Source organism: Furipterus horrens, unplaced genomic scaffold (genome assembly GCF_987537825.1).
Source record: "Furipterus horrens unplaced genomic scaffold, mFurHor1.1.pri manual_scaffold_3, whole genome shotgun sequence".
Classification (NCBI taxonomy): Eukaryota; Metazoa; Chordata; class Mammalia; order Chiroptera; family Furipteridae; genus Furipterus; species Furipterus horrens.
In genome coordinates, this window is record NW_028327173.1 from 139,546,466 (window position 1) to 139,688,901 (window position 142,436).

The window sequence follows — 142,436 nt, forward strand, 5'->3', positions numbered from 1 at the left end:
AGACAAAATGCAGGGCTATGTTGAGTCAGAGGAATCAGAAGGGAGGTCTTGCAGTTCATGTAATGTGCTAACTGGCTTCTGGGGCTTTCAAATGACGCAGAAGGGCTCCTTTGGGATGTCAAGTACTACTGACTAAGTGCTTATTCATGTATCACAGCTTGTGCAATGCTTTGAAGTTGACAGTGGTTAGACTGAACAGAAACAAACTGTGAATCTAAAGGTAATTATTCACAAAGGGGAAAAAAAAACTCTGGTAGAACCAGTAGCCTTTATATTCCTCAGGGTGTCACTCTCCTCTCCACTTCTTATCAGCTTGCCCTTCCCAGCAAAGCTTATCTCTCCAGGAAGTTGCTCAAGTTTCTTTCCTCACATAACCCTGTATTTTGTTCCTTAGTGGACTACAGCACTTCTCATAAACCACTGTGTATTTTTGTGAATTCTGCATGTCTGTCTCCTTTGTGAAACCGTGAATACGTCAGAAGGAGGCATGTTTTATACATTTTACACACTATCCTTTACACTTGATAGGTGCTTAACAGATGTTTGTTGAATCAAAGTGGGGGAGGATAAGAAGTGTGCAATTAAATTGACTAAAAGAGGCGAGCTATTTTGTCAGGTAAGTAGGACCCTCACTAAAGGGGGCTTCCTATGGGCTGAGGGGATGGCATCCTTAGCCCCAGAAAGGAACTAGTCTGGACACTACATTCACCAATTGGACATTGCAGCTCAATGTCACAGATCAACAATTAGGGGTGTAGGCTGTGTATGGAGGAGAAAGTGAGTTTAAGAACTTGGAAGTGTGAGAAACGCTCACAATAAAAACTGGGACACAGGACTTGAGCAGTAAAGCGAGGCCTTTATTCACGAGTCTGCAGAGCCGGGCGCACCCTCACAGCCAGGAGAATGTGCGCGCCAAGTAGACAAAGGAAACTGGTTTTATAGTCTTAGCTTCCCCACCCTGAAATTGCCACCCTAAAGTGATTATCTTTTCCATCCTAAAATTGCCACCCTAAAGTGATTATCTTCCTTGCCCTAAAGTGAGAGCGATTAGCTTCCCCACCCTAATGCAATTAGCTCGCCCTCCCCTCTCCTTCTTCCCCGTTTCTCCATTACTGGTTACTCCGGAGTTACAATCTAACATGGTTATCTAAATGCCCCTTCTATGGTTTGTAGATGTGCCAGTGCTGTCAGCTCCCTTCTCAGAGATCCTCTAATTACATTTGCCCTTTGTTACTAATGACTTTTTACTGGTTTGGGAGTCACTATGTCCTTATTTCTAACAGAAGGAAGTTCCAGTGGGAAATGGAATATCTCCTCAACCCTGGTTTAGTTATTTGGCAAAACTCCCTGATTGAATCAATGATAGTAATATGAAGAAAGGCTGCCTCAACTCAAGAGAGTGGCTTTACAGATTTAGGACTTTGGAAGTAAAGCCTAAGTAGACTCCCCTCTCTTCTTACCTCCTTCTCATCGATATGTCCCTACTCTAGTCATCTTGCACAACCTCTTCTTTCAGGTGTCCTAGATCTTGTGTCCTCAGCCGAACTAGTCCTCTTCCTCTACAGACCACCAAGGGCTACTGCTCCCTAGGGGGTGGTTCAAAAATTTGTGGAGGCTTTTGTTGTTGTTGTTTCTACAATGATAAGGGTAGGTAATATAATGGGCATGGTTCAACACTGCTATGCATTCAGCAACAGTCCCACGCAGTGAGGGACATTCTTGCATCTCTGACAACTTTGAATGACTTGCCAGTCACACATGTAGTTCAAAATCTACTGTAATTAGGCTCTAACAATTTTAAATATAAACACAAGGCATTTTAGGCATAGTTTAATATATACCACTTTCCAGAGATGCAACTATCATGAATATCATGGGATGATGATACTTTGTTTTGTTAGAAAATCTGCCAAAAATTATGTATCGTTTTGGAAAATTGTGCCACATAAGCAACTCTATTCATGGTGTTTCAAGTACCATCATAATATCCCTGTATCATGCTGCACTTATAGCTGTAACTTTTAACATACTTCTCTATAGAGATGCAGTCTCTTTAATGAGGGTAATCTTAAGGAGAAAAATCATGATTCGAGGAAAATCACAATGCTCAGTGGTAGACTATAAACTAGTGTAGCTAACAGTTTTTCATTTAAAAGTTAAAACATCACCAAAAATGTTCAATCTACAGGCAAGGAAGACCTGTCAAATTTCCATTGTTAAATATCATTCCAGCAAAGGCCCTGTAACTGGATGTCTTCACAGTCTTACAGATTCAGAGACTGGTTTGTGGGTTATATTATGTGAATTAACATGTATATTCTTCCTTCTGTTTGCATAAGGCATAAGCCTATGATCTCATTACCTGAGTAATTGTCTGTATGTATAGGCCTCACTTAAGAAGCCTATCTGCATCACCATCTCCTGAGACTCAATGGTTTGGGTGACTAAGTGATTGGGTTGGTAAAGTGTGGGGCAATTTGTGGGCTTCACTTTAAAACTGGTTTCTCTTTCTCTGTCCCATAGCTTGGACAGAAAGGGCCCAGAGGTCTAAGAAGGGGGAAATCCTAAAATATTCCCTTCGGGCCAAACTTAGTGGGCAAAAGGGCTTGAACATTAATCCCTGCATGTTTTCATCTAGTGGTTATAGTTTTAATGATGCCTTTTAACCCTCTTGCCAAATCTGTTGCACCCAGAATATGACAAGGATGCCTGTTTGTTCAGCAGTGCCAGCCCTAGGAAAATGAGCATGCTGCTGCCCAGGGACAGCCAACTGACCTGGACTTCACAAAATCCTTCCCCACGTGTGAAGGCCTTCCTCCCCTCCTCATTCCCACTCTATTCGGGATTTCTAGACCCAAAGGTAAATAGAACGATGGTCATGTCCAGCTTAAAGCAGCTAGAGAAGCACGAGACCTTCGCCCATTGTCCTTTATAAGATTATAAAGGGTCTTAAGTCTGAGAGGGGAAACTGTTACAGAGGAAGGTCCACAGGAGTTCCCCAGAGCCTGTGGTTGGGGAATAGGGAAAGAGGACAGCTTTCAGGGTGCCTTTGCATGGTTATGGCTGGTAGCTAGTGTCTTGGTTATAGAGGTGGCTTTGGTTCTTTCAAGGCCCCAAGGAAATGGGAGGGATTTTGACTATAAAATGGTGATGAAAAAGAGGTCAACAGCCCCTGGTGGATGATTCAATTCTCACATCTACATCGATGTCATTAGGGTCCCTAAGAACTCCAGATGAATTTAAGGCTAAAAATCAGATAGTAGGGGTTTGAGTCAGTCCTCTTCTGGTGGTAGACCATTAATAAAAATGTTGATTGGATAAACTCTATTTATTATAACCAGAAGAGGTTTATCAATTATATTAGGAATGCTATAGAAGGAATAGCTCAACATTTAGATGCCACCAGTTGACTGGCCTGGGAGAATACGCTGGCACTGGATATGATGTTGGCAGAAAAAGAAGGTGTATGTGTAATGCTCAGGGGGACAATGTTGCACCTTTATCCCTAATAATACAGCTCCTGATGGAACTATCACTAAGGCTCTGCATGGACTGACCACCCTAGCAAATAAACTACTGAAAAACTCAGGCATCGACAATCCCGTAACAGGATGGTTAGAAAACTGGTTTGGCAATTGGAAAGGAATGTTCTCATCAGCTCTCATATCACCCACAGTGGTAGCAGGCTTTAGGTTGCTGTATTATTCCCTGTATCAGAGGTTTAGTTCAGAGACTGACTGAGACTGCACTACCTAAACAGATGCCGCCAACTTTTCATAATCTCCTCCTCCTAGAGGTCAAAGGGAATCCTTGCCATGAGGAAGAAAGTCGAGAAATTCTCCTTAGGTTTGAAAGAACAAATAAAAAGGTTTTAGTAGTCAATTTCCCAAAAGAGACAGGGGTAACTATAAGGGGCAGAGAAACTGGTGACTCTCAAACCAGTAGAAAATAATTAGCAGCAAAGGACAAATGTAATCTTGCATCAGGGGGTCTCCGAGCCAGAGTTAACAGTATTAGCACACTCACATCAGGAAGGGGCATTCCACAGCTCAGCACAAATGCCTGCCTCTGAGATCAAAGGGGGAAGATATCTGAGATCAAAGGGGTAAGATATTCATCACCAAACACAGGGACATGGGAATAAGTAGCTAGATAGCCCAGCAAACAAGTTAGGGAAATTTCAAAGGAGATATAAAGACAGACCTATAACCAGATTACCCTTAGTTAATTACTACCCTCAGTTAATTTAATTGATTATGTTAAGATTTTAACTCCAGAGTTCCAGAATGGAAAAATGGAGGAGAAGGGAGAGGAAAGAAAGGGAGGGTTTTACTTGTGTTAGGATAAAACCAACCTGCTCCGTTTGTCGGCAGGCACCTTTGATTTGGCTGCACCCGGAGCTGCAAATATGTGAATAAACAACTGCCTTGGTTATTGCTTAAATCCTGTGTCCCGGTGTTTTTATTGTGAGTGTTTCTCACAAAAGCAATCTGGCTGAATGAACTTGATGGTCCCAATTCTGAGCTGAAGCTCAGATGTAACCAGGGAATGAAGGGTACCTCCCTAAGTAAAGGGATATTTCCCAGAAGACAGATCTGTTTCACACGAGGTAAGCATATTTCTTTTGCTATGATCTGTTTGCCCGTGCTCTTTATAAAAGAGCACTAGCATTCCTGTCCTACAGGTAGGTCGCTTGTCTCTTTCCTAAGCCTTGTCCCACCTTCTGGGCAACAGTTCATATTAGCCGTTCAGAACAGCTCCATATAGATTCTTCACAATCCACGCATCTCCTCCATATGAACACGGCTGCTGAGTTCATCCTGCCAAAATAACACCATATACCATCTCCTTTTATGTCTATTTTCACAGAGTAACTTTTGGACGAATTAAGAGTCCAACTTTCTTTGACACCAGGAAAAAAGGTGTCCAGACAGGCAGGAAACATGCCAAAATCTTTTTCAAGAAAGTGTTCGAAGATACAACAGGAGAGAGAAAACATTTAGCAAAAGAGAGGGGACCTTGCTAGAGAGGGAAGCTTGACGGACAGAAAGGAGGGCCCGGAAGGGGAAAATGTTGGGGGTGGGCTACCAAACCCAAACCCCAGAACAGGCTGGGACGCCCTCCGAGCAGGCGCACCCTCTGCCTGGCATCTGCCCTCCAGGTGGGCGGCGCCCAGCTCTCCGCTAGCAACCCCGAGCACCTGCCCATCCCAGCCGCGTCTCCGCCTACGCGCAGTGCCCTCCCCGCGCCCCGCCCGGATCCTCCGCCCGCTCCCGTTCTTCGGAGCAGAGGGACAGACAGCCCAGCCCGCCCGCTGCTTCCTGTAGTCGAGAACTGACCAGCTCCGCATTGCGCAGCCAGACTCTCCAGCTCCGGGTAGGCTGAGAGCGCAGTTAAAGGTCGCCCTGGCCCGGGGTGTGGGTCGCTGGGCTCGGTATTGAGAGTCGTTGGGAAAGGCCGAGCGCCATCCAGGGTTTCGAAGGGTGCGCCTCTCCAGCTCTCTGGGAGGCTCCGGGGTGTGCGTGCGCGTGCGCCGGGGAGGGGCAGGGCGTAGGACACAAGAGGGAGAAAGAAACGAAGTGAGCATCGGTCTCCTTTACCCACTTGCTGTGTGCTGCTAGGGAGAGAGGAGCTGCCACAAACAAGGTGGTATGAGCACTGTTTGTAATAACAGAAACCTGGGCTGTGCTTAAACAGGAGAGAATATCTTACGGCCACCTTCTGTAAAAGTGAGGTGGGTGTTAATGTGTTAACATAACAGGGTCTCCAAGACATACTGAGTCACATTTGAAGTATGTTCCTCTTTGTGTAAAGCAAAGAAAAAAAAAGGGGGGGGGCATATACATACATTTGTAAGTGTCTGAAACTATTAATATAAAACTTAGCAGTGGTTACCAATGGAGAACGAAACTAGAGATGGGGGGCGGGGACTTTTCATTTGTACTTAACAGCTGAATCTCCATTCACAAACTCCACGGGGCAAAAAATATTTAGCTGTATTTTTCTGTTAACTTAATTTTTGTTTTGAGTCTTTAAAAAAAAATCGAGTTCAGAGATTTCCCCACTCCTTTCCCTGGCAACTTATATAGTACAAAGATATGAAGGAAGTAGATAGGGCACAGAAGCTGTCATTCTTGGTGTAATTTGCCCACACTGATGTCCAGCGAGATATCTATTGTCCTTCCTGGTTCTGGATTGTCAGTCCATTCAAATTTTCTTGGATGTATCCTACATTTCTGTCCATAAGCTCAAGGAGTACATTTGTGAGTTGCCAGCATAGAAATATTATTTTGAGCCACAGACTAGGTGAGACCGTGTTGGGCAAGTATACAGAATGATTAGAACTCTAAGGAGCATTAACATTCAAGGAATGGCAGAGAAGGAACGCCCAAGAAGGTGTGGTCAGAGTTGTAAGAGGAAAACGAGGGCATGGATGAACCTAGAGGGTGTTATGCTAGGTGAGATAAGCCAACCAGAGAAAGACAAATACCATATTATTTCACTTATATGTGGGATCTAATGAACAAAATAAGCTAACAAAAAAAAAAGAAAAAAAAAAAAGGAAAACCAGGACGATAGCACAATAGAAACCAAAGGAAAAGAGAGTTTCAATGAGAGAGTAAGAGTATCATATTGTACTTGAGAGATGAAGTAAAATAAGTCCCCAGATGTATCTGTTCTTGTGTAACAAGAACTCCATTAGTTACCTGAGAAGACAGCCTTGCAGGAGTAGTGGAGACAGAATCCCATTTAGTTGATTGAATAGTGAGTAGAAGGCAAGGACGTTGAGGTGGTGAATGTAGATAGCCTGATGAAAATGCTCCTCTGGAGCTAAGAATCCAGAGTCCAGGTTACAAATGTGACCCCTGTACTAAGTTGGGATCACACCTATAGCCCTGGGGTGCTCCTTTACCCCTTCATGAAAAGACATGCCGTTTACAAAAACAAAAACAAAAGCAAAAAACTTCCTTGCTCTTAAGCTTCTTTCTTACCTTTCCTTACTACTCCTTGTATTCTTTCTGTAGAATACTTCCTGAATACATCCTTCTAATGAACCCAGTCCTGGAAAAAGAAATTTTGGTTGTTTTCTGCCTGCAGGTCACTCATATTACCAGGAGGGCTATAGGAAAGTTATACTCCCAGTGCAGCCAGGTGTTCATCACCTGTCTTTCTCTCCTTCTAGGATATACTGGTTGGGCTCCAGCTACGGAGAAACTTTATGGGCATGTGTCTGCTCACCTGGACATCCTCTCCTTGGAGAACTGGTACCTGGCCACACTTCCTGACTTGAAGACCATGGAGAAACCACATGGGCATGTGTCTGCCCACCTGGACATTCTTTCCTTGGAGAACCGGTGCCTGGCCACACTTCCTGACCTGAAGACCATGGAGAAGCCCCACGGGCATGTATCTGCCCACCTGGACATCCTTTCCTTGGAGAACCGGTGCCTGGCCACACTTCCTGACCTGAAGAACATGGAGAAACCCCATGGGCATGTGTCTGCCCACCTGGACATCCTTTCCTTGGAGAACCGGTGCCTGGCCACACTTCCTGACCTGAAGAACATGGAGAAACCACATGGGCACGTGTCTGCCCACCCAAACATTCTCTCTTTGGAGAACCAGTGCCTGGCTACACTTCCTGATGTGAAGACCATGGAGAAACCACGTGGGCATCTGTCTGCCCACCCAGATACTCTGTCCTTGGAGAACCGGTGCATGGCTACACTCCCCGTTCTAAGGAGCACTGTGTCTGCCAGCCCCTTGCTCAAGCATCTCCAGATACCTCAGCTGGCTCAAGCTGATTGGTGCAGCCTGAACACTAGCAACCACCTGCTCTCTGAGACTCCAATCTCAAGGGCTCAGTGTCTCTCTGAGGGACAAGGCCTTTTGACCTGCCCCAGGACCCTGAAATCTGTCTCTGCCGCAGAGAAAGCTCAGGAAACAGCTTTGGTAATAGCTCCAGGCACTCATCTTGACTGTAGCCATGCCTATTGCGTGCTGTAGTCCCTAGCTTTCAGTGCCACAGTGTCTCTCTATGCTGCTCTGTGTCTTCTCAAAGCCTGTTCCTGATATACCCTTTACCCCTGGGCTGTCTTCATCAGCATCATTACTCATCTAGTTCAAACATCCTGGACAATAGAACAAAAACAGACCCTGTCCTTAGAAAGCCTCTGCTTAGGAGGGGAGCCATCAAGATATTGCAGTAGCACAATCAAGTGCTATTGGGATCTTATATCAGGCATGAGACACATCTGCCTGGGCCGGTCACCTCTCTCTGCATGTACAAACATGTTTACCTGTATGCATATATATGAGAACATTTAGTGTACAGGTCAGAATCAGTATACAATCACACATTCCTCTGTATAGCCTCGGTATCCAGACTGAGGGAAAGACTAATCTGAGCCCTGTATTGTCATTTACAAGCCCAACCTTGGGCAAGACTATTAACCTTTTGAAGCTTTAATTTCCTCACCTTTAAAATGAGGTCATTGAAAATCTACCTCACAGGGTCATTGTCAGGATTACAATTATTGCCGTCTTACATTTATTTAGGGCTTTGCAATGTGCTAAGAGTCATACATGCTTTAACCCACTTAATCTTCTAATGGCCCCATCAGGCAGGTAGGTGGGAGGAAATGAGATGAGGAAGCTGAGGATCAGAGGTTAAGCAGCCCAAGGTTGCTGAGAGATTGATCTAGGATGTGGCCCTTTTTCTTCTGGCTCCAAAATACTTTAAAAGCATCATAAGAAGTGTGTTGTAGGGGAGTCCCAGGCTCCTAAGCTGTGACATCAATAAGGAGATGAAAGTGGGGGGATCATAGCACCTGAGCAATCTCTGAAGGTTAGGTCAGGAAAGGTTATGTGTGTGACAGTGCCAGACAAGGCAGATTGGTGCTAGAAGCAAAGGAGAGGAGTTCATGTGCTAGAAGTTAGATGTGGATGCTTGACCCTGGGAGCTGCCTTCAGATCTATGTTTGAGGGGCTGTGATTAATGACTGCCACTATCCCCAGGGTCGTTGGTCCTCTTCCGAAGAGAAGAAATGGGCAGAGGCTCAAATGCCTATTTATAGTCTAAGCTTGGGAGAGGAGGAGGATATGGAGGAGCTGGCCTTGAAGCTCACCTCTGAGGACTCTGAGTCTTGGTCTGAGCCCACTGGCCGGGTTCTTCAGGAAAAGAAGGTAAAAGTTCCAGAGTGGGGAAGAGGTTGATGGTGGTGGAGGGAAGGCTGTGGGGTGGGTGGAGGAGTGGTGCCTAAAGGCCGAATCAGAGGGAGGGGGCTTTACCCAGCACTTTTTAATCTCCTTTTCTAACCTCTTGGTTGAACAAATATCTTCCTGAATCTGGGGTCCGTTCTCTGTCCTGGATTTTGTAAGCTGGCTTGAGGGATGCTTAAGGTGGTCCTTATTACCTCTTTCGTCCTTCATTCCCTCTTTCTCAATCCCCAGATGGCTCTAATGAGCTTGTTGTGCTCCACTGTGGCATCAAATGTAAACATGAAAAGTGTAACCGACCCTACCAGGAATTCCCTCCTGGAAATTTGTACTGAACTTGCCCCCTTGGATCCTGAGTTTATCCTCAAGGTATTGTTGCTTGAGAGAGTGGATGGAAGTGGGAAGCTGGGAGCTAGAGAATGGGCTTACGGTGTGTGAAGGGGATGGTGATTAGCTTTGTGTTGTGGGTGGAAGGAGCTTCACTTAGGAATGGAATAGGATCTGTGGGTGAGTCTGTGGCCTGGTCCCTGGGGGTCTCTGAGGAGCGGGGAAGGTGGGATTGGGAAGGAGATACTAGGGTTCATTTGTTTAGCACATACAGAGTCTAAGGACACAGTATCTTATGGGTCATACCAACAGAATGAAACATGATCTGGCTCTTAAGGAGCTTATGGTATTTTTGGGTCAACAAAACACGAATATGTAAATTTAAGTGGTGTAGTAGGTAAGTAACTGTTTTGGAAGTAGAGAAAAGGGGAAAAATGTTTTCTATGAGACTTTGGACGATGTCAGGTTTGATCAGCACTTTGAACCTAGGGTAAGTCTTTGATAGACCTTGGTGGTGAGAGGCCTTCCAGAAAGGAAAAGGGCCTGGTTGTCTTGGTAGGTGATTAGTAGACCCAGAAGACATGCCGCAAACAAAGGTGGATACAACTAGATTATGGAGAGCGTAAAATACAAAGGTAAGAGGCTTGAACCTTATAGACATATGGAGGAAAGGCTTTATGCAGGCAGATTAGATATGCATGTTTGTTTAGGGCATGAAGCTCTGGGAGAAGTGGCTGAGGTGCCAACCCTGCCCTCCCTGTGCCCTAGGCATCTCTGTACACCAGGCAGCAGCTGAACGTCAGGGATGTGGCCAACCAGGTGTTGGCCATTGCTGCCTTCTTGCCAGTCTGCCGCCTCCACCTGCGACGATATTTCTGTGCCATTGTCCAGCTGCCTTCTGATTGGATGCAGGTAGCCGAGTTCTATCAGGTATGATACTCACTCCCCTGAACTTTGGCCTTCACATGGCTTGCTCATTGCATCCTTGGAGAAAGTTCTCAGATATTTGGGGCTCCCCTCTGCTGTCCTCCACCTTGGTGCCCAGACAGGACAGCATCTCTGTACCAGGCTGGGTCACCCAACAGGGAGAATATGATTGAGAAAGGCTGGGCCACAGTTTGAGAAAAATTGGTCTTATTCTGGACCTTTTATTTACAGCAAAGGAAATGAAACTCATAGAAGTCTGCTGACTGGCCCAGTACCACAGAAACTGTAATTTTAGAACCAGGACTGAGAACTCACTCCCTGTTCTCATTTAACTCTGTGAAGGGTCTTGTTTTATTTTGGAGAGTTTGTTTGGGTCTCACTCCTTATGGTCTCCTCGCTCTCTGACAGAGCCTAGCTAGAGGTCAGGAGACAAAGCCGGTGCCACTGCCTGCCTGCCTGCGTGCTGCTATGACTGACAAATTCACCCAGTTTGATGAGTACCAGTTGGCCAAGTACAACCCTCGGAAGCACCGGGCTAAGAGAAGCCCCCGCCGACGCCCCCGTCCTCTGGTCAGTCCCTGTCTCAGCACTGGTCATTCATTGCCCAGGTCCCTTTTCTCTGGAAAGGGAGGGATGAAGGAACATGCTGGTGGGACCTCACACTAAGCATCTGACGTGTTCCTACCACCAGGAATAAACAGAGTCAGAAAAATGCAGAGGAGCCCGGTATAGCTCAGGGAGCAGAGAGGGCAGGGCGTGCCTCTTTCCTAGCTGGCTTCCTTTTTGGTAGAGATGGGCCTTGGGGACTATTGGAATGGATCTCTCCAGGGGCAACCGACATTTCCCTTTTTGCATGCTTCTGTCCCAACAGAAGGTGGAGCATCCATATTCTCAGACACAGCAATATTTTCCAAGGTACCTTAGGCCTTTTAAAGCCGAACAGAGGAAGGTGAGTGCCTTGATCTGGGGTTCTATATGTGCATGTACAATCTTTTCTCAACTGATATTTAGAAATGGAATTCCATTTGGTTTAGAAGTATTAACAGTGGAGCCCTGACTGGTGTTGCTCAGTGGTTTGGGTGGCGTCCTGCACACCGCTTGTTTGGTTCCCATTCAGGGCACATGCCTGGGTTTTAGGCCAGGTTCCTGGTTGGGGACATGTAAGAGGCAACCAATCCATGTCTCTCTTATACATCAGTGTTTCTCTCTGTCTCTTTCTCCCTCTTCTCCTCTCTCTCTGAAAATAAATAAAATATTTTTTTAAAGAAATACTAATAGTGGATATGGTAGGCACATGTCAATTATCTAGTTGGGGAATTCTCAGTTGTGATTATGAGATCCAGTTTTGAAAGCTCTGGGAAAGGCTCCTCCCCGCAACCCTCCATTTCACTCTCCTTGGTATTCTTTTATTGGCAGGTGGCATGTCCAGCTGGATAAATGAGTTAAAGACGTGAAATATTTAAAACAAACCAAACTTTTTCTTTTGCATTAATAACAAGTCATTGCACTTAGTGGTTAAGAGCATAGAATCTGGATTCTGACCTGGGTTTGAATTCCACCACTACTAGCACTTGTGGGCTACCTGACTTTGGCCAAATGATTTACCCTCTCTTGCCTCAGTTTCCTCAGATGTAAAAGGGAGATAATAGTAGTACCTACCTCGTTGGATTATTGTGAGGATTAAATCAATTACTGTATTTTTGGTATGTCTAACAATATCAACAATACCTGGCACTGAATAATGAATAAATCTGAGCTATCACCATCATCATCATTAAAATAGAGATTAGGAAAATATAAGCATTATAAGAAGACATTCTCAGTTGGTCAGCTGATCTTTTTCTCTTCATCCTATTGATACATCCTGAACTTAGCTCTTCTATCATAGAAGATTCTGAAAAGCAACTTCTTTCAGTTTTTCTTTTAATATTTTATTTGTTTATTTGTAGAGTAAGGGGAAGGGAGGGAGAGAGAGAGGGAGAGAAACATCAATGCAAGAGAAAAACATCTGTTGGTTGCCTTCCATATGCACCCCGTTGGGGAAGCAGCCTGCAACCTGGGCATGTGCCCCAACCGGTAATCAAACCAGAAGCCTTTCACTTGGCTGGTCATTGCCCAATCGAGCCACACCAGTCAGGGCAACTTCTTTCAGTTTTTTAACTCCTCACAGCCTGCATTGTTCTGATGCCTCCATTTATTTACCTGTTCCAAGTCTAAGTGATTTAAATAAGAGCCGCTTTTCTCCTTCCTCCCTCTGAAAACAAGGTGTTTTCCCCCATCTTGCTTTTCACAAGGTATTCACTCCATTTTCTTGCATCTAGTGTAAATAAGACACAGTAACCCTGTGCTGGTGTGGCTCAGTGGATTGAGTGCCTACCTGTGAGCTGAAAGGTTGCTGGTTCGATTCCTGGTCAGGGCAAATGTAAGAGGCAACCGATTGTTTCTCTGAACATCAATGTTTCTCTTCCTCTCTTTCTCCCTCCCTTCCCCTCTTTCTAGAAATAAATAAATAAGATCTTAAACAAGCAAACAAACAAAAAAACCCTTCATACACAGTGACCCAAACTGTTAGCTTATGCTTGCCACAGGAGTTCTTGTTGCTAAAGAGTTTTTTTTTTTAATTCGTTTATTTTATTTTATTTTTTTAGAGAGAGGGGAAAGGAGAAAGAGAGGGAGAGAAACATCACTGTGTGGTTGCCTCTCACTCACACCCCCAACTGGGGACCTGACGTGCAACCTAGTCATGTGCCCTGACTGGGAATCGAACCAACGACACTTGGCTCGCAGGCCAACGCTCAATCCACTGAGCCACAGCAGCCAGGGTGCTAAAGAGTTTTAACACTTATTCCTATTTGCCCAGATCTACTTTAGGGAAACAAATGATCTCAAAGGTATAGGATGGTCTTAGGTTCTGCTTTCTAAAGAAAGTGACCATGATCATAGATTAAATGACCCCTGTGGAATTTGGGAATATTTCCATAGTTTGAGAAGAACTACAATGCAGTGGCAAAGGAAAAAGAACCACCAATGTTCACCCTGAAGAAGTTGGTACAGCGACTGCATATCCGGGAGCCTGCCCAGCATGTGCACTCCCTGCTGGGCTACAGGTGAGAATATACACCCTGACTGTGCATTCCATTTGGGCAACCCAGTAACTTTTCAACATCCATGGCCCCAACCCCTGTAGTTCTCACCCCAGCAACATTAGTTTGGGCAGACATGGCCTGTAAACATGACTGACTAGCTTTGACCGGCTCACCTTTCCTTTCCTAAGTTATTTTCAGCTGGCTTTGAAATGATAAGCTTTTCCTCCTCTGTTCCAGATACCCCTCCAACCTACAGGCCTTTTCTCGAAGTCGCCTCCCTGGCCCTTGGGATTCTAGCAGAGCTGGGAAGAGGATGAAGCTGCCTCAGCCAGAGACATGGGAGCGGGAGCTGAGCTTGCGGGGGAACAAAGCTTCTGTCTGGGAGGAACTTATCGGTACCGTAACCTTGACCATCACACCCTCTTCCCCTCTTCTCCATTTATGCCTCTCCATTTTGGAGTAGAGGATTTCCATAGCATGATGCAGTTATTCTGTTGCTTGGTGATTGGACTTGTAAGGTCTGCCTGCTTTGAATAACATTGGCATTGTAAGTAGATCATTATTCCAGATGTGGTTAGGTCATATACAAGTCTTTATCAACAAATGACAAAAATGGCACCTTCTCTCTGATTTCACTTGTATCAATATTTGTGTAACTCATTCAAATAAGGTAGGAACTTTCTGGCACATGGCATAGTTGAATCTCCACAGATATTTATATTTAGGACATGGATGTTTTAGGTAATTTGCCCATATTGATTTTAAAAACTTCAAATGAGGGAGGAACAAGTTACTTTCAATCTTCTCATTTCTGTTTTCTTTCTTTTTCTTTTTTCTTTTGTATTCTATTTTGTTTTCTTTTACTTCCTCTTTCATCTTGGAAAATTTAAAGTCAGCTTCTTTCTGTTAAAAAATTCAAGCAGACTTCACATTTTAGAGCTTTAGAAGACCTTGTTTCTCTGTGAACTGCTGTTTATAGATTATACTCAGGGCCACCTGAATTGCTCAGCTGCTTAGTACTCCTCTCACTTTGTCATTGTCACTGGTGGTGTCCACATCAGAATCACATGGGAATTAGAACACACACACGCGCCTGACAGGCTCTTCCCCAATACTGACTCAACTTTGGGAAGAGTAGAATAAAGAGGCCTACGTGGTAGCCAGTATGTGCAGATGATTCTAGTATGTATCATCTCCACTTTCTCTCTCTGCCCCTGAAAAATAAAACTGTGATTATTCTTGGTTGAGAAAAATACCCATAGTCTAACCCACTGGTCTCCAGAGGTTTTTATTGTCATATATTGCTTAAAAATTTAGAATACAGCAGAATATATGTATACAGACAGGGTGGGGCAAAAGCAGGTTTACAGTTGTTGAGTATGCAAAACACAGTTTATTCTTGTATTATTTATTAATTATCATATTATTTTCCGTATGAACAATGGTAAACCTACATTTGCCCCATCCCATCTTTAAAAAATGTGCACATGTACTAATAAATCAATGTACTTTAAGAAATACATAAAATATAATTATTTAAAATATTTTAAAATAAATATCAGTAAATATTAAAATATATAAACATCAGTATAAAATATAAGATAAAATGTAATTAGATATACAGACCCCTCTTTGGAGACCACTGGCTCATTAACTTATTAACAATTTATTTGGAATGAAATCAGTGAATTTCTCAGTCTATAGGTTAAACAATTTATTTTCTAGTATCATAAATATGATCTTGGACTTAAATTCTTATCAAAATTTTTTAGAAAACCTTTCATACATAGCAACAGTTGAGAAAAACTTAAGACTTTACAAAGGATACAATAGTTTTATCAGTTGGCACACATCACTTATTCTGTGTACACAACATTATTTTTCTGTTCTCCTAATGAAAGCTGCTGATAAGTGCAGACTAGCACACGGGATGTGGGTTTCAGGGCTGACAGCCTTGGTCTCTAAAGTGGGGCTACCCAGGAAAAATATCACACCTCTTATTTATGTTTAGCGTTATCTAAAAGGTAGAAAGAATTTTTCTATCTGTACTAGTCACTTATTTATTCATTATTAACCAAACTAACCCTTTAAAATTGTTACATGCCTTAAAGAGGTTATTATTAAGAAATTATAAAGAGCCCTGGCTGGTGTGGCTCAGTGGATTGAGCGCTGGCCTACAAACCAAAAAGTCATCAGTTCAATTCCCTGTGAGGAAACATGCCTCGGTTGTGGGCCAGGTCCCCAGTTGGGGGTGTACAGGAGGCAACTGACTTATAGATGTAGCCATTGCACATCAAACTATGCTTCTCTCTCTTTCACACTCCGTTCCCCTCTCTCTAAAAATAAGTAAATAAAATCTTCTAAAAAATTATGAAGATAAAACTAATATCTCAGGGGCAAGAGAATAATAGGTGACAAAGGAGAAATTGTGCTTCATTGCCAGTCTTTTCCACCTGTACATAAATGAAAAATAATGACTATTCAATCAGATCTTACAAAAAGTTTGCCAGAGAACTTAAAAAGTATCAAGAAGACTATTTAAAATAGGAATTTACACTCACTATCATAATGGTGGGCCTTACCTTAAGTATATATGGTGCCTTGAAATATTAACTAATGATTATACTCGTCGTCGGCAGCCGTCCGTCTCGAGAGACGATGGTGTAGCTTCTTAAGAGTCTATCTGCACCGCCGAGAATGGCTGTGCAGTCCGACTCGGGAGTGACATGGTATCTGTCTCCTCCCGTGTTGAATCGACATCTTGTGATGACGCTGAAGCTACAGAGCCTGGACAGGGTGATATGGAGGGTCTGCTGTTGCCCATGAAGCAGACCCCCCCTCTCTTCGCAGCTGAAGGGTCCAAGGGAAAGACGGAGTCAATACAGCTTGGCTTCAGGTGCGCCACAGGAGTTGCCGGTGTTGACTACAATGTCAAACCGCCTTAGGGACTCCGGCTCCGGATTTTCTGTCGGGGTTTGCTCCCTTAGCCTTTCCCCTGAAGAGGTATGCCGCAAGGCAGCGGAGGTTTTTTGGAGTCAGAGTTTTCCTTCTCTGATGTACCCTGACTGGAAGATCGAACCAGCGACACTTAGCTCGCAGGCCGACGCTCAATCCACTGAGCTAAACCAGCCAGGGCAATTTTTAAGCACTAAGTAACAAATAAATATGATAGTGTCAGTGCACCTATGATAAACGACAATAAGTTCTCTAAATCCAGGTCAATGTTTTAAATAGAAAACAAAATGGGGCTAAAAATCTTTGCCAATATGCTCCCAGAGAGCCTAGTCAGTGTTGACAACTGTCATTGAGTTCAATTAGAAAGTTCATTAGCCCTGGCTGGTGTGGCTCAGTGAATTGAGCATAAGCCTGCAAACTGAAAGGCTGCCAGTTCGATTCCCAGTCAGGGCACATGTCTGGGTTATGGGTCAGGTCCCCATTTGAGGGCACGTGAGAGGCAACTGATTGATTTACCTCTTGCACATCGATGTTTATCTCCCTCTTTCTCCCTCCCTTTCCCTTTCTGTAAAAATAAGTAAATAAAGTTGATAAAAAAGAAAAGGAAGAAGGAAAAGAAAAAAGAATTTTTAAAGAAGGCTAAAGAAAACAAAAGACACAAAAGAGGCGGGAAAAGTAGTGTATTGTTGCAGACAGTCACAGTGACACTAATAACTGCCAGAGGTTTCAGTTCATTGGCTCTGGTTGCTGGTGTCAACTGTGGTATATTATGGCTTACATAACATTCTATAATGTAATGTATAACATTATGTAATCTTGCAACAGTGAGTATCCATAAAAATATTCAAATAAATAAATAAGTTTACAGTAGTCCCTCTCTATATCACGGTTCACTTATCGCAGCCTCACTGTATCATGGGATTTTTAAAAATATTATATTTAATTACTTATTGCAAATTTTTCACTATATTGTGGGATTTTGCGGTACTGTATATGTATGTTGTTAAAGTCACGTAGGTTTAAGAGTGTAGAATAAATGTAAAGTTCCTACTTCGCGGGGGGATCTAGAACGTAATACCCGTGATAAGTAAGGGAATACTGTACTGAAAGCAAAGAAAAGATAACTAGAAAACATGTAGAAGTCAAGAATTTAGATGCTACAACAAAAATAAGTTAATCCCTAATTATAAATTTAATGAAAAACAACATAAACAAGGTTAGGAGAAGAAAAAAAGAGACCTAAAAAATTGGTACACTTAAGAACTAGGACAATGCAGTTATGCAAAACAAAAGAAATTTATCTGAAAATGAAAACAAATGGTAATGGTACTAAGAGCAATACAGGAAGAATTTATTAAATGGTTTGTATGGTAACATCTTATTTAAACTGAAGGCCAAGAGAAGAGTGAGAAGCAAATTTAGGTTTAAGATAAATAGCAATACATAGTCAAGGAAAGATACTCAAATTTCCTACTAGATTGATATCCATTTAAATAAGATAATTCTTAAAAGATTAAAGAATAAAACATGCCCTTCTCATGAGTCACATTACTACGTTATTTCACCACTTGATGATACTGCGCTGACAAACATACTACAAATTTTAAACACAAAGCTAAAAAAACTGTCTGTATGGACTAGAAGTCAAGAGTATTTCAGTTTTTTTCTGCTTTGCTACTACCAGTTGGGAGGCCAAGATCTATCCAAATGACATTTAGTAGCACTTAGGATGAGAAAGGCAAAGAATCAGGGACCAAAACACAAAGAGGAGTAACAAAGAAGTTGTCACTGGGTTTCCATGAGTTCTGGGCATCTCAGGGTAAATTTGGATATTAAATTAGTTTGATATGCTCTCCTAGCTCTAGAAGTTAACTTTAAGAAGATTTTTCCAATTGCTGTCTCAAGTATTACAGTTTTGATAAAGCTGTAAATATCAAGAGAAAAAAATTCAAGTAACAAAAAAAAATCACATAAATAGAAAATATTCAACTTCTATGCAAATATTAAAATAAATCAGAATGGAAAATAACTTCAGAGCAAATCATGCTCTATAGTTAGAGATTATAAGAAAGAGCCATTGAAAAATATGTATTTAATCAAATCAGGGAGGATTCCAAATATAGTGCTTTAAGTTTACATAGTTCAATGTGCAAACTTTACACAATGGGGATGTTTCCCCTACTCTTTCTGGAGGTAAACTTTCAGAAGAGAATGGAAGGAATCCTAAACTTGTGGAAGGCATAAATTTGAATAGCAAATTCATTTTTCTAAGTCAAAATCCTGGGTAGGCTGCAAACAAAGAAATACTGTGGTCTTGTATATAATTTAAAAACATCTAAAAGACTGGCATCACCTCAACTGTCCAAATTTAACTTCTTATGACTATAAATAAGGGTCAACAAATATTTCATTTGCACATAGAGAAAAAAAGCTGCACATAGGCGTCTTTTTCAAATTTAACTAATTACAATAGGAATACAGACAGAAAAAAGTACACCAGCCTCAAAGATTAAGAGTTAATGGCTGATGAATTACGGTTTTAATTTTAGTTATGCTTTTAAATTTTTCCTAGCCCTGGCTAGTGTGGCTCGGTGGATTGAGTGCCGGCCTGAAAACCAAATGGTCGCCGGTTCGATTCCCGGTCAGGGCACGTGCCTGGATTGTGGGCCACATCCCCGGGTAGGGGCATTGTAAGAGGCAACTGACCAATCTCTCTCTTGCACATTGATGTTCCTCTCCCTTCCCCTCTCGCTAAAAAAAGTAAACAAAACCTTTAAAATTTTTTGTTTTCTAAATTTCAATGAATACATACTAAAATGAGAAAAATAATTTTTAATAACACATTTCAGTATCTATAGGCCGACCTACATTTTTTCTTAAAGATTTTATTTATTTACTTTTAGAGAGAGAGGAACGGAGGGAGAAAGAGAGGGAGAGAAACATCCATACCAGCCAGGGCTTGACAGAAAATTTTAAGTTTGCTTTCCAAATTGAAAGTAAAATTCTTGCAAAAAAAGCAATAGATAAGAAAGACACTTCCATTCAGCAAACTTTCAGGTACTCACCAAAGCTGTTTTAGGTGATGTGTTTAGACTTTTCAGTTCATTTACCCTATTCCTCTACTGATTTTTTTTTTTTCTGTAATGAATTTTATTGAATACACCAAAGACAATCCTTTATGAAAAAAACAAAATACAAAAAACTAAATTTGTATAAGCATGCATGTGTGACAAACCAGTGATCAGGCCTGCTGAGACCAAACCGGGGCAAACCCAGTTCAGACAACAGCCCACATGAAGGTGCTTTTATTCAATGCAAACAGACAGCAACAGTGGCAACAGAATGAGACCACAAATGCAACGTAACATTTTGTGACCTCTGACTAGGCTCTGACCAGTCTATCATTCTTTTCTTACCAGCCACATAAGACAAAGAACTCATCTGTTAATGTCAGAAACTTTAAAGATCTTAGTCCAGTTGGAAACAACTACAATGAAGAGACCTTTTTTCTAGCCAGCTATTTCCCCAATTCCAAGTTGTCTAGCAGGTTAATTTCAACATAATAGAAGGTGTCATCTGGCTGCACCATGCACTGGTGAAAGGGACAGGATTAATGTGGTTTGTGCTCAAGCTGCTGGGCCTCCTGACTGGTTGTGTCCTTCTCTGCACCTCGATCCTCAGTTTTCTTAGACTCGGTTATCTGAGGATAAAAGGGACCTACTGATTATACTACATGTATACAATTTATAAGTTAAACAAACTTACACTAAGAAATTTCTCTGTTAGCCATCTAAAACGTTTGGAAATTATTACCGTAGATTAGAGAATATATTTTGCTAGTTGAGCTGAGTATCAAGGCTGGAGCCAATAGACAGAATGATAATATAAGTTGTTTATTAAAACATCTATCCCATAAACAGTGTTGTATAAATTTTGCTCCAATTTCAGGCCAACTGTGTTTTTTTTTCTTTGCAGACATTTAAAATCGTTAGAGTAGGATAGGTCATATGTTAATACCTCACTCCCTTTATCCTGAATTTTCCTCATGACCTCTGACCTTCTTGCTCTGGTCTCTGACCTCTCTCACTCATTTTTTGCTTTTCTCACCCTCTGTGCAACCTTCTACAGACAATGGCAAGCTTCCCTTCATGGCGATGCTTCGGAATCTGTGCAACCTGCTGCGGGTTGGGATCAGTGCCCACCACCACGAGCTTGTACTGCAGAGACTCCAGCAACCGGTATTTGTGAGGGGTGGGGAGCTGGGTGGCCTGGCCACTCGAAGTGGGTGTGGAGATGCTGGGGAAGGTCATGGCTGCCAAGCTATTTCCATGTGGGCTGAAAACAGGTATGGAGATACAGATAGGTTGGAGAAGATAGGTTCCGGGGTTCACCAATCCTTTGAGAAATTAGAGTATAAGAACTTCCTTTTTTATTTTCTGAGATCAGTGACTTACTAGAAGGAGGCACTTCTGTAATTTAACTGACTTTAGAGGAAGTCTGATATAAAACAAAGACAGCTCCTTCTGTTACTTCCTCTCCTTTCTTCTTTACCTCTTCTCATACTTTCACATAATGCTTTTCTTTTTAATCTTCTCCTTTCTCTGTATCTCTTCTCTAATATTCATTTTGTCTTCCCTCACCTTCCCACAAATCTAGAGTGACTGTGTCAAGTTCCTGGTCACTAAGGCCCCTAATGACCCTCATGCTCATGGCCCCTCTCTTGCCTTACAGAAGTCTGTAATCCACAGTCGGCAATTTCCATTCAGATTCCTTAATGCCCATGATTCCATCAATAAGCTTGAGGCTCAACTACAGACTAAAGGTATTACCTCTCTTCTTCCAACTGCAGTTTGTCTTCATCTCTGAGAATAGATGAGGCAGCAGCACTGGTATTTTTCAGCCTCTTGCTTTCCAGTCTCAGGGTGTGAGGTGGGCAGAGGTCAGATGCTTACGAGTCCCAAAGGTTGGAACACAAGGCTGGTACTGATGGGAGAACAAGATGAGGGAATAGAAACTGCCTGACTCAAATACTTACCTGTTGCCACACAGCATTGCCATTTCCTTCCAACACACAACTGATGAAGCGTATAATGATTAGAAACTCAAGAAATATCCGGAGGCGTATCTATGACAAGAAGCTCTTCGACCTAAATTGTCGGAAACTTCGGACAGCAATGATGATGCCTGTGTTGTATGAGCAACTTAAGCGGAAGAAACTGGAAATACATAGGACCAGGTGTGTGTGTGTGTGTGTTTGTGTTATCTGAAAGCAAAGGGTGGGCAATAAAGGTACCCTGGCAAGCCATGGAAGTCATCTGGGAACCCCAGCTGTTATTCTGGAAAGACGTGCTTGCCAGTCATCCCAGTGGCTTAGACTTGCCTGGTTTCAGTCGTCTCTTGCACAGCAAAACTTGTCTTTAACATTGTCCTCTAGAGAGATCATGAAACCAACTTTATGTTTGGGCTTCTGCTGTATTCTTTGTGATTGTTTCTTTGGTTTCCATGGTTCTGTGAGTCTGTGTTGCGTCTCCCTTTCTCTTTGTGCATGCTAGTGTCTTCTCTGTTTCTGTTCTGGTTCATGGTTTTCTTTCTTTTCCTTCTCTGTGATATCTGTTGGTTTTTGTTTCTCTTTCTCTCTATATTTTCTGATCTATTCACTTTCCTTTTTCTTTTAACACATATATAGTTATCATCAAGCCGGCTCAAACACAGACATGAGACCTGCCCTAAGTCCCAGCACCTTGTCCTTTCAGATGCTTCAGCAGTATCTTTACTCATTTTCATTCAAGGCAAAGGCAGAGATCATCTAACCTTTTGGTAAAACTCAGTGGTCAGGAATATCCTGAATCAGTGACCAGTGAACACAGTTCATTAAGAATCAAGCTTAGTGTATAGTCCAAACAGTATACCTTTGTTGGCCATTAAGGTAGCCACTAGCCACATGTGGCTTTTGAACACTGGAAATGTGGCTTGTCGGAACTGAGATGTGCTAGCTTTTGAGGACAGTATGAAAAAAGGATGTAAGAGATCTCATTAATAATTTTTGTATTAATTACATGTTGAAATGAAAATATTTTTATGTATTAGGTTAAATGTAGTATTAAATTAATTTCTTGTTTCTTTTACTTGTTTTTAAAGTATATTTTATTGATTATATTGTTACAATAGTTCCAATTATTTCCCCTTTCCTCCCCTCCGCCCAGCACACCCCCTCCTCCAGCAATCCCCCCTCCCAAGTCCATGTCCATGGGTAGTACATACAAGTTCTCCCGCTTCACCCGTTCATATATTCTTCTTCTTTTAAAAAAAATATAATTAATTAATTATTTTAACAATAAAAAATAACAATCCCTTCCTCTCAGACTTAAGACCCTTTATAATCTTATAAAGGACAATGGGCGAAGGTCTTGAGCTCCTCTGGCTGCTTCAGGCTGGACATGGTCATTGTCCTACCTACGCATGGGTCCAGAAATTTCTAATAAGAGTGCGGGTGTGGAGGGGAGGGTGGCCTTCCCACATGGGGAAGGATTGTGCAGCCCCAGGTCAGTTGGCTGTCCCGGGATAACACTGTGCTTGCTGTATTCTGGGGGCAACAGATTTGGCAACAGGGTTAGAAGGCATTATTCAATCCATAACCACTAGATGACAAAAGGCAGGGATTAATTTTTCAATGTCCCACATTAGGGGAAAAAGGGGCTTCTTTGGAGGAAGGTGTGTCAGGCACATCTCACCTGTCCAAAACGCTTTTGCCCATTATACTTAGTTTGGGTTGAGGGAAATATTTTAGGTTTCCCCCTCTCAGACCTCTGGGCCCTTTCTGTCTAAGCCATTAGGACAGAAAAGAGAAACCAGTTTTAAAGTGAAGCCCACAGACCACCCCATTCTTCACCAACCCAGCCATTTAGTTCAGCCAAACCATTGAGTCTCAGAGGCAGCGCTGCAGACAGGATTAAGTGAGGCCTATATGTACAATCACTCAGGTATTGAGATCATAGGCTTATGCCCTTTGAAAACAGAAAACACATGTTAATTTCTGTAACAGAACCCACAAACAAGTCTCTAAATCTGTAAGACTGTCTTATTGGAAAGACATCCAGTTGCAAGGCATTTGACATTCTTCTTGCCTGTAAATTAAACATCTTTGATGATACCACATAGTTTAACTTTCAAATGAAAACATTTTAAATGAAAAGAAACTTTAAAGATGGTTAGCTGCACTACTTTATAGTCTACCACTGAGCATTGTGATTTAACTTGAATCACGATTTGTCGCCCTAAGATTATCCTTCTTGTCATTAAAGGGACCACATTAAGTCCAGTTTTAATTTATCCTGTTCATTTGCATAAACACAACAAGAGCAGCAAATGATCACATATGATCTTTAGTTCTGCTTTGCTGCAACTTAACGCAAGGAATATTTAGGGTGACCTTCAGTCTGCCCTTCAGGGCACAGAGGCAGAGCCACATACCTGGCATTCAGCCTTGCCTGTAAATACCTGTCTTTTCCAAGTCCTTCTGGTTTTCTATTGTGCCTTAAGGTCCCTTCTAGCCATCTTTCAGGAAAGCAACCTTCATTCCTTCCCTGGGAAGATTGCCATGGACCGCACCACCAACCAAGGTACCAGGCCTTTTATCTTGTGGGCTTTTATTACCTTCGAAAGTCAATCCCAGTTCCTCAGGGCTTTTTGGTAACAACCAGAGCCCAAGCATGTCTCCTTTAGGCATGACATTCCAGTCAAAGTCTTGGTTTTTTTTACTTTTTTTAATGTGCCTACTAGAAAATTTTAAACTACATGTGTGTATAATTTTAATCTAATTTCATTAATTGCAATTTAATGTCATTGGACAGTACTGGTACAAACTACCAGATTCCATAGATTAAAAAATTATGAAAAAATTTAAACATGCATACAAGAAATGAGAATAGTTTAATGGACTCCTATAAAACTGTTGGCCATATTCAGTGATTATCTGCCTTTTATCACACTTTATTTCTTGAGTGCTTTCTTCTTTTTCTTTTTCCTTTTTTGGATATGTTTTCAAGAACAAATGTCAAATAATATGACACATTTTATTTCGCCCCTCCATACTTCTCATGTGTCTGTCTGTCTGTCTCTTTTTAAAAATTTTTACCTGAGGATAGTTTTTATTGGTTTTAGAGAGAGTAAGGGGTTAGAGAGAGAGAGAGAAGCATTGATGTGAGAGAGAAACACCGATCAGGGATTGGTTGCCTCCCATATGCAAACCCATAACCTAGGTATGTGCCCTGACTGGGAATTGAACTCATGACCTTTCGATGTATGGGACTGACGCTCCAACCAACTGATCCACCTGGCCAGTGCTCTTGTGTCTCTTAAAGCAGACATTTATATAATCAGAATGTCATTAATATACTTAACAAAACTGAAAAAATTTCTTGGTATTATTTATTATCTAGTCCATATTAAAAACTTTTATTGTCTCAAAAATATTATTTCACAGTTTTATTTAAATCAGGATCCAAACAAGGCATACACATTACATTTGGTTATTTAGTCTCTTAAATTTCTTTTAATCTTTGAATTGTTTTTATTCTATTGACTTGCTGTAGAAACCAGGTTCAGAGGCCCCGCAGAATGTCCCATGTGTTAGATATGTCTACTTCATCATGATTTCATCTAACTTGTTCTCCTATGGCATGCACCCTGGCCATGAACTCCAAATGCTTAAATAATTCAGATTTAACTTTTTTTTTCTTACAAGAATATCTCCTAAGTAATTCTTTGTACACTGTGAGTAAGACCATCAGACTTTTTTGCTTCCTAATAGGATCCATGATCCGGAGTCACAAAATGTCTGGTGTCCCAGTCATAGTGATGCTAAGATTGATTAATGCTCTTAGATGATGATAGCCTGATCTTGCCACTATAGAGTTAATGGTTCATCCCTTGATGATCTTTGCCTGAACCAGTTGGTTCATTAGCAGTTGTAGGTAGGAGGTTTATGTCATTCCTTGTATTTATTAGCTGGAAATCTAAAAAGAACCTCCCTCATTAACTAAATGTATTTAATTCTCTGTAATAGAGATTGTATTGGAAAGATGGAATGAATGCTCAATTTCTTCCTCTGTAACTGCTAGTTTTCAGAGTAAGGAAGTAGTATTTATTCTTTAAAACGCAATTTAAAAATATGTAGCAGTTAAATCTTGCCTCATGAAGCAAGTATGACAAGTGATTTCAGAGAGTGGATCTACAGATGACTTCTCTCCTGCCATGGGAATGGATTTGGAGAGGCCTGTAGAATGCCAGCCAAGGGAAGCTCTGGCCAAGTCTTCTCTACTGGCCATGGAGGCTGGCTGTGGAAGGTGGGGGGTGGGGAAGACATACTGCTTGACTGGCCAGTTCTCATCTTCCCATCTACCTTAAAGTGACAAGCAGAGTCTTTCTGTCTGTGCCCCTCTTGCCCGCAGACAGTGGAAATATGACGGTGAGATGCTGGCTCGGTATCGACAGGCCCTGGAGACAGCCGTGAACCTCTCTGTGAAGCATAGCCTGCCCCCGCTGTCAGGCCGCACCCTCTTGGTCTATCTGATAGATGCTGATGCAGACAAACTCTGTCCCAAGAGCAACCCACAAGGGGTAAAAAAATTTCAAAAATGGGGCATTGATAGGATGCTGGGACCCTCAGAAATATCTTGTTCACTGACTTGGTTCTCACAAGCAAGCATGCATAAGCAAGCAAGTGACTGAAACAAAGGACTTGCATTTGCTTTCCAGTGTCAGACCTTGGTCCCTGGGGGCAATTCCTAGAATGTGGTCTCAAGCCTGTTCATGGATTATAACATTTCCCAATTTGGCTGATACATAATCTTCCCTAAATTTCTATCACTCAAATACTCACTTTTACCTTCCTACATTTGAGTGCTGGGTCTGGGCAGGGATCCTGGCCTCTTTTCCACCTCCCTCCCCACAGCTCATCCTGAGGGCTGCTGAAAGGAGTCCCCTCCCAACTGGGGGTTTTGTCCCTTCCCTCAAGCAATGGAGGTGTTTGGCCTTCAGGGCTGGATAGACAAGAGAGTAGATTTGACAGCAAGGAAGTCTTATTTCACCCTGATGCTTATCCGTCAGCCCCCCCTGAACTATGTGTTGCTGTTGATTGGAATGATGATTGGACGGGCGGAGCACGCAGATCTCTTGCTGTGTGCGGGAAATGCTCTGAAAACTGCTGTGATTAAGGCAGGAGATGGTATCCTGAAGACTGCCGTGGAACTCCAGGCTCAAGTCCAGGTCAGCCTCCCACTCCCACTGTGCAAAAGTATGTGAATGGGCACAGGCCTGGGAACAGTCTGCATAGTCCAGAATGGCTTGGATATGCACAGTTCTGAAGGTCTCCCAGGAAACCGCATAACATGAGGCTTTTTTCTTCAGGAGTTAGATGGAAATGGTGAATGGTTCGCGCATACTTTGGGGAAGCACCTGCTGTCTCTGGCTGCCCGGAGGGTTCCTGTGAGTACTGCCCAGTCCCTGAAAAACCCTCCCTTCCCTCACATTTTTCTCCACAACTGATGTATCTCATTCCTCAAAGCTGACCTTTCAAACCATGTACAGTACCCAGATCGGCTTGCGGCTGGCTGAAACCCCCTTGCAAGTGTTATGCTGGTAAATACTTAACAACCAGTAATCTGGGAAAATAAGTCTTGGTTAGTAGTATTTGCTCATTTATACGGTGTAAATACTCCTTCCATGGTTGATTTCAAGATGTCAGTGAAGTCAGAGTTGGGAAGAGATGCTAAGTATCACACCATTGTGTGATCTTTCCACAATACAGATAAAGCGCATGTAAGTAAGATCGAGACTAGATAATGGTAAGATGCAATAAAACAATTAGGAAGTGATGAGTTTTTATTTATTACCTTTGTTTTTAACATAATCTACTTAATTGTAAGTTCATACTGTTAGGTCCAACAGGGTGAGAGGAGAAACAACAGAACAGGCAATGAGTTTAAAAGGTTTATTTGGCCAGCTGCAAGCAGGCAGGCGGGCTGAGATTAAAGCAGTGTCAGCCCTGAACAATAACAAGGCAGGGGTTTTTAAAGGGGCATGGGGTCCAGTGGGGGAGTTGGTTAGGAGTGGGGGGGTTGGTTCTGAGAACAGAGGAGTTGCTAAATTCCTGTCTGCAGAAAAGGGTACCTTTGAAGGACATGGGCAGTAGCTGGCGCCAGCAGTTACTGCAGGGGCAGCAGATTTATTGGGGGCTAACTAAAATTTGACCTGAATTCCAGGAACCCAGGTCTTATGCCTAAGACACACAATTTAATAGTGGCCGTGTTTAACAACTGGCTCACAAAATTTCTAAATATTTGGCAGTCAGCTCTTGGGAGCCTGAATGAGCCAGCCACTGCACACCAGTGCCCCTTCCGTAACCTCTGCTTTTGTGCCCCCCAGCTCAGGGTGTAATGGCTGCCTGGCCCTAAGTGCTCTCAGGAAGGATAGTTTTCTTCCTGCTCATAATTCTCCTAATTCCCCCAGTTCTCAGAGATCTCCTGATATCCTGAGCTCTTTAGCCTGTCTTCTGTTCCTTTGTCCCCTGGTCTCAGCCCCTCCCCCTTTTATCTTACAGGTGGACAGGGTCATCGTCTTTGGCACGTCTGTGAGGGGGAAACTGATAGAAGAGGCCAAACGGTTTTTCTGGCAGCATGTGAATTCCAAGTGCCTCTTTGTGGGTGTTCACCTACACAAGACATGGTACATGTAAGGATGCTCACACTCATTGATTGCTCAGTGCCAGAAGATAATGACCCATATTTCATCTGTACCTTACTAAAGTTTGGAACTCTTCCACTCGTCAGGCACCTCCAAAGTTCTGCCTCTTAATGTCTGTTGCGCTTTAGGCACGAGAAACTTCTCTGAAGTTTTCAGCCTAGCTCATACTCCCTTGTGAGGGTCCACCCTAGCCCCAGCCTGGCACATAACCCTATTAAAAGTGCAGAGGTGGAGTGTCTATCCTACGGTGTCAGAGGGCAGTGACTGTGTTCCTGGCACTGTTGCTGACAGGTAGTGGATTCTTCTTCCTTTGCCAGATTTCCAGAATTGAATCCCAATGATGTGACACTTGCAGGCTGTACTGACGGGATACTGAAGTGAGTACAGGATGGGCACTGAAGGGGTTGGGGGTTTCTTAGACCATTTTTTGGTGATATCTGTGGTCTATACTCCATTTATTTATTTGTTTTTCAAGGAAGATAGTGGTGTATTTCTCTTTTATAGCTGTCCTGGCATAGAAGCAACACTGTGTTACAGAGACCCAGGCACCTTCTGTCTTATTGCTCCACCATTTTCAAATACTCTGCTTCCACCTCATGGTACAAACTGCTCCAGCTCCAGCCATCATTTTTGAATTATATCTAGTAGGAAAGAAGGAAAGGGGATGTGGGAGATTGCACTGTTCGTTTTTAAGTGCACAACTCAAGAATTGGTCACATCACTTCTATTTGTTCCATTCTTGATCCAGAGGAAATCCCATGCTAAAGTTATGTGTTTATGCCAAATTTACAGAAATATTTTTACTTTTCCTTTTTTTCCTCCATGCTTAGCCTTCTCATTTACATGTTTTCTTCCCTATCTTCTCTTTGCATGCCATCCATTGCACCAGCTTTTGTTAGTAAGCCTCATGCAATTCCTCCTTCTTCAGGGAGTTTTCAAGGCTGGTACAAAGCTGATCAAGCCTAGACTAGGATGGCTTCATTTTTGTATTTTTGCCCAGCCCAGTTTCCCCTCTCTCAACAGAAAGCCTGTGATAACCATGTATAACAGAAGGGACTAGAACTAGGTTTTTCTCTTTTCCTTCATTCTTGTGGTTCTGCATCCTCATTTATTTTAAGTCTATAATCACTGCCTTTGATCCTCTTTTTACGGAGCTCCAGTTAACTGGGGAATCTAACTTATCCATATCTTTGTCCCTTGTCCCCTTAGAAGACCTTACTGATTCTGACTGGTATTCTGTTTTTTTTTTTTTGTCACTAATTATTTCAGGTTCATTGCAGAGCGTGGGGCTTCCCGTCTTCTAGACCATGTGGGCCAAATAGACAAAATATTCAAGATCCCACCTCCCCCAGGGAAGACAGGGGCCCTGTCTCTCCGGCCACTGGAAGTGAATACTCCAAGCCCCTTGTCTTCTACTTCCCAGCCTGGGTCAGTCTATGTTTCTGTGCCTTTGTGAATTCAAAGGGGCTGCCTTTAATACCTGAAGAAACTCAGGAAACCGAAATTCTGGCTGTTGAGATGCTGCTTGCTCTATTCCCTGAAGCGTGCCTCTGCTTTCCCAGGCAGGGTTTCTCTAACACAGGAAATTGTCAGATTGTGAGCATGCCCCTTTCTATGTCAGGGAAAGGGACTCAGAATGTGAGGTGGGCAGCATACAGCCAGGGCTCTGGCAGCGAGCTTAGGAGCATGGGCTCTGATTTTGCCAAATAGTAGCTTGAATCTTGGGCTGCTAGTTGCTTCATTTTTTAAGCTGTGGTTTCTTGATCAGTGCACCAGCGATAATGATTGTTCTTATCTCACAGTGTTGTCATGAGCCTTCCCTGGGCAGATAGTAAGTGCATCATAATTATTACCAGGCAAAGGAGGGGCGCATGAGAAATGTCAAGTGGGGTTTAATGTCCAGGGCTCTGCAGCTGGGGCTACAAACAGCTTATTCTCTGGAGGCCTGATGGATATCCTCCTGCTGTCTACTGTACCTAGCTCGTGCTCGCGCTGAAGGGTGATCACAGCCTTGTCTGTGGGGTTGGGTTGTGGAGCTGATCCCTTGATTAAGGCCAGCTCTCTTTTTACCCCCAGGTGGCGCAGCATCCGGCTTTTCATTTCCTCCACTTTCCGGGACATGCACGGGGAGCGGGACCTGCTGTTGAGGTCCGTGCTACCAGCATTGCAGGCCCGAGCGGCCCCCCACCGCATCAGTCTTCATGCCATCGACTTGCGCTGGGGCATCACTGAGGAGGAGACCCGTAGGAACAGGTGTGGGGACCACAGAGAAGAAGGGCTGGGTGAGGGGCTGGAGTGGTGGAATTGAGGTGAGCAGCCTTGGGGCTGCAAGGATGCCTGAGGGCTGAGAACAGTGGATTGCTCCTTGGGTGCTAACAAGAGCAGCCTACCTTCATGCTGCTCAGTTGTGAGCCAGGGCCCTGGCTCCCCATTTGTGCCTGTGTTCCCTGATATGATGCTCCATAACCATGCCTGCAGACAACTGGAAGTGTGCCTCGGAGAGGTGGAGAATTCACAGCTGTTTGTGGGGATTCTGGGCTCCCGCTATGGCTACGTGCCCCCCACCTACAACCTCCCTGACCATCCTCACTTCCGCTGGGTAAGGCAGACAAGGTTGGAGCAGGGTCTGGGGAGGAAGCAAAGGTTGGGGCAGGAGTGGGGAGAGGCCATGGTTTGCCAAGAACCCTGGGACTATGCACAGGCAGGTCCTTGAGACTTGAAGTGAAACGCAGGCAGAAGGTTCTATGAGTGACCAGGTCTGAGATGAGGGGATTCCTTTGAGCAGTGCCTCTGGGTGGACAAGGGGTGCTAAGTTCAGAGGGCAGGTCTGTTTAGGTTTTGCCATCAGGTGGATTTGGGTTCTGTTCCCTGCATTCATTGTGTGGCTTTGTGGGAAATAGCTCATCCTCATCTCCCCCATATACTAATGAGATACAGTGACATCTACATTGCAGGGTTATTCTGATAATTAGAAATCTATAAAAAATTTTCAAATAATGAGCATTCAATAAATGTTAGCTGTTAGCTATATTTTATTGGCTAGTGTCTGGCGGGAGGGAGGAACATTACTAAGATGAAGGAGCTCTGGGTCTTGGCAGGTCTCAAGGGAGGGGCCAGCGTGAGGTAGAACTGAACCCACCTGTTCTCTGCCCTCTCCCTCAGGCCCAGCAGTACCCTTCAGGTCGCTCTGTGACAGAGATGGAGGTAATGCAGTTCCTGAATCGTGGCCTCCGCCTACAGTCCTCTGCCCAAGCGCTCATCTACTTCCGGGATTCCAGCTTCCTCGGGTACCTTCTTTGGGCTCCAGTCCTTGATCTCCACAGAAGGCCAGACAGGCTCAGTGACCATGTCTTTTATTCCCATAGTCAGAGTAGAGGAAGGGGATCTAGAAGAGAGAAACAGGGCTCAGAGGGCTTGCCTTTGCAGCACCAGATCAGCCTGGAAGCTGGGAGGTCTCCTCTTGAGGAGTTTCAGGGAATCACAATCAGGCCTGATGGCTGGGGATGGAGAGAGGCTGGAGTCTGAGTCTAGTAGCATTCTTGGGGTTTCTTGGGTGGTCAGCTCCGTGCCAGATGCCTGGAAACCTGACTTTATTCCTGAGTCTGAAGAAGCTGTACGTCGGATCTCAGAACTGAAGAGCTGCCTGAACAAACAGAAAAGGGTTACCTGTCGCAGGTGAGCTGGGAAGAAAGAGAGCCCCTGCACAGACAGATGTGGTGCGAGGGTCTCTGTGCTGATTCTGCTTGTGTTTGCTTTGCCCATAGCTACTTCTGTGAATGGGGGGGTGTGGCAGCTGGCCGGCCCTATGTCAGGGGCCTGGAGGAGTTTGGGCAGTTGGTCCTGCAGGATGTGTGGAATATGATCCAGAAGATTTACCTACAGGTCTGTGGGATCACTGGTGGCCTGGGAAGTGGAGTAGGGGTGGAGGGACAGGGTGGTCTGGATACTCTTGGTTGGGAAGGGGAGCTCTGTGAGTTTTAGCCCTGGGGTCCTGAGGAGCATGGAAACATAGTTGCTGTCCCCTGTGCCCTCAGCCTGGAGCCCAGCTGGAGCAGCCAGAGTCCGTCCCAGAGGATGGCTTGGTCCAGGCCGCCTTTCAGCAGCTGCAGAGCCCTCCGAGTCCTGCCCAACCTCGCCTTCTTCAGGACACAGTGCAGCAGCTGCTGCTGCACCAGGGGAGGCTGAGCTTGGTGACTGGGCAGTCAGGACAGGGCAAGACCGCTTTCCTGGTACAGAGTCTCAGAGGCCTGGGCAGGAAGGAGGGAGGGCTGTGTGGGCTAAGGAGGGCTGAGAATGTGGGGCCAGGGAGCTTGTGCATGTAAAATATGGCCCTGTTTTCTGTTCCCTTCCTATACAGGCATCCCTTGTGTCAGCTTTGCAGGTTCCCAATGGAGCCAAGGTGGCCCCTTTAGTCTTCTTCCACTTCTCAGGAGCCCGCCCTGACCAGGGTCTTGCCCTTACCCTACTTAGACGCCTCTGTGCCTATCTACATAGCCAACTGCAAGAGCTGGGTGCCCTCCCCTGTACCTACCGGTGTGTATCTTCCCTATTAGCCTTGCCTTGTTGATGCTGCATGACGCCATCCCTGCGTCTCCCTCTCTGGCTGACACTAGTCCTTCCCCTCCACATAACAGGGGACTGGTGTGGGAGCTAAAGCAGAGGCTGCTGCCCAAGGCTGCTCAGTCCCTGAAATCTGGCCAGAGTCTGGTGCTGATCATTGATGGGGCTGACAGGTTGGTGGACCAGCATGGGCAGCTGATTTCAGACTGGATCCCAAAGACCCTTCCCCGGGTGAGTGTGAGTAGGTTGGGTTGGGATGCAACAAGGAGAAAAGGTGCCTCTCCAACTTTGTTCTCTTTTTCCTCCTACCTCCATAATATTTTGCCCAAATATCATAGCGGGTGCACCTGGTGCTGAGTGTGTCTAGTGATGCAAGCCTGAGGGAGACCCTTGAGCAGAACCAAGGTGCCCACGTGGTGGCCCTGGGGCCCCTGGAGCCATCTGCCCGGGCCCGGCTGGTGAGAGAGGAGCTCGCTCTGTATGGGAAGCGCCTGGAGGAGTCGCCTTTTAACAATCAGGTTGGACTGAGGCCAGGGCTGGTGGGTGTGTGGGGTGAATCTGGGAGCCGTGAGGACTGGGGTGCTGAGGCAGCTACCTACCCCACACAGACTGGCTGCTTCTTCATCTTTTCAGGAACTCTATGCCAGGGGAAGTTATTAATAAGATAGATTCCCCAGCCTTTTCCCCTGGTGAATGGCCTCTGCAGGGCCCATCTGGATCAGGGGAGGAGTGAAGCTGTAGTTATTAGGTGGGGTGGACTGAGCTATGGGCAATTCCCAGGAAAAGGACTGGCTGGGCAGAGCAGATAGGGAAGAGGCAGCTCTTCCCCGAGGCGATGCTGTGGTTGCTGGGGGTCCTCAGAGGATGAGCTGCCTTGCAGTGGGCTTTGTCCTGGGCTGGAGAGCAGGGGGTGGGCAGCTGGCTCCGTGCAGGCTCTCTGGTACCCATGCTGAGTCCTCTGAGTCTCATCAGATGCAACTGCTGCTGGTGAAGCGGGGGTCAGCCCTGCCACTCTACCTGCGCTTGGTCACTGATCACCTGAGGCTCTTCACGCTCTATGAGCAGGTTGGTTGAGGATATAAATCCCAACTCCTCATCTTCTAACTCCTAATCCCACCTCTCATCTCCATTCGGCTTCTTTCATTCCCATTCCTCTCCTTCTCCCGCCCTCACCCGTTGCCACCTGTGATCCCCCTTTCCCCATCCTCACCTCGCTCCCAGCCCTGCTTTTCTCCCACCTGTTTTTCTTTCCTTTTCACCCCTTCCCACAGTTTCTCCTGCTGCCCCACCCCTCCCCGCAACCAAAGCTGCCTCCCCACCCCCCACTGACTGAAGCCTGTCTCCTCTCCCAGGTGTCTGAGAGACTCCGGACCCTGCCCGCCAGTGTCCCCCTGCTGCTGCAGCACATCCTGGGCACCCTGGAGCAAGAGCATGGTCCTGATGTCCTTTCCCAAGCCCTGGCCACCCTTGAGGTCACACGTAGTGGTCAGTGCTTGGGGAGAATTGGGAGGCTGAGGGCTCAGAGGTTGGGTGACCTTGGTTCAGCTGGGGTCTCCGTGAGCAGTGCAAGGAGGGACTAGGTGTCCTGGGGATGGATACCCTGTGTGGTTTGGGGAGAGCCTCAGAGAGCTTGCATATTTAGGTCTTACTGTGGACCAGCTGCATGGAGTGCTGAGTGCATGGCAGTTTCTTCCCAGAGGGACCAAGACCTGGGAAGAAGCCGTGGCTGCTGGTAACAGTGGAGACCCCTACCCCATGGGCCCGTTTGCCTACCTCATCCAGAGTCTGCGCAGGTACAGATGACCCCAGCTGACCTGTGTCTTCTTATATTTGAACCAGGGCCTCATGTGATCTTTTCCTCACTTCATCCTTCCCTCTGCATAGTCACTGACACCCATCTCCCAGACCCTGAATGGCTCCCACTCACCTTACCACTATGTAAGATGGGAATGGGAGCCCACAGCTGTGCCAGGATGCTCACTGATGGGCTGCCTCCCTCTCTTCTCCTTCCTTCTCTCCCTCACATGAGGACAGTTTGCTAGGGGAGGGCCCCCTGGAGCGGCCTGGTTCCCGGCTCTGCCTCCCTGATGGACCCCTAAGGACAGCAGTTAAGTGTCGATATGGGAAGAGGCTGGAGCTGGAGTGCACAGCACACATCCTCCTAGCGGGTAACTACACTCAGCGCCCAAAGGCCAGGACCACCCACCAGGTCTTCCTATTCACTGGCCTCCTCTCCTGCCACCTCAGTGGGTGGGTGGTTTGCTATAGCCTGAGGGATGTGATCTCTGAAAATGCTTCATGGCTGACCTCATCTCAGTGATTGTACCTGTGACCTATACCTCCAGCTCAGCTCTGGAAGACCTGTGACCCTGATGCCTCAGGCACCTTCCGAAGTTGCCCACCTGAGGCTCTGGAAGACCTGCCTTACCACCTGGTTGGTCCCCACATCCCACACGTCCCTTCTCCCAAGCAACTATTTTGACTGTTTTGGGATCCCTCTCTCCCTTGATGAGCCCCGTGAACCCTGCCATTACCCTTCTCAAGCTCCCTCTACCTTTCTCCTTTTGGTTTTCTTGCCCTCTTCTGTCAGGTCCTTTGTCCCAGCTCCTAGGTCTAGGTCCCCACTGCACAGGCGGGTCTGAGACTAGATTGTCCCTCCTCACCAGCCTCTTCACAGCCCTAACGAATCCACTCTGGCCCTCTCAGCTCCAGAGCGGGAACCATGGCTTTCTCGCAAAGTTTCTCACCAGTCTCCACGTGGTGGCTGCACACCTGGAACAGGGTCTGATCTCTCGGCTTCTGGAAGCCCATGCCCTCTATGGTGAGATGAGTCACTGCGTGGCTTCTTCTTTGAGATATGGAGTTTCTGGGTGGATTTGTGGTGGCCTGCTCAGAGGGAGCTGTAATCGAAAGAATAATCCAATTTCCATTCCTAGTGGGAAACTCCAAGAGGATCAGCAAGTCTCAGAAGACTATTTGCCTAGATCTCTTAGATTAGAAGTTCTCAAAATATATCGTGGGCATAAAATTACCTGGGAAACTTGTTCAAATTGAAGAGCTCTGGGTCCAGATTCTGGTTACCTAGGTATGGAGTGGGGCCCAGAGATTCATACTTTTAACAGATGTTCCTGATGCCCCAGAGGGCCACACCTGGAGGCTTACCATTTCAGAGAGACATACAATTGTAGTTGGTGCAGGGGCTCCTGGGGGTCCAGGCTGGCTCCCCAGTGACCCTTGTATCTGTTCTGCAGCTTCTTCAATCCCTGAAGAGGAACCAAAGCTTCCTGAGGCTGACATTGCTGTATTTCACACCTTCCTGAAGCAACAGGCTCCCATCCTGGGTCAGTACCCCCCGCTCCTGCCCCAACAGGCAGCCAACCAACCTCCAGACTCACCTCTTTGCCACCAGGCGCCCCAGCTCTCCCAGCGATGGCACCTCCAGCGCATGCTGCGATGGCTTAATAAACCCCACACCATGGGGGGCCAACAAAGGTGAGATCCTTAATCCTGGACTCTGGGAGGCTCACCAAAGAGCAAGCTGCAGCCCTTTCTGAAAGTGAAGAATAAAGGAGAGATCAGATAATAGAGAAGGGGATTCAGGCATAGAAATGCAGAAATGAATTCCTCTTTGCTTTCTTACCCTCATTCCTCATTTCCTCCCTTCTCTCCTCTCTTTCTCTAGCTCCAGCCTGTCCCTGGCAGTTGCCTCATCCCCCACAGCTGTGGCCTTCTCCCCCAGTGGGCAAAGAGCTGCTGTGGGCACTGCCAATGGGACAGTTTACCTGTTGGATCTGAGAACCTGGCAGGTATGATACTCAAGATGGGGCAGTTAAACTTCAGAAAAGCCTCACAGACTGCCCTGAGGCCCTAGACAGGCCAAGCCCCCCTGCTGTCACCCTGTTTTGATTCGGCCACTTTACTTCCCTCACATCAGATCAAAAGGGCTTGGCCAAAAATCAATCACACAGCAAATACTTGCCACATACCTTCCTTTTAAGGCACTGTTTTTAAGAATTATAAGGAACACAGGGCTTAGGACATTATCTTTGCCTACCAAGTGGTTAGTTTTGTTGAAAGGGAAGACATAGCAGGTGAAAAGGAACCAAAACAGCTGTGTCTCACAGATCAGAGCTGAGTGAGTTATAGTGACCATAGGATATAGAACAAAGAAGGGTCTTCCAGTTTGAGTGAGGAGGAAGGAGCCTGAGCAAAGACATGGGCAGGGGTGGGGGGAGAAGGTTTCCTATAAATTGCTGGGAACAATTGCAGCAGAGGGTACTTAAAGGCTGGAAAGGTGGGTCTCTCATTTTTCTACCCATATCATACCTCCCATATATATATATGTACACATGTAACTTCATTCCCTACTCAGACCCATCAAAGTCTTCTGTGACTTGGGGGTATGTATGGGATTTGGAGTGGAGGACAAGGTATGGCCCCACTTGGACCTGAGCTTGGCCTAGGTCTGGAGTGGGACCCACAGCTTTGTACTTTTAACAGATGTTACTAATGTGGGGCCAGAGAGCCACACTTTAAGACTTATGCAGAGAATGTGGAAAGCCAGGGATTCCAGCCTTTCTTGCCATGACCTTCTTTTTTGGTGGGGCTAGGAGTGGCTGGACATGGGGAGGCCAAGGGAGGTTTCTGAGCATGCCTCCCTGCTCACTGTCACAGGAGGAGAAGTCTGTGGTGAGTGGCTGTGATGGGGTCTCTTCTTGTTCGTTCCTCTCGGACAATACCCTCTTTCTTACTGCCTTTGACGGGCTCCTCGAACTCTGGGACCTGCAGCATGGTTGTCGGTAAGGGGTCTCCCATGTCTTAGAGTGAGCACCCTTCCTGTTTGTGGGAAGCCCGGGGAGAGGGGAATGAGGGGAAGCCTGTGGCCAGAGGGCCCAGGGGCCTGACTCAGTCTCCTTGGAATAGGGTGCTCCAGACGAAGGCTCACAAGTACCAAATTACTGGCTGTTGCCTGAGCCCGGACCACCGGCTGCTGGCCACTGTGTGCCTAGGGGGATGCCTAAAGGTATGCCTGGGGTCTGGTAGTCACAGTTGTCCTAAGCGCAAAGTCAGCCTGGGAGGTTGTTCTGTCAGTGTGGCAGAGGCTGCTGACTGCTTTACCTGCTGAGGGTGGGGAACTGGACAAGGTAGTCCCTGCAGCTGTGGCTCAGGCATCTGTCTTCACCTCATTCCTCCTCTTCTCTCTCCTCTAGCTATGGGACACAGTCCGCGGGCAGCTAGCCTTCCAGCACACCTCTCCTAAGCCCGTGAATTGTGTTGCTTTTCACCCAGAGGGGCAGGTAATAGCCATAGGAAGCTGGGCTGGCAGCTTCAGCTTCTTCCAGGTGGACGGACTCAAAGTCACCAAGGTGAGAAGGTCCTGGGGGAGGAACACAGAAGGGTAGCGTGGAAGGTGGGGAATGGTGGACATCCATGTTGTGTCACTTTGGGTTGTGTTGAGAGCAGGCCCTGACATTTCCATTTCTACCTGCCTGTGTAGGAACTGGGAGCTCCAGGAGCTGCTGTCCGTACCTTGGCCTTCAATGTGCCTGGGCGGGTTGTGGCTGTGGGCCGGCTGGACGGGATGGTGGAGTTGTGGGCTTGGCAGGAGGGGGCACGGCTGGCTGCCTTCCCTGCCCACCATGGTTCTGTGGCAGCTGCCCTTTTCCTGCATGCTGGGTGCCAGTTGCTGACTACTGGAGAGGATGGCAAGGTCAGGTTACAGGGGGCTGGTGGTGGGTTACAGGGAGGGAATATCTGGGTGAGGATGGGCCTTTTTCAGGGGACTGTAGAGATAGCTTGGCTAGTGTGAGCTTCAAGAAGGGCGTGGGTGTATGCGTGGACACCTCTCAGAAGAGTGTCTGGGGGAGGGGCTTGAACAGGGTAGCTGTAACTCGGGTGGAAGTGGAGTGTCTTTAAGCCCTTTTATTGTGTTTTAGGTTCAGGTGTGGTCTGGGTCTCTGGGTCGGCCCAATGGGTGCCTAGGTTCCCCTTCTCTCTCTCCTGCCCTCTCTGTGGCTCTCAGCCCAGATGGTGATCGCGTGGCTGTTGGTTACCGAGCTGATGGCATCAGGATCTACAAAATATCTTCAGGTACAAAGGGAGAAAGGTGGGGTGTTTGAGCCTTTGGAAAGAGGCCCCCCCTTTCCAAGTGTCTGTCTCTCACTTGTTTTCTCTCATTCTCCAGGTTCCCAGGGGGCTCAGTGCCAAGCACTAGATGTTGCAGTGTCTGCACTGGCCTGGCTAAGCCCTGAGGTATTGGTGAGTGGTGCAGAAGATGGGGCCCTGCAGGGCTGGGTACTCAAGGAAGGCTCCCTTCAGTCCCTCTGGCACCTGTCCAGATACCAGAAGCCTGTGCTGGGGCTGGCTACCTCTGAGGAACTCTTGGCTTCTGCCTCAGGTATTGCTGCGCCGTGGACAGGGTTATCAATCATTGGAAATACATTCATAAAAATGTTTTTTCAACTTTTAAAAATTCATTTGTCTTGCACAATCAGTTTATACTGTTTCTTCATGTTCCCTAGTCCTGATTCTGGAACCTTTTTGTAATTCTTATGGTCCTTTGAGTTTCTGCCCAGTGGGAGAATTTTCTGTGTAAAGAGATGGGTTTCCCTCAGGAGGTGAGAGAGATGTGGAGGTGAAAATGCAGAGTGACCTCCGTCCCCTCTAGGTAGAAAGCTTGGGCAGAGGAAGGTCTGGAAGTGCGGAGGGAGTTAGAGAGAGACAGCTGCAGAGCAGTGCTGGGAGTGCCTGGCATCCTGTCCTGTGACTCAAATGATGACTGACCCTTGGCCAGGGCCTCTGTACAGCCTGTGACTCACTGCTACCCTCCCTTGGAGCTGTGCCCTCAGATATATCTTCAACCCCCACGATTGCCTTTGTCTTTGGCCTCTAGGCCTGTCTTGCTTCCTCTTTCAGGGAATTTTGCTCTCTCCCTATTTCCAATGCAGAGGATTTCACAGTGCGGCTGTGGCCAAGGCAGTTGCTGACACTGCCACAAAAGGCCGAAGACTTTCCCTGTGGCACTGAACTCCGGGGACATACAGGCCCCGTAAACTGCTGTAGCTTCAGCACTGATGGAGGCAGCCTGGCCACTGGGGGCAGGGATCAGGTGAGCCACAGAAGGATGCAACCCCTGGGCCCTGCTCTCCCTGGGTCCCCATCCCCTCTGGTTCCTGCATTCTTCAACAGCCCGGTTGCTTCCCCTGGCCTCTTGATTTGCCCACCCTCCCTTCTGTGATGCTCCCTCTTTCCTTGAAACTTCCTGCCTCTAATGGCCCTGGTGTTCCTGTCTCCCTCCCATGGTCCTAACTCCTCCATCTTTTGGGAACTGTCCAGAGTCTCCTGTGCTGGGATGTGAGGACACCCACAGCCCCTGTTCTGATTTGCTCCTTCTCTGCCTGCCACCGTGACTGGGTCACTGGCTGTGCCTGGACCAAAGACAACCTACTGGTGAGTGAAGAGTAGGAGTGGTGCAAAGCTCGCTCAACAGGGTTCTTAGGGGAGGACAACACCCCCCCCCGCCCCCCCCCCCCCGCAACCCGGTCCTTTTCTGGCATCCGTTTATGATGGTAATAGCTAACATTTATCGAGAAGTTAGTGTGTGCCAGGCATTGCCTCTTTACATATATTGTCTCATTTAATCTTTAAAAGGCCCTATAAAGTAGATACTACTCTTATCTGTATTTCACAGAAAAGGACACTGAGCTCAGATAGATTAAAGAACATTTCCAAGGCCATGTAAGTGATAAAGCTGAGGCAGTAAAGTTTCTGATAAGAAAGCTCATGCTCTTGACAAGAACACAACACTGTCTCCCAAGGGCTTAAGATGTCCCATCCCTGTAGTAAAGGGTACTACTGTTATTTCTTTGTTCTAAGGCAAAAATGAGTCTCACATTATGTACTTGAGGTTGATGAAGCCTAGTTGTCCAGTGGAAAGGCCCCACTTGTTCTCAGAAAGAGGTGAGAAAGGAGCAAGAGTAAGTTGAATAGACTTGTCAGAGCTTGTCCTCTCCCTGCCTTCTAGGCAGCCAGGTCTTTCCTTGGCATTACAGACTTTTTGCCTTTGTCTGGTTTTGTTGACTGACATTATATTAATAACAAGGATGGTAGCTACTGTTTATTCAGTGCTCATTGTATTCCAGGCAACTGTGCTCAATCATTTACCTACAAATGCGTCAGCCCCACGGCAGCCATGTCAGATAGGTGCACATCATTATCCTGGTTGAACAGATGAGAAACCTAAAGCTCAGAGAGATGAACTTGCCCCAGGTCACAAAGTAATGAATGGTAGAGCTAGGATTCGAACCAGGGACAGCCCATGCTCTTAGTCACAAGATGTACTGCCCTCCATTATAAGCAGACAAAAATACTGGAGGTGTGCTGATAATCCCACTCCTCTAACCTCTGACTCTGCAGGTGTCCTGCTCCAGTGATGGCTCTGTGGGGCTCTGGGACCCAGAGTTGGGACAGCAGCTTCATCAGTTCCTCGGTCATCAGAGTGCCGTGAGCGCCATAGTGGCCGTGGTGAGAAGGCAATACAGTGTTCACTGGGGTTCTCAGGAAAGGCCACAGGGGCTTTGGGAGACTGGATGCATTGGGTATCTAATCCCAAAGGCAAAGATGCATGAAGATTAAGGTGCTTGGGCCTGGATTAGAGCAGGATTAGAATGTTAAGGCTGAGGGTTGGTGTCAGGGGAGGGCAAGCATGAAAACACAGCATCTTAGATTTATGACCTAGTGGGAGGATTGCAGCCCTGAGCGTCCCCCTCCCCAGCTTTATGTCCCCAGTTCTCCTCACTCCTTAACATCATCTAAGCCCCTAATGCTCAGTCCACACCTCTGTGGTGGGAGTCTTGCTTCCCACATCTTACTTAGTGTGACTCTGCTCTGGGGCAGGAGGAACACGTGGTGTCTGTGGGCCGGGATGGAACATTGAAAGTATGGGACCGTCAGGGTGTGGAGCTGACCAGCATCCCTGCTCACTCAGGACCCATCAGCCATTGTGCAGCTGCCCTGGAGCCCCGTGCAGGTGATGAGACATAAGCTGCCTTCCCTTCCCTGCTGCCTCTTCCCTTTGCCCCTGCTTCTTCCCCTCTTCTCACTTATTCTCTGTGTCTTATCAGCTGACCAGCCTGGGTCCGAGCTTCTGGTGCTGACTGTTGGACTGGATGGGGTCACACGGTTGTGGCTTCCACTCTTGGTGAGTTTCCTGAAAGGACTGGGGTGGCGGAGGTAGAAAAGGTACAGTGGGATAACCTTTTGTGTGTCAGCCCCCTATTGTCCCTTCTCCATTCTTTCTTCTTAGGTGTTTCAAACACACACCCTCCTGGGACACAGTGGCCCAATCAATGCAGCTGCTGTTTCAGAGGCCTCAGGCCTCCTGCTGACCACCTCAGAGGATGGTTCCGTACGGCTCTGGCAGGTACCTCAGGAAGCAGGTGAGTGAGGCGTGGAGAGAGGCAAGGTATGACAGAGGGTTGTGTAAATGGGACCAAGAAGGTCAGGGGTAGCCTGTGTCTCGTCTTGTATCCCAGCGGTGGTCCAGCTCCTCGAGAATGTTACTTCTCTTTTCTCCAGATGAGACAAGTATACCCCGGAGTACTGCAGCCATCACTGCTGTGGCCTGGGCTCCAGATGGTTCTGTGGCTGTGTCTGGGAATGAAGCTGGGGAACTAACCTTGTGGCAGGAGGCTAAGGTGGTGGACACAGTACAGGTGAGTTGGGGCAAACTCAGATCCTTGTCTATGCAGATTTTGCCCCAGTTATGTATTGGATGGTACATGCCTGGGTTGGAGGCTGCATAGATGTCTGGGAGAGGAAAGGGGCCTAATCCTTGTTTCTCAGAAATGCTGAAACGAACTTGTTGTATACACCAGGCTCCAGGCCGCATCAGTGCTCTGATCTGGTCCTCGGTGAACACCTTTGTGGTTGTCAGTGCTAATGAAAAAGTCAGCGAGTGGCAAGTGAAACTGCAGAACGGTTCAATACCCAGAAGTTTCAGGTGAAAGGAAGTGACTGGGTCAATGTGATAGGAACGGTAGTCTCCTTCCATCCAGGGTTTTGCTCAAATCACTGCACCTCTACTTACAAACTAGGTCAAAAGCATGTTGGTTAGTAGTCCCTGGGAAACTGTTTTATGCTTCTTGTCTCAATTTAAATAATAATGATCAAGTACCTGCTTTATGCTAAACTCTGGGCCAGGCAGTGTGAACTTAATTTGTTGATTAAGAAAGCTCACGATAGAGGAGTGTGCATATAAGTAAGCTATCAACAATATTCAAAACGATTAGTGCTACAATAAAGATGTGTGTGTGTGTGTGTATATATTTCTTGGGGCTGCAGAATTTAAGATATTTATAGTTTGCAAAAGAGTTGCTATTTGAGGTTGGACTTAAAGGATAAGTAGGAGTTTTCTGGACCAATAACAGAAGGGAATGCCGGAATGCCTTTGTAGGAAGGTGAAATAGCATTAACGAAAGGTATGAAGGCATGAGAGTGCATAGTGTATTCTGAGTACATATAGCCACATCTTTGGGTTCTTGGTGGGAGGTGGGGGCAGGGAATTAGATTGAAAAGATAAACTGGTGCTGGGTTGTAGAGGGCATAGTGCTAAGAACTTGGAGCAGAATAATTATCTGAATTTTAGAAAGAGAACGTGAGCGGCAGTAAGGAGGATGGATAATAGGAGATAGATACTAAAGGTAAGGAGGCCACCTTTATTGTTGTTGTAATAGTCAGGGAAGACATCATGTGGATCCCGATCTGGATGGGGGGGATGAGAAGGAGACATACAGATTTAGGCACGTGTTGCAAGTAGGATCCACAGCTTATTGACCAGTTGGGAGTCAGGAGGGAAGGCAAAGACAAGAATGTTAGAGATTTGTAGTTTGAGCAGGTAAGGGGATGATGGTGATGAATACTAATATAAGAAAATCAGGAGGAACAGAATTTGTAGGGAATATATTTTGTTTCCTACTTCTCTCCTGAGGAATTTATGGTGGACTGAGGGGCCTGAGAGAGGTGGACTAAAGTAGGATCTTTTCTGCTCATGTGCCTTTTTTGAGCTACAGTCTTCACCTGAACCGAGTTCTTCAAGAGGACTTAGGGTTCCTGACAAGTGTGGGCCTGGCCCCTGATGGTCACTCTATCATCTTGGCCAATGCGGATTTGCAACTTCTGCACTTGAAGCCAGGGGATGCTCCTTCTGAAATCTGGTAAGATCCAAAATGCAGTTCCCTCACAGGCTAGAGAAAGAGGAAAAGTGGGTTAGTGGTTACCCTGAGCTTGGGTCTGACTGAGAACAAACACTAGGGTCTTATAGAGAGGTGTTCTTGGGCTTAGCCTCTTTCCTTCTTATAAATCAGGAATCGCTGTGAATGCCATCCTATGATGTTGTCCACCCACCAGGACTACGGTGTGTTTGCCCTGCTGCTGGAGAACCCTAAAACTCTTTTCGTCTTAGTAAGTCCTGTTTGGATGTGTGTTAAAATAAAGATTTGTCCAAACCAATATTTTAAAACCTTGGGATCGTGACGGAAGATTAAAGAAAGGGCAAGGCAGTTGATTCCAAATCCCCTTCTCTTCAGCCAGAGCAGCGATACGTAAGAGCATTATATATTGGGTTTCCCTCTGAGACTTCATTGATTAAAGAAAAGGATTCTAGTGTTTAAGAAAATGATGGGAAACTATAAATCTAGGTGTTTTCTTAATTGCATTTTTTTGGTCTCCCTTGTCTTACCACTGTATTTGTGTCTGGAGCAATACAGACATATTTCATAGACCTTATGTTAGGCGAAAGAAACCAGCCACAAAAGAGTACATATTACAGAATTTCACTTAAATGAAGTTGAAGGACAAGCAAAAATAATTTATAGTGACAGAAGTCAAAATATTGTTAGCTGTAGGGGTTGAGGTCTCTGGTATTGACTAGGAAGGGGCATGAAGACAACTTTGATGGAAATGTTCTACGTTTTGATCTGGGTCATGATTTTATGGATGTATACATGTGTAAAAATTCATTGAGATGCACATTTTACTTTACATATCTGGATTAGAGTTAAAAAAGAAAAATCCTGGCCATTCCAGAAGAGAAAACAGTTGCCGTTATTGGTGCAGGGTTAAGTGATATGGGTAGGCTAAACCAAATGACATATCCTTTCACAGAGACAAAAGGAATCTGGAGAGTTTGAAGAGTGCCTGTACTATAAGCTGAATTTAGAGAATCCAAGTAGGACCTTAATATCACTAACTCAGGCCAAACCTGAATCTGGTGAGTGGTGATGGGAGGACCCAAGGAATCCAGAGGTGGCCTAGGGAAGGATGTTGGATGCTTCAAAGTTTGAGACCTGGCTCTAACTCTGCCCTTGAAATGGCAGAGTCCTCATTTTTGTGTGCCAGCTCTGATGGGATGCTCTGGAACCTAGCCAAACCCACCCTTGAAGGAGAATGGACCACAGGTAACATCTGGCAAACAGTAACTTCAGAAACGGACACATCTGAGGATAGCTGGGGGACCCCGCAGCTAGACACACGGCAGCGTAGAAAGGTGAGTTTGAGGGAAGGGTCACAAAGATAGGAGAAGAGGCTTTAGGTCTGACCCTGATGCTTTCTCAGCTAAAGAGGGCCCACTGAGAGCTCACCATACTCTTCCCTTTTCTCTCTGAGGTTCATTCGGGCCCTGTCACAGCCCTCCATGTGCTGCCGGAGTTGCTGGTGACAGCTTCAAAGGACAGAGATGTGAAGCTGTGGGAGAGACCCAGTATGCAACTGGTAAGTGTGTGTGTGTGTGCGCACACGCTGTGTCTAAGGAGAGCTGAAGGGGCATCCTAAGAGAGCAAACTTGGGATAAGAAAGTTGAAAAGATCAAAATTCTGTTTTCTTCTGTCCTTCTTACAATAATGTGTGACTAACCTGTTCCAAATAAAAGGCATTAATGTGAGAGAAAAACAAGTTAGTAAGGAGACCCCTGTTTTTGTTCCCATTATAGCTGGGCCTGTTCCGGTGCGAAGGGGCAGTGAGCTGCCTGGAACCTTGGCTGGGGCCCAACTCTACGCTGCAGCTTGCAGTAGGCGACACACAGGGCAACGTGTACTTTCTGTCCTGGGAATGAAGATGCACTCCTCAGGCCAGAGATACCATTTGTGCTAGTGTTGCAAGCCTGAAGATACCAGTGGGAGCTTTCATAATAAAATTATAAAAATAAAGTGTAAAGAAATCTCAAGCACAGTTCTGCCTGTGTTCTCATGCGGATTTGGACCCAGAGAGAAGGAAAATGGATGTTATAATGTCTTTATTTCTGATTTAACAATAATTTTTACTGGAACTGTGAGAAAGTGAATCAGATCTTGAGTAGATAATCTTTGATGCTAGGCTTTAAAATTCTTATGTCATTTGTTGGGCCCAGGAGTCAAAGATACCACTCCTGCCAGGAGGAGGAAAGTGATGTTGGCCAGCACTGAATTTGAATGGAGAACTAGAGACTTCTCACTTGGTCAAGAAAGGATAAGGGAAGGGAGAGTGAGTCAGTAGTGCCCCTAGTTGAGGCGGGTCGCCCCCAACGCCCTCGCCTCAGTGGAAACTCACTGTCTTAACAGTGCTCTCAGGATCGCGGATGAGAGACAATAAGTAACCCAAACACTGTATTTTGTCTGGGAGGAAGAAAGGCAGCTGATTCTCTAGGGGAAAAGAGGCCCAATCATGTCTTCCAAGCTCCTTTTATTGTGGAAGGTATCCACGAGCTACAAAGTCAGTATACACAAGTCATCAATTTCAAATGCTTGGATTACTGTTAACAATCACTGATTACTGATAACAATATAAGGAACACAATGAGCATTCTGGGTCACGGTCTATTAGGTATCCTGGCACTCTGTGGACATCAGGTACAAAGCTTTATACACCTTCCGGGTATTTGATGTTATACAGGGTTTGTAGCTAACTTAAAAGATGAGAAAAACAGAGCAAGCTTCAAAGCAGAATATGTATTCTTTAAATCCAATTCCCACAGGAGCCCCCTGAATGGGCTTTCGGGTCATGGTTGTCTCCAGCCTTCCCGGTCTTCTAGTCAAGGGTTATAGGCCTTCTGGTGGGCCCTAGCTTGCAGCTGGGCTATAACTCCTGAAACCATGCAGGGTAGTTTCCTACACCTAGTCAGGGCCTTTAGAAAGACCTGGGATAGAAGTAGGAAAACACTAGGTTCCTCTTAGAGACACAGTTGCATGTACTCAGAACTAACTGCCCAGATGAGCACTGAAAGACTGAGTCTTTAGGCTTTCAGCTCTGACAGGGAAGCAGCAGCCACTTGGCCTGCAAACATAAGTCATGAGAGTAATTTGCATTCTTGGAAGAGATCACAAGAGTGTATCAATAAAAAATAAAAATAAGTGTATCTCTTTCAAATGAAAGTTCACAAAGGTTAAAACCTGTTGAAAGGTGGAAAGCTTTTACTTAAGACTTTCCATGGATCTTGATCTGCTTAAGTAAAAGTTCTAGACTCTTCATATTTTCCTATAATTCTGTTTTACAGGAGAGGAAGTTACCTGAGGTCCTTTCTAAGGTTTAAAAAAGGGTTAAGGGTCTTCTCTGTCCAAGAATTCAAGTATTTGTATGTGATAAGCCAGGGCTATTACAGGATGTTGTCCTGGGTTGGTGGTTTTCTCAGAGAAATAAGCACTGCACTCTGGTCTAGAAATGAGTTTGGAGGATTTGGGGTGTTGAGGGGAGAGTTTTGTTCTTACTTTACCCTGAATCCAGATTTTACATGGAGAAATCACCTGAGGGACTTTAACTTGTTTGTACCAGTGCCTCATGGTCCTCCTCACCCAAAGGATAAAGACATAAGGAATCTCGTCAGTTGATAAGTCTTAGTCATAGGTCATGCTCCCATCTTTTCTCATGTGCCACATGCAAGGGCTCTAAATATACCTTCTAGACCCTCTCCTCCACGTGTACCTAGCGACTAAAAGTCTAAGGTAAGGTAATTTGAAATTTGTGATTTATAATCCTACCCAGAAATACTACAGAGAACCATGACATGGCATCACCCTAAAAGTCGCTGGTTTGGGTCTTTTGCCTTTTGTTCCCCTGAAAGCATGGGCCAAAGACAGGAGGAAGGCCTACATGTCTGCCTTCCTTGCTCTAAAAATTCTATAAAAACACCCCAGATGAGGCTGGAGAAATGGAGATGGAGAAAATTAGGCAAAGGCTAACTTGCTCAGTAGTCTCAGCCTTGTTGGCCAGGTCCACTTGAAGGTTCTATTCTGTCTTTCTTACCTTGGAGATGTAGAGTGAGTTCATAGTATAGTTGCTGTGAGTGAAGATAGGAAAAGACTCCAGGTAAAAGTAAATATGTACACAAGGGAGATGAAAGGTAAATCAATTTAGATTTTACATTAAATAGCTTCTGAGTTCTTATCATCAAACAGAATTTCAGTGTCTCCCAGTGCCTGGATGAGTTCCACAATTGTAGCCACCAGATTGCAGGATCATAGGTCATTGGAACAGTCTTGTTTTCTACCCATCCACAAGCAGTCTTTTTCATGTGCCTAATTTTTATACATATGTTTGTATACATCTATGCACAGTCTGTCTTTGAAATCTAGAGCAGAGCCACTCAATGTTTGGGTTTTGGTCTAGGGCCAGTACACAAATTATTAATCATTCACAATAAGAAAGTGTAGAAGTTGTGAATAGTATTTAGGAACTTACAGGAATTTGAAAAGTAATCTTATATCTGAAAAATGTACTAAAAATTGAAGCTTGTATTTTGTATGATTTTTATTTCATTTTCCTAGAAATTCATTTAAATTTTATTTTACAAAAGTATTGGTTCCTGACAGATCAGAAATTAAACCAAAGAAAACAACTGGTCCTTCAACACAGATTTGAGAAGCAGTACTCTAGAGAGACTGGGTAACAAAGTGGCAAAAGCATGGACTTGGAACAAAACAATGTGAATTCATGCTTCCCTTTTCCATCTGTAAAACAAGTATAATGATGGTGCCTATTTCGTGGGGATATTGTGAGAATTGAGTTAAGATGTGTAAAACACTTAGAACAGTAGCCGACACTTACATGGTATGTGTTAAGTAAGTGCTAGTTGGACTGTTCTTTTATTTATTCAATAGTGCAAGTATCACCTTGTTATTGTGCCTCAAAAATGTCTTGGTTATTAGTATATATTTTTTCACTGAGATGAAATCTGTACTCAATTATTCACACTGGTATATATATACATATATATATATACACACACATATATATCCCCTGGCTGGTTTGGCTCAGTGGATTGAGCGTCGGCCTGCGAGCTAAGTGTCGCTGGTTCGATCTTCCAGTCAGGGCACATCAGAGAAGGAAAACTCTGACTCCAAAAAACCTCCGCTGCCTTGTGGCATACCTCTTCAGGGGAAAGGCTAAGGGAGTAAACCCCGACAGAAAATCCGGAGCCAGAGTCCCTAAGGCGGTTTGACGTTGTAGTCAACACCGGCAACTCCTGCGGCGCACCTGAAGCCAAGCTGTATTGACTCCGTCTTTCCCTTGGACCCTTCAGCTGCGAAGAGAGGGGGGGTCTGCTGCATGGGCAACAGCAGACCCTCCATATCACCCTGCCCAGGCTCTGGTAGCTTCAGCTTCACTGGAGAGGACACTCCAGCGTCATCGCAAGATGTCGATTTAACACGGGAGGAGACAGATACCGTGTCACTCCCGAGTCGGACTGCATAGCCATTCTCGGCGGTGCAGATAGACTCTTAAGAAGCTACACCATCGTCTCTCGAGACGGACGGCTGCCGACGACGACGATATACACACACACACACACATATCTGATACTATTTCAGATACCTAATCAATCACTCTCTCCAGGCAATAACCTCACTAGGACATTGAGGTTATGCTATGGTAACAACCCCAGAATCTTAAAATAGCAAACTTATTTCTTATTCATGCCATTTCCCAGTGAGGGTCAATGAGGAATCTGTGCCCTACTTTGCTTACACTTAAGAGATCTGTGTGCTTCAGTTACTGCAAAGGCAAGAAAAAGGAAATGTGGCACCCCAACCAGGGAGTGGTCTGCAACCCAGACAGGTGCCCTGACTGGGAATAAAACCAGTGACCTTTCACTTTGCGGGATGACACTCAACCAACTGAGCCATGCCGATCAGGGCTCTTTTCTTAAAAAAAAAAAAAAAAAAAATTTAGATTTAAAGAAGAGTTGCAAAAACAGTAGAGTATCCCTGTATACCCTTCTCCCAGCTTCTTCAAATGTTAACATTTATCAAAAATAAGTAATTAACACTGGTACAGTATTATTAACTACAGACATGATTTGAATTTCCCATTTTTCCACTAATGTCTTCATTTTGTTCCAGAGTCTAATCTAGAATACCACACTGCGTTTAGTTGTCATGTCTTCCTAGGCTCCTCCAACTGTGACAATTTTTCAGTCTTTCCATAACCTTGGCACTTTTGAAGAATGCTGGTCAGGTGTTTTGTAGAATATCCCTCAGTTTGGCTTTGTCTACTGTTTTCTTGTGAATAGACTGAGAATATTGATTTAGGGGATGAATACAAGAGAAGATGTGCTCTTCTTATTACATCACAGCAGAGGCACATGATCTCAACATGACTTGTTACTATTGATATTAACTTTAATTACTTTTAAGGTTAAGTTGATGTTTACCAGTTTTTTTTTCCCCTGTACGTTTCCCATACTCTATTAGAAGCAAGTCACTAAGTCCAGCCCACACTTAAGGTTGGGGGGTTGGGATTAAAACTCCAGGAGGTAGAGGTATCAAAAAGTTTGTGGTCATATGTTAAAATCAAAGTAATCAATACATTTTGAGGTAGGTTTTTTTGAGACTATGCAAATATCCTGTTTCACAGACTAATTTTAACATTCATTCATCGATCTTGACTGGAGCAGTTTATTACTGTGGTTTTCTAATGATGATTTTCTATTTCTCTCAGCCCTTCTACATTAATTGACATTCTTCTGAAAGCAATATTTATCCCTTCCCCATTTTTTAATTTGAGTCATTTGCTTATATTAATATGGATTCGTGGATATCTTATTTTACTCTTTGGGAGCCTCTTGAATTTTAATTCTCAGTCTTCATTGTATGTGCATTTTAGTGCAATATTTTTGGCCAATATTTATATAGGAAAAATATATTACAAAAATTCAGTATATATTTAAGATATCATTCATTTTTACCCTTTTAAGGTACACAACTCAGTGGTTTTTTAGTATATTCCAACGTTGTGCAACTATTGCCATTAATTTCAGAACATTTTCATCAGTCCAACAAGAAACATTGTACCTACTAATAGTCATTCCCCTCTTACCTCTTCTTGCAGCTACTGGCAATCACTAACCTACTTTTTGCCTCTATGGATTTGCTTATTTTAGATATTTCATATAAATGGAATCATACAATATGTGGCCTTTTGTATGACTTCTTTCATTTAGCATAATGTTTTCAAGGTTCATCCATGTTATAGCATGTATCAGTACTTATTCCATTTTATGGCTGAATAATATTCTATTGTATAGATAGATATAGCACATTTTGTTTATCCATTTGATGGACTATCTGGTTGTTTCTACTTTTTGGCTATTTTACATAATGTTACTATCAACATTCATGTACAAATTTTTGTGTAGACATTTTTCAGTTCTCTTGAGGAACAGACAAACTTATTCTCCAAAGCAGCCACACCATTTTACATTCTCATGTAATGTATGAAGGTTGTAGTTCATCCACATTTTTTTTTTTAATCTTCACCTGAGGACATGCTCATTGAGCCTAGAGAGGGGAAGGCAAGGAGAGAGGGAGAGAAACATTAATGTGAGAAAACTGAATCGGTTGCCTCTGGTATGCATCCCAACCAGGTACTGGACCCTCAACTTAGGCATGTGTAGTAACTGGGAATTGAACCCATGACCTTTTGATTTACTGGACCATGCTCCAACCAACTGAGCCACACTGGCCAGGGTTAATTCACCCACATTTTCACCCACATTTGTTATTGTTGGTCTTTATTATTATAGCCCTGCTAGTGAGTGTCAAGTGGTATCTCATTGTGATTTTGATTTGCTTTTCCTTAATATCTAATTATGCTTATTGGCATTTGTATTTCTTCTTTGGAGAAATATCTGTTCAAGTCCTTTACTTGGTTTTAATTTGTATTATTTGTCTTTATTGTTGAATTGTAAGAATTCTTTCTATATTCTGGATACTAGGTCCTCATCAGATTATTTGCAAGTATTTTCTCCCATTCTTAGGTTGTATTCTCACTTGGTAGTGTCCATGGTGTACAAAAGTTTTAATTTATGAAGACTAATTTATCTGTTATTTTCGTTGGTTGCTTTTGCTATTGGTATTGTATCTCAGAGACTATTTCCTAATCTAAGGTCACAAAGATTTCCCTGTGTTTTCTAAGAATTTTATAGTTTTAGCTCTTGTATTTAGGCCTTTGATACATTTTAATTTTTGTAGATTGTGAGGCAGTATTTCAAACTGATTACTTTGCATGTAGATATCCAAGAACCATTTACTGAAAAGATTATTCTTTTCCCTACTTAATAGTCCAAGCATCCTTAATGAAAATCAGTTGACCATAGATGCATGGGTTTGTTTCTGGACTCTCAACGTTATTGATCTATATGTCATCTTTATGCTAGTATCACACTGTCTTGATTACTATAGCATTGGTAGTAGGTTTTGAAATCAGGAAGTGTGACTCCTCCAACTTTGTTCTTTTCAAAATTGTTTTGGCTCTTCCATGTCCCTTTGAAATTCCTTATGAATTTTAGATTTTTCTTTTCCATTTGTGCAAAAAAGGCTGTTGGAATTTTGATAAGAATTTCAGTGAATCTGTAGATTCCTTTGGGGGGGGAGTATCATCATCATCATATTGGGTCTCCTGATCCATGAACCATGTCTTTCCATTTATTTAGGTCTTAAATTTCTTTCAACAATGTATCATAGTTTTCAGTGTACAAGTTTTGCACTTCTCTGATTAACTCTATTCCTAATTATTTTTAGATTTTGATGCTATTGTAAGTGGAATTATTTTCTCAATTTAGTTTTCAGGTCATTCATAGCATGTATAGAAATAAAATTGAGTTTTGTATATTGATTTTTGTATCCTGCAACCTTGTTGAGCCTATTACCTCTTATTTCTTCTTGTGGTTTCTTCATCTGGTTTTGGTTTCATACGGCCTTATAGAATGAGTTGGAAAAGTATTGCCTTCTCATCTACTTTTTGGAAGAGTGTGTAGTCTACTCAGTTTTAACAGCAGCAGTCTTTCAGTGAGTGAATACATTTAACTAGTTCCTTATCTATGGATATTTTTGCATATAACAATGCTACAGTGACATCATCTATATAAACATATACATCTAATTTTTTACAGAGTGTATACATTTTATTTTTTAAATTAATTAACTTTTTAATCAAGGACATGCTTATTGATTTTAGGGAGGGAAATACTGATACAAGAGAAAAACATCAACCAGTTGCCTCTCTCATGCACCCCAATTGGGGACTGAACCAGCAACCCAGGCATGTGCCCTGACTAGAAATCAAACCCGTGACCTTTCAATTTATGGGGATGATGCTCCCACCAACAGAGCCACACTGGCCAGGGCAGGGTGTGTACATTTTATATTTTATATTTTGCTAGATATTGGTATTCTGGTCTCTAAAAAGTTACAGGCTACAGTTTTCATTTAAATAACCTTTGCCCTGGCTGCATAGCTCAGTTAGTTAGAGCATCATCCTGATATGCCAAGGTTGTGGGTTTGATCCCCAGTCAGGGCACATACAAGAATCAACCAATGAATGCATAAATAAGTAGAACAACAAATCAATGTTTCTCTCGCTCTCAATTAAAAAAAAAAAAAAAACATGAAAAAAAACCCCTTCATTGTTATCTAAGTGTGTGTGTGTGTGTGTGTTTATCTGTGTTGGATGTGTACAAATAATCAGAAAGTCTTTGGATATGACTGGACTTTGGTACCTTTTACATGGAGCAAGATACATCAAAACTCATTCTACTTCTCTCCTTTCCGCCCTGAGATGTATTTAGGCTTAGTGACAATCCTCTAGGTGCTTTCCAAATTTTTGGACATCTGTTGAGTCCTAAGATGCTAAGTGGTGGGAGACTTGGTCTGCAGTTGGTCAACAGGGGAAAAAGCAAGTGAAAAGATTCGTATTGGAAAAAAGGGCCAATTCAGCCTTTGCTGCTTCTACCCTTCCTGTAATAATTACCAACAAATTTCAGTTTGCAGAAAAATTGAATTAAATGGTAAAAAGCAATAGCCTCAATTAGTAGTCCTCAATGTGCAGAGGCTATCTTGCTGTGAAAGAATAGGATCCCATAGGGATATAATGTACAACATAGGGAATAGTCACTAGTATCATGATAACTTTGTACAGTGATAGATGGTTACTAGACTTATTATGGTGGTTGCTTTGTAAGGTACATAAATGTTGAATAACCATATTGTACATGTGAAACCCATATAAAGTTGTGTATATGTCAACTATATTTAAACAAGAAAAAGAAACAAAAATACCCCCAGATCCTGAGTAACCTGCAGTTAGCTAGCTGTGGGATACAAAGAACAATTGTATTTCCTGTCCTGGAAATGAAGATACACTAACATCAACACCTAGCCAGGTAGCTCGATCAGTTAGAGTGTTGTCCCAATATACCAAGGCTGCAGGTTTGGTTCCCAATCAGGGCACATACAAGAAGCAATCAATGAATGCATAAATAAGTAGAACAAATTGATGTTTTTCTCCTTTCCTCTCTCTCTCTAAAAGCAATACAAAATAAAGACACACTAACATCAGAAGAAATATGTGCTTGCAGAAGTAAAGCCCAGAGAAATCAGTGGTAGATTCATACTATTTTTATTACATAAAATATGAGAAAGCTCAAAAGTACATTGCCTGTTTTGTTGCTTGAAGATACCTTCCCTGGTTTATTTAATATCAACGTTACCATAGCTGCAGGAAATTAAATCGAACCTTTAGAAGGTAACGCATACGGACTTGGTTGGGGTTATAGACAATAAATTCATTGTAATTGAGGGTATAACCATCTGGATTCAGAATTCCTGTGTCATGTGCTGGTCCTAACGGCACTGTACTCCCATTCCTGCCAAATGGAGAAAAGTATGTCAACATCTGCCTCTGGTTCAGAAGATGGAAGAGACAAAAGTAGAGTCATACTAGCAAAAAGGAGTTTTCTGGTCCTCCTGGCTCTGAGTGCTTACAGGGTGATGGAGCTTGCAGGATTGGGAGCCATCTTGCCCAGCCCTTTGGTGCTGTGTTTGCCTTGAAGTAATCCTTCTGCCTCTGGATTAGACTCTAGTAGTTCATTACACTGACCTAGAGCTACCTGCAAAGAAAAAGATCTTTGAATGCCCACATCCTGCTGAGAATTGTATGGCTCTAAAGTCAACAGAAAACCCCATCAGTACTTTCTTACTCCATAGCAGAGGAATCTAATGCAATGGAAATTGTATTTGGTTCCCTTCTCAAGTTCTCTGGTGGTCAAACTTTCCTTTGGAAAAACAGGAATAATAAACTAGAGATCATAGATGTGTCCCTGCCTTACCTCTGATAAGAGCAGTAGTCCAGTATCCTTTAGGCGAGAAGCAAAGCAGTAATTGGCACTCTTGGAAGACATGTCAGCAAAGTAGATTCCTTTTCCAAACTGAAATATATAAATAAACACCAAGGTTGGCTGCTTAACCTACTGTGTTAGAAGGCAGGCTCATACCTCTGACCCTGTGTTTCTATAATCTTAAACATAACAGGGACCCTTTTCCATTTCCCCTCAGTTATGTTCCCGAGAAGCTAGAAGCATTGGTGATGAATCTCTGCTTTCTCGGGGGAAAGGATGGATATATTTAGGAATTTAAATAAAGAGGAACATAGTAAAAAAAAGTGAACTAGTTTAATGCTTGGAAAGGGCACCACTGATCATAATCTAAGGGAAAAAAGGAAGAAAAGTACTGAGAAAATTATTGTATTCTTTTCACTTGTACATCCTTCCAGGGTTCAATTTCTACTCACCATATAACCTGTGATGGGAGCCTCAGGTGGGGCAATTTGAAGCCCGTGGCTCAGGATTCCTACCCAGTTACTCAGTCTGGAACCATGCCATAGCAGCATCCTAAGGAAAAGCCACTATTATTGTAGTCTCTGTTACTGTCCTGCAATCACAGACTATAAGCATAAAACCAACAGGTGTCTGCCATCCTCTTAAGTTCCATAAATGCACTTCAGGTAAGAGAATGTCTTTGAAAACCCAAAGCTAAACTGAGACCTGTTATGAAGGTCCTCTCTGAAGACTTCTTTCTCACCCTCCTTCTCTACTTCAAAAACATCCAGCAAGGTCATGGTATAGTCACTGTGTGTGGGAGCATGGGTAGACCGCAGGTACTGGGAAATCACCTGTGAAAAAGAATGGAAGAAATGGCCAATGTGGACTCTATGAGACCAAGCAAAGCTGAAGAACTTCAGTATCTCTGGTATAAATTGGCAGACCTTTCTGCTCCCAATGGTTCTCATAAGGCAGTTAGAAAGAGCTCTACCTCTTAACCACAAGTAGCCAGAGAACAGTGGGGTGGGGAAGGGTCTTAAAGCTATGAAAACAAATGATCATTTTTCTTACTTTGAACTCATAACTTTCATGGTCTAAAGGGTGCAAGGCACAGTGTAGTTTTTTATAGTGTTGGTCCAATGGATGTTCTGGGCTTTGCAGCTCGGTCTTCACCAGCTTAATGGCAATTTCAATGTCTCCCAAAGCCTGACAAGATGACATATAGAATCAATAATGGGAAGAACTTGGGACAAGATACTTAATACTTCCTAATCCACACATCTCTCACCTCTAGTAGTTGTATTTTTTCTGATAGTTCTCTCTCTGTCCGGATTAACGGAGGAGTACGGAGTCTAAGGATAGATATATAACCCACGGTAAGTCTCTTATTGTGGTACATGACTAAAAATAACAGACTAAAGATAGGTGCTTTAGAAAAGGTATAAGAAACTAGGGTTTTCCAAGAGAGAGAGAGAAAGAGAAAGAACCTCAGTTCCCCATTTGGGGTTATTTCTAGTTCACAGAAGTCTATAAAACAATAGAAAAAATAAATAAGCACAAGACTACAGAAGTGACAAAGATAAATGAATTTATATACCTAATAGTTGAGTTCACAGAAATGGTGATAGTGTGCTTATAGTCACCATAAAGAGCTGGAAATAGGGGATGACATGCCTAAAGGTGCTTTACTTTTTTGTTGCATAGCTAAACCCATTCTCTCTTGAGTTAATAACTTCCACTTGGTCAGAGAATATGATTGTATGGGATACAGGAGACTGTATTCCATACTTGCAAGCTGATTAATTTGGCTATCTATAAATCATTTTGGCTCTGCATCTATTCAAGATGATACAGAAATTAAAAATTAAAAAAATTATAGTTGCTGGAGTGACGAAAGGCATATAAATGGGCAGAAGACCAAAGTGAAGTAACAGTACAGGCCATACCCAAAGTCATGAGGGATCCTGGTGTAAAATTCATTGCACGCTTCCACGAGAGCTCGTCCTTGTTGGCCAGCCTGAATACAATCCTCAACCTTCTTAAGAGACTCGTAACCCGCCTTAATTTGTGCCACTGTCAGCTTCCCTGCAGACCCAGCAATAGATCAGACTCCTCAAAGAAGTTCCAGCTGTAAACTGTATTTATGTCCTGTGCAACACACTTTCAAAATGGTTCCTCTTCCCTCCACACAACCCCTCACCCCAAATCTCTTTTTCTTCATTACTATCAGCAAGTGTTCAGTCATGATGGTAATGAAAGATCCTGTTAAAGGAACTACAAAACATGAAGAGAGAATGTATGATAAAACCTGAAGTCCTACCAAGTGGGGCCTTCTTGGTATCATATTTCATTTCTACCATCATCTCTTCCATAGCCTGGACATTACAGATCAACTTTATCAGCTCTTGTACACGAAGATCTAGCTGTGACTCTGGTTTCAGGAGGGATTTAAGAGATTCCTCTTTTTTTGTTTCCTCTTCATTCTATGGCCAAAAAATAAATAATAAAATCTACAAGAATCTATTTTAAGCTCCCTGCAAGGACTGGCTCTACAATATCCCTTGCAGGTGAACATCAGCCTCTATTTGAACACAGGCCCATACAGTTATTACCCTGGTTAGAGTACTCAATATGACTTCCACCTTCTGGTTCTACTCGTCTCCCACAGTTAAATGCTCAGAACACACCTAAAATGCCCTCCTGATGTAATATCATTAAGTATGTAAGATAGCTATTATGTCTTACCTTCTCATCTTAAAAAGACTAAGGTTTCTCCAGGACAGTTTGCACTTCAATTTGTCTAAATTGTTTGTACTGTGGTATAGAGGGTGGGGCAAAAGTAGGTTTACAGTTGTGAGTATGTGAAACACAGATTATTCTTGGATTATTGTTTATTAATTATTGTATTATTTTCCTTATGAACAACTATAAGCCTACTTTTGCTCCACCCGGTATAACCAGAAGTGAAGATAATTTTCAATGTAGTTTTATCTGTTTGGCTATTTATTACTCCTCTCTTGATTGATAGCATTAAACTTCTGGAAACAGGACCTAAGATTTTACAAGAACCTTAGTAAATAACAGATACTAGAAAAGCACATTTATCCTCATTCTATATTCCCTTGAAGATTACAAAGATGAGTGAAGTTACTCCTGAGGGAACTGTAATATTTTCTTAGGTAGAAAATAGCAAGACTCAAGATACTCCGGCCTGAACTCAAAACTATCAACAACTGAATCTAAAAAATAAAAACAAAATTCAACTAAGCAAACCAGAATAGGAACAGAATCATAGGTATGGGGATCATTTGGAGGGTTATCAGCTGGGAGGGGGAAGGGGGAGAAATGGGGAAATGGTGCAGGGATTAAGAAGCATAATTGGTTGGTACAAAATAGATAGAAGGAAGCTAAGAATAATATAGGAAAGCATGAAGCCTAAGAACTTATATGCATAACCCATGGATATGAACTAAGGGGGGTGGGATTCCTGGAGGGAAGGAGAGTATTGGGAAGAGGGGAGCAAAAGGAAAAGAAATTGGGACAACTGTAACAACATAATCAATAAAATACACATAAAAAAAATAAATAAATAAAAAAGATACTCCGGCCTGTTCTGGTCTAAGACCTGATCTAAGTCATCTGCTAGACTTCACCCTGGTTAAGAGGAAACAGGTTTTCCCCTAAACATACAGTCAGAGTTTACCTGAGTATTGGTGGTATAGTCCATTTGTAGCATATCATATTTTCCAGACACCTTCTCAAACTTCTCACGATCCTCCCAATTGTTTTTTGTTTTGTCAAAGAATCTGTAGAGTCCAAGGTGGTGAGAAAATCTTAGAGATAAGGGTCTACTACTAGGGATGGGCTTACAATTATTTCCTTTGAGCATCTCCACATTTTATTTCCCACAACAGAGCTCTTTCACACATCAACTTTCCATAAATCTGGATTCTAAATTAGGGCCCCGAATAAACAGTAAAGCTCTGGTGATAAAGGGAACTGAAAATGTGGGAAAAGGACTCTTGGGCTTCCCAAAGGCCCTGGAACACCACAAAAATTATTGGAGATTTAAGACACAAGATCTCTATCCAATCCCTTTTTATGAAAGAAATGTTTCTAGAGACTCCAGAAAGTTCTTTATCCATCCATAGTAAAAATATTTTTTAAACTCTAACTTTATATTCTCATCCCACTTTCCCCAAATTTCCTAATTGTTGGTCATGTACTAAATATATTATTGATAGGTCTTCTGTTTTTAGTCAATTTCAGATTCTAGGTGATGTAACTAGTAAGAACGCAGTTTGGTGTTCTAGTCACAGCATGTCAAAGTAGAAAGACATTATCATTTAGGCCAAATCACATTTAGAAAATTTTAAAAGAAGATACATCCAAGAAGAAGAAGAAGGGTTTGTTTTTTTAATACACATTTCTTAGCACTCACTTCTTCTGAAAGATTTCCTTGGCCTTGTTGAGGTCCCCTGAACAAGCCACCAAGTTGTGCTGCCCCATTTTCCCAACTGCAAATTAAATGCCACACGTAAGATTGGTCCGCAACCCAAGAAGAGTTCTCTAATAGTAACAAGCCAGCTGCCTAAGGTCTATGCTTAGCATCTAACAAATGGGCAGGAAGGGGAGAAGGAAAAGGTGAAAGGCTTAGGGAATCTGTTTTATTGATGTTAGTTACCTGCTAACTGCCAAAGTCCATGAGCACCACTAGCAGACCAATCAGAGTTCTGACTCTCAACAGGCTGCTCATAGTTTTTCCAATGGGAACTTCCTAATGAAAAAGCCTGCCATTCCCAATTACAGAAAGAACAATTTGACTTTTAAGCCCCTCCTAGGTTACAGAGCCTGCATTCCACCAATTTGAACCTAGAGGATCGTTGGTCACTAAGTTACTTCTGGCTTTCTGAATGAGAACTCAGAAAATCCATAATAAAAGTCATTACCTCGGCCCCATCTCATCCAAACACTGAAGTTCCTCTGGGCATCATCTTCTAACAGCTGAATCAGATAGTACTTATTGTTGTTGAATTGGAGATTGGTCTATGATGAGTGAGACAAATATAAAAGAACAGAGGTTTGCAAATAGAAGCTGCATAAACCAATGACTCTCCCTTGGTCAGAGGTGTCAGTAATTGCAATAAGGAAAAGGATAGCATGGGGCAAGGCATTTAAGGATTTAAGGAAGAATAAAGGTTTCTATATTAAATTTTGGATACCTAGGAATTAAAACTGGAGCTTGGAAGCTTCCCGAAACTTTCCACCCAACTTCAAATATCCTATATTGGTTGGCTCCTTCTGTTTTTTTCCTGTCTCAGCTCCCTCCATAGGTACTTCTTAGGCCGTAGTTTTTTTTCCAGCTCTCAATCCATTCCCAATAATTATTTTTCAAATGAAAACAATTTTGATGCCTCAGAGGTCTGTAACTATTATACCTGTTTGTTTAGCCAATTTACTGTTTAATAGTTCTACTTACAGCTTTAGCTGCAGCAATTTGACAATGAGCTGAAAGCCCGACAATGATAGGAAGGAAGACGACAGGCAGAAACCAGTGCCACACTGGTCCCAAACCTAACCTGACATGACTTGGAGACATTCAGAGAGAATGTGACTAGTATCTTAAAAGAGGTATACTGTAAGTAACTTACTCACAATGAAGAGAGGGAGTAGTCCATGATAAGGAATAGCAGCTTGTGCTATAAGGTCAAGTTCTGGTTATTCAAGCATTCTTCTTTAAGTGAGCTGTCCCTTCCTACCTTCTGCCTGTTCACATTATAAAGTCATAGGATGTCAGAAAAAAAAAGGGGGGCCTTAATCCCGGGCTCAGCTGATTAGAGCATTATCTTCATATGCCAAGGTTGCAGGTCCAATCCCCAGTCAGGGCACGTATGAAAAAGGGGGCCTTAAGATCTTTTCTATTTGCTTATGATATTTTCTTTGAGAAAGTAGTAACAAAGGTATACTAACTGTTAAAATTACGTATGTTGGATCAGTAAGTTCAAATATGAAGATATATATTCAGAATATATACTTTAACCAGGCAAATGTAATATCTATTCAAAACAATAAATATAAAAAGAGGAAAAATGTTAATAAGAAAAAAATTCATAAATTTGACATAAAAATTTAAAACTTTAATAAGGGCAAAAAGTATACCATAAAGAAAATCAAAAGGCAAATGACAAATTTGGAAAACATATAAGCAATTTATATTATAGACCAGCAATTTTCAACTGCGGTGCCACAAGAATCTTTAAAACACGCAATACCTAACTATTTAGTCAGGGACACTGACCTCTTTTCTCTTAAGACTGTCAAATAAAAAAATGACAACAGTAAACAACAGTCATCCTGTGTGAATGAATCAAAGTAATACTTGTTTTTTATCAGACCGGCAAAAAATATACTCTTTGGTGTGTCACAGAATTTTAGTAGTTAGTTTATGTGTGCCATGAGATGAAAAACATTGAAAGTCACTTTTACAGATGAAAGATTACTCTCCCGATTATATAAAAGTCCTGGAAGCCTAGAAAAAGACCAACAACCTGTTAGAAAATGTGCAAAATGATATAAACAGAGGTCAAAGTTTCAATAAAAGGTAAGAAATCTGCAAAAAGATCTGCACTTCTTTTTAAGGACTCCACTATATGGTAGACTGTGCTAGGGAAAATGTGGCTAATATAAAGGACTCTGGAATTAAAGAGCTGGGCATTGGGACACTGTCCTCAACAATTATCAAGAAGAAATTCCCATAAATAGAATGGCTTCTCTCCTTACCTGATTTAACATGACATCATACACATCATTCCCTTCATAGTAGATATGGGCCTAGAGAGAAAAGAAAAAACTGATATTGTATAGTCTTGTTGAGATCCTAAGAGAGGCTCTAAGTTTTCTTATGTCTCAAGGTGTCATCTCCAGTACTACCAACATCCATCTTCCAGGGAAAGAAACGCAAAAGTATGTTCTTTCACACATAAGCTGTCATTCCTATAACAAAAAACATGTTGTCTTTTTGTAATTACAGAAATAAAAATAATTCTAACTCAGTTAAAGAAAATCTGCTCCTGCACTGGCTGGTGTGGCTCAGTTAGTTGGAGTGTGTCTCATAAACTAAAGGGTCATAGGTTCGATTCTGGGTTGGGGCACGCCTGGGTGCGTGTGAGGGACAGCCAACTGATGTTTCTCTCACATGGTAGTTTCTCTCCCTCTCTCTCTCCCTCCCTCCCTCCCTTCCCCTTTCTCTAAAATCAATAAGCATGTCCTCAGGTGAGGATTAAAAAAATAAATAAAAATAAACAAGATCATGATGTTAAAAAAAAAAAAGAAAGCCTGCTCATTTGTATTCTTCAAATCCTTTTCCTATTCATCAGTAACTCATGCTATACCAGGGCACAGTTTCTCATTTCTTCCTTGATAATGATATAATTTCTGATTGAGAAAGAGAATGAGGTATGGAAAGCTGATGACAACCCTTACCCCCACCACTCTCATCTCTTAGCCTTGCAGAAAATTAATCACTAGTAATATTTTGGCGAGGATTTGTAAAATAAATACTAGCAACATTCCAGATGAGAATCCCAATAACTATATATAGAACACTGCTCTCTGAGAAATCAGTGGGTTCAGGAATCTCTTACCTTCCCCACCTTAGAGGTGCACTCTGGGTCCACAGGAGCTTTGCCCTTTAATAGCAAGGTCTTCACAGACTCTGAGGAGAGGCAGACACGTACTATGTCTACTTGTATGGGAATCAAGCAAGTTAGAAAGAAACCTGTCATAATTAACTTTGCCCTTCCCAAGCAATCCTCATCTGCCCAGGTCTCAATCTGTCTGAAATCATAAAACTAAAGGTTCCAAGAAAATGGTACGCCCAAAAGATAGAAAGTTATTGTGGCTTCAAGGACAAAATAAGAGTTGAAAGAACAAGGTATCCTCCACCCTTACCCCTCCTAGAGACCTTCTTGCTGGCCCATGTTCTCTCTGGCCTCCCACAGTAGGCTGACCTTGCTTATCTTCAATTCTGTCCTTATCAGCCTTTCTTCCAGCCACAGGCTCCTTTTTCAGCCCCTGCGTCTGGCATCTTCTAGTTTTCTTGGCAGAAGGAGGCTCTTCTGTAACTGTATTGTCGGTTTTACTTGACGCTATAGAAGCTAAGGGCAAGAATGGGCAAAGAAGCAAAACAAAAAATGAGTACACAGTGAATATAATTCTGCTTTGAAAAAAAAACCCTCATCTTTTTAAAGAAACGATTTAGGATGGTTTTGTAAGTTTACAAAGAAATAACAACCTCTTAATAACAGTCTGAGTGATTGCTTCCCTAATTGCTATTCTAGCCAAATTAAAAAAATAATAAAGTAAAAGGCTCTTTGAGGAAGAAGAGGTTGCAGCTCCAGGGGAGTTCCATCCTGCCTACTCCTCTTACTCAGGCTGTTCTGTTCCTTCTAATGCAGCAACAAGTCCCACAGGAAGCCCTGTGGCAGCCATGGCTTTTAAAGACACCAGAAAGACACCCATGGGACCAGAGGTGGCGATATACCGAAGTAGAATTACTCTCTAATCAGTGGCACGCTAAAGTCTTTGGAGAAGTTGTGTGCTTAACTTGATCAGAGGTACAAAGGAAAAGAAACGCAAAGGCAAAGGACCAGTTTGGATGCCTACCAAAACTTAGAGAAGCACTACAAGAAAAATCCCTGGGGCGGGGCTGGGGAGCTCTAAATCTTGGGACTGGTTTCAGATGAGGATCTACAATTAACTCATCGACTTTTATAACCCTTCTGAGGTTGTTAAGCAGATAAATTCATCAGTATTGAGCCAGGAGTCAAGGATGAAGCCACCATTGCAGATGCTTAAATCAGCCTTTTTAATAAATAGACTATAACTTGTTTAAAAAATTAAAAAAATAAGGTAAAATGGAGCCACTGGGGCTCTTGTGAGTTCATAGCCTGAGGCGTAAGTCTCATATCCTGCTAAGCAGTTCTGTTTACCCCCCATACTACCTACGACGGTATGAGATAAAGCTAAGGGAGCTCTGGACTCTGGGTAGAGCTCGGGGCCCAGCTCTGTCTCTTTTAGCTGTGGAACCTAGCAGAAGTTATTTCATCTCTGTACCGCAGTTGCCCCAACTGTGAAATCCACAGGATGCAAACAATACCCAATCTGTAGGATGGAACTGTGCATTTAAAAACATGTATTCAATGATACCGAGAATAGAGACCTCATCAAGTCTAAGACTTGCATTTTACTACCTCTGAAACCCGGATGCATCTTACAATTGATGACACGTAAGAAATTAATCATATTTTAACTGGAAGCGTTTTTCCTTAGTGGTACATAAAATAATGATGCACATTATAATTAATTGGATGGCATTAGAAATATACAATAATGCTGGCACTATGTTAGTTGTGACAGGTCCACAATTTGTAATCCAAAAACCTCTGAAAACCGAAACTAGTTTGGCAACCAAGTGCAGATCAGAGTGCGACGGAATGGGAAGGGGCTAGAGTAGAGAGTGCCGTTCCTTTTCCAACTTCCCGCCCCTCAGCTTTCCGTTCCCCAAAAATAAACACCTAACCTCGCGCCCGACCGCTACTAGTCCCCCGCTGCCGCAGCCTCCGAGCCGCCATGGAGCCCGGATGTTCTCGTCATCAACCCTCTCCCAGAATTTGCCCGCCTGGAGTCAAAAGGCGGGAACACGTAGTGCGCGCACTTCCTGGCGAGACGACCTTTGCAAGTGACAGGGGAAGCACACCCACAATATTTGCATATTGCTATGTCTTGTGGGAAGTCACCCTAAGCGTGAAAGTCTTCAGATTTGGGCCTCATATATGTTGCAGGAGAAAAATGCATGTTTCTGTAGGACGGAGGGAAGCTCATCGGTGGGGCTACGAGCTAAGTGCGGTTTGTCACTCTTCTACGTGTCCCTTGGGAAGGTCTGAGACAGGGGCCAACAGCGGCCCTAGCAGGGCTCTCCCTGAGCTGTGGGGAGGTGAGTTCCCAGAAAGCGGGGCTCTGTGCGAGGGCAGACTGGGCAGGAGATGCCATGGACCCCTCCCCACTGTGGTGGGGCCTGGCGGATGCCTCCCTAGCTGGAGCTTGGAACAGACTCACGGCCGGCTAAGCGAGTTCAATGGCTGAGGTGAGGCACCCTTGTTGGGGCCTCATAACCCAATTCAGACTACTCTCCCCCCGTCCTCTTTTGCTGGACAGCCCTAGAGTGCGCGAACTGCTATTACAGCAGCAGAATCCACAATAATCAAATACACAATAATCAAATATATAGAGAATTGTTAAATCTAGGTAATTTCCTGTATGCTTATAATTGTCACAATAAATTGAAAAATTTTAAGGAAAATAAGTTAGTCAAAATAAGTATAACTAAAGAGTTAACCGTGCAAATCAAGACTTCATATCCTAATAAGTGAACATTTTAGGTCGAATCACTGATTATAATGTGATAGTCCTAAGATTTATTTAAATTTCTATATTATCTATAGTCTACGTCAGCGATTTTCAACTGGTGTGTCCCAGAATTTTTTTTTAATTGTTTTTCTATTACAGTTGTCCCATTTTTCCCTCGTTGCTCTCCCTTGCCCGGCCCACCTCCCACCTCTCCCACAACCAATCCCCACCCTGCTGTCCATGTCCGAGGGTCATTTATATTAGTTCCTTGACTAGACCCTCCCCCTTCTTTCCCGAACTGGTGTGCCCCAGAATTTTTAAAACATTCAATACAGTATTCCCTCACTTATCGCGGGTATTATGTTCTAGACACCCCCCAAAGGTGAAAATCAGCGAAGTAGGAACCTTACATTTATTTTGGTATTTATATATATTCTAAGGCTTTATAAACCCTTCCCACACACTTATAAAACGTTCCCAGTCCCTTATTAACCTTTCCCACTCCCTTATTAACCTTTTCCACACGTTTATAAACATTACTTATGCCCTTAAACATATTCTACACTCTTAAACCTACGTAACTGTAACAACATACGTATACAGTACCGCAAAATCCCACGATATAGCAAAAAATCTGCGATAAATAATTAAATATAATATTTTTAAAAATCCAGCAATATAGGAAATCTGCAATAACTGAACCGCGATATAGAGGGACTACTGTACTTCTTTTACATTGGTGGGCACAGGATAGTTAATAATTAACATTTGCAGCACACAGAGAAGGTATGCAAGGAACAAGAGAACAATGAGTGGTCCTATCCTCTGGTGGTCTTGTATCTGATGCCTGTGGTTGGGACTTTGAGGCGTAAGAAAAGAAAATTACTCTGATATCTCAAAGGTTTGTTGTCCTAGATGCATGAGAACCATAGACAGAGCTCACTTAAGGTAAAGATGTAACTACTTGCTAGGACCTGCCCAGTTAGGAAACTCATCAGATTATCCCGTGTCCTTACTTTTGGTGACTGAGCCTGTCAGGCCTGCTATGTGGCCCCCTCTGAGCTTGTCAGGTTTATTGCATAACCTCTTTCTTATTCACAATTTGTAGAATATGAATGTGAGTTTACTACTTGGCCTTTTAATCTTATATCTGTATGTTTTTTAAGAAGCTTAAATCATTAGAAAAAAACCGATATTTTAAATTTGTGATTGTAATTAAATATTTAAAATTTCTGAGTATTTACAATTTATAATGTACATTAAAACAAGATACCATTTCCATGGATTTACCAGCAATATTCAAATTGCTGTGGCATCATAAATTAGTTCAACTTTGGAAGCAAAATAGTAGCCAAGTTTCAGGAGATCTCCAGTGCCCGATGAATGGAGAAGAAAGAAGAGAAGAAATATCAGCATAGGTATGGATGGGATAAGATGGGAAGGAGAAAGAATTATAGGTGCAGAGAAATAGGAAGGAGTTAGCCAAAAATCCTGGTTAAGAAGGATTGTGATTAAAGCAAAGGGGCCTAAAATTGATCCCAGGTATCTCAAGGTTAGGATCTATATGCAACAGGATGAGCCGTAAGAAAGAATAGAAGTGGAATAGAGATGAAGAGAAATATAAGTGCAGGACCAGCAGAGATGAACAGAGTAGCTGTCACAGGAGGTGATTAGAGAGAAGGGTGAGAAGGGAAGTTTTTGAAAAGGTGTTTTCGGGGGGTGGGGGACAGTTTTACTTTCTTTTGCTTTTTTGTTTGTTTATAATGGCACCATCAAGAATTGAGGATAATGGGTTGAATCTGTGGTGCTATCTAATCTTTATATCATTTAACTATAGATGTAATCCAAATGAATTCTTCCAAAAAATTCAGGCTTTGTGTGTGAAGGGTGAGGAAATTGTTGTTTCCGAGCACCTTACTAAGAACACACCTCTCTTCCCCTGAATTGTTTAAGAATATTTAGACCTATGGTTGGGGGAGGGGCAGCCTGACTCCTGCATTCATCCCAAACACAGACTCTATTTCACTCACTGTCACATGATGTTACTGCATTAACTTAGGGTGCTGTAATGATCATCTCGTTCAAGTAGATCATTGTGTCAGTCAGCAAGGTTCTTTGAGGCAGATAATCTCACTTGTTTAGTGCTCAGCATGGCCAAAAACGTCCCATTTAGAGCTACTCAAGGCTCTACATTTTTAATACCTTCTATAGGACTGCAGAGTTCGCTAATTTCAGCATTTGCAACCCAATCTTTCTTCATTCCTCTCTCCAAGAGTCTACTTTAGAGATTGGGCAGCTTTTCCTTTTCAACCCTTAAAACACTTGGAGTCTGTGAATCTCTGCCTATATATGTTATCTTAATATTTTTAAAGCTCTCTACCTGAGTAGTTTTCCCACAGTGATTTCAGAGAACCCTACAATCAGCCTTCTGGGATTCCAAAATAATCCACTGGCACCTCTTTTTGGAGACGAAAACCTGCAAGGTAACCTTGCTAGTGCTAAAGTAGAAAACTATGGGTGAGTGTAGATCTGTAACCACATGGGATTTAGAAGCAAAAACTGATATTCATTGCTTTACTTGTATCCAAAAAGAAGTGTATGATGTACAGACAAATAGCATAGTATAAGTAAACTCATGCAAGCATTTATTCACTTTTTGGCTCTGCTAATCCCCCAAATGTGTAATGAGCAAGGAAGGAAGGAGGATATGAATTGAGCATGTACTATGGACTAGTCATTATGCTAGACTCTTTTATATATTTGTATATATGTTAGGGAAATAGTGTAAACAAAATTCTGGAAATACCTTTTTAAAGAAATTTAAACAGTTTATTTAGGTAACGATTTGCAAACGGGGACATGTAATCCTCAGTATGAACCAAGCATATGTTCCAAAATGGAGGGGATAGGGCAGGGTTTATAAAGGCAAAGGTTGGAAGGAGCTGTTGATCAAAGAAATGGGCTGCCAGGGGAAACAAGATCATAAACTTACATCATTTGTTTTCTTATTTGTGGGGGCAACTGAACTTTGAATAATTGGATGACTCTGATCAAGGTAGTGGGGTTGTGAGGTGAGAGAAATGGCTAATATATAATAAAGCATTTATCAAGTTCTAGTTTTAGCCCAGGCCTGTAGAATGAAAAGGCTGTCTTTGATCACACAATTATAGTACATGGAGTATTATTTAACAATGAGTCAAGGAGTGCAATTTATCAAGCAGTACAATCAGCATGGGGTGGGGGTGGGGCTGCTGGCTCTGCAGGCGGTTCTGGGACCCAAAATACAATATTATGCTCTGCAATCAACTTCAAAGCTCAAGCAGCAAAAATCCAAATCTGGGACCACAGTTTATGATATTAAAGTTCTTATAAGTCCTCAATAGGTATTACTATTGTTACTGCACCAGGTCTGGGCCCAGATTGTGTCTGCCTCCAGCCCACCAGTAGTATGTGGGTTCTTTTTTTTTTTTTTTAAAGGCATATTTTATTGATTATATTGTCACAATAGTTCTATTTTTTCCCCTTTGCTCCCCCACTCTCAGCACCCCTCTCCCCCAGCAATTCCTCCCTTCCCCAGTCCATGCCCATGGATCATGCATGCAGTCTCTCCGGTTTCTCCCTTTTCTATATTATTATTATTTTAGAATGAATTCAGTAATTCATTTCTTTTTATAACAATACTAAAAAAAAGATATCATTCCCCCCCTCCCCTCAGACTTTAGACCCTTTATAATCTTATAGAGGACAGTGGGCGACAGTGTCATGCTCTTCTAGCTGCTTCAAGCTGGACATGGTCGTCGTCCTACCTACCCTTAGGTCCAGAATTCCATAATAAGAGTGGGGATGTGGTGGGGAGGGTGGCCTTCCCATATGGGGAAGGTTCTTGCAGACTCCAGGTTGGTTGGCTGTCCCCGGACAACAGCATGCTTGGTTTAATAGGTTGGCATCCTTGTTTTATTCTGGGGGCAACAGATTTGGGAACAGGGTTAGAAGGCATCATTCAATCCATAACCACTAGATGACAAAAGGCAGGTATTAATTTTTCAATGTCCTCAATTAGGGAAAAAAGAAGGGCTTCTTTGGAGGAAGGTGTGCCAGGCAAGTATGTGGGTTCTTGACTTCATGTAGGAACGATTTCACAGCAGGAGTCCAGGTGATTTTAAGAGTGTGTTTATTAAAGCTGGGGATAGTGAAACAAAGGAAGGGCTTGAGATAGAAGGAGCAAAAGGAGAGCGCCTAGGTGGGGCTGCATCGGCTCTCTAAGAAATTGAAGTTACAGTAGAAGTGAGCTCACTGGGAAGTTAGAGAAAAGGGGGGCCTAGGTTCAGGGGTAAGCCCAGGACGAGATGTCACTGCCTGCTGCTCCCCTGGCTGCAAATCTTGTGTGGACCCTTAGAGTTTAGGAGAAGGAAAGTAAAAAGTTTATACCTGACAAGGGGCTTGGGCATGATCTAGTGAAAGCCCGCAATGGGTCATTGTTTTGAGGGTTTTTATCTTTCTTCTGTGAGCAAGAATCTTAGGGGAGGGTTTTAGTAGAATATTCATCAGCTTTTCAGGTGCATTTTTAATATGCTGATGTATCAAAATGAGTGTATAGGGGAGTTTAGGTTATGCACGGCTGTGGGGGAAGAGGTGTGGGAAGAGGTGTGGGAAGGGAACCGTGTGAGCGTGCTCAAGGGAGGAAGAGTACGCTGCCCAGGCTTTTTAATCTTTCTTTGGGCTGCCAAAATCTTAAGGGAGGTCTCAGGGTAGGGTCTTAACAGAATCTTCATTAGCTTTTCAGGTGTGTCCTTCAATATGTTGATTCATCAAAATGTGTGTATAAAGGGATCAGGGTTATTTTTCTGGCTAGTTTTTTATTTTTAGAGAACATTATTGAAGAGGAGCTGCGACCAAGACCTGTCTGCCCCGGGATGGTCCGCAATGTGTAAACCATTTGCTCCTCAGTGTCCTTGGTTAGGGAAGATAAAACCTGATTCATTAGGGGACAGTAAATTGCTCAAACTGTTTGCCTTGTTAATTATTTTGTCTCAGTTTCCCTTATTCCACTTGATGAGGAATTTCCCTAGTTTCTCACTATCCTGCCTCATTATCACCATGATTTAGAGGAGAAAATTGAGTCTCAGAGAGTTTAAGAAATTTATTCCAGATTGTGCAGCTAAAAAGCCTCCTGGAAATGATCACATTTTATGTGAAACACATCCCAGAATATTCTTGTGCAGCACCATGAAATAGAGGTTTTCATTTGCTACTCTAAGGGAGAAAAGAGTTTTGTTCAACCCTTTTAAGATCTTTGGCTGTGCTTGAAAATTAAACAGACAAAGATAGATTAACAGGAGAAAAACATACTAATCTTATTGAATCTTTGCATGAACATGAGAGTCTTCACAAGAGAATGAAGGCCCAAAGAAGTGTCTAGAGCAGGAAGCTTTTATACCTTTTAGACAACAATAAATTTGTAAAGAACTAACAAGTCAGAGGGGTTTGAGCTAGAGGTAATAAATGGTGGAAGAGTAACTAGAAAGAAAAGGGTTAGTTTAAAAAGATTTGTTTATACAGCTAAATTTTACTTCAAAGCTAAGCCTTTTACCACCTGTCTTTTATCCCCTAAGCCTGTTAACTTGAATGCTACCCTGAAGCTAAGTTCTAACTTGAACAGATCTAGACTGGTATAATGAAACCTTGCATAAATTACCTTGCATAAATTAACTATGTTGAAGTCACAAAGGAGAGGTTATCCTAAAGGAATGAAAATTGTTTTCAGTAGGCCCATCTAAACAAGAATATACATAAATAGCCTGAGTTAGCCAGTGTTTGCTTGTGCTAGGTACATTAACTCAAAAGGAAAGTTTATTTTAAAAGTTCAACCTAAAACAATGCAAGTAGCATCAATGGTTCATTAACAGATAATGAGGGGGGTGGGTTATTTCAATACCTTTTAAGGTAGAGGAGGAAGGAAACTGTCTTTACTCATTAGCCAATCAGGCTCTGAGACCACTTCTTAAAGGCGCTTCCTGTTTTTCTGCTTTCTCTCTCTCCACTTGGTGGTGGTCTGGTAAGTGTGCACTTAATTTTGTCCCCTAATTGTTTTGAATTTCTCTTCCATTTGAGCCATGTATCCTTGTGGTGGGCCTTTATGTCAAGCCAGGTTTGGAGCGTGTGTGTTTCTTATAAGGCAATTAAGTTTGGCTGGTGAAATGCTCTGCCTGGCTTGTTTCCACGTGGGCTTCTGCAGTACTGGGTCTGCCTTCCTCAAGACCTGGTGACCTAGGAACAATAGACTCTGCTCTATGTACACAGTGCAAGTGTTTGTGGATAACGCCTGGATTCATTTTACTTGATAGGAAAGGTATTGGTATTAGCCTAGCCCTGTTTTGAATTGTATCTCCCTGAGAGGGTAGATCTTGGGAGGACTTAAGACCTGCATTTTATTTCTGTGTCTGCAGGGCCCAGGTCCTTACTGGGCTTATGGATGTTGTCTTTATTTTTAGAGAGAGGGGAAGAGAGGGAGAGAAACATCAATGTGTGGTTGCCTCTCATGTGCCATCAATGGGGATGTGGCCTGCAACCCAGGCATGTGCCCTGACTGGGAATCGATCTGAGGACCCTTTGGTTTGCAGACTGGCGCACAATCCACTGAGCCTTAGCAGCCAGGGCAAGGCTTAGCTTTTGAAGATTAAAATATTTGAAGGCCCATACTAGATAATGCATAATAAATGTTAGGTAACTTTTAAAAGTAAGCAATGTGAGGCCTGCGCAGATCCCAACCTGTTCGTGGTTTGGAGTTGCTATCTGCCTCATAAAGCAAAGTAGAGGGTTTGTCTTCTGGGAAGACTAAGTGGTCTTCTCCTCTGAGAAAGCCTTCTACACAGTAAAAAAAAAAAAAAAAAAAAAAAAGTAAGCAATGCATTTGTTTAGCATATATTTTTTCTCATAAAAAGTTTTGCTTAGTGACCTTGAGTGTAATTTCACCCAATTCCCATTTTTCTTTTTAAAAAAGATTTTATTTATTTATTTTCAGAGAGAGGGGAGGGGAGACAGAGAGAAAGAGAAACATCAGTTGTTTTCCACTCACATTCCCCCAAACTGGGGCCCAGCTTGTAACCCAGGCATGTGCCCCAAGGAATCGAACCAGCAACCTCTTGGTTCACAGGCCGGCAGCACTCAATCCACTGAGCCGCACCAGTCAGGGCCCCCTTTTTTCTCTTTAACATACATTAGTTTGAATAAAATGTATGTGTTTGTTACCCTTGTAGGCAGAAGGTATGAGAAAGACATAGACTAGCTTATGGAATGTAGTAGTAGCTATTTGTAGGCCTCCCATAATTTTTATCATTCTCAAGCTTTATTAATGTTATTTTTTGAATAGGCAACATATTCATGTGGTTCAAAATTCAAAAGGGATCAAAGTATATACAATGAAGTCTGCTAAGCCAGCTGATTCCCCTCCCTGATAACAGTGTTAGCAGTTTCTTGTGTATCCTTCCTGAGATATTATGCAGATATAAGCAAATATATGTACTTGCCCTTCCTTCCTCTATATACATACTCTACTATGTACCTTACTATTTCTGCCTAAGATTTCCAAATGAGTAAATAAAGAGTGACTACATTCTTTATAATGGTTACATAGTAATCTAATATATGTATATAACCATAATTTATTTAATCTTTCTGTGGCACGCACTCTCTTTCCATACACACCCATCCAGTTGCCTACTACCATTTGTTAATTTATTTAATCTTTATTGTTGGACATTTAAATAGTTTACAGTCTTCTTATTTCCCCCCAAATGAAAAATCTTGTATATAAATCAGTTGTCACATATGACATTTCAGTTGGGTTTTGATATATATTGTTTATAAGGACTCTCAATGTGTAGTGCTTCCTGTTACGTATATTTATTTTGTACACGGTGATGACTAGAAGTCAACCAACACCATAAAGATCTTGATTGAGCAATAAAGAATTTTCTACTAAAAGTAACACCATCCTGATGGCTTTTATGTGATCACCTCTTTGCCCACTTCTTCCATAGCTATTTTTAAAGTCTTAAAAGGAAGAAACATCTTGTGAAACATCTAGTTTTCTAGTTAGGAGGCTTTGCCAATGGGGAGAAAAATTAGTTTCTTCCTGATGGAACTACACTTTTGTTGTTGAGTAACTTTATACAGAATATGCTGGAGTCTTCACAATTAAGGAGGGAATGAAGGGGAAGAGGAAATAAATTATTTTTCTTAAAAGATGCCAAGTCATGGATTTGGAAGGGACCTTATGAGTGTATGAGTGACTTCCCTGGCTTCAATATTGTTATGAGAAATGTGAAATTTTTAGGCAGAATATCTGCATTTCTACTCATTAGGTGGTTGAGCTTGGACACTTAATAGAAACAACCTATAAAACTACTTTATATTTTACCTCATTTAATCTTCACAACAGTTATAAGAGGTAGGTGGTATTTGTCCTCATTTTGTTTAGTAAGGGAATCTGAGGCTTAGAGAAGTTGCATAACTTGCCCAAGATCACAGCAAATATATAGGGGACCCAAGATTCAAGTCCAGTTCTGTCCAACTTAAATCCATTGTCTTAACCACTGAGCTAAGTTGCCTGCCATTTAGTTTCTCTAACCTTGCTTACATTATTGTTTTTAAAAGAGAATAAAGTTTTTATTCACTCTCCAAGAAAGGAGAGGGGCATGTGTGGAGAGATGCACCAGCGTTCAGGGGTAGGGGCTTTGAGCTTATAATGGATTATAATTGATTTTAAAATGGGTGGGGGGTTGCTGTTGTGTGGCCCCTGGGCTGTTGGGGTGTTGTGACTGGAGGCTGAAGGTTTGTTCCAGTGTTATCTTCTGTTTGTAGCTGTAGGGTGTAGCTAGTCACAGTCTGTTCTTTCTTTCCAGTAATTTCCAGTCTCATTAAGAGAAAAATATAAATGTTTCAATATTGCTTACGAGGGTATAATTTACAAATTGTACTAGGGAAATACATTTCCTTATGTTGGTTGCTGGCTCTAAAGAAAGATGGAGAAGGATTAGAATCTTCTCTCCAAACCCCATAGAGACAGGGTTAGGGGGTTAGCCTGGGTCAAGCTTTTGCTGCCCACTGCTCCCCTAATCACAAGCCTCAGGAGGTTGGAGGAGAGGGAGAAACAGAGAATGACCCTGTACAAGCCACCAAAATGTTAGGGTGTTTGGTGACACGGGCTGTGAAAGAATTCACAAAGAGAAGAAAGAGAAGAGAGTAAAGATTTATTTACTCTCCAAGAAAGGAGAGGGGCATGTGTGGAGAGATACACCAGCCGTTCACATTATTTGTAAAATGGAGATGACTTAGTACTTGCAAAATGAGGTAATATATGAAAAGTGCTTTATATATTCTAAGATAGGCAAAGTATGAAATAGATAAAGTACCAAGTTAATAGATAGAAGGTGTAACTTCCTCTTGCATCCTGTTTTCAAGTTATTCCTTCTTGCCATTTTAACCCAAAGCATTTCATTTGCTCTACCAGCAATGGGACTGAGTCAAATGGTAGTCTTTTGGGGTGCACTGCATAGTTAACCATGTTTCTGATCTCAAAACTTCTATTTTGTATATGCTCTGAATTTGTCCTACACTGAGAGGTTAAAACAATCAAACAATCACTGTTCTTGGCAAAAATAGCTAACTGTGTGGAGAACAAAACTGGGAGTTTGTTTTGATAATAGTGCCCTATAGAGCTATTTCTTTCTTTTTTTTTTAAAGCTACATTTCTCTCCATCCTCCATTTTAACCCTCCACCTCTTTTTTTTTTTTTTTTTTTTTAGATTTTATTTTTGGAGAGAGGGGAAGCGGGGAGGAAAGAGAGAGAGAGAACCAATGTATGGTTGCAGTTCCCACACCCCCAGGTGGGAACCTGGCCTTCAACCCAGGCATGTGCCCTGACTGGGAATCGAACTGGTGGACTTTTTGGTTCCAAAGCCAGAGTTCAGTCCACTGAGCCACACCAGCCAGGGCTATAGAGCTATTTCTAAAAGAGAACTGTGACAAGCAACCAGTTTAGCATACACTTCCTCTACAAAGTTTTGTATTTTCCTTTGCTTCAGGTTAAAGATGGAATCGAAGAAGAAAGACCTGGGTTTTCAGCACCATGTGTGCCAGCTCAAAAGTGGCACTGTGAAAGCCTCTGTAACATCTGCTGCAGACCCCCTAAAAATCAAGTGGTCTTGGATTTGGACATTCTCAGTAGGACTGGCTACAGGCTGAGGGGACCATAAAGGCAAGTACTTTAATTCAGACAAAAAAGTGATGCCTTAAAGTATTCTCTGTCACAGGTGTATGTGTCTTTTCTATCTGAAAAAGATAGGAGGTTCTTTGAGTTACTGTACTAACCCAAGTTGCTAGACACAGGCAGACACTGAGTAAAATTGAGTGGTAGTATAATAAAACAGAGGAATCAGTTGATTTAGTAGTACAGTTTTTAGTTTGTATCAGGCCTTCATGAAGCATCTGTTCACATAATGAACCCTTTGGCAATAAGCACCAGTACTTTGAATCACTTCCCACCAAAAACAAAATGAGTGGGTCATTGATTGTTTATGGGATATTTACAAAATATTTACTTTATACTAAGTAAATTCTCAGTAAACAGGAAGTGGCCTCATGTGGTAGAATGACACTTGCTGAAGCACAACTAGAATCCTGCATGGAGCATCACACTTTGGGAAAGGCATCAGGACTTATGTGCTAGGCTTTGTGTTCTGTGCTAAGACCCCTTTGCCATCTGGGGTTAGTGAGATGAGACAAATAGAGAAGTTACATCTTTAAATCTATAATTATTCTTCTGTAAGATGTATTTGAATAATGGAGTTTTGAGGTAGACATTAAAATTATAGAAACCTCTGACTTCCTGTCTTGCTTCCTGTCTACGTTCCCTTAGTTAATCTCAAATACTGCTGATCTAAAAATATTGTGCATAAAGCATTCAAGTGTAGGACAAGAAAGGGGTAAAGTAATACTTTGATCAAATCTCTGAGGTACTTACAACACCTCATTTTCTTTCCAACCTACCGTATGTTATTGCATTCCAGAGCAAACCATCTTCTGTAGCTCTGCTTCTTATGTCAAGTTGAAGTGAAAATAGTGAGTTTTGACAGAACTGGATTTAAATCCTATCTCTTAATATCTAGGTGACATTAGAACATTTATTTAACTTCTCTGAGCCTCACATTTTCTTGTAAATATGGGTTGTTGTAAAGTTTGAGTAAAACAATTTCTATAGTTTTATCAGCTTACTTTAGTCATACCTACCATTCAAGGTGCTCAGTGCACTGAGCCACACCATCGAGGGCTACATAGAGTAATCTTGATTGTAAGTACTTGCTTTTCATCACTTTGAATACTTCTTCCCAGCCCTTTATTGCCTGCAAAGTTTCTTTTGAGAAATTAGCTGTCTAATGGGAGCTCTGTTGTAGGTAACTCTGCTTTTCTCTAGCTGTTTTAAGATTCTCTGTTTATCTTTAACCTTTGGGATTTTCATTATGATGTGTCTTGGTGTGGTCCTCTTTGGGTCTAGCTTGTTTGGAACTCTCTGTGCTTCCTGGACTTGTATGTCTATTTCCTTTTGCCAAATTAGGGAAGTTTTCTTTCATTATTTTTTTTAAAGTATATTTTATTGATTATGCCACTACAGTTGTCCCAATTTCTTTTCCCTTTGCTCCCCTCTGCCCAGTACCCCCCTTTCCTCCAGCAATCCCACCCCCCTTAGTTCAAGTCCGTGGGTTGTGCATATAAGTTCTTTGGCTTCACCCTTTCCCATATTATTCTTAACTTCCCCCTGTCTATTTCATACCAAACAAGTATGCTTCTTAGTCCCTGCACCATTTCCCCATTTCTTCCCCTTCCCCCTCCCAGCTGATAACCTTCCAAATTATTCCCATACCTGTGATTCTATTCCTATTCGGTTGTTTCCTTAGTTTGTTTTTATTTTTAGATTCAGTTATTGATAGTTGTGAGTTTGTTGTTTTAATGTTCATAGTTTCGATCTTCTTTTTTTTAAGTAAGTCCCTTTAACATTTCATATAATAAAGGCTTGGTGATGATGATCTTCTTTAGCTTTACCTTGTCTGGGAAGCACTTTATCTGCCCTTCCATTCTAAGTGATAGCTTCGCTGGATAGAGTAATCTTGGTTGTAGGTCCTTGCTTTTCATCACTTTGAATACTTCTTGCCTGCAAAGTTTCTTTTGAGAAATCAGCTGACAGTCTTATGGGAACTCCTTTGTAGGTAACGCACTTCTTTTTCTCTTGCTGCTTTTAAGATTCTCTCTTTATCTTTAACTTTGAAGGAATAGTACTCGAGGAAAGGTATATGATGACGTTCTGCAAATAGTTGGGTCCATTTATATTACTGAATGGAGACTCAAATAAAGAATGAACAATTATCCTTGACGTTAATTTTCCTTGAGCTGTGTGGGTGTGACTTGGTGTGGAGTAGGCTGGTGTGCATTCAAGACTTGTAATCATAACCTTTGTGTATTTTTTAATTTTTGATTTTCCAGAGATGATGCTAGGTGGTTGATAGATTCTGTATAGTTCAACTTTGTTTCTAGATACAATAGAAGCTGGATTCATCTGATACCAGAGGTAAGTGTGAAAGAAAAACCTTCATTTTTATGTCATTTGGATTTCCAATCACCTAGCAAGTTTAAGGGCTCAGTGTTTTTAGTGGCTGAAATTTGGTAGTTGAAGAAGCCTTAGTTCTAACCTTAATAGGGTTTTCCTGGTTTGGGACAATGGGCTGATGTTGGTTTGCCCTTCACCAGTCATTTACAGTTTGCCATGATGAAATGCATGTTAAGTCCGTGTTTCAGCTGATCATCCTGATTAAACACATGCTCTGAGCAGACTAAGGCTAGGGCAATTGTTCTGTTTCTTGGGGGTACTTACTGGGATCTATTCCATGATCCCAAGTAATTCCTAAATCTTTATGAATTTGATGGTACAACACTTTGTTGTGCTTTGATCTTTTGACTAAAAGATCTCTTTGAGATAGACAGAATTAGGGTCAAGAATCTTTAATCTAAAAAATTTAAACAGTATACAAAAAGCACTGGTAACTGATAAAATTTTACCAACCACTTGACAGTTTTTAACTAATCACCATTTTACTAGTCTATAAGATTAAGAGAATCCCTGAGGTGGTTAAGTCAATTTGTCAAAATCATGTAATGCAGCACTATACAGTCACTTAAAAGTTATGGTACAGGTTTAACTTTCTTGAAATGGAAGGGTATTTATAATACATTAAGTTAAAAACAAGTTACAGAGCAATACATGTAATTCTTTTTCTGCTTAAACTTTTGTATATACTTATTTACTTGAGAAATCATCTGAAAGGATATACTCAAATACTAGGGATTGTCTCTAGAGTTGGGTTCTATTGGTGATCTTTTTAACCTTTAGTTTCTGACTTTAATATAGTCATGCATTTTATGATTAAAAAAGTTATTTTTAAGCAACCTATATGGGATAGGCTTTTTTTTTTTAAACATGTGCCTGCATGTTTCATCAGAATGGGAGGTACATATGAGGGTGAAATATAGGAAAAAGAAATAATTCAAACATCAGTACTTGCAATTCTTTTTTAGCTTTTGGCTATGTCTTTTACAGAAATGAAATTTCAGGAGGCCAAAACTAGATCTGAGTTTCTTTCTAGAAACTTCTTTCCCAGCCTTGAAACTCTTGGGTGCTATAAGTCCTGGATGTACAACAGATGCCGACAACATTTTTCTTCTATGGTAAGGCTTATATTGAAATTGAGAAGCTTTGACATACATCTGAATCTTTGAAAATTCAGCTTTGTGACGTGGCTAGTTCTGTTAAGGTGCTACAAATTTAATTTTTTTAGAAGTCGATTATCAGTCTGTCCCTTGTTTCCATGCCTCTGGTTTTATTTTGCTCATTGTTTGTTTTGTACATTAGGTTCCTGTATTAGGTAAGATCATATGGTATTTGCCTTTCACTGCCTGGCTTATTTCACTTAGCATAATACTCTAGTTCTATCTTAGGGGGTGGGGGGAAGAAGGAGAAGGGGCTAGTCAAGGAACTAGTATAAGTGACCCATGAACATAAACAACAGGGTAGGGAATGGCAGGGGAGGATGGGCAGGACAGGGAAGAGCAATGGGGGAAAAGTGGGACAACTGTAATAGAACAACAATTTTTAAAAAGTCAATTAATGATGTTGAGAGGTAGCATAGTATAGTAGTTATACATGGGTTCTGGAGTCAAACTGGGTTCAAACTCTTCCTCTATCACTTAGCCAGCTATGCAACCTTGGCAACTTTCTTAACAACTCAGTGTCTTAGTGTATTTATATCTTAGAAGATAATACTAGTATCTGACTCAAAGGAATAGTGCTTGAATTTGAAGATTAAATTAGATAATAAATATGTGGGGCTTGGGACATTGTTAAACGTATGGTAAATGCTCAATAGATACTAACTTATCAGTGTTCACGTGTATATTTATCTTAGACTTTGCACTACTTGGCAATTTCTCATATCTGCATAACAGGGTGTTGGAGATTCTTTGTTTATTGCTTATGTGCATCTTCCACTTGGCCTTTTCTTCACAATCTTTTACCTTAAAGCCTAATTTAATTCTAGAATTAGGCAAAATATGGTAATAAGGACTGTAGTGTATATCTCTATATAATTGGTCTAATAACATTTTCTTTAGTTAATTGTTTTTGCCACTAATTTATCATCTAATTCCTCATTTTGTCTATCTAGTTGGCCCAGTTGATATTTAATGGTTCTTTTCGTTCTTGACTGACTCTTTAAAATTTTAGATGTAGTGATTCCTAGAAGAGTCACTTCATGTATTTAATAACTTTTTTTTAGACCATTTATTAAAATGTTTGTTAAAATCATTGGAGATAAACTTTGATGGCTGTTCCTCTCACTACTTGGAGCCTTAGGTAGTGGGATTTTAGTTCATCATATATCTAAGCTGACTTGTCTTCACTCAGAGCACCATGGGACAGGTTGGCTGTCCATTAGTGCCTTCTGATTTTTGCAGAGTCAAACAATTACAAAGCAGGTGGTAATACTGGATTAAGAAAATTGACCTGTGATTAAAAAATACTAAATTAATTTTAAAACATGATAATATGGTTTATAGAGAACCCTTTGATTGCAATAATATTTCAATAGCACTGATCTAGGACTATGTAAGAAAGAGCTCTAGTGGATTACTGAAACATGCTATTCTGAAATCACTCATGTTTAAATTTTAAATGGTTTATTCATTTTTCTACTAAGTGATTAGTCACATAATCAGGGCAATATTAAAAATACTTTTTCTTTGCAGTATGAAGCTGTAGGTGATTCTTCAAATTAAAGATGGAAGCTGATTTTTCTCACCAGAATGGTTTATAGAATCTACTTGCAAAAATATAGGAGGCGAGAGAGAGTAAAATGTTTTCACTTGTCATCTTTAGATTCTTTGCTAGATTGTAAACTCCATGAAAGCGGGATAACTTCCTTATCTTTAACACCTGGCCTAGGATAAATACTCTAAAATATTTGAAATGAATAAAAATCTCCATTGTTTTTATTATTATTTTAACCCCTGGAAAATGGCAACCATTTTAATGGGATTTCAGTAAGACATTTACATAGAATAACTGGGACATAAATTTTGACTGATGTAAAATGTATATATAGGTGCATTAAACCATCAGGTTACCAGTGAGTCTACTTAAAACTCTTAACGTCTGATTATGATGTTTGATGCTTTGAGTGACAGTAAAGAATGGCTGTGACTTGTCTGGTGTGACTCAGTGGATTGAGCGACGACGATGAATCTCATATCAATGTTTCTCTCCCTCTCTTTCTCCCTCCCTTCCTCTCTTTCTAAAAATAAATAAATAAAATCTCTTTTTAAAAAAATGGTTGTGAAAACAACCTATGTATGTGAGGAATAGATCTGTGAAAGCTTTCTCATATTTAAGAGGAAATCTTTTATTATGAACTTTTTATAGCCTTACTGGATGGATATTTATCATTGGTTTAAATTGTGCATACCAGTCAAGTTGGTTAAAAAGTCATTATTTTTGTTTCACATTTAATGTTGAGGTATTCTCAGTTGTTTTGGCTAAGGTATAGTACAGGGAATTTTTTGCCTTATGTACTGTACTTACATCCATGAAGGTATATTTAACAGGGAAAGTGTATAAAATACACATTCAAGTATTGGAAGTGTGGTATACTTCACTGTTTTGAAATGAAATTTAATACTCATGTTTATACTAGAAGCATACAAATGGTCTACAACTATAATAAGTTCTGTTAGAATATGAAACCTACTCTTTATATTAAAATCCTTCCATTAAAAGTATCAAATTATTTTAATTTTATTTATTTATTTATTAAAGAGAGGGGAAAGGGGAGGGAGAAAGGAAGAGAAACATCGATGTGTGGTTGCCTCTTGCATGCCCCCACTGGGGGCCCAGCCCACAACCCAGGGATGTGCCCTGATCAGGAATTTAAACCCATGACCCTTTGTGTCACAGGCTGGTGCTCAATCCACTGAGCCACAACAGCCAGGGCATCAAATTAGTTTTTAGTGTAGATGATGCTGACAATCTGAGATTCAAAGATAATAGGAAGAAAAATTATTATCTCATAATATAGCTGATAGGTTCTTAGAATAACTATACAAGATCAGAATCAAACTTTGGGTAAAAATATCATTTTTGAGGCCCTGGCTGGGTAGCTCAGTTGATTAGAGTGTTGTCCCAATATGCCAAGGTTATGGGTTTGATCCCTGGTCAGGGCACATCCAAGAATCAACCAATGAATGCATAAATAAATGGAGCAACAAATCCATGTTTCTCTCTCCCTTCCTCTAAAACCAATAAAAATTTGTATATCATTTTTGAAAGGTGAATATAACCTGTGATTAAATTATGTAAGTGATATATAAGCACAAATTGTACTGTCGGTTTATTCAGACTCCTTATGTTAAGAAAAGTGCATTAAAGATCAAAAGGAGAAATTTAAACCTATAGAAAAGATATGACATTGGAGTAGACATAAGCACAAAAAGGAAAGTGATAAATTTGTATACAGTAAAATTCAAACTTATGTTTGTGTGCCATGTAACTGACAAAGGATTCCATATAAATCAAGGAAATGATAAAAAAAAATATGAATGGGCAAGTCGCAGGTGAGGACTTCTGAATGATTCACATGAAAAGATGCTTAACCTTACTACTAATCAAAGAGTTACAAGTTAAAACTACATTGAGATAACCATTTCACTGCCATCACATGGGCAAAAATTAAAACGGAAGGCCTGACACTTCCACATGCTGATGGGTCTGAGACAAGGGGCTCTCATCTTCATTGGTGGCAGTGAAATTTAAGTTATACTTTGGAGAGTGGTTTGGCAACAACTAGGTTACTTGAAGATGATTATACACTAACCCAGTCTCTGGGTATTACATTCTACAGGAATTTTTAGTATGTGTACTCAAGAAGACATGTACAAAAAGTTCATTTCAGTATTGTTTTTAACTTTAAAAAGCAGGAACCAGTGTCCATTAGAAAATGAATAAATTGTATGTCTGTAGTATTTGGTTGTTAAAATGAATTAATACAGCTCAAAAATAATGATGAATTAAAATGGCTAAGTGATATGTGCTATGTGACATGATTTAGTTGTTTTAGAACATGAAAACAAAGACTGATGTATACATACACTAAAGTGTAAAAGTATGTATGAGAATGATAAACACTCAAATCTGGCTTGTTTTACCTCTTGCAGTAGGAGAGAATGCAGTTGAGGTATACACAGGGGAGCTTCAACTGTTCATTAAAATATATCAAAAGTGAGAAAGGTTTGGGTTTATTAAAGCTGAGTGATGGTCATTCAGACATTTTTGATATGCTTGATATTTAATAATCAATATTTTAAAAACTTTAGTGAATCCTTGCCCATGTGGCTCAGTTGATTGGGGTATTGTCCTGTACACCAAAAGTTTTGGGGTTTGATGTCCAGTCAGGGCACATATCTAGGTTGTGGGTTCAATTCCCAGTGAGGGCATGTATGGGAGGCAACCAATATGATTCTTTCTCACATTGATGTTTCTCTTTCCCTCTTAAGTCAATAAACATTTTTAGAAAATTAAAAATTTTGGTGAATGGGTCTCTCTGTATCTCAGTCTTGATTGATTTCAGTGGTCTTATCTCCAGGAGTACCCTAGATAAAAACAAGCCAGTGAAGGGTTTATCTGTGGTATGACAGAAGAGGACACACGCCACCTTCAGAAGCAGGTTAGTTCCTGGTGTTCCAAACTACTGCAATATTAAGACTTTGTTGGGCATTTTAGGAAGTGTATACAAAGGGCAAGGTCATCCTTTCTAATTACTATGAACAATTGCAAATAGACAAAGACAAAAAAAAATACTCATAGAAAATTGTTTCATTAGGATGTGTTTTTGTTTGAAGGAGAAAGGTTTAGTATTACAGATTCACAACCCATAAAGGGTTTTCAAGGGCTTGGTATCCATTATGTTGCTGATTCATGGGATTGCATCTTACAAATTCATACTGGAGTCACATCATCTAGAAAGGTGACTACAAAAAATAGCATTAGGGCTTGTATCCAGAGGACCCCTCAAGCCCTCCTCACTTAATTTCTAATATGAATTCTAACAAATTCCTCGAGCAAAGAATAATGCAGTTAGTACAAAACAGAAAAGAAAGAGGTAACATCATTAGGGTCAAATGGGTACCAACATTTAAGCAATCACAAGCAGGTCTGTGAGAGCACAAAGGTCATCTCAGGAAAGCTGTAGCGCCTAATCCTGTCGCTTCATTTCAAGCGCTGTAATGAATGTTCATAATGCAGACTCATCAAGGAAAGCTCTTTTTAAAAAAAGTTATATAGAGGATGTGTAAAAGCTGGAAAGAGATCTATTTCAGGATGAACAAAAAATAAAATGGCATTAGTCTACCTCAACACCGGTGGTAGCTGCCCAATTTTAGGTATTGTAATGGGTCATTTTTTACTCTTTTCCATTTTTTGCGTTTTAACCCAGTGGCAGGTTATTCTTTTTGCTCACGTACCCTAGCAACCTTGAGGCCCCCCTTTGGTAACTGATCCTAGCTGTAGCCAAGGACATGAGAATAGTTCTGCGCCAAGTGTTTATCAGCTGAAGCTCCTTCTAAATTAGAAAGTGTGTGTATATGTAGTTTCTCACGCCTGTGCAGTTTGTTTGTTGTTATCTGGCTACCCCAAGGACATGAGTATAGTTATTTTGCCTTTAAAAACCTTTTAGTCTGTAAGGCGGGGCAGCTCTCCCATCTTCTGCTTCTGAAAGTGGGAAGACCCGTCCCTGGCCAGGTAAGTAAACGCCATAAATTTATTTCTAAATTGCCTCGTGTCCTCTTTGCTCGCTAATGCTCCATAACAGTATGACATTTTGGGGGAATTTTTTTCTAAACTGAGAGGGCCTGTGCAGTTGGTACTCCCCACATTTTCCCAGGACAAACACCTGTGCATACTCATAGGCAGCTCTTATTAGCTTCTAAACTGGCACCCCCCTCTGCTCTTACCCTTAGGAGACCTACATTAAATGTTATCCTCATTTAAGTTAGGATGGCTACTCTTATGCTGGTGGAGGGCAGTAAAGTGCACTCAATGATAGTATCTGCAGGGCTTCCAATTGGGAAACCTAAGCCAGGCTCATTTGGATTCGCGTCCTCACAGTGCCTGAGACAGGTATGCCCAGTGGATGCAGGGCCCATGTCCGGGTGCTAGAGCGGGCAGATCCCAGCATCCTTAGCGGCTAGAACTCTCGCGCTCAGCTCCCGGCAGGCTCTGGGGCGAGTGCGCATGCGCTCTCTGACGTAGTGTCGTAGGGTCGTCGTGTGTAGAGTTCGGCCTTTCTTGTGGTGGGAGTTGTGGAGGCAACCGCGTTTTCCCGCCCTATTTTGGCGCCTCAGGTATGTAATTAGAATTATTTTCTCTGCCCAGCGCAGAAAGCAGGCTGCGAATTTCAGAGTGAAAAAGCCCTGTCAATCTCAGTCTCCAAAATTTGGTTCTTGGTAGCTTGCACAACTCACTAACTTCGCTCTCTCGTGGAAAATTTGGAATTAGCTGCACTGCTCGTTTTTCCGGAGAGTGGTCTCAGCTTCAAAACTGTTCCCAGCTCTTGTGCTTTCCCTTTGCCCATTACCCTGCTGGAGGTAAAATAGGCCTCATAACTAAGGCTGCAGATGCCATATACAGTACTTGCGGAGACTCACTCTGGGGTGGGGGACGTTTGGGGTAAAGGTGTCAGAGCATCTTTGTCGACCCCTATGACCAAGGCAGCATTCTTGACAGAATTTGTCAGTTGAGAAATGTGAACATTTTTTTCTTGGGGTTTAATTGTTGTCATCATTATTATTATTATTTTAGAATATATGATTTATTTTAGTACATCCAGAAGATTGCTGCCAGGTTGGTGTTAGTAAAATTCCAATGAGAGTGGACACTATGTTGAAAAGTAATTTAATCAAGAGTATATTTAGTTTTACAAATGTTTTAAATAGAGGCATAGCATTGATTAGTATTTATATTAACAGGTGAATTGTTGATCTCATAATAAAAAAATACCTGCTTTTATACAGATTTTCATGCTCCCTAATGGTCAATTGAGTGCCTGGATTTTTATATCTACCAAGTGTGAGAGTAATACTAAAATATTCTAGCAAACTTATGGATAGTAAATTTGGATTTTTGTTTATGTATTGAGGAATGACAAAAAACACTAATTTAATTTTTTATTTGTTCTTTATAAGCTTTCCTAAACTTTTTTTTCCCCATGTACATATTATTTTTGATTTTACTAATATTTGGAATCACCTATATCTTTCACATTTTCATTAAAATTTTTTTCAAGATATTTGTAGTGGTTTGAACAAAGGAGCACAATTGATATGGTTGAGTGACTAAAATCGGTATAATATGTTAATGATAATAAACTTATGCAAAAACAAATGCATTATTATAAAATTAGAACTTTTTTATTTGTTGTTTATTTAATTTTCACTGCAATTTGATTTATATGACCTTTTCATTTACCCCTTATTAGGATTCATTTCAGAATCTGCGACCTCACTATATATTATGTCTTTGTGTGAAGACATGCTGCTTTGTAATTATCGAAAATGCCGCATCAAACTCTCTGGTTATGCATGGGTCACTGCCTGCTCTCACATTTTCTGTGATCAGCATGGCAGCGGTGAATTTAGTCGTTCACCAGCTATCTGCCCTGCCTGCAGCAGTACCCTTTCTGGAAAGCTAGATATTGTCCGCACAGAACTCAGTCCATCGGAAGAATATAAAGCCATGGTACTGGCAGGACTTCGACCAGAGATTGTGTTGGACATTAGCTCCCGAGCACTGGCCTTCTGGACATACCAGGTTAGTGCTTAGGCTAGTTTCTTTGGAGAGTATGATTTGAGGCATATGTAGAAGTTCCTAATATTTTTCCTTCACTTGTGTTTGTAATGGGTAGGCCAAAAAGTTCATTTGTTTTTTCTTTAAGATGACTTTAGTAGCGCTTAGTTGTCTTTAACTTCATTTGAAACAACCTTGTTAGAGTATATGGTGGACAGCTGTCATATCAGCCTGCATTTAAAACAAAACATAAAAATTGGTGAATTTTTGTGTAGCTATTTTAATTTTGAAATTGGAAGAAAATATGCAACATTTATGCTATATTATTTCAAGCAAGGTAAAAACCCAACTGAAACACAAAAATAGATTTGTGCAGTGTATGGAGAAGGTGCTGTGATTGATCAAACGTGTCAAAAGTGGTTTGTGAAGTTTCATGCTGGAGCTTTGATGCTGGAAGATGCTTGATGGCTGGGTAGACCAGTTGAAGTTGATAACAATCAGATCGAGACATTAATTGAGAAAAATCAATGTTATACCATGTGGGAGATAGCTGACATATTCAAAGGATCCAAACAATAAAGGTGTTGGTGAAAATGAAAAATGTGTCTTTTATATTATGGAAAAAAACATATGGACTTCTTGGCCCAATATTTGTTTTTTATGAAGGTATGGAAAACTTTTTAAAAAATTGTTTTCAAAATTAGTATGGTTATTGTTGAAAATCCAAAAGAAAGAAAATTTTGAAAAAACATAATTCCATCATCAGTGATAACCATTGTTGATATTTTGTGTATTATTAATTTCTCTGTACATAAATATATACATATATATACACATACATATATATACACATACATATATTTAGTGGAAAAGTAAAGGGGGTTTATTTAGGTTTTACAGATTCAGAATAATGGCAGTTTCCTACCGTTATATCCCACTCCCTTTAAAACACCCCAAAACACTTACTACTGCCTTCCCCTGACAAACCAGGCCAGTTTCAGAATACTCGAGTCAGAGGTACCGTCTTTCAGAAAAGCTGAAGTCCATGGCTCCATATTCCCAGTCACAGTTCAGCATTTCAGGCAGCTTTGACTAATCCATGCTTGGTTAGGCAGGCCTCCACAATTCCAGCCACATCAGCCATGCTGCTGTGTTCTCCAGGCAGGTTTCCCAGTGAGTCTCCTTTTTCTTACTCCAGACCTTATGGCGGACTGTTTCCAAGCCACATGGTTTGCCCCTTGGACCCCAGACCTCCTAGCTGACTCCCGTCTACACCCCTTTTTAGATCATGTGGCTTCTCTATATTTTTGTCTTTACAAAAGTATGATAACATATGTACTGTTTTGTGCCCAGTAAAAGTTGGCTGTATTTTGCCTATTATGAAAATTTTATTAAATATTTTAAAGTAAGTTTTCTATAATCAACATTTTAACAGTAACGTTGTATCATAATTTATTTCCAAGTTATTAAAAATTCTGTGATGAGCATTCTTTTTATTTTTAAGATAATTTATTTATTTATTTTTAGAGGGAGAGGAAGGGAGGAAGAAAGAGGGAGAGAAAAATTGATCATATGCACCCTGACCAGGGACTGAACCCACAACCGAGGCTTGTGCCCTGACTGGAATCGAACCTGTGACCTTTTGCTTTGCGGAATAATGCCCAACCAACTGAGCCACTCTGGTCAGGGTGTGATGAACATTCTTAACATCAAATTCATGTCCTTAATTATTTGCTAAGATTAAATTCCTAAAGGTAGAAAAATACATTTCAGTGTTTTTTAAATTGCAGTATTTTTAAATTGCCCTCAAGTTAGGTAGTTTCAGTTTGTGTTCCCTTAAGAAGTATATGTACTGCTGAGGCCTAAAAGTGAGCCATGGACATGGTTTCAGACACGACCCCAGAAGGGAAAAGCACCAAAAGCTATTATATAAGCATCCCTTCAAATAAGATTGTACCAACCTTGAACGCTAGAAATGGGGGTCAGGGGGGCTCCATGTACTCTGGGAATCTGGCCAGTTCCCAGGGGCTGGGGACCCACCAGGTGTTTCTTGTCATGCAGAGAGCAATTATCTTCATATAATTATTATTAATAAAATCTGTATAAGCTAGGGAGCAGGGATCGGTCCTCTGAAGCCTCACCGGTGGAGTGGACGCACTGCCTGGAACCCCTAGTGTTCCCACCAAGGCTCTGGAGGCTCTGGAGGCTCCGGAGGACCGCCACCCCAGGGCTTCCCGGCATGTTGCTCTGTGACTTCGGATGCAGTTAGTTCAGTTGGTGATGTATTGCCCTTGAAACTCCCCTATGCCTTTTCCTGTGTCTTACTATTGATTTATATTCTTCCCCTAATAAAGCATTTCTTTATCACTATCCAGAGTGCCTGTGCTTTTGTTTCAAATCCCTTCCAGTAGTGCTGCACACTACAGTATATAAGGGTGCTTGGTTCTCCATGTTTTCTACTTACCAATTAGATGTGGGTAAAATTGAATATCATGATTCTTTAAACATGCATTTCTTGTATGACTTTTAGATGGACACATTTTCTTGTATTTTTTTCATGTATTTTTCTCTTAAAAATTGCCTTTCGGTTAGCTTATTTCAATTGCTGTAGTGTTTTTTCCTACTGTTTTGTAAGAATTCTCTATACACTTAACTAAAATGTTGCAAGAAATTTTCTGTATCTTCTACTGGTTTTCATTGATTTTTTTGTCATACTAAAGTTGAAAAATATTCTGTATTCTATCTAATCATAATTTTTTTAAAATAATTTATTTATTTGTTTGTTTATTTATTTTATTTTTAGAGAGAGGGGAAAGGAGAAAGAGAGGGAGAGAAACATCACTGTGTGGTTGCCTCTCACTGGCGCCCCCAACTGGGGACCTGATGTGCAACCTAGTCATGTGCCCTGACTGGGAATCGAACCAGTGACACTTGGCTCGCAGGCCGACACTCAATCCACTGAGCTACAGCAGCCAGGGCTTAATCATAATTTAATGATTGTATTGTATCATAATTTTTCTAGGTTATTAAAAATATTGTGTCATCATTTTTGTCATCAAATTCACAGCTGTAACTCTTTCCCTTTATGACTTCTGCCTTTGGTTCCTTCTTAGAAAAACCTTACTGTGGAGAACTTTAATCATATCCTTGATTTATTATTATTTTTAAAAAGATTTTATTTGTTTATTTTTAGAAAGAGGGAGAGGGAGGGGGGAGAAAAGGGAGAGGAACATCAGTGTGTGGTTGCCTCTCACATGCCCCCAACTGGGGATGTGGCCTGCAACCAGGCATGTGCCCTGTCTGGGAATCAAACCAGCAACCCTTTGGTTTGCATGCCAGTACTCAGTCCATGGAACCACACCAGCCAGGGCATATCCTTGATTTATATTCTTATATCTTACATGTGCATTTATAATAATGCTTCTTAAAGATTTTATTTGTCATCTGTCAAGTAGATATTTTCAGTATGTTATTATATTTTGGGTAAGATGTCCCTTTTACATACTCCTATATCATCTTATGCTTACCTTTATTGTATTATTAATACTGTATTGTAATTACCTACATACTTGTTCATCTCCTCTAGTTGGGAAAGTTTTAGGGTAGATTTGGATTCCTGTATATCACTGGGTCCTCAGTGACCATGATAGTACTGGTCTTAAGTCTCAGTAAATAATCATTGACTGATTGAATAGATGTTGTATATTAAAGTAGATTCCTATTTGGGGGGTAGTATTGGTTAAACATGTACATGTGATACAGTTTTCATCATTTCAGATATGGAGGAAATCAGTGAATTGGTTAGTAAGGTATCCAGAAATGAAATTTCTTTATTTCATTTATTAATTTTGTTCCTATTTAGTCATTCAGCATTTTTTTTAGAGGACCAGGAAACATATTTATTGCACCTTCTTAGGTGCTGGGTATACAATAATGAACAAAACATAGCTTCAAGGATGCTACGGTTTAGTGGTGCTAAACATTAAGAAAAAACAGAAGACATTTACAGTACATTTTTAAAGTCTACAATGATAAGGGAAGTACAGAGTGCTGTGAGACCATATAATAGAGACAAGTAACCCAGACTTGGTGCACATCCAACTACATAGAAGAGGCAAATTCAAAATGGTTAAAAAAAAAAGGAGAGCACTCATATTTCACTTTCTGTCAATATTTAAAGTGTAGTGAATCCAAAGATAAACCAAAATTGGTTTCTATGTGTAGTAAGTCATCTTTGGCTATGTAACAAACTTAGTGGCTTAAAACAACACATTTATTATCTCAAGAGTTCAGTCTTGGACTCTGCTGAGGGTCTTACAGGGCTGCAATCAAGTCATTGACAGGAGCTGCAGTCTCTGAACCTTGACTCATGAAGGATTTGTTTCCAAGCTCATGAAGTTGTTGGCAACAGTTGCTTCCATTAGACTGGGGGACTCAGCTGTTTGTTTTTTTAATGGACTTTATTTTTTAAGCAGTTTTAGGTTCATAGCAAAATTGAGACCGTTCAGACATTTCCTGGCCTACTCTGCCATGTCACTATTATCCAAAGTTCACTGTTTGTATATAGGGTTCTCTCTTTGTGTTATACATTCTATGAATTTGGACAAATGTATAGTGACATGTATCTTACCATACTAGTATCATATAGAGTAATTTCACTGCCCCCAAAATCCTCTGTGTACCGCCTTTTCATCCCTTCTTACCCTCAACCACTGATCTCTTTACTGTCCTCATAGTTTTGCCTTTTCCAAACTGTCATATAATTGGAATCATAGAGTTTGTAGCCTTTTCAGATTGGCTGCTTTCACTTAGTAATATGCATTTAAATTTCACCCATGTTTTTTTCATGGCAGGATAGTTTATTTCTTTTTAGTGTTAAATAATTTTCCATTGCACCACAATTTATCCATTCATTTACTTGAGGATATCTTCTTTGCTTCCAAGTTTTGGTAATTACAAATAAAGCTCCTGTAAACATCTGTGTACAGGACATAAGTTTTCTACTTCTTTGGGTAATTACCAAGGGACATGATTGCTGGACTGTATGGTAAGAATAGGTTTAGTTTTGCAAGAAACTGCCAAAGTGTCTTCCAAAGTGGCTATAACATTTTGCATTCCTACTAGCAATGAATGAGAGTTCTTTTGGCTCCACATCCTTAACAGCATTTGCTATCATCATTGTTCTGGATTTTGGCCATTCTGATAGGTGTGTAATTGTATCTCATTGTTGTTTTAATTTGCATTTCTGATGACATTGATGTATAGCCTTTTCATTTTCTTATTTGCTTTCTGTGCATCTTAATTGGGTTTGTTTTCTTATTGTTGAGTTTTAAGGATTCTTTGTACATTTTGGATAATAGTCTTTAACCAGAGATATCTTTTGCAAATATTTTCTGTTAGTCTCTGGCTTTTTTTTTTTTCTTTTTTCATTCTCTTGACATCGTTTTCACAAAGTAGGACATTTTAATTTTAATAAAGTCCACCTTATCAATTTTTTCGTAGATGTTGCTTTTGGTGTTGTATATAAAAAGTCACCACCAAACCCAGGGTCATTTAGATTTTCTCCTATGTTGTCTTGTAGGAATTTTATAGTTCTATGTTTTACATTCAGGTCTGTGATCCATTTTGAGTTAATTTTGTGAAGGGTATAAAGTCTATGAGTAGATTTATTGTGACTTCGGTATTTTGCTGGCTATTACCCAGAGGCTGCTCTCAGTTGCTTGCCTTGTTGGCCTTCCCAGCATGGCTGCGTGCTTCCACAAAGCCAGCAAGAGAAAGAGAATGCTAGTAAGACATATCTTATATTCTTTTTATGTATTTATTTATTTGTTTGTTTGTTTAGTTATTTTTAGAGAGAGGGGAAAGGAGAAAGAGAGGGAGAGAAATATTAACTGTTGTTGCCTCTTACTCGCGCCCCCAGCTGAGGGCCTGACGTGCAGCCTTGTCATGTGCCCTGACTGGGAATCAAACCAGCGACACTTTGCTCGCAGGCCGATGCTCCATCCACTGAGCATCAGCAGCCAGGGCTTCATATCTTATATTCTTTATAATGGATTCATGAAGTGACATCTTGTCATTTTTTTCTGTGTTTTAGTCACAGGTCCCATCCACATTCAAAGGGGGAATAGAAGTACCAGGAGGCAGAGATAATTGGAGGCTATCTTATAACATGTTCTCCACAGTATGTTTTACTTGAAACATAAGATTATATTTCTTGAAAACTTCTGGATTACATGTCATTTGTTAAGGTTAGATAAGTGCTCACTTCTTTATTGGTGTAATGGGAATGGTTTCAGAGTATTCCTTCAGATTTTTTTCTATGCATTTAGTGACATAACATTATTTTCTGTAATAATCATCCTATTGTATATCCTGATTGCTTTTTAACCTGATTCTAAATGTTAATTATACCCCAGCACAAGCATCTTTATTTTCTTTTTGAATTTGTGTAAAGCTTTAAAATGTATAACTTTTGTTTTATTACCTTAAAAATATTTTTCTTCTCTCTTGGGACAGGTACATCAGGAGCGTCTCTATCAAGAATACAAATTCAGCAAGGCTGAGGGCCATCTGAAGCAGATTGAGAAGATATATACTCAACAAATACAGAGCAAGGATGTAGAATTGACCTCTATGAAAGGGGAGGTCACTTCCATGAAGAAAGTGCTAGAAGAATATAAGAAAAAGTTCAGTGACATCTCTGAGAAACTTATGGAGCGAAATCGTCAGTATCAAAAGCTCCAAGGCCTCTATGATAGCCTTAGGCTACGAAACATCACTATTGCTAATCAAGAAGGTACCCTTGAGCCTTCTCTGATTTCACAGTCTGGTATTTTTGGCTTCCCATTAGGTAAGGAAGGACATGTAATTATTTAACATCTGTTCTTTAAATCACTAATTTTTCACATTGTGTTCTGCATGGTGCGAAGTAGTCAGTGGAGACTTTAAAGGCCAAGAGTAGTGGTGGGCTCTAGATTCTTCATCCATGTCTTATTCTGTACATCATTGCTTTTATCTATTGTATTTGCTTATAAAATTTTGTAAATTGCTACTTTCTTTTTTAAAAGATTTTATTTGTTTTTAGAAAGAGGGGAAGGAGGGAGAAAGAAGAAGAAAAGCATCAATGTGTGGTTGACTCACATGTCCTCAGCTGGGGAGGACCTGGACTGTAACCCAGGCATGTGCCCTGACTGGGAATCGAACTGGCAACCCTTTGGTTTGCAGACTGGTGCTCAAACCACTGAACTACATCAGCCAGTGCTGTAAATGGCTACTTTAAATGAAAGTTATTTAGCTATAGTAATGATACTAGTATTAGCTTCCATTTATTGATTCCTTACCAAATGCTAGGCATTGTTATAATTCTATAGGTATTCGTGTTATTTAAAAAACTTTACAAGGTAGATATTATTATTCCTATTTTACAGATGTGAAAACTGAGGCACAGAAAGTTTAAGTAAATTGGTCAAGGTCATAGAGCTGTCTTCAGAGCCCACACTTAAACATTTGCTATCTACCAAGAAGGACATATTTTACTTTCTTTCACAGGGTAATGCTGATTGCACAGTTTTTAAGTTATTGTGGGTTGTTGGGTTGGTTCTCTTGTTTAGTCATCCATTCATCAAATATTTATCAAACATGTTTCATGTACCAGGTTGCAAGGAATAATTCTAAGCATTGAGGATATAAAAATTAAGCAGATAGGATTTGTGCTCTCTGGGAATGCACAATCTAGAGTGATACTAGCCCTTTTCTGCTTGTCAGGTGCCTTAGCAAATGCAGTTATTTGAATCAGGTATTATTGGGCATTGGAGATGTTCTTATTTTTTCATTGTCACTATCCAGATTTATTTTGAATACCTTAATATTCCCCAGTTCTTTTCTGTTCTTCTTTTTTGTGCACACTTACCTCTTAACTTTTACCTCTTACTAACATTTTTAGCTTGAAGCAGATATAGTCAGCATTCTCCTTTAGTTACATGTTCCCTAAAACTTGTAGACACACCTAGGGAGGGTCCAGTGGAAGTTGTTAAATGCTTATTTAATCACATCTATTATCTGATTTTTCTTAAGGCTATTCCATTTGATCCAGGTCATGAGTATATGACAGTTTTTCAAGTTGTCATATATTTTCTGGAGTATTTATGGCAATGTTTAAAAATATTTATTCTTAAAGAACCTGGGAAAAAAGATTTTACACACACACATATATTATATTCCTTTGAACTAGATTATATAACAAATAAGTAAAATTCCGATATTGTAAATTCTAGCTCTACTAAAAACATATTTCATTGTGTCAGATTACTATTGGTGATCAGATGATGGCTATAATTAGAAACTGCATCACAAAAGAAGGTACAGTATATACTGTGGTCAGGGAGAGGGTTTGGGGGCCATCGTGGTTCTTTTCTTGATCCAACATTAGGTTTATATTTTATCTGTCTTACGTAAGTTGAGTCCTGTTAAAATATTAATTGAATGACTTTTGTCTTTTAGTCCTAAATATCTGTAAGTAAATAGATGCTTAAGTTTTTCCCTCTTTTTTTTTCCCCTAGGTAACAAATCCAAGTTTCCTTTGGACAGTACACCGGTTCAAAATCGTGGTGGTGGAGATGGAGATTTTCAGTTCAGACCATTTTTTGTGGGTTCTCCCACAGCACCTGAACCCAGCAACAACTTTTTTAGTTTTGCATCCCCAACTCGTGAATTAGAGCAGCAACAAGTCTCTAGCAGGGCCTTTAAAGTAAAAAGAATTTAATTCACTTTACAGAATATTTCTTTGTTTACTTACAGTGATTTCACTTAGCCAATAATCTTTATTCTAGATAGGAATCACCAGCCTCTCTGTGTTATTAAGTCTTTGAAGTTGTCTTTACATTTTTAATTTATAAGAAACTCAGTGGCACACTAGGAATAGCTTTAGAGTCTGATTTAATTTTCTGTTTCCATTACTTAAAGCGTGAGCATTTTATTAAACTCAATTTCATTGTGAACTGTTGAGTTATACTAGTAGTAGAAAGGTTACAATATTATTAGGTGTTTTGTAGATCACAGTTTGTTTCTGTCTGAGCTATGTGTTTATGCATATGTATAAAAAGCACCTATGTTATATGTCTACATGTCATTTGGATTTTGGTATGTAAATATATAAAGGAATATATATAGATATTTAGTTATATTTGCTAGAATATTTAGGTGAAGATTTTGGTCTCAGGAGATGTTGGGGTGTGTCTATAGTTTGTTATGTGGGTATATACATTTTCTATGTATTTATGTATTTGCCCTTGTATTAACTTGTTCAGAGTGCTGTGTTCATATCAGTGAATGAGAGTACAACTTGATGTACATACGATTAGTCCTTATTTCTATTTAAAACTAATTTACATTGATAAAGTTATTTTGTAAAGTTGATATTTTTGCCACTTATTTAAAAATAAAATTACTCTTTCTTTACTGTTTTGCCAGCTGTTTTCTTGGGTTTACTTATTTAGAAATAGACTTCTGTTGTAGAAAACTTATAATGTGTTATTGATCTCAAGATGTTATATTAAAATTCTTTTAAAGATTTATTCCATTTTCCTTTATTAGTGAGCATTTTTTAAATTAAATATTTTATTGTTGTTCTATTACCGTTGTCCCAATTTTTCCCCTTTTGCTCTCCACCCAGCCCAACCCCTACTCCCAGTCAACTCCCACTATGTTATCCATGTCTGTAGGCCATTCATACATGTTTATGGACTAGTCCCTTTCCCTTCTTTCCATCTGTATCCCCCTCCCTGCTACCTCTGGTCGCTGCCAGTCTGTTCCTTATTTCCATGCCTCTGGCTCCATTTTGCTCATTTGCTTATTTTATTCATTAGGTTCCTCTTATAAGTGAGATCATATGGTACTTGTCTTTCACTGACTGGCTTATTTCACTGAGCATAATGTTCTCCAGTTCTATCCATGCTGTCACAAAGTGGAGGAGTTCTTTCTTTCACTTGCATAGTATTTGATTATGTAAATGTACCACAGTTTTTTGATCCACTAATTTACTGATGGGCACTGTGGCTGTTTCCAGCACGTGGCTACTGTAAATAGTGCTGCTATGAACATAATGGTGGATACATTATTTTGAATTGGTGATTTGGAATTCTTAGGGTATATTACCAGCAGTGGAATCACTGGGTCAAAAGGCAGTTCCATTTTTTATTTTTTGAAGAGATTCTATACTGTTTTCCACAGTGGCTGCACCAGTCTGCATTCTCACTAGGGTTCCCCTTTCTCTGCATCCTCACCAGCACTTATTTGTTGATTTATTAATGATGGTCATTCTAAGCGGTGGGAAATGATATCTCATCGTGTTTTTAATTTGCATCTCTCTGATGGCTAGTGATGTTGAGCATCTTTTCATATGTCTGTGGGCCCTCTCTATGTCCTCCTTGGAGAATTGTCTATTCAGGTCCTTTGCCCATTTTTTCATTTTATTGTTTGTTTTTCTGGTGTTGAGTTTTATGAGTTTTTTACATATCTTGGAGATCAAACCCTTGTCTGATGTCTCATTGGCAAATATATTCTCCCATACAGTTGGTTTCCTTTTCATTTTGATGATGTTTTCTTTAGCTGTGCAGAAACTTTTTAGTTTGATAGAGTCTCATTTCTTTATTTTTTCCTTTATTTCCCTTCCCCTTAGGAGATATATTGGCAAAAATATAGCTGCATGAGATAGCTGAAATTTTCCTTCCTATGTTTTCCTGGACTTTTATGGTGTCACGATTTATATTTAAGTCTTTTATCCATCTTGAGTTTATTCTGGTGTATGGAATAAATTGGTGGTCTAGTTTCGTTTTTTTGCATATACCAGTCTAGTTCTCACAACACCATTTATTGAAGAGGCTATCTTTACTACATTGTATGCTCATTCCTCCTTTGTCAAATATTAATTAACCATAGAGACTTGGGTTTATTTCTGGGCTCTTTATTCTGTTTAATTGATCTATGTTTCTGTTCTTATGCCAGTAACACTGTTTTGATTACAGTGGCCTTGTAGTATAGTTTGATATTGGGTATTGTGATCCTCCTACTTTGTTCTTCTTTCTCAAAATTGCTGAAGCTATTTGGGGTCTTTCTTTTGGTTCTGTATAAAGTTTTGAAGTATATATTTTTTAATTTGTGAAATGTCATTGGTATTTTTATAGAGATGCATTGAATCTATAGATTGCTTTGGGTAGTAATGACATTTTAATGATGTTAGTTCTTCCAATCCATGAACATTGTATATGCTTCCATTTATATGTGTCTTCCTTAATTTATTTCTTCAGTGTTCTGTAGTTTTTCGAGTACAGATATTTTACCTCCTTGGTACTTTTTATTGTTGTTGTTGCTATAGTAAATGGGATTTTTTCCTAGTTTCTCTTTCTGATATTTCATTGTTTCTGTACATAAAGGCCATCGATTTCTGAATATTGACTTTGTATCCTGCAATTTTGCCAAATTCACTTATTAGGTTGAGTAAATTTTTGGTGGAACCTATAGGGTTTTCTATATACACGATTATGTCATCTGTGAATAATGACAGTTTTACTTCCTCCTTTCCAATTTGGATGCCTTTTATTTCTTTTTCTTGCCTGATTGCTGTGGCTAGAACTTCCAATACTATGTTGTATAAAAGTGGTAAAAGTGGACACCCTTGTCTTCTTCTTGATCTTAGGGGGAAAGCTTTTAGTTTTTGCCTGTTAAGTATGTTGTTGGTTTCTTATATATGGCCTTTATTATGTCGAAGTATGTCCTTCTATTCCCACATTGCTGAGCATTTGTATCGTAAATGGGTGCTAGATTATATCAAATGCTTTTTCAGCATCTATTGATATGATTATGTGATTTTTGTCCTTCACTTAGTTTATGTGGTGTATTATGTTTATTAATTTGCAAATATTGTACCATTCTTGCATCCCTGGGATGAATCCCACTTGGTCATGATCTATGATCTTTTTAACGTAGTTCTGAATCCAGATTGCCAATATTTTGTTGAGGATTTTAGCATCTAATGTTCATCAGCGATATTGGCCTATAGGTTTTTTTCTTTGTTATGTCTTTACCTGGTTTTGGAATTAGGATAATACTGGCCTTGTAAAAAGAGTTTGGGAGTCCTCCCTCTCTTGAATTTTTTGGAATAGTTTGAGAAGAATAGGTGTTAGTTCTTCTTTAAATGTTTGGTAAAATTCACCTGTGAAGCCATCCAGTTCAGGGCTTTTGTGTGCTGGGATATTTTTTTACTACTTCAATTTTACTAGTTGTTATTAATCTAGTCAGGTTTTCTCTTTCTTGATTTTGTTTGACAGATTGTTTGTTTCTCAGAAATTTGTCCATTTAGCCCTGGTTGTCCAATTTCTTGGCATATAGTTTTTTGTTGTCATGTCTTAGAATTTTTTTGTATTTCTGTGGTATTGTTGTAACTCTCTTTCATTTCTGATTTTATTTATTTGGATCCTTTCTCTTTTCTTAATGAGTCCAGTTAAAAGTTTGTCAATTTTGTTTATCTTTTCAAAGAACCAGCTCCTGGATTTATTGGCCTTTGAATTGTTCTTTTAGTCTCTATGTTATTTAATTCTCCTCTGATCTTCATTATTTTCTTCTTTCTACTTGCTCTGGGCAGTGTGTATTATTGTTCCTCTAGTTCTTGTAGATGTAGGGCTAGGTTGTTTATTTGAAAATTTTCTATCTTTTTAAGGTAGGCCTGTATTGCTATGAACTTCCTTCTCAGTGATGTCATCGCTATGTCCCATAGGTTTTAGGCTATTGTGTGTTCATTATCACTTGTTTCCAGATGCTTTTTGATTTCTTCCTTGATCTCATTGTTGACCCATTAATTATTTAATAATATGTTGTCCAGTCTCCATGTATTTTAATATTTTTGAGTTTTTTCCTTGAGGTTGGTTTCTAGTTTCAAGCCATTGTGATCTGAGCATATGCTTGATATGATTTCAATTTTCTTGAATTTGTTGAGACTTGTTTTGTGTCCTACCATGTGGTCTGTCTTTGAAAATGTTCTATGTGCTTTTGAAAAGAATGTATATTTTGCTTCTTTGGGGTGACAGGTTCTGTATACATCAATTAAGTCCATTTGATCTAGAGTGTTGTTCAGTGCCACAATATCCTTGTTGATTCTTTGTTTGGAAAATCTATCCATTGTTGATATTGGGGTGTTAAAATCCCCTACAATGACTGTATTGTTTTCAAGATTTTCTTTATATATTTAGGTGCTCCTGTGTTGGGTGCATATATGTTTACAAATGTTATATCCTCCTATTGGACTATTCCTTTAACTATTATGTAGTGACTTTCTTTGTCCTTTTTCATGGCTTTTGTTTTCAAGTCTGTTTTGTCTGATATAAGTATTGCTATCCCAGCTTTCTTTTTGTGTACATTTGCTTGGAATATTTTTCCATCCCTACACTTTCAACCTGTGGAGATCTTTTGTTCTAAGGTGGGTCTCTTGTAGACAGCATATATTCGGGTCATGTTTCTTATCCATTCAGCTGCCCTATGTCTTTTGATTGGAACATTTAATCCATTTACATTTTTGGTTATTACTATTATTATTATTATTATTTAAATATGTTTTTATTGATTTTGCTGTAACAGTTGTCCCAATTTCCCTTCCCTCTGCTCCCCTCCACCCGGTGGCCCCCCTCCAGTTGTCCCCCCTTTTAGTCCATGTCCATTGGTTGTGCATATAGTTCTTCTCAGCATCTTCCTGTCTATTCCATTCCCTCCTACTATGCTTCTTAATTCCTGTACCATCTCCCTCCCTCTCCCCCTTCCCCCTCCCTGCTGACCTCCCCCCAGCATGTTCCCCATACCTATAGTTCTTTTTCCACTGTCGTTGCCTATTTAGTTTGCCTTTGTTTTGATTCTCTAGCTTCTGTTGTTGGTTCTTGTGATGCAGTTTTCATTTTAATGTTCATAGTTTTGATCCTCCTTCTTCTAAACCAGTCCCTTTAACATCTCATATAATAGTGGTTTGGATCTAATGAACTCCTTCAGTTTCATTTTGTCCTGGAAACACTTTCTCTGCCCTTCTATTCTGAATGACAGCTTCGCTGGATAGAGTAATCGTGGCTATAGGTTTTGGCTTTTCATTACTTTGAATATTTCTTGCCAGTCTCTTCTTGCCTGCAGGGTCTCCCTTGAGAAGTCAGCTGGTAGTCTAATTGGGACCCCTTTGTATATGATTCTTTTCTTCTCTTTTACTGCTTTTAAGATTCTCTCTTTATCTTTAATTTTTGACAATTTGATTATAATGTGTCTTGGAGTGTTCTCCCTGGGTCCAGTTTTTCTGGAACTCTGTGCTTCCTGGACCTGTAAGTCTGTTTTCTTCCCCAAGTTTGGGAAGTTCTGCTTCATTATTTTTTCACATAATTTTTCAATTTATAGTTCTTTGCCCTCTGGCAATCTTATAATCTGAATGTTCGGTCTCTTATAGCTGTCCCAGAGTTTTCTGATCCTCTCTTCACTTTCCTTATTTTTTGTTTCCTCTTTCTGCACTGGTTGACTGTTTGTTCCTTCTCTATGTTCCGGTTTGTTGATTTGATCTCTGGGTTTTATTTCCTCACCACTTGTCTCATATGTGTTTTCATTCATTTCAGTATGAGTGGCTTTCATTCCTTCCCTGTTGTGTTCCAAATCTTTTGTTAATTCTGTAAGCCCCCTTATAACTATAGCTCTGAACTGAGCCTCTGAAAGGTTTCCTATTTGTTCGTCTGTCAGGTTCCTCATCTGCTGCCTGGTGAGCTGTGTCACCAGGATTTCAATAGTTGCCTGCTTCATTTTGACAGATTTGTGTTTTGCTTTGTTTCCTGGGCAGACTGAAGGGGGCAGAGCCCCGTGTACTCGTCACTACCCGGCGACCGGCGGCGATCCGCAACCTTTTTCGCTGTGCTGTGGCACTTTGTGCGGGGGCGGGGGTCCAAGGTGGATTCCTGCTGTTATTCTCTGCTGGGTGACTGGAATCCATCCCCCCCGCCCTCTGGGCTTTTCCGTCCAAGGCAATGGGGGGGGGGGCTGCCTTTCCCAGCGTTGGGGTCGCAAGCTGCCGGGACTCGACTGCAGCCAAGATTGCTCCCCTCGCTGCTACCACAAACAGCACTGCCCGACCTTTCCGTCCGGTTCCGATTTTGCCCCTCCTACCCATCCGTATGAGCACCACTGGTTTATAACTTCATACGTTGGGCTTCCATGTAGTTTTATTTTCTGGAATTTCTGGTTATCTATTATTTTGAGGTAGTTGTATTCCTTTCTAGTTGTAGAAGGAGACCGAGCATGTCTAAGCCTCCATCTTGGCCGGAGCTCTGGTTATTATCGATAGATACTTACTAATTGCCATTTCCCCCATACCTGTGTTCCCTCCCTCTCTTTGTCTTATTTTTATAGCAGTCCCTTTAGCATCTCTTGCAGTGCTGGCTTGGTGGAGATGTATTCTTTTAGCCTTCTTTTATCTGGGAAGTTCTTTATTTTGCCTTCCATTTTAACCCTTTGCCAACATCGCTGTGAGCGATGCTGACAAATTTTCCCAGAAGTGCCGGCATCATTCCCAATGTCTCTTTGTTGATGGCATAAATGTAAATAACAATGGAATGATTTATATTTTACATTTTGTTCTCCTTTTTTGTACCTCAGGTTACGTATTGATATAATTTTTTCTCATGTTGATCCAAATTTTGACCTTGCTGGGTAGAATAGTCATGGTTTTTGGAGGTCGTTGCTTCTTATTACCTGAATATTTCATGTCAAATCTTTCTGGCTTGTAGTGTTTCAGTTGAGAAATCAGCTGATACTAACTGCTTTTTCCTTGCTGCCTTTAAGGTTCTCTCTTTGTCTTTGAAATTTGCCATTTTAATTATGATATGTCTTAGAGTAGACCTCCTTGGGTTCATCTTAATTGGGACCCTTTGTGCTTCCTGAACTTGTATGATTTTTCCCTCACCAGTTAGGAAAGCTGTTTTTTTCAAACAGGTTTTCTATCCATTGCTCTTTTTCTTCTTCTTCTGTTATTCCTATGATGTGAATGTTGTTACTTATCATGTTGTCCTGAAGCTCCCTTAACCTATCCTTTTTGAGTCTTTTTTTGTTAATGTTGCTCTGACTGGGTATTTCTTTCTATCATGTCTTCCATCAGGGGTTCTTTCTTTGTCTCCCCATTTAAAGTGACTCTTTTTGTTTATCTCTGTATCTCAGGTTGCTTTGCTTTGCCTGCCTATCTCTGCAGTGAACGTCTGTGGTAGAAGTTCCGTGGGACTCAGTGGTGCAGTCTCTTTGATCTCCTGACATGTATGCTCTTGGATTGCCATTTCTTCAGTTTATGTGGCTTTCTTGTTGTATTTGGGCTTTGCTTATTGGTGGCTCATTTGTTGGTGGCTTCTCCCTTCTGGCTGTCTGACTAGGAGTCACGACTCCTGCCACATCTTGTATGCTGTTGTATAGGTGCTGGTTAACAAAGCAATACTACCCAGAAAATCAAACCCATGCCAGAGAAATACCCCCTTACCACATCAGCAATATCAAGAGCAACTGAGCTAGGATTAATAAAGGTGGACAGGGATTAAGAATATTATAAGATAGGGGAAAAAGAATATGAGATAACTAAGGAGAGAAAAATAATTTCGAGTGGGAAAAGGGAGAGGAAATAAGATTAGGGAATAGAAACATGGCAAAGAAAGGAAGAAAATAGAATTTAAAATTTAAGAAACAGGGAAGGGCGATGGCAAAAATGGAGTAAGAAAGGGGAAGAGTATAATATGAGGTTTGAAATAATGTTAAACAGATACTGAACCAAAGGGAACAAAATTGCAGAAAAACCACACAGGGCAATAACAACAACAGCTCAGCAAAGGTTAATGAAGGTGAAAAGAGTATAAGAATATTACACAAAAAGAGAAAAGAGAATATAAGATGCCTACAGTAAAGAAAAATGATTTTGAGAGGTAGATGGAGGAGAAATACTAAGAGTAGGGTATAGAATTCAGGCTAAGAAAATAAAAAGTTCCAAACTCAAATAAGCAAGGGCAGGAGGAAGGCAAAATGGAGTAAGATGGAGAAAATAACCAATGAAATTTGAAATTTAAAAATTAGTAAACAAATAGGAATACAGTTGCAGAAGAACGGCAATAACTGTAATATCCATGCCAAACAAGCCACAATTTGTAAAGGTGGAAAGGAAATAAGAGTATTATAAGAAGAAGAAAGAGAAAGTGAACTGACTGAAGGAAGGAAGAATGCTTTTGAGAGGATAGAAGGAGGAGATATAGTAAGAATAAGGAATAGGAACAAGGTGTAGTGTCAAGGAAAACTAAATTTACAATGAAAATAAGAAAGGGCAGGAAGAAGGCAAAATGGAAGAGGATCAGGGAAGGGTACAAGGTGAGATTTGAAATAACAATAAAGTAAAAATAATTTAAAGCCTAAACAAAAGAATAAAAAACATAAGACAAAGAACAATGAATTAGCTGGAATACAATTGAAGCAAAAGAAGAAATATCAAAAGGCTATGCAAAAGGAAGAAAAAACTTGAAAATTCTGAAGAAGAATGAGATGGAATTCGTCTTAGCAGTTTGATGTTTGCCTTCTGACTTCTCTTTCTGGATCCGCTTCTGGCTTTTTTTCAGTTCAAGGTCCCAGGGTCGGTTGTTCAGCTTCTGGCGGCACTGCCTGTATCACCTTCACCTGCCTCTAGAGGGAGTTTCTGTTGAGATTCAGAGAGTGGCACCCCTGGGTCTCCCCTGTTCAGTCTTCTGGGAAAATTGTGGGTGTGTTTCCGCTGCTCCTGCACTACCTGTCTTGGCCTGTCCCATCTTATTTATGATAATGTAGTTTCTGTTGAATTAGCTGTTTCAAGGGAAGGGCCATTCTGTGTAAGGGTCAGCTGTTCCCTGCTTGGTGTTGATGGCAGCTCTGTGTGCAAGCTGAGGCTGGGTGGGGCCCTGACTCCCCCTTGCTGCCCCACATTCTGATCTCTTGGCCTTGCTGACCTCAGTGGAATAGGGCCCTAGGAACCAGTGTATTTTGTCTCCCCAAGAAAATGGGCACTTCAGGCATTTCTCTTTCTGTTTTTCTCTTGCACATATGCACCCTGCAGGGGGTTCTTGAGCCTGACCCGTTTTGCAGATCTTCCCTGTTGGTGGTGCTTTCAATCTGCAGGAGGTGTTTGCTTCCTGCATTCTTCCCTTCCTAGAGGTTCTGTCTATGCTGGGAAGGGCACTCTGCCTGGTTGTAATAATCTCAGGTGCTCAACTCTGACCCTTCCAGTTCCCAGTCTACTGTTCTCACAGCAGACAGAGTCCTGCACTCTCCACTCTGTGCAGCCATCACCCTGTCAGCTGCGCTGGGCTGAGGCTGAGAAATCCCTTCACTGCGCACCTTTCTGATCTCTCTGCCCAGATGCACTGAGTGGGGGCAAACCACACCTTCAACCCTTTCCCCATGCTGTCAGGGCAGCTCAGCTGCACATGGGGTCCCTGCGCAGCACAACTCAGCTCCCCTTTTAGAAAGTCTCTCTGGGCACTCCCACTGCAGCACTGAGTCACTAGCATTCCATACACACCATCTCTCCAAAAAGTCAGGCGTCTCTCATAGTCATGACTGACTGCTGCCAGCCTCTTCTGCCCGACCCAGGTACAGATAGAATCTCTCTCTCTGGTACTCTCTCAGCTGGAATTTGCCACTGCAGCTATGGGTATGCTGCTCACTCTGTGTGTGTGTGTAGCCTGGATGCCCCAGACTTTGTGTATCCAAGTCACTCCTGGCCAGGGTCTGGGGGTTCTATGCCCTGGGAGGAGAGGGAGCCACAGAGCTGTGATCTCTGACCAGGCTCTCCGTAGCTTCAGGTGCCACACAAGGGGTATTTTCCCTTCAACCTATAAAATCTTACCACCCATTGTGTGGTGTCTCCTGTACTCCTTGGCTTCCAAACTTCATATCAGCTAAGGTTCTGTAGAATTTTGAGTTTATTTTTCGGAAGATCAGCTGAGTGTCTGAGTTGGGGGCAAGAACAAGTAGACTCAGCTTCCACCTACTTTGCTGCCATCTTTGGAAAAGCCATGAGCATTTTTTGACAGAAAACTTACTTAAAGTATAGAGTCATGAAAGAAATTTGAGGGACTCTTTCAGTAACTATGTCCTATTACAGACAAGATTTGAAATTGTACTGGTTTGGGAGATAGAACATCTGGGTTCTAGTATGGCTTTTTTGGTTGTGCAAATTTGAGTTTAAACTTTCTGGACATTTATTTCTATATCTGTAAAATTGGGGATTGAATTAAATTTCCAGTAAGCCTTTTGTAACTCTTAAGCTTTATGATTTATTCTTATTGGTTTGGGAGGAATTACAATGAAATTATCCTGAATGTCAAATCCCATTGTTTTTTAGGTAACAAAAACAAACTGAAATAATTTGAAGGTATTTTTTTATTTAATTATTGTAGAAAGGCAAGTGAATACCCTTGCTTTATATAATTGAATAGCAAGCAAGCAATGTTTACTTTAATAGTATAAACTATAGCCCTGCCTGGTGTGGCTCAGTGGATTGAGCACTAGCCTGCAAACTGAGAAGTTGCTGGTTCAATTCCCTGTCAGAGAACATGCCTGGGGGTTCAATTCCCTGTCAGGGCACATGCCTGGGGGCATGCAAGAGGCAACTGATTGATGTTTCTTCCCTTTTTTTCCCCTTCCCCTTTCTCTGAAAATAAATATAATCTTTAAAAATAAAGAAAAAAGGAAAAACCATATAGGTGTTTAATGAATCTTGATAATCTGAATGCCTAACTTAAAAATAAGAGTATAGACTATAAAAATCTCTTCAAAAATATTGATTTTATTTATTTTATTGAAGTTTAGTTGGCATAAAATATATTAATTTCATTTGTACAAATATTGATTTGACATATATATATGTATATATATATATATATATATATCTTACGATGTACTCACCACACTAAGTCTAATAACTGTGTCACTGTGAAAACTTACTACAATATTATTAACTATATTCCCCTTCATCCCTCCTACCCACTACCCCAAAGTTAGAATTGTGCCTATGGATCCTGAAAAAGAACATACCTACTAAGAAGGGCTCCTGGTGGCTAACTCGGCTCATATCTTAAGAAAACAGAATCTAGCAGCATTTCTACATAGCCACCTCTTATACAAACTGCACTTCAGAGAGAAGCCTGCACTTAAATACCTGCCTCTGCACTGAACTGCCTGCCTGTACTGTGTTTCTGTCATCTGAGCTAACCCTTATAAAGGAGTTCCTGGAATTCTATTTCGACTAGTATGCATGAGGCTTTCCCCATACTATTGGAGCTGTGCAGCTGTATCCCCATCAGCTTCTATATTGACCAATCAGAGTGGCTCCATTCTGACCAATGAGGACAGTGCCTATTGGACCAATCAAACTGTGAGAATTTGGAGTCCTCATTTGCATCAGGACAGACCAATTAGGGACCAGGATGGGACTTCTGTCTATATAAGTCAGCTCCCCTCTGGCGCTAAAGTGCATTTTCCCTTTCCACCGAAGACTGAGTTTCCTGACTGGAGCTGAAACACAGCAGATGTCTCCACAGAGCTAGTTGGGTGGATCAGCACAGGAAAGAGCAGACCAGCCAGGAGCAGAGCTAACTAGAAGCAGAGTAAAGCTGTCTAGCTGGTGAGGGGCCTGGCCCCAGGACCACCTGACCCCAGGGCTGCCTTACAACTGTGCTATTTTCATGAATGTGTTATATCATAATTGAGCTGCTTTGCACTGAATCCTTTTCTTTTCACCACACCCCAAATTATGATTCCTGTTTGTGTTGAATAGGTACCAAAGACCATTGATTGACATGTCTGAGAAAAAGGATGAAAAATCTTGACTTGAATTTTAAAACATTCCTCCTTATTTCATAGTAATCGCACATATTTTATAGAGTACAAAGTATTTTTTCTTCCCTACAAAATTTTAAATTTTTTTAGAAAATGGCGTGAGGAAATTTCATGTACACTTGTGATTTCTGCCTTGAAATTTTATTTCTTTAAGTTCACAGAATCAGTCTGGAGTACAAGTCAGCTATAATTAAAACTTAAAAGTAAAGAGAAACATTGTTAGGGCTATTATATACTATTTTTTAAAAAGTTACTTCTTGACATCTGGTCAAGATGGAGGCATAGGTAAATGTGGCTTGCTTCCTCACACAACCACATCAAAATTACAGCTAAACTATAGAACCATCACTCAGAACCATCAGAAATCAAATTGAATGGAAGTCTGACAACTACAGAATTAAAGAAACCACATCCGTCCAGACTGGTAGGAGGGGCAGAGACATGGAGATGTGGACAGGCTGGTCCCACAACCACATTTGGTGGACAAAAATTTGGGAGGATATCTTGGGAGCAAGGAGGCCCAGTTCCACACCAGGCCACCCCTACTCAGGGTTCCAGGGCCAAGAATATAAAGCCCCAAAATCTCTGGCTCCAAAAACCAGGGGGGATTGAGTCAGTGGAAGAAACTTCTAGAGCCCCGAGCAATTCCTCTTAAATAATACACATACAGATTTATCAGACTCACTCCCTTTGAGCTCCAGCACCAGAGTAGCAGCTTGAAAGGCAACAGTGGCATATGGGGAGGAACTGAAGTGTCTAGCTCCAAGACAAGAGCTAGGGGACAGCTTTCAGCCAGACAGATAGGTGGACAGAAGCCATTATTCCTTTTCTGAACCCTCCCCACACAGAACCGCAGAGCTGACAGGCTGGATGACAGACCAATTAGGGACTTCATCTGAGACTCCATCAACCTGGCTAACACTGTTTGCCCTGCCCTGGAGATCCCCTGAGACTCCATCCCACAAGCTTATGGGCCCACCAAAATGTTAACCATGACTTTTCAGTATGAATGGCTGGGCTTAGGTCATGATTCACAACTTTCTAAATCCTCTCAAAAAAGCAATAGCCAGCCTCAGTGGGCTCTGAACCACTGTATAACTCGCTAAGTGGCCCCAGGCTTGGCACTAGTAGCAGCCATCCTAGATTCACAGCTTGGCTTTTCCTGAGAATTTCCAAACCCAGAACAAGTAGCAGCCATCTCAGATTGCTTTATAGCTCAGGCAAGGTGGCCCTGGGCAGAACACAGGTGGGGGCTGAATTGGTGGGCACCACCCGGGAAACATCAGAGCCTGTGCAACCAGTGGACAGCTACAGACCACATTAGAGCACCACTACTCTGCCCCTGCACAGCTGATCCTCAATGGGAGGCGGAGGTTGGTGGTCAGTGGTCACAGCCAGTCCTTGCATCTGACTGGCCTGGGTATATCCTTCCCATTGACCTACCAACAGCAATCAAGTCTCAACTACAAGAGGAGGGTGTATTCAGCCCACATGAAGGGCACACCTCAAGTACTCAGTTTGGGTGATAGGAGAGGCTGTGCCACTGGACCCTACAGGACACCTACTACATTAGGCCACACTACCAAGACACAGAGTCAAAGCAGCTCTACCTAATACATACAAACAAGCACAGGGAGGCTGCCAAAACAAGGAGACAAAGAAACATGGATCAAGTGAAAGAACAGATCAAAACTCCAGAAAAAGAGCTAAATGAAATGGAGATAAGCAATCTATCAGCTGCAGAGTTCAAAACACTGGTTGTAAGGATGTTCAAGGAACTTAGTGAGGCCCTCAGCAGCATAAAAAAGATCCAGTCAGAAACGAAGGATACACTAATTGAAATAAAGGACAATTTACAGGGAAACAACACAGAGTGGATGAAGCTGAGAATCAAATCAATGACTTGGAATATAAGGAAGCAAAAAACAACCAAAAAGAACAACAAGAAGTAAAAAGAACCCCCCAAATCAGGAAAGTATAAGCAGCCTCTGGGACAGCTTTAAGTATTCCAAAATTTAATTATAGGGGGACCAGCCAGAAGGAGCAGAAAAAGAGCAAGAAATTGGAAACCTACTTGAAAGATAATAAAAGAAAACTCCCCTAATTTGGTGAAAAAAATTGACTTGCAAGTTCATGAAGCACAGAGGCCCAAACAAAGTGGATGCAGTGAGACCCACTCCAAGACACATCATAATTAAAATGCCAAAGGTTAAAGATAGAGAGAGACTCTTAAAAGCAGCAAGAGAAAAGCAGTTAGTTTCCTATAGGGGAGTTCCCATGAGAATGTCAGTTGATTTCTGAAAAGAACTTTACAAGTAAAGGGACTGGCAAAAAATAATTGAGTCATGAAAAGCGGGGCTATACAACCAAGATTGCTCTAAACAGCAGAGATATAATTTAGAGTTGAAGGGTAGATAAAAAGCAACCCAGACAAGGGAAAAAAACAAAAGGATTTCTTCATCAACAAACCATTATTTTATGAAATGTTAAAGCAACTTATTTAAGAAAAAGAAGATCAAAACTATGAATGATAAAATGGCAGTAAGTACATATATATCAACTTTAATCTAAAAAACAAACGAAGCAATCAAGAAAAACAGAGGCAGAATCATGGTAATGGAAAGCATTTTATTGGTTGCCACTTGGGAGGTGTGTGTGTGAGAATGGGTGAAGAGGTGAGGGGATTAAGAAATACAAATAGGAAGTACAGAATATCAATGGGTATGAAAGTACAGTATAGGAAATGGAGTAGCCAAAGAACTTATATACATGACCAGTTGACATGAACAAAGCTGTGGGGATTGCCTGAGGGATGGGAGGTGCTTCATGGAGGATGGCAAAAGAGGAAAAACTGGGACAACTGTAATGGCAGAATTAATAAAACATAAGTTAAAAAGTTACTTATTATTGAAAGATTAATATATTCACAGGGAACAAATTCAAAATGTATAGAAAAGGTACTTATCCTTCAACCACTCACCTCTACTTTCTGGAAGCAGTTACTGTTGCAGTGTCTTGTGCCCATTTCAGAGATAGTCTATGTGGAGATAAGTAATTTTTTAAATAAAATTATGCTTATTTTTTCTTTTATGTCTTTTCAAATATTTTATTTATTCATTTCTAGAGAGGGAAGTGAGGGAGAAATGGAGGGAGAAAAACATCAATGTGAGAGATACATCGGTTGGTTACCTCCCAAATAGTGACCTGACCCGCTACCCAGGCATGTGCCCTGACTGGGAATCAAACTGACGACCTTTTGGTTCATAGACCGGGACTCAATCCACTGAGTCACACCAGCCAGGGCTAAAATTATGCTTATTTTTTAAAAAATATTTATTTATTTATTATTGGAGAGATGGGAGGGATGGAGAGGGAGAGAAACATTGGTTGCCACTTGCACACACCCTATCTGTGGACCGGATCTACAACCCAGGCATGTGCCCTAACCAGAGATTGAATTGGTGACCTTTTGCTTTGCAGAGTGACACCCAATCAACTGAGCCACACCAGTCAGAGCTATGCTTATCTTTGAGTAGCTAATATATGAATATGATAAAAACAATTCAAAATTGTACATCATGAAATTTTTCTTTGCCCACCAGCAACTCTCAGCCCTTTTTCCCTTACCAGAGCCATTCATTGTTTCTTATGTATCCTGGATATATAAAGTCTGTCAATAAGTATTATTAGTGTACTTATATACTTATTAGTGTATTAGTGATGGCTTTTTGCCCTGGCTGGTATAGCTCAGTGGATTGAGCGTCGGCCTGCGAGCTAAGTGTCGCTGGTTCGATCTTCCAGTCAGGGTACATCAGAGAAGGAAAACTCTGACTCCAAAAAACCTCCGCTGCCTTGCGGCATACCTCTTCAGGGGAAAGGCTAAGGGAGTAAACCCCGACAGAAAATCCGGAGCCGGAGTCCCTAAGGCGGTTTGACGTTGTAGTCAATACCGGCAACTCCTGCGGCGCACCTGAACCCAAGCTGTATCGACTCCGTCTTTCCCTTGGACCCTTCAGCTGCGAAGAGAGGGGGGGTCTGCTGCATGGGCAACAGCAGACCCTCCATATCACCCTGCCCAGGCTCTGTAGCTTCAGCGTCATCGCAAGATGTCGATTCAACACGGGAGGAGACAGATACCATGTCACTCCCGAGTCGGACTGCACAGCCATTCTCGGCGGTGCAGATAGACTCTTAAGAAGCTACACCATCGTCTCTCGAGACGGACGGCTGCCGACGAGTGATGGCTTTTGTAATACCATCCAAAATGGAGTAGGTTTATTAGGATAGTGTATTCAAAATGATAAAAATTTCTGATACGTAGGAAACAACTGTAAACAAGTTCCCTTTCCATTGTACTACTACATTTCTTTTAAATTTTAAACTTGTAAACACAGGCATCCACTGTTAAGTTGTCTTCTTTGGTTATTATAAGCTTGATATAAATAAGTAGGGAAATATGAGACAAAAATATACATGCAATTAAGCTGAGAAAACTTTGTTTCCAGGATTTCGGAAATAAGTATATAAACTCCAAAGTGATCTTTGATTTTCAGTCAGCGAATTAAGTTGATTTGGAGCAACACCCTTCTATGAAAACGAGTTTCTCTACTCAGTTGCCGGCGAGCCTCCAGCAGGCTAGATGTCGCTGTGGCTCCACAGTGAGGGTAGGTATGCGTCTCTCTGGTTCCAAAGTTGGGGGCGGAGTAGCAGAGAGTGGCCGGGGAATGATGGCTGATGAAGAGGAGGAAGTCGAACGGATCTTGCAGAAATTGCAGGTGGGGCCACAGACAGAGACCTGTATGTGCTTTTGTTATCGGGAAGAAGCAGGGAACCCATTTTGTGCAGTACCTGCGAATTCCGTGGCACCTACAGGACGCGGCGTGTGTCCGTGTGGTTAACTATAACAACTTCCGAAGGTGCAGCAGCCTGGGCAGCGTCACGGGCCAGGGGAGGGGCGCAGCCCATGTGTTGGGACCTCCAGCTGCCGACCTGACCTAATTTCAGCCCTGCATCGAAGAGGATTTGTTGCTCCTAACTTTATTCCTGCACATTGTTGTGAAGTCCCCCCCCCCCCCCGAGTCACCCATAACAAATAACATATGTTTATGGCAGATCTTCAGGAGCGTTACTACAGGTTGTTTTGATGTTTCTTCCTTACTCCTCTGCTTTGAAGTTGGCGATTATCACAGTAATGGCTTGCACCTCATGTGTCCTTGTTATTCCCTTTAGGACTTAACAGTTTTTAAGAATTTTATTATTATTATTTGCACACTGTGCAACCCCAGTTTGGGGTCTGATGCAGGGGGGACCAGACCCCACCCAGTCCACAGTTGACTGCCGTTTTGACTGGGACTAGTCTTTTGTACTCTGTAGGTAGGAGCTAACTCCATGGCTTGACTCTTTATCTTTCTTTTAATGACCCAAGATTTTTCTTAAATTTCAGAAACTCAGTTATTTGTGTTCTAAGACAGTTTGGAATTTAAACATTAGACCCGTGACAGGCTTGTAATGTACTTAAAGACTTTTAATGCAGAAGTTAAGACATTGATGAAATTTTGTTGTTTTATTGTTTTGAGCAGATTGAGATAACACTTTTTGGAGTATGAGCTTTATTTCACTTCCAGTATGTTAATTTTATTTCCCAGTGTGACTGGCTGAAATAGAGAAATATTATTAGTGTGTATATTTACACACACACACACTTATGAAAACCTGAAAATATATATTCAATAGTGGTTATCTCTGAGGTTGGAGGTGATGAGGAATTTTTTGCTTTGTATTTTTTACATGTACCTATTTTCATTTATATATATGTGTATATATATATATATATATATATATATATATATATATATATATATCTCCATGAGAAAAACGTTATTAAAAATGGTCCCTCCAGCAAAACAACAAAACCAAACCATGTCTTCCATGTTTGCTTTAACAAATAAAAACAAACAATAAGATCGTCTCTAAAACTCCTAATTTTAGCCCTGCTCATTGTTGGGAAAAAGAAATGGGTTATAATTTTGGCTAGAACGGTCCTTTCCTGAGCTCACATGGTAGATGTGCGGAACAGCTAGGTGGAGGACGCTTGTACAGTCTCGAGTGAGTGAGGAAGGTGCAGGAATGCAATGGAGGAATGAAATAGAAAAGAGGGAAAGGGTAGTGATGTTACTATCCATGGGAATTTGTGATAAGCTGTGATTTCATTCTTACAGACATCTTAGAGTGTAAGGAACGTATAAAAGTATATTTCTCAAAGTATGTTTTACAGACCATTTTTATTACAGTCATTCAGAGTGCTTGTTAAAATCCAGAGTTTTGAGTTTTGCTAAAACTACTAAAATCAGAATCTCTGCAGGTCAAGTCATGGAAATAATATGCACAATAAAATTTGCAAAGCACTACTGCATAGGGTGGTTGTCTATTCTTTTCGTTTTGGGTAGGATTTTAAATTATGTTAGAGACAGGGATGATTCATTAATTCATTCAGTTAACATTTTGAGAGCCTGTCGTGCTCTAAACCCTGTTGTAGTATTTGGATATAGCTCTAAACTAAACAGATTAAGTCCCTCCCGTCCTGGAATTTGCATTCCAGTGTGGTAACAGATAATAAATAGTTAATGAATAAGCCACATAATTTCAAATGATAAGTACTATGAAGAGAAATAGGAGCATGGTTTAACAGTGGACAGAGGAGGAAGGGGTCCTTTAGTTTAGGTAGTCAGGGAAAGCCTCTGAGAAGTTGATAATATGGACTGAGATCTAAATGATGATGACAAAGGAGCCCTGCAAAGACCTGGGGAAAGAGTGTCCAGGAAGAGGGAACAGCATGTATAAAGACCCCGAAGCAGGATTGAGCTTGGTGGATTTGAGGAACTGAATAAAAAAGCCTATGTGGCTTGAGTTTTGTAGGTGGCAGAGTGATAAGAAGTGAAGTTTGTGGCAAGGTGAGTAGTGGGAGGTCAGGTCATACAGTCTTCTAGGCCATGGCAGGGAGTTAGATTTTATTCTCTCTACAGTGGGAAACTATCTGAAGGTTTGTGATATGATATACCTTTTTGTAGGGTTACTCTCACTGCAGTGAGGAGAATGGGAGAGAAGAAGCGAAATGACCAGGTAAGAAGTTACTGTAATAGTTTAGGCAAGTCATGATGCTGATTTAGTCCAGAATGGTCGCAGTGGGATGGAAACAGGTAGATGGATTTAGGATGTGCTGTGGAGGTGGTTAAGACTTGATGGAATAGTATTATATATTTCTGCTGCTGTTCAGTTTCAGGAAAGACTAGGTAATGGAAAACCTTTGGTGTCACAGGAAGACTCAGGAATAGAAATTTAAGTATTTACTTGGGAACAATGAGAGAGCCAGAAGGTGACTTGACAAAAAACAAACGAACAAACAAAAAAACAAAAAACACAAGTATTTAACAAAACAAAATCCTGTAAAAATATCAAGGTTGTCAAGCTTAAGTTGGTCTGTTTGTCATTGGGAATCAACCACTCTCACATGCTTATCAGGTTCACAGAGGTCGTGTATTTACAGATACTAGCATAGGAATATGAAGGATAAGAATGTTTTTGTTAGGAGTCCCATTTTAAGGGTAAATTTCGAACTTTTGTACTTCAGAAACCAGAACCAGATAGGATTACCTTATTAACTTCTGTTTTATCTCAAGTTGCAAAGTGTTTCGCCCTTCTTTACTGTGATATGTGAATTGCTTAGTCATATTGGAAGCCCTGCTGGGGCAGGGAGAGAGAGAACTATCATCATGGTACAGAGACTGGCATGAGACAACGTGTGAGTGGGCCTGGGACACGAGCTGTTTTTCCTTATGATGTGTGGCATTTTGATAGACCTGTCTATCTGCCTCTTGTGTTATTCCTTGTTGAGATGGAGAATCAGTATTTCTAGGCAAAGAGCTGGTATAGCTAGCCAGTCTCAAATTTTCTTGTCTGGTGTTCTCTGCACTTAATGGTACCATCTTTATATTTCCTAGGAACTGGTGGATCAACTCTATTCATTTCGAGACTGCTATTTTGAGACACATAGTGTTGAGGATGCTGGGAGGAAGCAACAGGATGTACGGGAGGAGATGGAGAAGACCCTACAGCAGATGAAGGAAGTAGTGGGTATGAGTTCCAAGAGAGCACGCAACCCCCGCCCATCACTGAAATGTGACAGTTTTTCTCTCTCCGTATACTCTTTGATATCCTCTTTGTGGCTGCTACAGCATGGTACAACAAGATATTTCTTCGAAGGGCCCCTTTGCAGGGTGGCAACTTTTCAGACCTCTAAACTAATTTTTCTAAAGTTTGATTATAGCAAATGCCTTGAAATAACAGAGCATACTTGTTGCTTGAGCTATTACAGTGATCTTATTAACTGACCTTCCTGCCTCTAATTTATTTCCGAATCGACTTGAGTGACTATGGCCATTATCTTTCTAAATCATTACTTCAAGCATTTAGTATTATCCTTTTGCCTGCCTCTTTGCTCCTGTTCTTCAAAGATTGCTACTGTGAGTGGTTGAAGTCTAAACCCCTTCACCTGGTATTTAGGTCTCCATTTTCTGACCTTTTTTTTCCTGCTCTTATCTCTGACTACATACAGAGGAAGTTTTTGTTTCATTCAGGTTGGATCATACATTCTTCCATGAATGTGCCACATGTTTTCTGCCTCTGTTTACATCATTTTCCTACTTGGAGGGTCGTGTCTTTTTTTCCTTTTCACTTTTGAAAGCCCATTCATTGGCTGTATGCATATGATCTCTTTCGTTGTTCTAATTTTCTATGTATCTGATTTGTCTTCTCCACTAAATTGTAAGCCCCTCAAAGGTAGGGATAATGCTTTCTTTGTTACCCTATTACATAACATAGTTCACTGACTATGGTAGGCTTTCAATAAGTGGTTTGTTCATAAAGATTCCCCTCAAGTATTTCATTTCTAGAGCTGACATTGGGATATTCGTTGAGAGAAAGTGCCCTGGTTTTATCTGTAAGACTGCCTGGGTTTTTTCACTTTTCTGTATCTTTTTCCCTTTCTCCTAGGTTCTATTCAGGGGAAGGCACAGGTTCTGATGCTAACTGGGAAGGCACTGAATGTGACTCCTGACTATAGTCCTAAGGCTGAGGAGCTTTTATCAAAGGCCGTGAAGCTGGAGCCTAAGCTGGTGGAAGCCTGGAACCAGCTGGGGGAGGTGTACTGGAAGAAAGGGGATGTTGCAGCTGCCCACACCTGCTTCTCAGGAGCCCTCACTCATGTGAGCTGCCCACTATCCCCTCAGAAAATGCAGATGGGAAGGATGGGATTTCTTTGGTTCAGTGAATTTCTCTAGGATATGAATACTACAGTAGAGCTGTATTGGGACTAGGAGAAAGGAATCAGAAGGGAGGGAGAGTGAGGAAACAGACCTGGATGAAGAAAACAAGGACAGGAGGTTGAGAAAGGAAGAAGATGACAGGATCAGGTTCAGAGGTAATGAAAAGTGAAGAAAAGTTAGCAACCTAGTTGGTGCTTGTAGATGTGAGTCTAAGATACACATGGCAGTAAGAATTAAGATGACTCATTGGATTAGGAGAAGAGGAGGGTAGAATAGATCTGGAAAGGGGAATGTGAACCAGCAAGGCTGAGTATATGTCTTTTCCATTTGTAGTGCAAGAACAAAGTCTCCCTTCAGAACCTGTCAATGGTGCTTCGCCAGCTGCGGACTGACTCTGGGGATGAGCATTCTCGCCACGTCATGGACAGTGTCCGGCAGGCTAAGTTGGCTGTGCAGATGGATATCCACGATGGCCGATCCTGGTGTGAGTTCTCTCAGAAATCTCTAACCCATTTCTAGAGCTTATTTAACGACTATGGTCATTATCTTCTTGGCTACACACCAGAGTCATCTGGAGCCGAACTAGAGTCTGCCTCTAAAGCCAGGGCGTCATTTCTTTGCTTTTTCTTTAAAAAAAATTTATTTATTTATTTATTTTTAGAGAGAGGGGAAGGGAAGGAGAAAGAGAGGGAGAGAAACATCGATGTGAGAGAGAAACATCGATCTACTGCCTCTCGTACATGCCCCAACTGGGGACCAAACCCACAGCCCAGGCATGTGCCCTGACCAGGAATCAAACCTGCAACCTTTAGCTTTGTGGGATAATGCCCAACCAACCGAGCCATATGGGGCAAGGCAGGGTATCTTTGTTCTGAATTCATTCAAGAGAGGAGGCTTATGTTTCCACATAGGCAAAGCAGGGCTTTTGTGTAGTCTGTTCAACTTTTTCCTTCAGGTACATGTTTGCCACTATCCCAATGGAATGTGTGGTACACTAAATATAGTGTCCTCACTAGCCTGTGTCAGACCTTTTTAAAAATTTTATTTAAAATTTTTAAAGTATATTTTATTGATTGTGCCGTTACACTTGTCCCAATTTCTTTGCCCTTTGCTCCCCTCCACCTAATACCCTGCTCTCCTCCAGCAATCCCTCTCCCCTTAGTTGATGTCCATGGGTCATGCATGTTAAGTTCTTTGGCTTCTCCCTTTTCTATACTGTTCTTAACTTCTCCCTGTCTGTTTTGTACCAACCAATTATGCTTCTTAATCCCTGCACCATTTCCCCATTTCTCCCCCTTCCCCCTCCCAGCTGATAACCCTCCAAATGATTCCCATACTTACGATTCTGTTCCTATTCTGATTGTTTGCTTAGCTTGTTTTTATTTTTATTTTTTAGATTCTGTTGTTGATAGTTGTGAGTTTGTTGTCAATTTAAAGTTCATAGTTTTGGTCTTCTTTTTCTTAAATAAGTCCCTTTAACCTTTCACATAATAATGGTTTGGTGGTTATGAATTCCTTTAGCTTTACCTTGTCTGGGAAGCACTTCATCTGCTCTTCTATTCCAAATGATAGCTTTGCTGGATAGAGTAATCTTGGTTGTAGTTCCTTGCTTTTCATCACTTTGAATACTTCTTGCCAGTCGCTTCTTGCCTGCAAAGTTTCTTTTGAGAGATCAGCTGGTAGTCTTATGGGAACTCCTTTGTAGGTAACTCTCTGCTTTCCTTTTGCTGCTTTTAAGATTCTCTCTTTATCTTTAACCTTTGACATTTTAATTATAATATGTCTTGGTGTGGTCTTCTTTGGGTCTAGCTTGTTTGGGACTCTCTTTGCTTCCTGGACTTCTATATCTATTTCCTTCACCAAATTAGGGAAGTTTTCCTTCACATTTTTTCACGTAACTTCAATTCCTTGCTCTTCCTCTTCTCCTTCTGGCACCCCTATGATTTAGATGTTGGCATGTTTAAAGTTGTCCCAGGGGTTCCTAAGCCTCTCCTCATTTTTTTTTCATTCTTGTTTTCTCATTCTGTACTGGTTGACTGTTTATTTTTTCCTTATATTCCAAATCGTTGGTTTGAACCTCAGCTTCCTTCCCTTCACTATAGGTTATGTGTGGATTTTCCTTCATTTTACTTAGTATAGCCTTTACTTCCTCCTTTATGCATTTGCCATACTCAAGCATGTCTATCAAGTCTGTGAGCATCATTATCACCAGTGTTTTGAACTCTGCATCCATTAGGTTGGCTATCTTCTTTTCACTTAGTTCTCCAACTGGAACCTTGATCTACTCCCTCTTTGGGCCATACTGCTCTGTCTCCTCAGCTTGACAGCCTCCTGTGTTTGCCTCTGTGTCTTAAGTAGAGCTGTTTTACCTGTTATGTTGTAGGTGCAGAGTCTTAGGTATTCATCAGTGTGGGGTGACCTGTTTCACCTCACTGTGGCACTGTATGTGGGAGAGGGGTCTAAGAGGGAACAATGCTGCTTGCTCAGCACTTGGTCCTTTACCAGGCACTTCTCCCGCTTCCCATATGGGACTGGTGCCCCTCTAGCTATTGTCCTTGTTGTAGTTCTCAGAGTGGGTGGGTATGGAAACTTTCTAGGACTGTGGGGCCCCTCTAAACAAATGGACTCTGCTGAGAAATCGGTAGTTTCTTCCTCCACCCCAACCCCCACTGGTTTGCATAATCAGAAGCAATGAGGCTCTATTTTCCTGGTGCTGGAACTGTGAGCTGCATGGTCTGGTCTGGAGCTGGGATCTCTCCCCAGGTGTCCCTCCTGAGTTTTATAATGTGTGACTGCTCTTTCCATGGGCTAGCCACAGCCACTGCCTTGCTGCTGTTGCTGCTACCGCCACCGCCACCACAGCGTGTCCTCTCTACCCTGGCTCAGCCCCTCCTGCCTGCCTGGATGGGTATTGCTTCTTTATAGCTGTTTGTTGGACTTCCACGCAGTTCAATTCTGGTAGTTCTTGTTGTTTTTAGTTTTGAAGTAGTTGTATTTCTTCTTATGGTTGTGGAGGGAGGTGAAACGTGTCTACCTATGTCTCCCATCTTGGCTGGAAGTCCTGTGTCAGACCTTTTAATAGACTTTTCCGGGTGACCAAAATAGGTTGTATCTTGAACTTAGGCTCTGAGGTGATCCACCACTACTTCAGTTTTTTCTTCTCAGATGGAACAAGATGGCTAGAGTGGAGTGGAGTTGGTTATTTTCCTTCTTCATGTTGGTGAGGTTCTGGTTAACTAGTGTCTCTGAGGGCAGTCTTTTCACTTTTGTTAAGAACAGAGTGCTGTAGTGCATTTCTGAATGTTCTTTTTTTTCAGTCCCTCTGCTGGAAGCACAAGAGGATTTTTTTTGCTATGGGGATCTGGTTGAGCTCCTGGAGGTTGATCTCAATATTGTGGGGCCTCCTTATGACTGGGACCCCTGCAGTTTTTAACTCCCAGACTTGTTCATGCTGAGCCTCCACTAATTCATCCATTATAGTTCAGGTTTTCATACCCCAGTACTGTTTCCTGTGGCAGTGCCTTAATTTCTGTCCCGATAAGCTATAACTCCCAGTATTCACCTTCTTTCCAATTTTGGGGGCAGTGGTTTGCCCAGTGTTGTCCCCTCTCTAATGTATCCAAGAAGAGTTGAGATTTTTTTCTGTCTCTTCTGCTCTTTACTTATTAGGATGGAATGGCAACTTCCAGTCTCCTTACATGCATAATGTAAACCCTGTGTTTCTCTTTCAGATATTCTTGGGAATGCATACCTTTCTCTTTACTTCAATACTGGCCAGAACCCTAAGATCTCCCAGCAAGCCCTCAGTGCCTATGCTCAAGCAGTAAGTATTTATGGTCGTCTTGGCCAGATGAGTAGAGGCAGCAACAGAAGGAAGAGTGTCATTCAGTCTTCCTTGTGGTGCTATAGAAAGCTAGATGGCAGTGTTTGCTGGTATCTAATGTGCGCTGTTTTGCAAAGCTATATCAACAGAGGTGACTTATTTCTTCTTATCACCTTAGTATTAGCAACCACTTGCCTCAGTGCTAGATAGCAACTAGATAGCTATCTAGATTTTTTTATAGGCATGTATCCAAATCACAGAGCCTGTGCCAACATGTTCATCTTTTAAAAATAATGCTTATTAATATTTGTGTGCATATTTTAAAAGAAATGAAAACTAATACTTAAGTATAAATTAGGCACTGTCCCCAGATTAACCATTGCATACTTTGGTTCTGGATTTCCCACAGGCTAAAACAGAAAATAGCATGTAACCCATTCTGCATCACTTTCTAGGAATTATTGCACAAGATCTCATGCTTTGCTTAGGTTTTCAGACCATTTTTATATCAGTAACTATTTGCATGGGGCTCCTTCAGGCCCTGAGTGCCTGGTTACTCATTATTAAAAGGTTCACATTGGCCCTGGCTGGTGTAGGTCAATGGATTGAGTGTCAGCCTACGAACTGAAAGGTAGCTGGTTCAATTTCCAGTCAGGGCACCTGCCTGGATTGCGGGCCAGGTCCCCAGTTGGGGGTGTGGGAGAGGCAACTGAACGTTTCTCTAGAACATCAATGTTTCTCTCCCTCTCTTCCTTTCTTTCCCTCTCTAAAAAATAAATAAATAAAAAGTTCACATTGACCTTATATTCACCTTTCTTCGTTTGCTTCTCTTATCACAATTGCTTTTGAACTTACCGTTACTCATTTTGCTGTGTGTGGCAGAATAAAGGATACAGTTACCTTATATTCATATTTGCAGGTTAGGAATTGCCCAATCAGAGAACTTTTAGGCAAAGGAATTATATTTAACTTTAATTTCTTAATTTGGTTAATGTTTATATTTTAAGGAATAATATGTTGTACTTCCTTTAAAATTTTACATTTGGATTCTGTTAAATAGTTGCTTTTAACTCTTAATTTCTTCACCCAGAATTGCATTTTAAACCATATTTGAGCCAAACATTTAAACATTTTAGTTCATGTTGTCTGTGCTTTGCAGTGTGTCAGGCAATGAATAGAGTTTAAAAAAATAAAATGAGCATAGCCATAAACATCGCCAGCAGTTTCTTCACAGCACATTTGTCTGCACTGTCATGTGGCTTCTGGCCATCTGTTTAAATTAGAGAATGAGAAGTTGGCTGTCAGTGAGTGTTTTAAGGGGGCTTGCAGATACAAACATGATTCTGCCTGTGTCTAGAGCTGGGCTCATGGGCAGAGGAAAAGCATTAAATAGACATCATTTCTTTATTTTTAAAAATGTTTTAATTGTACTTTTGCCATTACCATTTAACCCCCTTATACCATCGCCCCCTGCAATCACCACCCTGTTGTCTATATCCGTGAGTCCTTTTTCCCTTTTGTTCGGTCCCCTTCCCTTCCCCCACAATAGCTATCATCTTACTCTCTATCTATGAGTCCGTCTCTGGTTTGCTTGTTAATCCAGTTTATTCACTAGATTCCACATATAAGTGAAATCCTATGGTACTTGTCTTTCTCTGATTGGCTTATTTTACTTAGCATAAGGTTCTGTAGGTTCATTCATGCTGTTGCAAAGGGTAAAATTTTCTTTTTTTTTTCTTTTCTTTTTTTATGGCAGAGTAGTATTTCATTATGTAAATGTCCCATATGTTTATCCATTCATCTACTGATGGACACTTGGGCTGCTTCCATATGTCGGCTATTGTAAATAATGCTGCCACGAACATGGGGGTACTTATGTTCTTTTGAATTAGTGTTTTGGGTTTCTTTGCATATATTTCCAGAAGTGGGATCTCTGGGTTAAAAGGCAGATCCATTTTTAAAATTTTTTTAGGTATCTCTGTACTGCTTTCTGCAGTGGCTACCCCAGTCTGCATTTCTATCAATAGCGCAGAAGGGTGCCCCTTTCACCACATCTTCACCAACACTTGTTGTTTGTTGATTTATTGATGATAGCCATTGTGACAAGTGTGAGGTGATATCTCATTGTGGTTTTAATTTGCATTTCTCTGATTTTTAGTGACATTGAGCATCTTTCATATGTCTATTGGCCATCTGTGTGTCCTCTTTGGAGAAGTGCCTATTCAGGTCCTTTGCCCATTTTTTAATTGGATTTTTTATTTTTTTGGTTTTGAGTTGTTTAAGTTCTTTGTAAATTTTGGATATTAATCCCTTATCATGTAGGGGGTACCAAATATTCCCTGTAAAAAGTTTCAGAGGTCTGCTAAATATGTAAATATGTAGGGGCTTCAAATGTTCTTTGTAAGAAGTAGCAAAGGCCTGCTAAAAAGCCTTAAAAACAAAAAAAAGAATGTTACAGCCACTCAGTGATTTACAAGTTAAAAGACCCCAGCTTAGTCCCTATCTCCTTCCATTTGCTCGTGACTTGTTTATAACTCTTGTAAAGTTATGTCTTATAAAGTGTCTAGCCATTTTGCAAAATTAATTGGTTACAAAAAATTTGACCTAACTAAAAGGCTGCAGCTCTAAGCTAAAGATAACCTTATAGCCTTGTGAATTTCTGTTCCTGTTACTGCCAAGACATTCCTGCAGTCCTGCCCAGCCCCCTCTTCCTAAGGCTGTTTCCTGCCAAAGAAGAAACAAAGGGACATCATCAGTATATACCCAGTGTTTAGACCCCATTGTACGTCGGAGTGTGTTAGAGACCGGCTCAGGGTCTGCCTGACTGGCTGGCAATTATTAAAATCCTTTGCTTTATACACTGCTTCAGAGTATTCAGTCTCGCCTATGTAGCTGTAACAGTCAGATATGTTAGCAAATATGTTCTCCCATTCTGTGGGTTGTATTTTTATTTTGTTGATGATTTCCTTTGCTGTGCAAAAACTTTTTAGTTTGATGTAGTCCTGTTTGTTTATTTTTTATTTTTGTTTCCCTTGCCTGGGGAGATATATCTGATAAAAAATTACTACGAGCAATGTCTGAGATTTTACTGCCTATGTTTTCTTCTAGGATTTTTTATGGTTTTGGGTCTAATATTTAAGTTTTTTAATCCATTTTGAATTTATTCTTATGTGTGGTGTAAGAAGGCGGTCTAGTTTCATTTTTCTGCATGTGTCTGTTCAATTTTTCCAACACCATTTATTGAATGAACTATCTTTTTTAGCCCCTTTTATATGCTTGCTTCCTCTGTTGAATATTAATTGACTGTAGAGGTGTGGATTTATTTCTGGTCTCTCTATTCTGTGCCATCGATTGATGTGTCTATTTTTATGCCAGTACCATGCTGTTTTGATTACTATTGCCTTATAGTATAGTTTGATATTGGGTAGCATGATTGCTCCAACTTTGTTCTTCTTCCTCAGGATTGCTGTTGCTATGTGGGGCTTTTTATAGTTCCGTATAAAGACATCATTGCTTTTCTAGGCTTTCCTCATTTATACCATCATCTCCCTATTAAAATATTAAAAAAAATAAGAATGCTTTCACATATTTCTCCTCTCTTTATACTATTGATCGATAAATTATAATCATATGTTAAAATTTCATACGTGTAGAAAACTCTTAGCATCCTTGAGGTTTCAGGGACCGTGTAATATACCACACAAACAATTACTGTAGGTAGCATTTTGACAAGGAAGAAACTTGAATATTTTCAGGGAGAGGAGGTTTAGGACATTGCTGGGCATGGCCATCTTTGAGACTGACGGGATCCACTGATGATCTTTTTGTCCCACTGTAGGAGAAGGTTGACAGGACCGCTTCCAGCAATCCTGATCTTCATCTGAACAGGGCAACGGTAAGACCTGCAGGGTGAGAGGGGGGGTCATCTGAAAGTCAAATACATCTGGATCTTAGCCTGTGAGGATAACTGAGTATTCTTAGGGGTAGGGTTGAGTACAGACTGCAGGAGAAAAGTAAAATTATTTCTAGGAAGAACTAGCTTAGTTTAACTTCACTATCTGGTTGAGTCATTGGAGGGAAAGGTGAAGGGGTTGAGGGTGTGGAGGGTATGTGGGGGATGGGGTGGGACAGTTCAGAAGACCTTCTGAAATGCTCATTGTAAGTATAAAAGTCGAATGACCCAATATATGCAACTGTTTTAGAGTTTGGAAGTTAACTTACTTGAAATAACTCCGTTTGGGGGGTTGTGATTACCATGGCCAGGAAAAGGATATTAAAGTTTTACTATCTCTTCAGGATGTTCATTGTAGGACAGGAAAACAACTGTCCTAATCCATGGTGCCATTGCTTCTCCCAGCATATTTTGTGTTAAATACACTTATAATTGGGAGGTTTTTGGTGACTTCTTGTACAGTTACATAAATATGAGGAGAATTATGGCGACGCCCTGGAGGGCTTCTCTCAGGCAGCGGCACTGGACCCTGCCTGGCCAGAGCCCCAACAACGAGAGCAACAACTCCTGGAATTCCTGAATAGATTAACCAGCTTCCTTGAGAGCAAGGTAAAGATGTCTAAAGGCTGAATCCTACTTTTTTTTTTCTGCTGTACATTGATCAAATAAGAATAGAATAGGCATTGGCAGTAGTGACCCTATAGAAGTGGGTAGGTGGGAGAGAAGGGCTAGACTCTTAAGGAGAGGGACTAGTTTCCAGCTTCTTACCTATTGCCCCTTTGCAGGGAAAGGTGAAGACCAAAAAGTTGCAGAGCATGCTGGGTAGCTTGCGCCCAGCCCATCTAGGCCCTTGTGGCGATGGGCGTTATCAATCAGCCTCTGGGCAAAAGGTGACCCTGGAGCTCAAGCCACTGAGTGCGTTGCAGCCTGGTGTGAACGGAGGTGCTGTGGTCCTAGGAAAGGTGGTGTTCAGCCTTACCACAGAGGAGAAAGTCCCCTTGTGAGTTTCTCTTGCCGAATTTCCTCTTATCCTTTTGAACTAATGCTCTCACTTCCTGGCCTTTCTCTGACAGTTGAGGATGTCACAGATTCTCATGAGTTCTGCTTCCTTTCTGTGAGTGTCTCATGAACAGGTATTGTCTAGGTGCTGTCTAACAATCTCTGTAGATTCTGTTACCACCCAATGTTTTCCCGTTTTAACAAATACTTATTGAGCATCAGCTATATGTGTTCAAGGGAGTAAAAAAAAGAAAGATAAATGTAAAGGACTCAAGTAAAGGGTACTTATAGTTTAGCAGAAGAAATGAGTTAAGAATATTCATTTAGAAAAATTTTAAGTCTTGAAAAATGAGGGTTTTATCAGTGCCATCAGTTTTTGGTCCTTTACCCACTTTCTCTCTTTCCCAGTCAGTCCCTGTTCTTGTCCCTCCATTGAGGATTAGTTTTCCTATTTTGACCCAGCTATTTTTCATTTGTTTCAGATTTAGTCTCTTCAAGGAATCCTTTCCTGCTTTTTGATTTAGACATTTCTCCTGTGAGTTCCCATGCCCAACCTTTGCTTTACTGAATTTGGCACAAGAGGCAAGTTATTCTAGCACCTATCACAGTTGTACAGTTGTACTGTAAGTGATGGGTTAACTGTTTGACTCCTGCTAGATGATTAGCTCATTCATAGCTGGATTGGTGTCTTACTGCTAAGCACAATGCTTGACACATAAAATTCAGCAAAAGTTTGTGGAATTAAACTAAATAGACAGTTATGGTTAGAGAGTTGGTGAAGGTTATGATAGTTAAATTGACAGATCAGGACTGCAACATTTTGAGCGTTATTGATAATTGTTGAATGGTCTCAGTGTACACGTGTCCTAAAACCAATGAGGACTCAGATGTCCCTAGTAGGTGATGGTACCGATCATAGGTTTTTCTAAATAAGTTACTAAGAAAGCACTTATTTATTTAACTGGTATTTTAAATCCCCTGTTTTGGTTCTCTCTTGCCCACTTTCTTATTTTTTCTCTTTTCTTAACGCGTTTTAACCTGGCAGTACATTTGGACTGGTGGATTCAGATGGGCCTTGCTATGCAGTGATGGTGTATAATATGGTGCAGAGTTGGGGAGTGCTCATTGGTGACTCTGTAGCTATCCCTGAGCCCAATCTGCGTCTTCACCGAATTCAGCACAAAGGAAAGGTGAGTGATGGCTAGGATTCTCTCTCAGCTTACAGGTTCTGAAAGTGGGTCCAAGTTTTACCTCTTAAAAAATTTGTAAAGGAATGCATTTATGTGTGTGTATGATAGCATATATAAAAATACTTATACATATATATGTAATTTTTACTAAATAGGAAAACTACTGGTAAACAGAAGGAATGAAAAAAATGGACTGAACAAAGAAATACTGTGTGATATCACTTATATGTGGAATCTAAAAAAGCTGAACTTGTAGAGAACAGAGAGTAGAATGGTGGGGTAGAGAATTGGGGAGATGTTGTTTAAGGGTACAGACTTGCAAGTAGTAGATAAATAAGTCCCAGAGAACTAATACACAGTAGAGTGATTGATTATAGACAAAAATGGTATAAACTTCAAAGTTGCTAAGAGATTAGGTCTTAATTGTTCCCACCACAAAACAGAAATGAAAACTATGTGACATGATAGCAGTATTAGCTAACACCAGGTGGTAATCATATTATAATATATTAATTATCAAATCATCAACATGTATGTCTTAAACTACTAATTATCAATAAAAGTAAATTTTAAAAAGTGGACTGAAATATTGTCACTGATAGATTATTACTGTTAACAGATTTATATGCATACCTCCAGTCTTTTTCCTTTTTTCATAAATATATATACACACATTTATATGTATAGTTTAAATGATGAGTAGAATATTATATGCAGACATTCGTGAACATTTCCTGTGTTTTTAAGTATTCTACAACATTGTTCTGAATTCATACATAGAGTTGGTGATGAAGATGATGATGACAGTTAAAATTTATTGAACACTTAACTGACTGCTAGACACTGTACTGTACTAAGTTTTACTTTCTGAACTGACTCAGTTAATCCTCATACGAACTCAGAGTAGGTATTTAACCACGTTTTTACCATTTAGATCAGGGGTGGACAAACTACAGCCTGTTGATATATCTGGCTAACTGCCTGTTTTTGTATAGCCTGTAAATTAAGTATGACTTCTATATTTTTAAATCAAAAGAAGAAGCATTTGTGATACATGAAAATTATAGGAAATTCAAATGTCAGTGTTCATAAGTAAATTTTTTGGAAACAAGGCCACATGTTTGTTTACTGTTGTCTGTGGCTGCTTTTGCACTACATTGTCGGAGTTGAATGGTTCCGTGCAGAGACTGTATGGCCACAAAGCCTAAAATACTTATCCTTTGGCCCTTTACAGAAAAAATTCGCTGACCTCTGATCTATATTATTCTGAGTTCTTTTTACTGTTATAAACGCACAATAGTAGATATTTTTATATCTACCCATATCTATGATTATTTCCTTAAATGAATTTCTAGGTAGAATCCTAGCTCTAAAGGGCATGCAGAATTCTGAGATTTTTTGATACGTATTGCTAAATAATTTTGTGGAAGCTTCTATCAGTTATCACCAGAAGTGGATGTGAGTAATTGTTTCTCTATAGTTTTCCTCTCAACTCAGTGTAGAAATCTTTGAGAAATTATTTGCTGATTTTACAGCATCACTATTGATTGGCTTTGGTTTCTTGATTATTGTAAGGTTGAACATTTTATCATATGTTTATGGACTATTTATATTCCTTTTATAAATTGTCATTTTTTTGGTCACTTGCCCATATTAGGATATTTTTTAAAAATTATTTTGAGAACTCTTTAATTTACCTCTTTAGTTTGACTTAAAAGAGCTTCCTTCACCCTCCCAGTGGGACAGTATATTTTGGATAAAGATCTTTTAAAAATATCTTTTGCAACCTAAAGTACATTTGAATTGATGAAGTGAGCTGAAGAATTAGGAGACTATCTAAATGACACATTCTGTTTCTTCCTTCTGCTATAAAGGGAGAAGTAATTTTAATTTATAGCTGGCAGGTTAAGTTAGGACCTTACAAATACTCGCACTAAGAGTTTTGCAGAATTCCCACCTCGCTGGCTGCTATGTGTATCTAGTTGTAATTGTCAGCCAGTGCTGTGGGAAGCGCAGATTCTGTGAGAACTGGTGGCTCCATTTTGTAGGCAGTGCCAGGAGCTTGTCTTTTTTGTATCAGAAAATTGTCTCATTCTTGTAGTGACACTACTGGCACCCTGCCTGCCCCAGATTTTCCTTTCGAAGATTGAAAACTTGAGGAAAATCATCTCGCCTTTCTTAGCTCAGCTTTTTTGAATGTGAGGTAGAGGGAAGGGGTGTATATACTGTTAGGGGACGGAGGAGGAGAGTCACAGGTGGTGACTCCCCCGTGTTGGAGTTTGTTCCATCTTAGGATCTATAATATAATGAACCTTTGTTTTTTGTCTTTTCTAGGACTTTTCCTTTTCCAGTGTTCGTGTGGAGACACCCCTCCTGCTAGTGGTGAATGGGAAGCCTCAGGGCTCCAGCAGCCAGGCTGCTGCTACAGTGGCCTCACGGCCACAGTGTGAATGACGGGACTTAGCCTGCATGCTAGAGAGGGGATAGAGGCACGGAGATGAGCCCTGGGGCACTCGGCAGCTGGACCAGCCACATCCAGTGACTCATCCAGAATGGGGGGTTGTTTTAGATGGCAACCTTTCCTTTCTCTGCCCTGTAAGATGCTCTGTGTCCTTTCTGTCTCTCCTGTTAACATGTTCTAGCTCTCTGGAGCCACTCCTGTGTCTTTCATTGCTCTTCTATGTTTTAGGCAAAGAGCATGGAATTGGTAGCAGTGTTGGGATCTTGCCATGGGATGGAGTCCCCAAGGTTCCTGTTCTTGCCTCCTTCCTGAGCCTCATGTGTATATATCATTTCAGTATTTATTGCTGAGGGAGGGGGCTTAATTTTATAATGACTTGGTTTTTGAGCAATTTCTATTTCATTTTTTATTTTTAAAATTTCGGTTTATCCCCTTCTTTGGGGCTGGAACAGAATTAAATTTGTTTGGAAAATAATAATACTGTGTTGTTTGGCCTGCTTCATTCTCTCCAGGCTTGGATTCTTGGTTTTTAGGATCACTTCAATAGATGAGAGTAATACCCCACCACCTTTTTTCCCTTTATACAAAAATAGTTTATTTCTCTTCCAGTTGAGAGTTCTGGCAGTAGGCAGCCCAGGGCAGAGTGGCAGCTCCACAAAGTCACTGGGAACCAGCTTCCTTCTATTTCCCGTTCTGTCATCCCTAGGGGTGGTCATCATCATGGGCCAGATGACACTCTTCTAATAATGTGACTAGACTGAAAAGTCAGAGAGAGCTAGATAACCCCGTTTTTTTAGGTGCTAGTTTTAGAACAGTTTCTTTTAATACCCTTGTGGAAAGGTGGGAAAATGTGAGAGAAGATTAATAGCCAACTGAATGGTACATTATTGGATACATATTAACTTGGAAGAGAGACTTTTTAATTTTATTCCTGTTCAGCTCTTGATTAGTGATTTGTATTATCATTGATGACTCATTCAATTGATAAAGAATGTAAAATTCATTGGACTCCTCATAATGAAGATAGAATAAGAAAACTCCTATCTAAAGAAGGTATAAGGACAGAATCAAGGATAAAATTAAGTCCATTCTTTTGGTCCAAAAGGCCATTTTTTATGAGGTATATCTTTAACACCATGTATCAAAATGCACTGGGAGTTTTAGTAGATAACATAAAGTCAGTATAAGTAACCAGTATGATATTGTTGCAAAAACACACTTTATTTAGACTATGCTGTGAATCTGGTAGCCAGCAATGGTTTTTAATACACTGCCTGTCAGACCACAGGTGGAGCCTGGTATTCAGTTCTGGTGGTTGATTTTGAGGACTGCAGTCTTGGAAGAATGATAAGGAGCTTGAGGGGGTACAAAATATCTTGAGAAGTGGTTTAAAGCAACTGGTGTGTGTGTGTGTGTGTGTATGGGGGTGATGTGTGCCATTAGTCAGTAGAGAGATGAGATCCAATAACTGTTCCCTTTTTACTCAACTCCTGAGATATTTTGACGTGTCTGTTGGGCCAGGCGATAGAAAAACAGCCAGTAGGTGGTAGAAGCACAACTTAAATGATTTTGTGATGAAATATATGAACAAATGGGTACGCGAAGTATGTATGTACAGTTGAAAGAGTAATTAAAATACCTGTGAAAATGTCTACCTCATTTAAAACCTAGAACATTACTAGTATCTTAGAAGCCCTGTGTGCCTCTTCATGAACTCATTTGTTTTCATAGCTGTGTAATATCTCTTTATAGTCATCCTGTAGTTAAAGGATATTTGGGTTTTGTTTTTCATTTTTCCTATCAAGGCAATACATTATTAATATTCTGTTCATGTCCTGATGTGTAAGTAAGTACAAGAGTTACTTTTATAGTGATGTTTTCAGAGCATTAGCACTACCTGGAACTTCTCTCTCTTTTTTTTAAACATACATTTGGAACTTAAAAAAAAAGATTTTATTTATTTTTAGAGAGAGGGGGAGGGAGGGAGGAAGAGAGGAAGAGAAACATCAATGTGTGGTTGCCTCTCACACGCCCCCCCCAACTGGGGACCTGGCCCACAACCCAGGCATGTGCCCTGACTGAGAATCAAACTGGCGACCCTTTGGTTTGCAGGCTGATGCTCAATCCACTGAGCCACACCAACCAGGGCTGGAACTTCTTAGAAATGCAGATTTTAGCCCCCAATCCCTGAATTAGAAACTCTTTAAGGTTAGAGTCCAGCAATGTATGTTTAACAAACCCTCCTGTTGATTCTGGTGCACACTAATGTGTGAGAACCACTGTTTGAGAACATTGGCACAAGTATGGGATTGCAGGGTTATAGAATATATACATGCTTAATTTTTTTGAGAAATGCCAAACATTTCCAAAGTGACTGTACCAATTTATGTCTCTATTATCCGTGGATGAGTCTTCCCAATGCTCCTTATCCTATTCTATGTTTCATGTCTTACTTTTAAGGGGTTGCAGATACAGAAGGTTAGAACGATATTTCCTATGACCTTAATTTGCATTTTTCTCACTGTAATTGGGCTAGACCATCTTTTCATATATTTACAAGCCACTAATACTTCCTCATGGTTGAAGCAACTATTTGTGCCGTTGTCCACACTGTATTGGAATTCAGATTGATTTGTAGGACTTATTTATGTGTCCTCCTGTACTAATCTTTTGTCATTTTATGTGCTGCAAACATCTAACAGTTTTTAGCTTGTCTTATTACTTTCTGAATTGGGTCTTTTGGTGAATATAGTTTTTAAATTCAATGTTACTGAGTTTGCAATCTCTTCTTTTATAGTTAGCGTTATTCATGTTTTAAGAAGTCCTCTATCCTGAAGTCATGAAGACATTGCCCCTCTTGTTTTTTGAATTTTTATCATTTTGTTCTTTTCTTTCATCATGACTTTTCTTCATGTTATAGTATAGGTATATCATTTTTTTCATAATGCCTAAGTTAATTGACCTAGCACCTTTTATTAAAGAGTCCATTCTTAACCGCTGATCTTTAAAGCCCAGTGTGTCTTAAACCAACTTTTCATATATATATAGGGCTGTTTCTCAGTTCCCTATTCTCATTTATTCTGGTCTGTTTATTTCTGTGCCAGTACCACATTGTCTTATAGTTCTATAAAAAGTCAGTATCTGATCAGACAAGTTTCTTTCATGTCATTCTTAACAAGTAGCTCATTTACATTTTCAATTTAGCTTGCAAATTTTTATGAAAAACTGGAATTTTGATTGGGGTTATATTCAATTTATAGATCAGTTTAGGAAGAGCAGTCATCTTTACAACTTTGAATCTTCTTATCCATGATTGTTTCATTTATTTAGATTTTCTTCAATGTATTTTAATGCAACTATATATCTTTTTCTAGATTTATTCCCAGATACTTTATAGTGTTTGATGCTATTGTAAATAGTATAATTTTAAAGATTACATTTGATAACTGTTCATGGGACTATAAATACAATTGGCTATTTACATTTTTGTATCTGTTACCTTTTGGAGCTCTCATTCTAATAATTTGTTGATTTCTTTGACTATTTTGTGTCTTCTTCCTTTTCAATCCTCTTGTATTTTGTTTTCTGTACTTGTTAGGATCTCTGCTATTCTGAATACAAGTGATGATAGAGAGTATCCTTGTCTTATTCCTGTACTTAATGGAAATATTTTCAATATTAAATAAGATTATTGTATAGTTTTTACATACACATGCTCTTACATTCCAAGCCTGTTTTGAATTTTTATCATGAAAAGGTATTAAATTTTACCTAATGCTATTTCTGCATTAATTTAAATGGCAAATGAGTTTTCCTCTTTAATTTGATAATGTGATGAATTAGAGCACTCAACTTTTGATTAATAAACCAAATTTGCATCATTGGTACAAACCTTACTTGGTTAGGATATATATATATTTTTACACATGGTTGGATTCACTTGTGTAATACTTGGATTTTATATCTATGGGTTATAAGTGATACTAGTTTATGAGTCTGTACTTTTAATTTTTTAATCTACTCTGGTTTGGTATACAAGTTATGCTACCCTCATACAATGAGTAAAGGGTATTTCCTTTATGTGTTTATTTGAAAAGTTATATAAAATTAATTTATCTTCTTGGTAGAACTTGCCAATAAAGTCATCAGCTCCTGGCATTTTCTTTATGGAAAGCTTAACTACAGATTTAATTTTTTTTTTAGTTAATTAATTTGTTTATTTATTTTACTTTTTAGAGAGGGGAAAGGAGAAAGAGAGGGAGCGAAACATCACTGTGTGGTTGCCTCTCATTCACGCCCCCAACTGGGGAGCCTCTCATTCACGCCCCCAACTGGGGACCTGACGTGCAACCTAGTCATGTGCCCTGACTGGGAATTGAATAGCGACACTTGGCTCGCAGGCTGATGCTCAAACCACTGAGGCACAGCAGCCAGGGCTCAGATTTAAATTCTTCATTGTTTATTGGATTGCATTATGCAAGCTTTCACTTGATTCAGTTTTGATAGTTTGTATTTTTTTAGTAATTTATTCATTTCACTTAAATTTTCAAATTGCTCTCCTAAATTATTTGTAGTATGTTTTTAATTTTTTTATTCTCTGTGGTAGCATTATTTTTGTTTCCTTTTTCTCTACTGATAATATTTTATTTGTGCCTTATCTCTTTTCTTTCAGCCATTTATCTATTATAAAGTCCTTAAAGAACTTGGCTTTGACCCTTATCTTTTGTATGTTTTTTCCCTATTTCATTAGCTTTTATTTTTATCTTCATAATATCTTTTCTTTTCTCCTTCCCAGCTCTTATAAGGACTGCCTATTCATGAACTGGGATATAGTTTTTATATCTGATAGAGAACTTGACACTTCATTGTTTAAAATTTGCATTCCATTATTTGTGATGTTGAGCATTTTTAAATAAAATACTTGTTAGCTACTTCTGAGTTTGATGTGAAATGTAAACAAGGGAATCCAAGGTGGAGGAAACTGTATTAAGGAAAAAAATTTAGTGAGATATTGTTTAGAACATGATATAGCACTGTATATTCTATAGTATATGGCACACATTTATTATATTCTAATTACTTGATTATATGGTTTGAATTCCTTAAGGACAGATACTAAATTTTTTTTTGAAATGATTTATTTATTTATTTTCAGAGGGAGGGGAAGGGAGAGAGAAAGAGAGGGAGAGAAACATTGATGTGGGAGAGAAACATCAATCGGGTGCCTCTTGCATACCCCCAACCAGGCATCTGGCCCATAGCCCCGGCATGTGCCCTGACTGGGAATTGAACCAGTGACCTTTTGGTTCACAGGCTGGCGCTCAATCCACTGAGCAACACCAGCCAGGGCAGATACTAATTTATACTCATCTTTGAGTTCTAGACATTATCATATACATCTGTGAGTGTTAGACATTGACTGACTCACCAACAACAAATGGCTAACTGACTTGATAGTTGGTAGGTTAGGAAAATAGGATATATTAGTCTAATATAGAGGGTGTTGACACCTTGTATGCAGAATAATAATGATTTTGAAATTATCCCATTGATTTGAAGAACCTATGAAACAAGGCTCCTGCTCTGGAGGTTGTCCTCTTGTAGGTCAGCATGGTCTCTTGCCTTTCAGATAAACACTGGAAATCGTGCTATTCTTTATCAGAACATGAGGCATGGAGGTCAGAATTAGGAGACAGGAAGGAATATGTCAGGCATGGCTCAATCAGGGGAGCAGAATCTTTATGAATTATGGGACAAGGGATTTATTATATAAATTAGACCTTATGCAATTGTCACAGGGGCTAGGGGAGTGAAAGTCCAGGAGGTCAGCAGCCAGTCAATCTGAGAAGCCAAGCACATTCAACCACTGAAGGGGACTGCAGAGGGAGGGCCATGGGAGGCCATGCCTCTGTGTAAACACAGCCTCACGTGGGTCTGCTGCCAAGTGTCTGTGGTGGGGCTGCAACCACTGTTGACCAGCGAGGTCCACAGTAAAGAAGAGCCAACAGCCCTGGCTAGTGTGGTTCAGTAGGAGCATCCTCCTGTAAACAGGTTGCTGGTTCGATTCTCAGTCAGGGCACATGCCTGGGTTGCGGGTTCAGTCCTCATTTGGGGTGCATGCCAGAGGCAACTGATCAATGTTTCCTTCCCCTCTCTAAAATCAGAAAGCATATCCTGAGGTGAGGATAAAGAAGGAGAAAGGGAAGGGAGTGGGGGAGAAGAGCCAGAGTGGAGGACAATGAGGACAAGCTGGACCTTGTTGGCACCTGTCACCACCTCTGACCACAATGACCTTCAGCTTAATGGCTACTGATTTATTTCCAGGTCTTGTGAAAATTCATTTTTTTGGCTAATTCTAAACTAGACTGTACAGGGAAGAGGATTCTTGGAAATGTAGTCCCAGCTTAGCAGGATGACACAGTACAAATGTGACACAGAACTTCTAGGAGAATATTCCCAAGAGTAGAAAGGAAGTTGAGGGTTAAAACTGGGTTCTACAGTGGTGGAGGAAAGAGGCCTAGTTACAGTGATTAGGGGAAGAACTGAAGGGAGGAATGGCAGGGTGTTGAACACAGTGAACCGAGGTAAGTGCCAAAACATAAACTGTTTCTGATCTGTTGATAAGGTGATCATAGCCCTAGTGGAGAAGTTAGAATCTTGAGTCCTACTTCCTAAATGGACACTTCTTCCTCATGGTGGCCTTAGGAGTTCTGCTCATGGTCTGCTGCTTTTCTTTCTCAAAATAATTTCCTTGGACCATTTCATTCAGCCCTTGTGTTCAACTACCAAACTAAGTACCAGTTTCCTAAATCTGCATTTCCAGATCTTTTTCCTTAGCATTCATGATAAATTGTTACCAGTTTACTAAGCTGTGTGTGCTATAGACTATTTAAATCCAACATTCTGAAATAAAACTCATTATCTCTAGCAACCACCTCTGTTTTCTTGATATTAGCAGCTAACAGCAACATGTATTCAGTTATCCAAGCCAGGAAACTCGAAGTCACCTCTGACAAGTCTTCATTTTCAGTACTTAACCCTGTCATTGGATATATTGTTCATATCTCCTAAATATCTCTTCATTTATTTTCTTTCCATTCATATTGTCTTAGTTCAGTAGTTTAGCATTTCTTGCCTGTTACAATGTTATCCTTTTTCCTCTATCATTGAAATATTCCTTTCATCATTTTTTTACTTTTTAATAATAATAATCATAATATTAGTATTGTCCAAGTTTAAACACTAGTAAGTAGCAGAGCCAGGATTTGAAATCTTAACTGTTAACTCTGCTTTACAGGCTCTGGGCAAGTTCCTTATCTTAGATGCTGTGTCCCCATCTGTAAGATGGACCTAATACCACTACTTACCTTGTAGGATTGTTGTGAGAATTAAATGAATTAACATCTATCCTACATGTGGTATAAGACAGGCAGAGAGACAAGCAGGACAGCACTCAGTTATGACAGAATTATTAGAACTGGAATTTGAATCCAGTCATCCCACTCTGGAGCTGTGCTGTTATCCATTAATACTAATGTGTCTTTCTGCTGTTTCAGAAATGGGGAGTGTTGCTAACATTTTCAACTTTCCCAAACACAAATGTGATCATTTTATTTCCTTGTTTAAAAACATTTAACAATTCTATAATTCTGGTAAGAAACTCCTTCACGTGGGCCATGGCCTTCATGTGCTGGTTTGCTTATCTATTTTACCTCATTTTTGCCCTCTTGTAATCCTAATTCATGGCAACCTCAACATATTTTTCTTTTAAAGATTTTATTTATTTATTTTTAGAGGGAGAAGAAGGCAGGAAGAAAGAGAGGGAGAGAAACATCAATTGGTTATTTCTTGCATTGGGCCCTGACTATGGGACGAACCCACAACCCAGGCACGTGCCCTGAATGGAATTGAACCAGCGACCCTTCACTTTGCAGAATGATGCCCAACCAACTGAGTCACATATTTTTAATATCTAGAAAGTTCCATGCTGTTTCATATCTCAGTACTTTTGCACATGTTTTTCCTTCTGCTTGAAATGTGTTGCCCTCACTCCTAAGAGCTCCTAACTGTCCTTTGAGATTTAGCTCAAATGTTACCTCTTTTGAGTAACCTTCCTGAGCATACTCAAAGTAGGTTGTGATGTCTGTCTCTAAGACTACCTATGACATTGTCTTTTAAATATTTGCTAGTTCCCTTAGGGTATGACCTTATTGAAGGTACTAATCTTTGAGGTCTTAGATCCTAACTTGGTACCTGACACATGCACAATAAATTTACATGGAATTAATGAATGAACTTTAAAAGAATATTTATGTTGTTCCCATGGTAGTCTATTATAGTCCACAGTAATGACTGCCCTTGGTGTCAGTATTCTGTCAGTACTTTCTCTATTTACTGATCTATCTACATCTATGATTTGTAGAATCACAGAGTATCAGTATTGAAAGTGACGTGAGAGAGAATTTCTTCCAATACTGTATCAATTTAATTTTATATATTTTAACTCTAGATGTGTAGCTGCATTTCCCATTGTGTCATATATCCCTTCTCTTTTCTTCTGGAGGGATTCAGGCCAAGAAGTCACCCTTGATATCCAGGAAAGGAAATCATTTCCCTTCTGTCAGTGACTCACCATCCTGTTGAGTATTGGGAAAGCATAGTCCCTAGTATTGAGAGTTTTCTTGGCCTTTCCTTTCTAATCTTGATCCTTTATGCTGTAGTGCTAGCTTATTTTTCTATGCTCTTAAAGTGTTTGAATAAAAATGCTGTATTTTTTCAAATGAAAAATCAGAATATATATAAATCAGAATCATATTTTCAATTTCTCTATACTTCATTGGTTTTCAGCACACAATTCCTGACAGATTTGCACTGAGCAGGCAATCATGGGAAAGTTCTCATAGAATGTGTGCGTATATGTGGATGGGATGATGAACTGGGAAATAAGTGGGAAGATACAGGAGAAAGAAAACTACTTTGGCCTTTTACCCAACAAGGGAGGCAGCATTATATTATACAGTGGGAAGAATTGGATTGTGGTTTTCTGCTTCCTAATTATAACTTCCTTTATCATTTGATTTCAGGAAGTTGGATACACAATAATGTAAAATCAAAAAGTTACAAAAGAAGTGAAAAGGCAGCTTCATTTCCACTCCTGACCCCTGGTTCCCTTGTAATTAGTGTGCATTCCATTTTCTTTTCTTCCAGAGATATTCTGAGTATATATAAGCATAGTGGCAGATCATCTAAAAATATACAAACAACCCTGGCTGGTGTGGCTCAGTGGATTGAGCGCCAGCCTGTGAACTGAAAGGTCACCAGTTCGATTCCTGGTCAGGGCACATGCCTGGGTTGCAGGCCAGGTCCCTGGTTGGGGGTATGCAAGAGGCACCCGATGATGTTTCTCTCCCACATCAATGTTTCTCTCCCTCTCTGTCTCCCTACCTTCCCCTCTCTCTAAAAATAAATAAATAAACTATTTAAAAATATATACAAACAATACTGTCTGTGTGATCTTAGGCAAATTTCTTGAACTTCAGCCTGAACTTATTTTAAATCCTAGATGGAAATAATACATACCTGACAAAACCCACAGGGATTTTGTGACAACCGATGAAGTAGTGCTTATGAACATGCTTTGAAAATCAGCAGATATTTACAAGTACAGGACAGAGGGGAGGGTAGTCATGGAAGTAGAATTGTTCTTCACAAGGACAATGAGTCACATGCAGTCTGATTTGACAAGAGAATTCTGAATTGGTAGCAGGGCTGTTGTGTCAGTAGCCTAACTATTGGGTGAGTTTCCCAGCCTACAGGTCCTGTCTCTCATGGCATGCTCTTGGGTTTTCTAAATGAATAACCAAGAGATACCACTTGTGCCTTAATTGTAAGGTATGTGTGCACTGGGGATAAGAGGTGGAAGCTTTTCAGAATGTGAGACACCTTTGCCTCCCCTCCTCCCTCTCCTCTTTGCTCCCTCCTCATGTTTAGGGAGTTGGTATTGGAACCTGGCTGATGCAACAGTTTGAGTCATGGTCCCTTGGTGCTGGAATCACTTTTAATTGGTAGTTGCTGGAATAATTTCTCCCCTCTTGTCATCCTGACTTCCTTTTCTAATTTGCTCTCTGGGACTTTCCACACTCACTCTAATCAGCCAAGGTAGAGTTGCTGCAGAGTTCTGAACTGGCACCTGGGGACCCCAGGTCCTTCTGCTACGACTCTGTTTCTTCAACTTTCTTTTCTTATCTGTTAAAACAACTTTGACTTTGAATTAGGCCTTGGGGATAGGGATCCTTTGGGTGTTGCTTTCACAGACACATCTTGAAGGGTGCCAACTTCTAGACTTTGCCAACTACTGCTTGGCCTGAAGCATTTTGTTCCTGCTAGCAGAGAGGGGAGAAGAAGACATCTGGCTGAGGTGTCCAAAATAGGCCTAGGGGATGATGGAGAAGCATGTAGATGAAAAAACATCGTTGGAGGAATGTGAGCCTCGATATTTTGTTCCACAGGCAGCTTCTCTATTACCAAGAAGCCTCATGGGAAACTTGCTTTGTCTGCCCAAAGGAGAGGAAACTGGCTGTACAGTTTTGGTCAATAATCATTATTAGGTTACATTTTAAAATATTCCTTAAATGGACTTTTTTTAAAGAGAAGTTTTAGGGTCACATCAAAATTGAATGGAAAGTACAGAGAGTTCCCATATATACATTCTTCCTTCACAGGGACACGTAATGTCTACATCCTACATCAGAGGTACATTTGTTACAATCAATGAACTTACATTAACACATCATCACCCAAAGTCCATAGTTTACATTAGGGTTCATTTTTTTTTTCTTTTAAGTATATTTTATTGATTATATTGTTACAATAGTTCCAATTTTTTCCCCTTTGCTCCCCTCCACCCAGCACCCCTCTTCCCCGACAATCCCCTCCCCAAGTCCATGCCCATGGCTCACCCTTTCATATATTCTTCTTCTTTTTTTAAAAAATAATTAATTAGTTAAATATTTTAACAATAAAAAATAACAATCCCTCCCTCTCAGACTTAAGACCCTTTACAATCTTATAAAGGACAATGGACGAAGGTCTCGAGCTCCTCTAGCTGCTTCAAGCTGGACATGGTCGTCGTCCTACCTACCCTTGGGTCAAGAAATCCCTAATAAGAGTGGGGGTGTGGAGGGGAGGGTGGCCTGCCCACAAGGGGAAGGATCGTGCAGACTCCAGGTTGGTTGGCTGTCTCTGGACAACGGCATGCTTGGTTTAACAGGCTGGCATCCTTGTTGTATTCTGGGGGCAACAGGGTTAAAGGACATCATTCAATCCGTAACCACTAGATGACAAAAGACAGGTATTAATTTTTCAATGTCCCACACTAGGGAAAAGAAGGGCTTCTTTGGAGGAAGGTATGCCAGGTACATCTCACCTGTCCAAAACCCTTTTGCCCATTATACTTAGTTTGGACTGAGGGAAATATTTTAGGTTTCCCCCCTCTCAGGCCTCTGGGCTCTTTCTGTCCAAGCCATTAGGATAGAAAAGAGAAACCAGTTTTGAAGTGAAGCCCACAGACCACCCTGTTCTTCACCAACCCAGCCACTTAGTTCAGCCAAACCATTGAGTCTCAGGAGGCAGCAATGCAGACAGGATTAAGTGAGGCCTATATGTACAGACAATCACTCAGGTAATGAGATCGTAGGCTTATGCCCTTTGAAAACAGAAAACACATGTTAATTTATGTAACATAACCCACATACAAGTCTCTAAATCTGTAGGACTGTCTTATCGGAAAGACATCCAGTTGCAAGGCATTTGACATTCTTCTCGCCTGTAAATTAAACATCTTTGATAATGCCACAGACATAGTTTAACTTTCAAATGAAAACAAATTTTAAATGAAAAGAAACTTTAAAGACGGTTAGCGGCACTACTTTATAGTCTACCACTGGGCATTGTGATCTTCCTTGAATCTTGATTTTTCTCCCTAAGATTACCCTCCTTGTCATTAAAGGGACTGCATTAAGTTCATTTTTAATTTATCCTGTTCATTTGCATAAACACAACAAGAGCAGCAAATGATCACTTATGATCTTTAGTTCTGCTTTGCTGGAACTTACACAAGGAACATTTAGGGTTACCTTCAGTCTGCCCTTCAGGGCACAGAAGTTGAGCCACATACCTGGCATTCAGCCTTGCTTGTAAACACCTGTCTCTTCCAGGTCCTCCTGGTTTTCCATTGTGCCTTAAGGTCCCTTCTAGCCATCTTTCAGGAAAACAACCTTCGTTCCTTCCCTGGAAAGATTGCTATGGACCGCTCATCCATCCAAGGTACCAGGACTTTTATCTCGTGGACTTTTATTACCTTTGAAAGTCAGTCCCAGTTGCTCAGGGCTTTTTGGTAACAACCAGAGCCCAATCATGTCTCCTTTAGGCATGACATTCCAGTCAAAGTCTTAGTCAAAAAAATCGTTATTAACAACTGGTCTTATTAGTTTTATGCAAAGAAACTTACGT

General features: G+C 41.0%; 4 protein-coding genes, 3 non-coding genes and 1 pseudogene across 10 annotated transcripts; 7 read left to right on the plus strand and 1 right to left on the minus strand.

Annotated features, from left to right (window-relative positions):
* Nucleotides 1-5,272: 5,272 nt before the first annotated feature.
* On the plus strand, nt 5,273-46,035 carry TEP1 (telomerase associated protein 1). Its single transcript, XM_090270367.1, has 55 exons — nt 5,273-5,376; nt 7,184-7,953; nt 9,019-9,186; nt 9,454-9,588; nt 10,315-10,476; nt 10,882-11,043; nt 11,345-11,422; nt 13,456-13,580; nt 13,797-13,954; nt 20,643-20,752; nt 21,246-21,336; nt 21,564-21,750; nt 25,964-26,132; nt 26,622-26,780; nt 26,922-26,999; nt 28,114-28,244; nt 28,574-28,633; nt 29,526-29,684; nt 30,333-30,509; nt 30,735-30,855; nt 31,419-31,543; nt 31,818-31,931; nt 32,021-32,138; nt 32,291-32,485; nt 32,614-32,789; nt 32,891-33,047; nt 33,155-33,334; nt 33,789-33,881; nt 34,169-34,301; nt 34,459-34,609; nt 34,851-34,984; nt 35,162-35,250; nt 35,523-35,637; nt 36,068-36,308; nt 36,499-36,622; nt 37,491-37,615; nt 37,740-37,839; nt 38,027-38,182; nt 38,314-38,526; nt 38,753-38,906; nt 39,001-39,213; nt 39,764-39,924; nt 40,152-40,265; nt 41,232-41,339; nt 41,712-41,844; nt 41,939-42,015; nt 42,121-42,253; nt 42,393-42,529; nt 42,692-42,816; nt 43,886-44,029; nt 44,180-44,276; nt 44,979-45,084; nt 45,191-45,360; nt 45,480-45,584; nt 45,802-46,035. Exons 2-55 carry the CDS (start codon nt 7,297-7,299, stop codon nt 45,922-45,924), a joined length of 7,926 nt encoding a protein of 2,641 aa, XP_090126493.1. The 5' UTR covers nt 5,273-5,376; nt 7,184-7,296; the 3' UTR covers nt 45,925-46,035.
* An 8,686-nt stretch (nt 46,036-54,721) lies between these two features.
* Nucleotides 54,722-65,159, minus strand: PARP2 (poly(ADP-ribose) polymerase 2). Its single transcript, XM_090270368.1, has 16 exons — nt 65,018-65,159; nt 63,447-63,593; nt 63,081-63,151; nt 62,218-62,268; nt 60,387-60,483; nt 59,879-59,954; nt 59,141-59,243; nt 57,758-57,920; nt 57,384-57,522; nt 56,726-56,789; nt 56,509-56,643; nt 56,161-56,288; nt 55,908-56,007; nt 55,447-55,545; nt 55,103-55,227; nt 54,722-54,984 (listed from the first exon to the last, which is right to left on the minus strand). Exons 1-16 carry the CDS (start codon nt 65,067-65,069, stop codon nt 54,825-54,827), a joined length of 1,710 nt encoding a protein of 569 aa, XP_090126494.1. The 5' UTR covers nt 65,070-65,159; the 3' UTR covers nt 54,722-54,824.
* Nucleotides 63,926-64,293, plus strand: LOC150016176 (small ribosomal subunit protein uS10 pseudogene; annotated as a pseudogene).
* A 143-nt stretch (nt 65,160-65,302) lies between the features above and the next one.
* LOC150016177 (Nuclear RNase P) lies at nt 65,303-65,636 on the plus strand. The gene has a single exon (XR_016510247.1).
* A 6,242-nt stretch (nt 65,637-71,878) lies between these two features.
* CCNB1IP1 (cyclin B1 interacting protein 1) lies at nt 71,879-96,804 on the plus strand. 3 transcript variants are annotated; one of them, XM_090271921.1, is made up of 8 exons: nt 71,879-71,899; nt 75,930-76,102; nt 78,382-78,466; nt 79,471-79,620; nt 84,069-84,164; nt 86,973-87,304; nt 93,797-94,130; nt 95,839-96,803. In XM_090271921.1, exons 6-8 carry the CDS (start codon nt 87,008-87,010, stop codon nt 96,039-96,041), a joined length of 834 nt encoding a protein of 277 aa, XP_090128047.1. In that variant the 5' UTR covers nt 71,879-71,899; nt 75,930-76,102; nt 78,382-78,466; nt 79,471-79,620; nt 84,069-84,164; nt 86,973-87,007; the 3' UTR covers nt 96,042-96,803. The 3 variants fall into 3 exon arrangements, with proteins under 3 accessions (XP_090128047.1, XP_090128046.1, XP_090128045.1); XM_090271920.1 differs by having other exon boundaries at nt 84,084-84,164; XM_090271919.1 differs by lacking the exons at nt 84,069-84,164; nt 86,973-87,304 and having other exon boundaries at nt 95,839-96,804.
* On the plus strand, nt 78,654-78,730 carry LOC150016179 (small nucleolar RNA SNORD126). The gene has a single exon (XR_016510130.1). It is a non-coding gene; the product is annotated as a small nucleolar RNA SNORD126 (small nucleolar RNA).
* Nucleotides 80,770-80,916, plus strand: LOC150016180 (small nucleolar RNA SNORA79). Its single transcript, XR_016510352.1, has one exon. It is a non-coding gene; the product is annotated as a small nucleolar RNA SNORA79 (small nucleolar RNA).
* Nucleotides 96,805-112,851: 16,047 nt separating the features above from the next.
* TTC5 (tetratricopeptide repeat domain 5) lies at nt 112,852-130,404 on the plus strand. 2 transcript variants are annotated; one of them, XM_090270370.1, is made up of 11 exons: nt 112,887-112,956; nt 115,249-115,300; nt 116,179-116,311; nt 117,230-117,441; nt 117,835-117,985; nt 121,233-121,324; nt 125,163-125,219; nt 125,739-125,885; nt 126,062-126,276; nt 127,321-127,465; nt 129,800-130,404. In XM_090270370.1, exons 1-11 carry the CDS (start codon nt 112,916-112,918, stop codon nt 129,917-129,919), a joined length of 1,365 nt encoding a protein of 454 aa, XP_090126496.1. In that variant the 5' UTR covers nt 112,887-112,915; the 3' UTR covers nt 129,920-130,404. The 2 variants fall into 2 exon arrangements, with proteins under 2 accessions (XP_090126495.1, XP_090126496.1); XM_090270369.1 differs by lacking the exon at nt 115,249-115,300 and having other exon boundaries at nt 112,852-112,956.
* Nucleotides 130,405-142,436: the final 12,032 nt, after the last annotated feature.

What these genes read in the sequence shown, in the direction of transcription:
- PARP2 (XM_090270368.1), bottom strand. Translation starts at nt 65,069, where the DNA reads ATGGCGGCTCGGAGGCTGCGGCAGCGGGGGACTAGTAGCGGTCGGGCG. An exon ending in TACCAAGAAGGCCCCACTTG is followed by an intron (nt 57,523 to 57,757) that starts GTAGGACTTCAG and finishes CTGGGTCTGCAG; the next exon opens with GGAAGCTGACAGTGGCACAA. An exon ending in AGGATCCCTCATGACTTTGG is followed by an intron (nt 56,790 to 57,383) that starts GTATGGCCTGTA and finishes ATCTATCCTTAG; the next exon opens with ACTCCGTACTCCTCCGTTAA.
- TEP1 (XM_090270367.1), top strand. Translation starts at nt 7,297, where the DNA reads ATGGAGAAACCACATGGGCATGTGTCTGCCCACCTGGACATTCTTTCC. An exon ending in TGTCTGGGAGGAACTTATCG is followed by an intron (nt 13,955 to 20,642) that starts GTACCGTAACCT and finishes AACCTTCTACAG; the next exon opens with ACAATGGCAAGCTTCCCTTC. An exon ending in CTGGAAATACATAGGACCAG is followed by an intron (nt 21,751 to 25,963) that starts GTGTGTGTGTGT and finishes TCTTGCCCGCAG; the next exon opens with ACAGTGGAAATATGACGGTG.
- CCNB1IP1 (XM_090271921.1), top strand. Translation starts at nt 87,008, where the DNA reads ATGTCTTTGTGTGAAGACATGCTGCTTTGTAATTATCGAAAATGCCGC. An exon ending in TGGCCTTCTGGACATACCAG is followed by an intron (nt 87,305 to 93,796) that starts GTTAGTGCTTAG and finishes CTCTTGGGACAG; the next exon opens with GTACATCAGGAGCGTCTCTA. An exon ending in TATTTTTGGCTTCCCATTAG is followed by an intron (nt 94,131 to 95,838) that starts GTAAGGAAGGAC and finishes TTTTTCCCCTAG; the next exon opens with GTAACAAATCCAAGTTTCCT.
- TTC5 (XM_090270369.1), top strand. Translation starts at nt 112,852, where the DNA reads ATGCGTCTCTCTGGTTCCAAAGTTGGGGGCGGAGTAGCAGAGAGTGGC. An exon ending in GGATCTTGCAGAAATTGCAG is followed by an intron (nt 112,957 to 116,178) that starts GTGGGGCCACAG and finishes TATATTTCCTAG; the next exon opens with GAACTGGTGGATCAACTCTA. An exon ending in GCAGATGAAGGAAGTAGTGG is followed by an intron (nt 116,312 to 117,229) that starts GTATGAGTTCCA and finishes CCTTTCTCCTAG; the next exon opens with GTTCTATTCAGGGGAAGGCA.